The sequence below is a fragment of the Saccopteryx bilineata genome, chromosome 1, assembly GCF_036850765.1.
Source record: "Saccopteryx bilineata isolate mSacBil1 chromosome 1, mSacBil1_pri_phased_curated, whole genome shotgun sequence".
NCBI lineage: Eukaryota > Metazoa > Chordata > Mammalia > Chiroptera > Emballonuridae > Saccopteryx > Saccopteryx bilineata.
In genome coordinates, this window is record NC_089490.1 from 284,889,473 (window position 1) to 285,033,651 (window position 144,179).

General features: G+C 39.9%; 1 protein-coding gene, 1 long non-coding RNA gene and 1 pseudogene across 3 annotated transcripts; 1 reads left to right on the plus strand and 2 right to left on the minus strand.

The window, feature by feature from the left end:
* Window positions 1-35,651: 35,651 nt before the first annotated feature.
* Window positions 35,652-113,558, plus strand: BASP1 (brain abundant membrane attached signal protein 1). 2 transcript variants are annotated; one of them, XM_066244031.1, is made up of 2 exons: window positions 35,652-35,899; window positions 112,455-113,558. In XM_066244031.1, the coding sequence occupies exon 2, from the start codon at window positions 112,464-112,466 to the stop codon at window positions 113,148-113,150; it is 687 nt and encodes a 228-aa protein (XP_066100128.1). In that variant the 5' UTR covers window positions 35,652-35,899; window positions 112,455-112,463; the 3' UTR covers window positions 113,151-113,558. The 2 variants fall into 2 exon arrangements, with proteins under 2 accessions (XP_066100128.1, XP_066100117.1); XM_066244020.1 differs by lacking the exon at window positions 35,652-35,899 and adding an exon at window positions 66,402-66,606.
* Window positions 58,168-65,967, minus strand: LOC136320423 (uncharacterized). The gene is made up of 3 exons (XR_010728334.1): window positions 64,988-65,967; window positions 58,822-58,879; window positions 58,168-58,684 (listed from the first exon to the last, which is right to left on the minus strand). It is a non-coding gene; the product is annotated as an uncharacterized lncRNA (long non-coding RNA).
* On the minus strand, window positions 58,664-58,823 carry LOC136321143 (U8 small nucleolar RNA; annotated as a pseudogene).
* Window positions 113,559-144,179: the final 30,621 nt, after the last annotated feature.

The following is a 144,179-nucleotide window of genomic DNA, read 5'->3' on the forward strand; positions in this document are numbered from 1 at the left end:
CGCCCGACCGGGATCCACCCGGCACGCCCACCAGGGGGCGTCGCTCTGCCGTGACCAGGGCCTCTCTAGCGCCTGGGGCAGAGGCCAAGGAGCTTTGCTCCAATGGAGCCTTGGCTGCGGGAGGGGAAGAGAGAGACAGAGAGGAAGGAGGGGGGTTGGAGAAGCAAATGGGCGCTTCTCCTATGTGCCCTGGCCGGGAATCGAACCCGGGTCCCCCGCACGCCAGGCCGACACTCTACCACTGAGCCAACCGGCCAGGGCGAGGCTGAGGATTTTAAATGAGGCTTCTGTGCAGTGTCATGCTGTGGGTTCCCTCGAATCTCAGTGGTTTTGTGTTATTTGTTTTCTCTTTTGTTTTCACCCTTGGAAACCCCAGTTTGTGAACAGAGACAACTATTTTTGGGCCTCATGCACATTCTCTTTTCCCTGCATCATCCTAGGGTGGGGGGCGTCGGTGAGCAGAGAGGTTGAAACTTTGGTTCTGGAGAGAGATTCCACCATTTCTCTGGGCTGCCTACCTACCCCTCGGGCGGGAGAAATTAGGGAGGCTTTCTCCCAATGTTTCTCCCACTTGTCTTTTTGGTTTTGATACTGCTCCTGGGGATATGAGATTTGGAGCTAACTTCCCATCTTTGGAAACACACAGGTTTCTCTGGGTAACACTTTTCAATGATTTAATGTGGGTTTTCCCTCCTCATTTTTCTAAAGAGAGGTGTGATAATTTATTTTTCTCTAGCTATGCTTTTCTTCACTGGCTTTTGTAAATTGAGCAATTTTATAATTTGGGTCCATTTTGTCATCTGATTCCAGAGGTCAAACGATTTTGTTTCTTCCATAAGTATTCATAATTTAATTTTCTTTTTTTTTTTTACTTAGCTATATTTCTCTAACTTGTAGAAAGAATAAAACTGCAGACTTACGAGGTATGTGAAAGGCAAAAATTCACACCTGGCTTGCATTTGACGAGGATTCCATATGCTTCATTATGTTCTTGAGATTCCCAGTGGGCTTTTAAACATATATAAGTGAACATTTTTTGTGTAGATCATATTAATAAATAAGAGCTTTCCCTTTTTATTCTTGCTCTAAGGGAGAAAGCAGACATTGTGTTTCATGCACACTATATCAACAACTGTGGCCAGATTCCAATTCATTCTTTGATTTAGATCTTAAACAATATTTAGTTTAAAATTTTTCTTCTCCCTCCCTGCCACCCCCAACCCCAAGTGTTTTCTAATCATGTCGTTGGCTGGCTCAAGAATCTGCCCGTGCTGGCCCGGGCTGTTTCTCTTATAGGAGTTGTCCTCTTGAAGGCATTCAGAGTTCTTCGCTTTCCTTTTTCCTAAAAATAGAATGGTGTGTGCTTACAGTAATTTAGCTGACACGTATATGTTAAGGACAAAATTTCCATGGATTTCTGCCTTAATTTGCTCTAAATTACATTTGGTTTAGTTTTTAAATGGCACTGAAATAATGCATGGTAGTAAAACTTTAGTTTTAAAATTGGGATTTGGTACATTTCCAGTAGTGGTAATAGAACCCCCTTTTCTAAGATTTTATTAAAGAATTGAATAAAATTTTTTCCTTAGGATTAAGTCAAGTCCTATTTGGAAGTAAGACTATGGATTAGGTATGGCTGGATTTCAAAACTGTATAAGCTATTTCAGTCAATTGGTTCTATAAATCACTTGGATTTGTAAGGCCCTCTGTCTTAATTTTTTTTGTTTGGAAAATATGTTCTCTGCATTCGTTTTCTAGAGCTGCCAAAAGAAATACCAGAGGCCGGATGGCTTGAACAACAGAAATTGATTTCCTCACCATTCTGGAGGCTGGAACCCCAAGACCAAGCCGTTGGCAGGTTTGGTTTCTCCTGTAGTCTCTGTCCTCGGCTTGTAGATGCCACCTCACTGTGTCTCCACTTGGTCTTCCCTCTGTGTATGCACAAGTCCGTGTCTTAGTTTCCTTTTCTTATAAGAACACCAGTCAGATCGGATTAGGGCTTAATCATACAACCTTATTTTACCTTAACTACTTCTTTAAAGACCCACTCTCCAAAATAGTCATATTTTGAAGTATGTGGGGTTAGGACTTCAATATATGAATTGGAGGGGAGGGCATAATTCAGCCCATAACAGTTCCCACAGGACTGGTCACCTTCTGGCTCCTGGTAGATATTTGGGACCTGAACTTCTTCAGAACATTCATTACTACACCAAAGAATGATGGTGACTCCAAGGGGCTGACACACTGCTCAACACCACCAAAGAATACAGCATGTTTTAATCCCCCCAAATTATAGTAATAGAAATACAATGATATAATATATTATTATCATATAATAAATAGAAAAACCCAAAAAACCTTTAGATAAAAAATAGCTTAGGCTAGCCATCGCAGAATCTCAAATCACCAACTATTGTAAATGACATCTCAGTACTTACTTATTAGTTAAAGTTTACAAAGCAATTCACTAATCTTTCATCACCTACTATTTAATCAGGTATGGTGCTATGCTAGGAGAAAAATGAGTACCTTATTCTCCTGTCCTGAAAGAGTTCCTAGTTTAGGATCTCAGGTACAACGGGACCACATATTTGAGTAAATCAGGCATCAGCTGGGTTACTCACCTCGCCCTTCTTAAATCTAGATCTGATCTGCTTCAAGCTCCTGTCTGCCAGAGCTATTCAATACTGTTGCCAAAACTCCCGTACATTCCTCGTGTCATACTCCCAGTCACCTCTGCTTCCAGCTTCCAGCTTCTACTGACTTTCTGTCCTCCATGCAATGTCTTACAGCTGTTCCTTTATCTTCTCCTTGGCATCAACTCAAATATGGAAGATGAACTTGCCATTTTTTAAAAAAATTGCTCCTTTCATTAAAATACAGCGCACACGATGCAGCTGCCTGCAGTAGATTCCCGCTGGTAATTCGATGACGACCAAGGTCACATTGCAGAGCCAGGGAGCTGGTCACTTTAAAATTGAATACGAGGCCCCTGGTCTTCAAATGTTTCCTGGGCAGCAATTCTAATTCCATTCCTCTACTCATTTGCTGAATCCCTTTCTGTTCTCTTTCCTTTTCTTCCTTCCTTCTCTCCTCTTCTGCCTTCCTTTCCTGCTCTCCCCTATCTCACTCACTCCACCCTCCTCATTCTCTTTCATTAAATCAGTGGAGCTGCAGAACTACCTTCTGGCATCAAGTATTTTCTCATACGTTTCCATCCCTGAAGTGAGCTGCCAGAGCTAAGAGGGAATAATGAGTTTTCTTAACTGATACTCCTGCAAGCAGATTGAATCTCTTAGGCAAGCATCTAAGCCTAAGAGATTTGTACATACTCTGTCAAGATTTAAGAAAAGATGTAACTAGCCTTGTCTACAAGTGTTTGAGTTTTATCACAAGAGGAGGTGACTCTTTAATGGGGAAGGTCTCAGGGATTGAAAAGAAAGGAGGAAATTTCTCCCACCCCCGACCCCATTCTACCTAGAGAGAGTAACTTCAGGATGAGGTGGATATTCCCTATGGCTGAACAAAGGGTCCTAGAGGCTGTCATGGGGGAGGGGGGGGGAGAGGCTGGATCCAAAGTTCTAATAGCTTGTGGTAGGTCTAAAGGTCAAAGCTTTGATTAGGGTTTTTATTTGTTTCACTGAAGAATCAGCTTCTTCCAAAGTTTAAACCCCTTCATTCCCAAACTGCAGCATCTCTATTACTCAGAGAACAGCAAGATAACTAGAGAGAAATTTCTTTTGATTCTTTGTTTGTCTATCAAGGGGTCACACTTTCTTATTATGTGACAAGTCTCCAAAGCTTTCCTGGGTTCTTGGTTTTAAATTGCGACTCTCTTGAAAATGAACACCTGTCAAAGATGTTCTTTAACCCAGTATTAAGTGAATGAACTAATAAGATGTTACAACTGGTTCAAAGGAAAACTTAAACACACATTTGTAAGCAACCAAGAATGATAAAAAGAATCTAAAATAATAAACGCAAAACTGGTTAAAGTCCACAGGGAATATTATCAGTTAGTTGTATTCCACTGAACAAAATTTGTTTGCAATTCTGTAGACAAAAATCAGTTGTATTATTTTCAGTTTTCTACAACTTACAGAGTTATAAAATAACTCAAAGACAGTGAAAAGGGCAAGCCCTTCTAGAATTACATAACTTCAATAGATAAAACACTCATTGAGTTTATTTATGTCTATCCATTCAAATTCTTAAACAGTTTTTTTTTGTTTGGTACATAGGCTGACTCTATCGGTTTACCTGGTGAAATGAGAAGTGAGGTCGTCCAAATTTGCTCCACCTTGGTGTAGTTTGCTTCAAGTTTCCCACCACTGAGTGATTAATATAATATGATACCTTACCTGGTATCCAGGCTGAGCCCCCCCTCCTTAGTCTCCTTCTATAGAGCTTCTCCCAGTCCATATTTTTTGGTGTTCTGGGTCTTTTACTTTGATAGGTCATTTTTATTAAGATTGTAGATATTTCTTTTTCTTTTTCTTTTTGAGAACAAGAGTGAGAGAGAGACAGGAAGGGAAAGAGAAAGTGAGAAGCATCAACTTGTTGCTTTCACTCTATTTGTACATTGAGCTTTTCATACATTCCTTGACTGGGGCCATGCTAGTGTCCCCTTGTTTAAGCCAGCCACCTTGGGCCTGACCAGGTGGTGGTGCAGTGGATAGAGCGTCAAACTGGGATGCAGAGGACCCAGGTTTGAAACCCTGAGGTTGCCGGCTGGAGCACAGGCTCATCTGGTTTGAACAAGGCTCACCAGCTTGAACCCAAGCTCGCTGGCTTGAGCAAGGGGTTAGTCACTTGCTCTGCTGTAGCCCCCTGGTCAAAGTATATATGAGAAAGCTATCAATGAACAACTAAGAATTGATGCTTCTCATCTCTCTCCCTTTCTGTCTTTCTGTCCCTATCTGTCCCTCTCTCTGTTTCTGTTAAAAAACAAAACAAAACAAAACAAAAAACCAGCAACCTTGGGTTTCTCATGGCAGAAACTTCTGGGCTCAAGCTGGTGAGATTTGGGATTGCATGGACGATTTCCTGCTCAAGTCAGTGACCCCATGCTGATAGGCCTGCTCTCAGAGCCAGCAACCTCGGGACTTAGAATCGGAGACTTCAGTGTTCTAGGTCGTCACTTTACCCACTGTGCCACCATCAGTCAGGTAAGAGTGTAGATATTTCTTCCCTGGACAGTATCACTCAAACCAAGTGCGTTTCTCTGTCATTACTTTGGGCAGGTCACAAAGGCAAGTTTAGACCAAATATATGTTCTAGGAAAGTAACATAAATATACTTTAAATTTATACTACGTCCTTAAACACACAATGATCCATATTCTCTGTCAATATTTCCACAATACCATGCACTGGGGGTAGAGCCATTACAAAATGAGTAGAAGAGCCCTCCAGTGACTGGAGGATTTTCCCGCAGCTTCCTCTACACTTGCAGCCCAAAGTGACAATCTAAGGTGTTTGCACTCAATGCTATGTGTACTCTGAAGACGCAAAAGAAAATCCAGTTGGGAGTGGGAAAATATAGTATTAAATATTATTTAATTTAAATTTATATGTAGGACAATGGACTCCATTGGTGTGCTGCTCTCTGGATTTTACCACATCTATAGGTTTGTATAACCATCACTGTGGTCAGGACACAGGACAGTTCCATCATCTCCAAATATAGCACAAGGTGTTATGTCATATTTTAAAATGTGTTTCCATAATATGCACAACATATTAACATAACAATACATGTTCATAGTTTTAGAAAAAAATATTCATATTTTAGAGGTGTGTACTCAAAATTTTTTTTTACTAATAGAAGCATATGACCAAAAATGTTTGAAGACAACCTCTATAGACAATTGCAATGAAAACTGTTAATTAGAAAAAAAATGACATAAGCTGACTTTTCAAAAAATAACTAGGCAGCTGGGCTGAAACTAGTGGGCAGAGAATCTGGAGGTTGGTGGACCAAATAGGAGACCATTGTACTTACTATTCAAGCGACAAATGCAAAAAGCCTGGGTTAATTGGGGGCAAAGGAGAAAGGCTGGATATCAGAGACTTCTCTGAGGTGGAGTGGGAGGTGTTGGCAAATGAGTGCGGGCACGAAGGGGAAGGGAAATGGAGCATAAATTCTGGGTTTGCTCGGTGGGAGGCAGGGCCGATGGTAACACCATTTCTGGAGAACTTAACCACAGAGGTAAAGGTGGTCTATGGGGTGCATACAATGAGTCCACATTGGTACTATTACATTTAAGAGAAACTGATTGGAATGACATGAATTATGTGGAATGGGGAAGGTCTTGGGTGCATAGTGGGACCACCTTATAGATTTCTATAGTTAGTTGTTATAGCCAGTTGGTCAGTTAGAACATACATTGGCCCACTTCCTGTAATAAAATGGGACTTACTTCACACTCCAGGGTTTTAAAATGCTTTAAAAACGACTCTTTGCCCTAGCTGGATAGCTCTGTTGGTTAGAGCAGTGACCCAAAACACAAAGGTTGCAGACTCAATCCCTGGTCAGGGCACATACAGGAGCAGATGGATGTTTCTGTCTCTCTCTCCCTTCCTCTCTCTAAAAGAATCAATCAATATATATATATATATATATTTTTTTTTAACAAAAGATTTAATTTTTTGTTATTTATTACACTGGAGAACAATTTTTTTTTCATTTTCTGTTGCATGAGGTTTTAGAACTGTTTCTATATATTTCTGCATCACTGATTCCAAATCTGAAATCCATTTTTTGGTGCATGCTCTATTTTTTATGCAACTTTAGTTTCCTCTTTAAAAAATTTTTTTTTATATTCATTTTTTTTAGAGAGGAGAGGGAGAGACAGAGAGAGAGAAGGGGGGAGGAGCTGGAAGCATCAACTCCCATATGTGCCTTGACCAGGCAAGCCCAGGGTTTCGAACCGGCGACCTCAGCATTTCCAGGTTGACGCTTTATCCACTGCGCCGCCACAGGTCAGGCTTAATTTCTTTTTGTTACAGTTAGTAGCATACATTGGTTTTCAAATTAGAGTTAAAGGGCAACGACTTTTGGATTGAACATAATCACAAGGCAATTAATGTTTTACAAACATCACTTTTACATAATTGTAGTTGTTTTTAAATGTAAAAAATTATTATCTGATAAAAACACCCTCTTATTTTTTTTTAAGATTGAATCATGGCTTCTTTGAGTAGGCATAAATGTAAGAATAGTCCTGACACCTTCTGTTATATATGTGGCTGTTACACACTTCAACGTCAAAGGTACAATCTTTCATCATTTGTGACATGAGCATATATTGCCTATTTTCAACTTACCTTTGGCAATCAAGACAAGAATTGGGCTCCTCATATTGTGTGTCATAATTGTGAGGAAATGCTTCATGACTGGACAAAAGGAAAACGCAAAGGAATGCCTTTTGGTATTCCCATGGTTTGGTGTGAACCTAAGGACCACAGGAGTGACTGTTATTTCTGTCATCCATACAAAAAGCATCGGCAAGAAAAAATGGCATATGATCACATATTCTAATATTCCTTCAGCAATACGACCTATCCCACACTCTGGGACATTCCCAGTTTCAATTTTTAATGGTTTTATTTCTTCTAAGGACAAAGAAAGTGAACATGGTGATCAAGTGTATTTTGATAAGATGCATGAGGAAATGGTTGTAGAATCTGAAAGATCTTCTTCTAATGCCAAGCAGTCATTAACCCCTCAGCAGTTTAGCCAACCCAAATTGAATGACTTAGTAAGAATGACATAAAAATTGTCCTTGACTTTCTGAAGTATGAGGAGCATAACTGGATCATTTGTGTGGATCTGAAAATGGTAAATTTCCTGCTAGGACAACAAAGAGGTTTCATGAAGTGTCCTTGCTTTCTGTGTTTGTGGGACAGCCGAGCTCAGGAGAAACACTGGACACAGAAGGAGTGGCCGAAATGTGAAGCTCTGGAAGTAGGGATGCAAAATATTGTGAATGAACCTGTAGTTAATTGAGACAGAATCATTTTTCCCCCACTTCACATCAAACTTGGCTTAATAAAGCAGTTTGTTGAGGGTTTGAATAGAGAAAGTGAATGTTTTCAACATATTATTTCTGCTTTTCCTGCCTTGTCTTTTGAGAAGATAAAAGCAGGTATATTCGATGGACCTCAAATTCGAACCCTCACACATGATGAAGAATTTGCCAGGAAGATGAATAAGGAGGAGGAAGCAGCATGGCAGTCTTTTGTGGCAGTTACAGAGAACTTCCTTGGCAACAAAAAAGCAGAAAACTATGAACTTCTGGTTCAAAGAATGTTGTTGGCTTTCCATGATATTAGATGTAAGCATTAAGATTCACTTCCTGAACAGTCACCTTGATAAGTTTCCTGAAAATCTTGGCGCAGTTAGTGATGAGCAGACTACTGCTGGAGCATCAAACGAGATTGTCCTTAACAAGTACACAAATGCAAGAGCTATAAATGCAAATTTCTTGCCTGAATAGAATTTAAATAAGTTTTGTGCAAAATTTATGATTAAAACAAGTGTTTTAATACGTTCTATTTCAAAATTGTAGACAAATTCTGATGCGATCATATCTTTTAGTATATTAGTGTATTTACTGCATTATATAAATTATTATATTTTTCACAAAGATGATGCCCAAGAAGACATTCTACTTCATTATGTTAAACTAAATGTTGAAAATTTTACAATAAGATGAAAACCTAAAATCTTGAATTGCAAAAAACCTGTAGCTTACAGAGAAAAACTAATGTCAGATTCGAGATCAGCACACTCGAATTAGGTAAGAACAAGTGTTTTTGTGGATGGGAACAAAAATTTTGTTCCCCAGTGTTAATATTTATATTTTAATATTGAGGTATAATTGATACACGGCCTTGTATTGTTTTAGGTTATACAATATAATGACTTGATAGACGTATACAGGGTGGAGCAAAAGTAGGTTTACAGTTGTTATAACACAGAACAGTTTATTCTTATATTATTTATTAATTACTGTGTTACTTTTTATATGAACAACTGTAAACTTGCTTTTATTCTACCCTGTATATTGCAAATTGATCACCACAATAAGTTTAATTAACATCCATCACTACACAATTATAATTTTTTTTCTTATGATGAGAACTTTTAAGATCTACTCTCAACAACTTTCAAATATATAATATAGCATTATTAACTGAAGTCACCCTGCTGCTCATTAGTTCTCTAGGACTTACTTATCTTATAACTGGAAGCTTATACCTTTTGACCACTTTTATTAAAGGGGACACCTCTTAATGTTCTTGAAAAGTTGTAATTCTCACTGTCCATCACTTAAACGTCAGGGGGTGTTCTCAACTAGAAAGCTAGTTGGCATCTGAACAGTCAAGAACTACCAGGAGGAGCAGGCAGCACCTCATCTATCTACCTCCTTCCACTGCCCAAGCTTCAGCAGGACTGGAGCAGGGAGCTGGAGAAAGGGGGATGAAGACAAGTGTGAAGATGGGGCATGGGGGTCTGTTGATCTGAGCAGATACCTGTTTATCCTCACAGCCAGATCTGAGACTATAATGGGCAAAAAAGGAAATCCAGAAGGGCCCTTCATTTATTAAAATAAATCCAAGTAAAAGCTACAGACCATAAATTGCAAAACTTAAGGCAAGGTCTTAATTATGATCTGATAGCATTTCAGAAAGTTTGTTCTGGTGGCTGTGTTGAGCAGTGGTCTCACAAGTTGCAGGGGAGGCTTGCACTCCAAAAAAGTATGCAAGAAAATATTAGAAGAAAATTGGATGCAGATGTGGTCTTTAGTCTGAAAAAAAAAAAGTCACTAAATTTCACTGATATTTAATACACTACTTCAGAGTAAGACATGTGCATAATTTATAAATAAATGTACACACACCGGGAATGCCTGCTCAGAAATATTTTACTGATGGGGACACAATTACGGTCTCTTGCTCTGGATTAAAAATAAATGCCAGGTTTTTCCAGGTTTCCCTTTTGTCTATTGTAGGGTAGAGAGGCGGGGGAGATGGGGCTGTTGGAAAGAAAGAGGAAGAGACGGATGGCAAAGATATTTAGAATTTGGTGATTGATGGCTGGAGAGTGAATCGTTGCTCAGACCCTTGCCCTTCAGTGGAGAATGTATTGCCTTTCTAGTACTTTCGCAGAACCACCATCATTTCTCTCATGGCATCGGAATCTAACCGGTTACTTACCAGTCATTTGCTTCTCAATATTTTAAAGCTGTACTCCTAGCAATTTAGTGGATCCTAAATAAATGTTGCAATGGGAATATTACATTAAATGTTTTAATAGTTCAAAAATGGGAGAGAAGCATGTTTTAAAATAAGAGAGTGTCTTATATTATGGTAGGTGCTCTAAACTTTTGCTACAGGAATGAAATAAGAAACCAACCATGATATGCTATGGAATTAGGGTTGTGAAGACTGGCTTTATGATTCTGTATTGTAGGTGGAAAATTACTGGGTTTAGTAATTTATTGATGCCTACTATTTGATATTTGTATGGTGACTAGGGACACTTTTAAATACTCACATTTTACAAACTACAAGTATAAGAATCCAAATGAATCATAAGACTTATTTTTCCTTATGAACGTATGAGTCAAAATTAGCCATAAAAGTTATTTTCAAAGCATTTCCTTTTGGATACCTAAGGAATGCTGACTATTCAACAAACATTAGTTGCATAAAGAAGATTTTTGGTCTTATGATTTGGCTGAAGCTTTGCACGAACAGCTGCTTATCTCATGAATGGAATTTCCTGTTAATATTGTTGCAGGCTAATTGTTCATCAAAAGTATAACGAATGTCAACAAATATTGCCAATGTGTTACATCCTAATATTTAAGAGACAGCAGAAATAGTTCAGATGTTGAAGTTGGTTGTGTTTAAAAGGCAAGAGCACAACCTTTAGCTTTTGTCACAAACTACTCTTGACAGGATTAATGTTATTCAGAGGAACCATTTGGTTGAAATGCCCTTTCTTTTTAATTTACAGCAGCACATGGCTTAAGATAAAACAAGCGAAGGGAAAAAACACAATTTTAACTTCAAACATCATTATTATAAAGCACTTTAAAAAAATGGGTGTCATATAGTTTTCATCCCAACTACACATGGAAATCAATTTTCCTAGGATAAAAATGCTTCAAATGGACGTGAATTTCTTGGCAGCAACCACAAAGACATTGATTTTTCCTCTAAGTTGCTTAGGGCGGAGGGCTTTGGTGGTAGGAAGTAAACTCACGTGGACACCAGGGTTTTTAGATCAGAAGTGGAAATTTAGTGTTCATAGAAACCACAGATTTTAAAAAGGTATTTCCAGTACTTTCCCCCGTTCTGATAAAATTAGCATTTTGTACTACGGTGCAAATTGAGGCACTGTGTTTCAGAAGGTGCTCTGGGGGGAAGCTTTGGTACAACGCTCTGACCTCCTTCGTGCTGCTAATCATGCCTGATTTTCTTCGGCTGAGCCCTAACAAACTCAGAGTGCCTACGAGCTGGAAATGAACTACAGATCTTTCCCTTTCTCTTCCAGATGGGACCAATCTTGATCCTTCTCTCCGACATAGATGAGAATGAATGCTTCTAGAAATCAGAGTTCCCTTCTTATCTTGTTGGCATCTTCTCCAGTGGAAGAGACTGTACCTTCACAGCACTGGGAGCCACTTTTGGGTTATATGGCGTGAAGTTTAATTACTCCCACCTCTGCAATCCTATCTGTTCCTACACATCTTGTAACCATTAACTCTCTCTCCTGGACACTCATGTTTAATCCCAAGAACATCTACATCTGTGACTGTCAGCACCCACCCATCACCACCACTCTTCTCTTACCCTTGGAAGAAGGCTTGCTGAGTGACTGAACAGAAAGAGTGGTATTATGCACAGGTCACTATCTGTAACCAATGTTCCATGTTCGTGCATAGAGTTTTTATAGTTCTGTAAAGCTCAATTTTCTGGATTAATAACAAATTCTTGAAAGAGTGCCATATAATAATATTGTATATTCATGAATTTAATGAACACTTAGTGAGCATCCCTTCCTGTGTGCTCTGCTATAAGCAGGGCACATAGGAATGAGTAAGACTTTTCCGGCACCACGGTATGTACTTGAAATAGGTGATATAAAGAAAGTGTTGGCAAACTATTCCAGAGTCACATCTGTTTTTGTTGGTAGCTGAGAATCGAAGAATTATAAAAAAGAAGAAGAGTATGTGATAGAGATCTATGTGACTTGCAAAACCTAAAATAGTTACTATCTGGCCCTTTACAGTGAAAGTTTGCCAACACTTGACACAAGGACTGTAATCCAAGGTGGAATATTTAAAATTCTATAAGGCAATGGTCTCCAACCTTTTCTGGGCCATGGGCCGGTTTAATGTCAGAAAATATTTTCACGGACCAGCCTTTAGGGTGGGATGAATAAATTTATCACGTGACCGAGATAAGCGTCAAGATTGAGTCTTAGATGTAACAGAGGGAATCTCGTCATTTTTTAAAAATAAAACATCATTCAGACTTAAATATAAATAAAACAGAAATAATGTAAGTTATTTATTCTTTCTCAGCGGACTGGTACCAAATGGCCCATGGACCGGTATTGGCCTGTGGCCCGTGGGTTGGGAACCACTGCTATAAGGCAGTGTTTTTCAACCAGTGTGCCGCGGCACACTAGTGTGCCATGAGACATGGTCAGGTGTGCTGTGGGGAAATTAAACATGGGTCCCCAAACTATGGCCTGTGTGCTGGATATGGCCCATGGAGGCTATTTATCTGGCCCGCCGCCAGCCGCCTCCATCTGAACATAAACATTCCCCTTATAATCCATCCAGCTATCAGCGACAGGAAGAGTGGAGGCACAGGGAATGCTCACTGACCAATCACCTTCTAGGATTCATCCTGACCACTAGTGATGAACCAATAGTAGACCGCCTCTCATCCACACCCAGGAAGGTCCCTGCTTGGGCTGCCGTGCACTTGTCATATTGTGGCCCTGGAGAGTAGTTGAAGCTGCTACTCCTCCCCATGGTCCTGATTTCTAATCCTGGTCAGGACTGGAGGTAAATGTTGCCACCACTAGATGAAGTCTCAGCCTCAGCCTCAGCTGGTTATGTCTATCCTGATGGTGTATATAGATATTTGGCCTTTTTTTTTTTAAAAGAGGCCCCTGCAGAAGGTGATATACAATGTATCACAATGCATCACAATGTTATCTATATTGTATATGGCCTCCTGAAGGGTTATCTTCTTAAAGAGCTCAAATCTCTATATACACCATCAAAACAGACAGAACCAAGGCCCCTGCACCCAGATGACCATGGGATTTGAACCCACAACCTCAGGGAGAACTCTAGTATTTATCAGAATCCTTACCTAGAAAGCAAACTTCTCAATCTGACAGTAGAGATGCTCTGAGGACTTATGATGTTACACAAGTACCCAACATTTTCTAAAATTGATTTTGTCCAGTCTCTATATAGAGAGAATATTTGCCAAATTGATTTGAACCCACAACCTTGATGAAAGCTCCAGTATCTATTAGCGGGACTGTATATGAGGGGATACATGAGACTGTATATATGAGGGGATGTTACGTGGGACTGTATATATAAGGGAGTTATCCTTTTTTATTTAACTTTTTTTTTTAATAAATGTAATTTATTTAAAGGGCCTCTGCCAGTCATATTTCACTCTTGTGACAGTTTGGGATCTCAGCAAGACGAGCAAGTGACAGTGATGGAGAAGTTTTTGAGAAGGGAAAATGCAAATGCCGAACAGGGCCCTGGACAAAATTCTGACCCAGATGAAGGCCCTCGTATGAGTGGTCGACAAAAGAAAAAAGACAAGACGGTGAGCTCGAGGCAATACAGCAAAAGCTATCTTTCATTTGGATTTACTTTCACCGGGGATGAGACAGCACCAACTCCGCTGTGCTTGGTGTGTGGTGAGAAGCTATCCAATAGCGCCATGGTGCCAAGCAAGCTTAAATGCCATCTCCAAATTAAACGCCCTTCCGTTCAAAACAAGCCGATGAACTATTTTGTACGCTTACATACAAACAATGAAAAACGGGCAACTTTTTTGAGAAAGACCACAAAGGTAAACGAGAGAGCCCTCAAAGCTAGCTACCTTGTTGCTGAAGTCATAGCTAAATCAAAAAAGTCCCACACTGTGGCAGAAACATTAATACTGCCAGCTTGTAAAGCCATTGTAAATGAGATGCTTGGCCCTACCACGGCCAAAGAGATAGCTAAAGTGCCTCTTTCAGATAACACAATTGCCAGACGTATTGATGACATGTCTGCGGACGTTGAAACTGTTGTTTTGGAAAAGGTGTGCATCAGTAAGAAATTTGCCTTGCAACTTGATGAGTCGACGGATATTAGTGGACATTGGCAGCTCTTGGCCAACGTGCATTTTGTGGATGGAGAAGCCATTAGAGAAAACTTCCTATTTTGCAAGGCACTGCCAGAAAAATCAACAGCAGAGGAAATATTTCGGGTCACGTCGGAATATCTTGATAAAAGCGGGCTTACATGGGAAAACTGCACAGGTGTCCGCACTGATGGAGCCGCAGCCATGGTCGGGTGCATCAAAGGCTTCATAAGTAGGGTCAAAGAAAGAAACCCAGATGTTATTGTTACGCACTGTTTTTTGCACCATGAGGCCCTCGTTGCAAAGACCTTACCAGCAGATCTAGCTCCTGTGTTGTGAGCATAGTGAACTTTGTGAAGACGCGACCTTTGAGATGTCGCTTATTTGTGTCTTTGTGTACTGTAAAGAAATGGGAGCGGAACATAAAATCTTATTGCTCTACAGGGAGGTCCGTTGGCTGTCGCGCGGCAAAGTGCTGGCCCGTGTGTATGAGTTGCAAGAGGAACTTAAAGTATTTCTGACAAACGAGAGGTCCGATTACGCAAAGCTGCTTGCAGGTGATGAGTGGTGTGCAAAGCTGGCATATCTGGCTGATATATTTCATTATCTGAATGAACTAAACCCACGGATGCAAGGCCAAAATAAAAACCTGCTCACAAGCACTGATAAAATGAATGGATTCCATTTAAAGGTGCAGCTCTGGCAATGACATGTGCAGCGTGGCAACCTTGAGATGTTCCTGCTCGCCGAGAAACAGCATGATGGCAACACTGCTGCAATGTGCAAGGTGATTGGCAGATATTTGAAAACTCTTGAGAAGACGTTATCATTTTATTTCTCTTCAGCCTTCACAGAAATCCTTGACTGGGTTAGGGACCCATACAGCTCAGTATCCGTTGCTGGAAAGAACATGACTTTAAAGGAGCAAGAGGAACTCATTGAACTGAAACAAGATCGTGGTTTAAAGCTAAAGTTTGCTGATCTTCCTTTGGACAGTTTTTGGTTATCTGTTTCCAAGGAGTTCCCCATTCTGGCCAACAAAGCTATTTTGACATTGCTCCCATTTTCAACCACATATCTATGTGAGCTGAGCTTCTCAAGCTTGACTGCGATACAAACTAAAAACAGAGAGAGACTGAGAACTGTTGAAGAAGAGCTTCGTGTGTGTCTTTCTACCATTCCTGCCAGGATATCCCTTTTGTGTTCATCGAAACAGGCCCAGGTTTCACACTGAGTATAAATACATTTAGAAACTATATTATTAACTATATGTATAATATGTACTGTGTTAGAGTGTCATTTTGTGTCATTTTGGTAGGTGGTGTGCCCCAGGATTTTGTAAATGAAAAAAATGTGCCGTGGCTCAAAAAAGGTTGAAAATCACTGCTATAAGGAATGGTCAAAAGGCTATAGGAGTCCAGATGAGGAAAATGGTACTCTTGAATAATTAGATCAAAAGAAGAACTAGGTTGGAGGAAGTTAGTCCTAAATAAAAGGCAGTATTTCAATGAAAGGAAGTGGGAGAAAAGCCATTTTAGGGGGAAGGAAAACAAAGGGAGAGAACCCAGTCATTGCTTGTCAGCCCATGACTGCTCATTGGAATCCATCCCCAGGGGAGCTTTTAAAATACATTGAGGCCAGACCATCAAATTGAAAACAAATGGGAACAAATACACCTGACTGTGTATCACATTGGAAGCATAACCACACAGAGAAAGAATGATTTCAAGTGACTTTTTAAAAAATTTTTAAAATTTTTTATTTTGTTTATTCATTTTAGAGAAGAGAGAGAGAGAGAGGGGGAGAGAGAGAGAGAAGAGAGAGACAGGGAGGAGGAGCTGGAAGCATCAACTTCCAAATGTGCCTTGACCAGGCAAGCCCAGGGTTTCGAACCAGTGACCTCAGCATTTCCAGGTCGACGCTTTATCCACTGTGCCACCACAAGTCAGGCCTCAAGTGACTTTTAAACTCAGTACTCTCGGAGGGAGTTAATATTCAGTGAGGGCTTTTGAAGATGGCAGCGGAGTAGGCGGACGCACAGACACCCAGCTCTCAACACCAAACTGGAATACAAATCAATTTAGGAAAAATCAGCATGAAAAACCAACACTGAACTGCAAGAACAGCTCTCAAAAACCAAGGAGCAAAGAGGAAGGCACAATAATCCTGGTAAGGAGTGCCTGAATCTTCTCTGCTTACAGGAATGGAAGGGGGGAGTTAGGATGAGAGCCCAGAGAGGATTTCACAGAGGAAAAAGAGCAGAAACTACTGCTCACAGCCACTTACCTGGCGACCAGGGAGCAAGGTGGGTTGAAAAGACCAGCTTATCTCTCAAGTGGAAAGGACAAGGAGAGGGACAGACTGTGAGGGGCTAAGGTATGCAAGAAACGAAATAAAAAAGCTGACTCATTCGTGCTGGAGGCGGCCATAGCTGGGGGAGGGACTGAACCTTTCACAAAACAGAGCTGAAGTGCTTCCGGATCAGAGATCTCCGGACATTTATCCAGCTCCAATCAGCGCAACAAGACACAGCTGAAAACAAGAAGTGGGGAGGAGGGGCTCCATGGAGATCTGAGATACACCTCCCCCTACTGAAGCTGAGAAAAAACCCTGCCCCCAGTGAGATTAGTTGGTGGAAGAGACCTTCAGCATCTCAGGTTACACCCACAGCATTCCTGGTTACAGTTTCAAGGAAGCCCCCTGCTGAGATCAATTAACAAGACTATCACCTGTTAAGAAAACAAACAAATCAAGACTTCAAAGCTGCCCAAATCTGAAAGTGGATTACAAATAATAGCTTATACCAACCCAAGAAGACCTAGAAATAACACAACTGAAAACTTGAGGCAGACAAGACCAAGCCTAGACTCAACCAACTCTACAAATAAAACACCATTATGAGAAGACAAAGGAGTGCAACCCAAATGAAACCACAAGAGACACCTTTGAGAGATGAGCTGAGTGATATGGAAATAATCAAACTTCCAGATGCGGAGTTCAAAATAATGATTGTAAGGATGCTTAGGGATCTTAGAACAACAATGGAGGGGCAGTTTGAAAACCTAAATAAAGAAATAGCAAGTATAAAAAAGGATATTGAAATATTAAAAAAGAATCAGTCAGAGATGACAAATACAATATCAGAAATGAAGACCACAATGGAAGGAATTAAAAACAGGATGGATACAGCTGAGGATCGAATCAGCAAGCTGGAGGACAACTGGAATGAAGGCATGAAAGCAGAGAAGAAAAGAGAAAAGAGACTCAAAAAGTCAGAGGAAACAGAGAGCTCTGTGACAACATGAAGAGAAATAACATCCGCATCATAGGGGTTCCTGAAGAAGAAGAAAAAGAACAAGGGATAGAGACTTTGTTCAATCATATCATAACTGAAAACTTCCCTAAATTAATGCAAGAGAAACTCTCACAAGTCCAAGAAGCACAGAGAACTCCATTAAAGAGAAACCCAAAGAAACCTACACCAAGACACATCATAATTAAAATACCAAAGCTAAGCAATAAAGAGAAAATATTAAAAGCTGCAAGAGAAAAAAAAGTTATCACCTACAAAGGAGCCCCCATAAGGATGACATCTGACTTCTCAACAGAAACACTTGAGGCCAGAAGGGAATGGCAAGAAATATTCAAAGTAATGCAGAACAAGAACCTACAACCAAGACTACTTTATCCAGCAAGGCTATCGTTTAAAATCGAAGGAGAAATAAAAAGCTTCCCAGACAAAAAACAACTCAAGGAATTCATTACAACCAAACCAACGCTGCAAGAAATGTTAAGGGGCCTGTTGTAAACAGATCAAAGTTGGAAAAGAATATAGCAAAAAAAGGAATACACCTTTAAAGAAGAAAATGGCAATAAACAACTACATATCAATAATAACCTTAAATGTAAATGGATTAAATGATCCAATCAAAAGACATAGGGTAGCTGTGTGGATAAGAAAACAGGACCCATACATATGTTGTCTACAAGAGACACACCTTAGAACAAAAGACACACATAGATTGAAGGTAAAAGGATGGAAAAAAACATTTCATGCAAATGGAAATGAAAAAAAAGCTGGGGTAGCAATACTTATATCAGACAAATTGGACTTTAAAACAAAGGATATAGTAAGAGATAAAGAAGGCCACTACATAATGATAAAGGGAGTAATCCAACAGGAAGATATAACTATTATAAATATCTATGCACCTAATATAGGAGCACCCAAATATATAAAGCAGACTTTGATGGATTTAAAGGGCGAGATCAACAGCAATACTATAATAGTAGGGGATTTCAATACCCCACTAACATCACTAGATAGATCCTCAAGAAAGAAAATTAACAAAGAAACAGCAGACTTATTGGAAACACTAGATCAACTTGATTTAATAGATATCTTCAGATCCTTTCACCCTAAAGCAGCAGAATATACATTCTTTTCAAGTGCTCATGGTACATTCTCTAGGATAGACCACATGTTAGGGCACAAAAGTGCTCTCAACAAATTTAAGAAGACTGAAATCATATCAAGCACTTTCTCCGATCACAACGGCATGAAACTAGAAATGAATCACCGCAGAAAAGCTCAAAAATTCTCAAACACATGGAAACTAAATAGCAGGGTGTTAAATAATGAATGGATTAAGAATGAGATCAGAGAAGAAATAAAAAAATTCCTAGAAACGAATGACAATGAGCATACAACAACTCAAAATTTATGGGACACAGCGAAAGCAGTGCTGAGAGGGAAGTTCATAGCACTACAGGCACACTTTCAGAAGCTAGAAAAAGCTCAAATAAACAACTTAACCCTGCATCTAAAAGAATTAGAAAAAGAACAGCAAGTAAAGCCCAAATGTAGTAGAAGGAAGGAAATAATAAAGATCAGAGCAGAAATAAATGACATAGAGGTCAAAGAAACAATACAGAGGATCAATGAAACTAGGAGCTGGTTCTTTGAAAAGGTAAACAAGATTGATGGACCTTTAAGTAGACTCACTAAGAAAAAGAGAGAGAGGACTCAAATAAATAAAATTAGAAATGAGAGAGGAGAAATAACAACTGACACAACAGAAATACAAAATATTGTAAGAAAATACTATGAAGAACTGTATGCCAAAAAACTAGACAACCTAGATGAAATGGACAAATTCCTTGAAACATACAATCTTCCAAAAATCAATCTGGAAGAATCAGAAAACTTAAACAGACCGATTACACCAAATGAGATCGAAACAGTTATCAAAAAACTCCCAACAAAGAAAAGTCCAGGGCCCGATGGCTTCACAACGGAATTCTACCAAATATTCAAAGAAGAACTAACTCCTATCCTTCTCAAACTATTTCAAAAAACTCAAGAGGAAGGAAGACTTCCAAGCTCCTTTTATGAGGCGAGCATAATTCTGATTCCAAAACCAGGCAAAGACAACACAAAGATAGAAAATTATAGGCCAATATTTCTGATGAATATAGATGCTAAAATCCTCAACAAAATATTAGCAAACCGGATCCAACAATATATGGAAAAAATCATACACCATGATCAAGTGGGATTTATTCTGAGGAGGCAAGGCTGGTACAATATTTGTAAATCAATCAATGTGATTCATCACATAAACAAAAAGAAGGAGAAAAACCATATGATAATTTCAATAGATGCAGAAAAAGCATTTGATAAAATCCAGCACCCATTCATGATCAAAACTCTCAGCAAAGTGGGAATACAGGGAACATACCTCAACATGATAAAAGCCATCTATGAGAAACCCACAGCCAACATCATACTCAATGGGCAAAAATTAAAAGCAATACCCTTAAGATCAGGAACAAGGCAGGGGTGCCCCCTTTCACCACTCTTATTTAACATAGTCCTGGAAGTCCTAGCCACAGCAATCAGACAAGAAGAAGAAATAAAAGGTATTCAAGTTGGAAAAGAAGAAGTAAAACTATCATTATTTGCAGATGATATGATATTGTATATAGAAAACCCTAAAGTCTCAGTCAAAAAACTACTGGACCTGATAAATAAATTCAGCAAAGTTGCAGGATATAAAATCAATACTCAGAAATCAGAAGCATTTTTATACACCAACAATGAACAGTCAGAAAGAGAAATTAAGGAAACAATCCCCTTCACAATTACAACCGAAAAAATAAAGTACCTAGGAGTAAACTTAACCAAGGAGACTAAAGACTTGTACTTGGAAAATTACAAAGCATTGATGAAAGAAATCAAGGAAGATACAAACAAGTGGAAGCATATACCGTGCTCATGGTTAGGAAGAATAAACATCATTAAAATGTCTATATTACCCAAAGCAATCTATAAATTCAATGCAATACCAATTAAAATACCAATGACATACTTCAAAGATATAGAACACATATTCCAAAAATTTATATGGAATCAAAAGAGGACACGAATAGCCTCAGCAATCTTAAAAAAGAAGAATAAAGTGGGAGGTATCACACTTCCTGATATCAAGTTATACTACAAGGCCGTTGTACTCAAAACAGCCTGGTACTGGCATAAGAACAGGCATATAGATCAATGGAACAGAACTGAGAACTCAGAAATAAACCCACACTTTTATGGACAACTGATATTTGACAAAGGAGGTAAGGAAATACAATGGAGTAAAGACAGCCTCTTTAACAAATGGTGTTGGGAAAATTGGACAGCTACCTGCAAAAAAATGAAACTAGATCACCAGCTTACACCCCTCACAAAAATAAACTCAAAATGGATAAAAGACTTAAATGTAGGCCGTGAAACCATAAGCATCTTAGAAGAAAACATAGGCAGTAAGCTCTCGGACATCTCTCGGAGATCAACATATTTGCTGATTTATCTCCACGGGGAAGTGAAATAAAAGACAGGATAAACAAATGGGACTATATCAAACTAAAAAGCTTTTGCACAGCTAAAGAACAGAATAAAAAGACAAACTACACAATGGGAGAACATATTTGACAATACGTCTGATAAGGGGTTAATAACCAAAATTTATAAAGAACTTGTAAAACTCAACACCAGGAAGACAAACAACCCAATCCAAAAATAGGCAAAAGAAATTAATAGACACTTCTCCAAAGAGGACATACAGATGGCCAATAGGCATATGAAAAAATGCTCAACATCACTAATCATAAGAGAAATGCAAATTAAAACCACAATGAGATATCACCTCACACCAGTCAGAATGGCGCTTATCAACAAAACAACACAGAATAAGTGCTGGCAAGGATGTGGAGAAAAGGGAACCCTCCTGCACTGCTGGTGGGAATGCAGACTTGTGCAGTCACTGTGGAAAACAGTATGGAGATTCCTCAAAAATCTGAAAATCGAACTGCCTTTTGACCCAGCTATCCCACTTTTAGGAATATACCCCAAGGACACCATAGAACAGCTCGAAAAGGAGAAATGCACCCGCATGTTTGTGGCAGCATTGTTCACAATAGCGAAGATCTGGAAACAGCCCAAGTGTCCGTCAGAGGACGAGTGGATTAAAAAGCTTTGGTACATATATACTATGGAATACTACTCAGCCATAAGAAATGATGACATCGGATCATTTACAATAACATGGATGGACCTTGACAACATTATACGGAGTGAAATAAGTAAATCAGAAAAAAAAAACTAAGATGAATCCATACATAGAAGGGACATAAAAATGAGACTCAGAGACATGAACAAGAATGTGATGGCAACAGGGGCGGGAGGTTGGGGGAGGGGGGAGGGGGTGAAGAAGGAGAGAGGGGTTAGGGGAGGGGAGGGGCACAAAGAAAACCAGATAGAAGGTGACAGAAGACAATTTAACTTTGGGGGAAGGATATACAGCACAATCAAATGTCAAAATAATCTAGAGATATTTTCTCTCAACATATGTACCCTGATTTATCAATGTCACTGCATTAAATTTAATAAAAAAATAAAATAAACTCAGTACTCTCACTAGACATTCCTAATGAGAAATAATGTGAGAATAAAAAAGAATTGCAAAGAAAAACTTCCTTCAACAGCTTTATTAGTAATAGTAACATTGGCATGGTGATTTTGATCAGTCATATGTATGATGAGATAAAGAAAATTAATGTGTGCTAATTTTATTAATAATAAAAATTTCTAGTGGAAGGGAAAAGCAATATAAGTTAAAAAGTCAAAGAAGTTAAGAAGGCTAAATTTTAATTGGAAATATTGATGAGTTTATGATTTATATCAGGGGTTGGGAACCTATGGCTCACAAGCCAGATGTGGCTCTTTTGATGGCTGCATCTGGCTCGCAGACAAATCTTTAATAAAAAAAATAACGTTAAAAATATAAAACATTCTTATGTATTATAATCCATTCATTTCCTACTGCTTATGTTCATGGTTGCAGATGGCTGGAGCCAATCACAGCTGTCCTCTGGGACAACACCAAATTTTTATTGGATAATGCGTAATGTACACAGGTCATTGTATGGCTCTCATGGAATTACATTTTAAAATATATGGTATTCATGGCTCTCTCAGCCAAAAGCTTCCCGACCCCTGACTTATATGCATATATAACTCTTAGTTCTTGATATGAAGTGTGTGTCTGTTTGTCTATATTTCCATTGAAAGAAACTAAAAGTGATGATACCCCAGTGACTACACTTAGTTTTTAAACATAATTTCAAGGAATCTGTCCTTTTAAAGAAAGGGCTAAATCTAGGCCTAATTCAGAGAAGTTCAAGGTGAGAGTGGTTTTCTTAATGTGCTAGAAAGAAAAAAAAGTGTCAAAGGCTAATGAAGTCATGTCAAAAGTTCATAGAACCAATTTATAGCATTCCTATTAGGCGAAGTTGGATACTTTGAGAATTAAAAAGATAAATGTTAATGAGTATACAATAGGGATAATTAAAAATTCAGAAGTCCATAAATATAGAAAAAATGGCACAAACCAGAATAAAAAAGAAAAAACCTTCTTTACCTACTACTGGAGATGGTCACTGTGAAAACTCTTTACTCTGAAAATTGATAATTAAGCAAGAAGAATTAGCATTAACTCGGCCTTTATAATGAGACCTATAGTTCATCTCAAGTTGATGAGAAAATATTCTTTTTCCATGGGAGATTGCCAGATCAAAAATATAAAGGATGACAGATTTTTTTAAAACAACCGATTAACTCTCATCCATTGAGAGTGGGAGTGTAAAATGGTGTAGCCACTGTGGAAAAAAAGAATTTAGCTTTTTAAAAAAATAAATAAATAAAGTAAACATATATTTACTAAACAACCTAGAAATCCCATTCTTAAGTATTTTACCCAAGTGAAATGGAAACATGTTAACGTGAAGATTTGTATGAGAATGTTTCTATGGCTTTATTCATCATTGACACAAAAGGTAAACAACCTAAATGTCTCTCAACTTGGGAGTGAATAAACAAACTAATACAGGCCTACAAAGGATTTCTATTCAGCAACAGAAAAGAAAGAACTACTGATACATCAACACACGGGTGGACCTCAAATGCATTTTGCTAAGTGAAAGAAGCCAGACTCAAAAGTCTGTACAATGTATGTTTCCATGTATGTGACATTCTGGACAAGGCAAATCAAAAGGGACAGAAAATGTATTAGTGGTTCCCAAGGGTTGGGGTTGGGGGACAAGTTGACGATAACAGGATATGGAGGAATACTGGGGAAAGGGGGTGGAACTGTTCTATTTCTCAATGGCTGTGCTGGTTGCACAAATGTTTACATACACTTGTCAAGACCTGCTAAGCTGCACAGAAAGAAAAGTGAACTTTTTTACTGTATGTGAACTATGCCTTATTAAACAAGTAAATAAAAAAAAATTACCATTTTGTAACTCCCCAAATGGGTCATCAGTCGGTGCTAAAACTACTGGGTAGAATTTTGTTGGTGCCAGAACACCATCTCACAGATTCCTTGCTAATTGCAAATAGATACATGCATTTTAATGGAGAGAGGTGTGACAGTCACCCCCCTAATCAAAATCAGCATCACTAATAATGTAACAACCTGACATTGTATGTCACCTGCTATGATGTAAAGTACACATAAATTATACTAGCCCCAAATGCTTGATGTGAGTTTAGTCTCTTTAGACTTATATTTCAGTTTAGGACCTACTGGAAATAGATGTGTGAGTTAAATGGCACCATGAACTAATGATCAGACCAGTATAGATTGTAGACTATTTTACAAGACAGCTGATCTAGTTGCTTTTAAAAGTCAGTGTAATTTAATAAATAATAAATAAAAGGGAGAACGCTAGACTAAAAAGTTTTAACTATTAAATTTTATGTCTGAAATTTTATTGAGTGCTTATTTTTTTTAAAAAAAGAGCAAAAAAAGAGAAAATTTTGAGAAAATTGTGGAGATTTAAATAGTGACAGGTTATTAGAGAGTTGCTGTTATTTTCTTTGGCATGATAATGGTATTATATGTATAAGACAATCCCCTTATTATTATTATTTTTTCTGTATTTTTCTGAAGCCGGAAACGGGGAGAGACAGTCAGACAGACTTCCGCATGCGCCCGACCGGGATCCACCCGGCACGTCCACCAAGGGGCGACGCTCTGCCCACCAGGAAGTGATGCTCTGCCCCTCCGGGGCATCGCTCTGTTGCGACCAGAGCCACTCTAGTGCCTGGGGCAGAGGCCAAGGAACCATCCCCAGCGCCTGGGCCATCTTTGCTCCAGTGGAGCCTTGGCTGCAGGAGGGGAAGAGAGAGACAGAGAGGAAGGAGAGGGGGAGGGGTGGAGAAGCAGATGGGCGCTTCTCCTGTGTGCCCTGGCCGGAAATCGAACCCGGGAGTTCTGCACACCAGGCCGACGCTCTACCACTGAGCCAACCGGCCAGGGCCAATAATCCTTAGAGATGAAATGTCATATCTGCAAATTATATTCCAATAGCTCAGCCCTATATATTTGTTTGTCTATCTATCTGCTATTTATCTATCTATCTATCTATCTATCTATCTATCTATCTATCTATCATCTATCTATCTATCATCTATCATCTATCTATCTATCTGCTATTTATCTATCTATCTATCTATCTATCTATCTATCTATCTCTCATGTTGCAAAATATTCATAATTGTGATGGGTCCACACATTTCCATGTATTATTCATTCAACTTTTTCCAATGTTTAAAATTTTTGTAACAAAAAGTAGGAAGAAAATTAATACCATATACTACTCTAGACTAAATAAATCAGAATGTCTTGGGGACAGGACTTAAGCTACAACATTTTTTAAAAGCTCTCCAAATGAGTTAGAAAAAAGGAAAAACAATGACATAAAATGGACATTTTGCTGGGCTCCTGGACTCTGTCAGGAATTCAGAGCACCAAGAGAGCATGACTTGTCTCTGTTCAACAATGTCTGGGGCCTCAGCTGGGTGTCCTGGGGTCATCTGGATGCATCTTCACACAAGGCCTGGCAGTTGAGCCTGGATGTTGGCTGGAATCTTAGCTGGGCTGTCAGCCAGCACACCTCCATGTGGTCTCTCCATTCGGCCTCTCTGCATGGCCTGCAGGTGATTTTAATGTAAAGTCAGCATTTACCCAAACTTGAACAATCATAAGAATTATTGTAAGCATTTATTAAAATCCAGATTCCCTGACTCTTTTCCTAGGTCTGGGATGGGAACTATTAATATTTCCAGTTCAAAGCTACCCAAGTATGTCTATTGGAAAGGTGAGTTTGAAAAGCAGTAATATAGGGCATCAGCCCTGTTGTTCTTTTAAGGCCTCAGATCTGTTCAGACCCCACAGATGAGGGGGAATGTCGTATTCTCTTGCCTTGTTTCTGAAATTTTCTCCAAGTTTCTCCCTTTGATTTCTTGATTATCTTGCTGCTTCCAGTTCTGTCTTTCCCTTGGCTGTGATTATGGCTTTCCCATGGCTATGTCACTATTGTTGTGTTAGTTGAAGCACTTGTCTCATTTGACTAAGCTCTTGGAACTTTTTTCAAGACATGATTATGTGGGTATAGAAACTAGATAAATTTGAATACATTGAGAGGGAAAAAAGAAGCTAGATCACACTAGGTCTTAAGATGCCAGGTTAAGAAGTTGGCCTCCAATCAATATGCAGGAGTATCCAGAGAGAGTTTCTTGATCATGAGTGCAAAAGGATTAGAGATACACATTAGGAATGTAAACCAGGGGCAGTGAGAACTTTGATGCAAGGAGAACAGGTTAGGGCTAGAAGAAGAGTTATGGGGCATTTACTATCTAGATCAGGGGTCAACCTTTTTATACCTACCGCCCACTTTTGTATCTCTGTTAGTAGTAAAATTTTCTAACCACCCACTGGTTCCACAGTAATGGTGATTTATAAAGTAGGGAAGTAACTTTACTCTATAAAATTTATAAAGCAGTTACAGCAAGTTAAAGCATATAATAATAATTACTTACCAAGTACTTTATGTCGGATTTTCGCTGAGTTTGGCAGAATAAATCTTTATAAAACAACTTACTATAGTGAAATCTATCTTTTTATTTATACTTTGGTTGCTCTGCTACCGCCCACCATGAAAGCTGGAATGCCCACTAGTGGGCCATAGGGACCAGGTTGACTACCACTGATCTAGATGATGGCAATCTCAATGTTAAAGAGAAAATGAGACACATTTTCAAAACCTTTATAGACCATTATCACATTCTTTGGCATCACTGTTGGTTTATAAAATGAAATAAGCATTTAATCATTTTATGAAAGATGACACAACTGACTTATAAGTTACACTTTGAATTTATTTCAGTCATAATATATTTGAGGCGGTAAAAAGAGGTCATGCTCTCCTACCAGTTTTGTTCCTCTCTTGCTTGATCTAGAGAACTGAAGCTGAGTAAGCTTTAGAACTGTGGACCTTTATCTCAGGAGCATGATTATTCAGCAAACTGAGCCATTCTAATAATCTAAAACCATGGAAGACCTTCTGTAACTAAATTAGGACCAGAGATATGGCTTATCTTCTAAGAAGGTTCCCACTGGTATCTGTTAAGTGGTTACTCAGAATATTGGTGTTTCTTGTGTATTTATGGTAAAATTCTGCTTAAACTTAATGAAGGTAGAGTTCTTGCTAGTTATTTAGGAGTAAGGAGGAACTTCTATATGAATCTAGGATAGGCTGTAAAGTTATAGCCTACAACAGAATAGGGCCTAATGCCTGTTTATTATTATTATTATTATTATTTTATTATTATTTTTTTATATTTTTCTGAAGCTGGAAACGGGGAGAGACAGTCAGACAGACTCCCGCATGCGCCCGACCGGGATCCACCCGGCACGCCCACCAGGGGCGATGCTCTGCCCACCAGGGGGCGATGCTCTGCCCCTCCGGGGCGTCGCTCTGCCGTGACTAGAGCCACTCTAGCGCCTGAGGCAGAGGCCAAGGAGCCATCCCCAGCGCCCAGGCCATCTTTGCTCCAATGGAGCCTCGGCTGCGGGAGGGGAAGAGAGAGATAGAGAGGAAGGAAGGGGGTGGAGAAGCAAATGGGCGCTTCTCCTATGTGCCCTGGCCGGGAATCAAACCCGGGTCCCCCGCACGCCAGGCCGACGCTCTACCACTGAGCCAATCGGCCAGGGCCTAATGCCTGTTTTTGTAAGCAAAGTTTTACTGGGGCCCTGGCCAGTTGGCTCAGCAGTAGAGCATAGACCAGGTAAGCAGAACTCCCAGGTTCGATTCCCAGTCAGGGCACACAGGAGAAGCAACTCTCTGCTTCTTCAAATCTCCCTTTTCTTTCTCTCTCTCTCCCCCTCCATGGCTCATTCAAGCAAGTTGACCCTGGGCGCTGAGGATGGCACCATAGCCTTGCCACAGGTGCTAAAATAGCTCAGTTACTGAGCAATGGAGCAACAACCCCAGATGGGCAGAGCATCACCCCATAGGGGGCTTGCTGGGTAAATCTTGATTGGGGCACATGTGGGAATCTGTTTCTCTACCTCTCTGCTTCTCACTTAATAATAACAAAATTTAAAAAAAAGTTTTACCAGGACATAGCCACACTCCTTCTTACATACTCTCCATGGCTGCTTTCCAACAATGATGGCGACTTGAGTAGCTGCAACAGAGCCTGTACAACCTGCAATGCCTGAGGTATGTACTTACTATCTTGCCCTATGCAGAAAAACTTTACTAACTCTGATTCAGGAGAATGACTTTCTCGCCAACTGGTCCTGTTGTTCTGCACATTCAGGATGTTGGAGGGAGAACAATGAGAAGAATGAAAACTTCTTCCTCGTTTTCTTTTAAGTCAGGAAAATTGGGAGAAACAAATTCTAATTCCCTTTTCTGTGTATGTTCTTTGAAGTTTTCTTTTTTTTGAGGGAACTTTTACTAAATTGATATTTGGCAGAACTATAGTCAGGTTTTGTCTGTGATATGTGACATAGCAGTTAAACTCACGGGTTCTGGAGCCGGACTGCCATGTTTGCATCTCAGCAACATCATCTGTTCCCTGAACTACCCTGGACAAGGCATGTGACTGCTCTGTGCTTCAGCCTCAACTCTAATAATAAAACCTGCTCTCTCGGGTTGTTCAGAGGATTAAATGAGTTAATGCATGGGATGACTAGGACAGTAGCCAACAACAGTCAACACTCTGTAAACATTAGCTCTTAAAAGTATTGATTTGATACAGGGTCATCTGAAGCCAAGATTCCTAGATGAGACCACCAGCATTTTCCTGCCAATGATGACTTATGTCCGGACTAGAATCTGCTGTCCATTTCAGAGCTCTCTGAAACTTTTTTCTAAGTAGTTCTCACCATGTGGTCCCTGGACCAGCAAACTCAGCATCATGTGGAAATTAGAAATATAAATTCTCAGACCCCGTCCAAGATTTACTGAATCAGAGAATTTGAAAATAGGGGGCAAGTCAATGGTGTGTTGGTAAAGGTTTAACCGGTGATTCTCCAGAATTTGCTGATTCCTGTGGTAGAAATTCTCTCAAGGAGACTGAATTCAAGCTACCAACATGATGCTACTGAGCGTGGAGTTGTGATGAGAAGCACGTAATCAGTTTTCTCCAGCTGCTCGGCAGAACCCGCTAAGCACAATGCTGGCCCAGAGATCTGGGTTTTAACTGGCTTTCTGGATGAGTTTGATGCTTGCTGGAATATGAGAACCATTTTTTCTGACTGATCCCCAAAGAGCTTTGTCATCTAGAGTTCTGGGGAGAAAGTATGGCAGAGTGCCTGGCCTTGGCAATAAATATCCGGGCGCGAATCCCACTCTGCCATTTCCTGACCTTAGGCAAATGCCTGGCATAGAGTTCAGCATAAATGCACAATAGTTATTATTATTACTCCAGCTGCATTCCTGCGGCAGTAAACCGACACCTTTTCAAACACTTCGAGGAGCTCAGGGACGTTTACTGCTCCCCAGGGCCTCTGGGAAAGCCAGTGGTAATCCTGGTGCAGGGTTTTTACAGGTAGGTTGGCAGGGCTTTCTTGAGGTCTCTGTTATATTATGTCATGCCATGATTACATGAAGTGGAAAATGTGTTTTACTACCCTATTTTACATGACAATCATAAAAATAGCCAACATCAGTGTTGTGATTTGCAAAGCCTTGTTGTTAGGTTGGAGTCCAGGATGTAGGCAGGCTGGTGGTTCATTTTTGTCCTTTAGTAACTGAAACTACTTAGATGGGGGAAAGGGGGTTTTAAAAATCCTTCCCGATAATTCTAATTTTCAACACAAATACCTGGGGTCCTGTGTGTAAGGGAGTTTGGTGGGCAGAGAAGCCAGTGTGGTAAACTTGAAGTATAAAGAGACTTTCTTAACTTTTCTGCATGCCTCCTCGGCTACCACATTCACACTGATCTCACCAGCATCTATGATAGGCCTTCTTCTTGCTCCTCCTTCCTTGTTGATTACCAACCCAACGAAGCCACCGCCATGTCTTCCTTGGGAACAGAGTTCTGGTTTTGTTCAGGCACCTGGAGGAAATGTGCTCTGGGAAGTGGGTCCCTCAGGCATGACTTTCTGTGGCAGCACTGTCCAACAGAGCTTTCTGTGAAGGTGGAAACGGTCCCTGACTGCCCTGTCTGTATGGAGGCTACTAGCTCCAAGTGGCTATTGAGCACACGAAGTATGGCTTGTGTGACTGAGCAACTGAATTTCCCATTTTGATTAAATTATTATTTTTTTTTGGTGACAGAGAGACAGAGAGAGGGACCAGTAGGGACAAACAGACAGGAAGGGACAGATATGAGAAGCATCAATTCTTCATTGCGGCACCTTACTAGTTCACTGATTGCTTTTTCATATGGGCCTTGACCAGGGGGCTACAGTAGACTGAGTGACCCCTTGCTCAAGCCAGCAACCTTGGGTTTCAAACCAACAACTTTTGGGCTCAAGCCAGTGACCATGGGGTCATGTCTATGATCCCATGCTCAAGCCAGGGATCCTGTGCTCAAGCTGGTGAGCCTGTGCTTAAGCCAGTGACCTCGGGGTTTCAAACCTAGGTCCTCTGTGTCCCAGTCTGATGCTCTATCCACTGCGCTACCACCTGGTCAGGCTCATTTTAATTAAATTCTAAATCACTTCATGTGGCTAGTGGCTACTATGTTAGATTGCACAAAGGCTAAACCATGGTAATTCTAGTCCTGTTTGCCAAGTGTTACCAGACAGCACCACATGGCCATATCCTGACCTATAGGCTCCAGTGCAAAGAGATAGTAGCATCTGGGAAGATTTTTCTCCAGCAGAAGGAGAGATACCCAAGAGAAGGTTGTGTTATCCTCTGCTCTCTCCCTCTCCCACACTTGCCTTTCTGCCCTGCACACTGTCACGTGCAGTGTGAATTTGATGCCTTGGGGACTCTCATGACAATGAGAGGATGATATTAATAAATGAAGGTTAGATAGAACTAACACTTATATAGTGCTTATTACATGCCAGGTCTTGGCTAAGCAGTCTGTACATCCCTGGGAGGGAGGTGCTATTGTTATCTCCAATTTTAGAAAGAAGAAAACTGAGGCTCAGAGAAGCTAAGTGAGACCAGAAGTTTCACAACCGAGAATCACCAAAGCTGGAAGTTGAACCCAGGGGAACTAATGGCAGAGGATGGGTCCCTCATCACTGAACCATACTGTTTTTCTAGAACCAAGAGAATTGCATGGCCCTGAAACCACCATCCTCTAGACTTTTAGTTCTGTGAAATACATACACATCCTTATGTTTAAGGCCACTTTAGGTTGGGTTTCCTGTGACTTGCAGTCTCAAACATCTGGACTGATGCGGTATCTTTAGTGGGTCTCTTTCATCGGGGACACCCAACCATACCAGTCCACTGAGTCACTCCTCCATCAAGGGCTGATTCACAGCAGTCTTGGGTTAGGAAACCATCCTGAGGTCAGAGGAAGAACAATCTAAGGCCTAGAAGCACTGATGTTGAAATACCAGATGGAGAAACCCATGGAGGAATCCACTCGTGCCCAGTCCTGGTGCTTACAGCAAAGCCCAGCTTTCCAGCATTTTCTCTGATTCTGATAAATAAAGTTTGTCCAGAGATATTATGTAAATGAGAAGCTCAAAGAGATAGGCAGACTTGGAGAACATCTGTGAAAGGCTATAGTGCATACTCTTGAAGTTTATTCATCACATTGTCATCATGGTGTCAACGTCTGGGTTTCCTCAGTCTCCCAAGCTCTCTTTTGTGACTCAGAATTCAGGCTGACTTGGAGTTGTAGTTCACTGATAAGCACAGTGTTAAGTCTTTCCAGGCGTATGGATATTTGATGATATACGAATGTTCAATATGTTCAGTCAGAAGTAAACATGGACTTGGGGGATGATACTGAAAATTTCTTGTCCATGAAAGCACGCAACTTTGGGGCAGCACAGACTCCCATTTGCAGGTGTTGTGGGAAGTCCCCTTCCATCTCCTTTCCCCTTCCTTGCTGCTGGGTGGCCCTTTTACCCTGTCCCCAACCTTCTCTACTGCCCTCCCCCTCCCCAACCCAGGTATTTCTTTCCACTATATCCTAAGGTTGAGTAGAGCCAGAGCTGCAATGGCAGAATGAGTAGGGTGACCCAAGAGAGGTGCCCATGCCTCACTCCACTCTTCATTTACCCCTTCACTCATTCCACACAGAATTACGGAGCATCGACTACTGAAAGTTCTAGAAACACAATGGAGGAAAAAATCTTCCTGAGAGAAAAAAACAAAAACCTTCTCATACCTTCCTGCTGGGGTTTTATTCCTTTATTTTTTTTCCTCAGTATCTGGTGTACCAAAGACCCAATATTATCTATATGTCAAACCAGTGAGATAAACGGGAGTATCCTCCCGTTTCACATGAGAGAACATGAAGACTGAGGTCAAGAAAGGAGGTCAAGGGATGTGGGTAAAGGGCAGACCCCAGCCTTGAACCCACATCTACTGGCTCACTTATTTTCTCCTAAGACCCCTCACACCTGGTCTGGCCTGGGCAGGACCAACCACTGCAGGTGTTCACACAGCTCTGAAGCAGGCCCTTGAAAGCTCTTTCACCATGGGCCCCTCAGTGTAGGGGGAGGGGGGGCCTGGCAGCCTCCTGCACAATCCTGCTGGCTAGTCTTTGAAGTAAAAAAATCTTGCGATCAAAGGAAATATTTTGTTGAACTCAGTTATTTGTCCTTGATCTGCTAGAAACCTTAATTTAATTAGTAATATAAACTCTGTAAAGGCTTCACTTTCCCAGCTTGATTTTACATATACCATTTCTTTTATTTCTAAGTGACTTGGAACAACTAAGGGGGAAAAATGTAAACTATCTCACGCAAGACAGGGACTGTGTGATACTTTTACCTCATGAGTATTTTCCAGTAGTACTGACCCAGATTTGTGTAATCTTTGTCCTCCAATGAGTAATAAGTTAGAGTGGGAAATTTTTGGATTGACTGATCTAGTTGTGTTCCAGAAAGGCAGACTTCCCATATTCCTTCATAGCATTTTTTGAAATCATAGCATTTTAGGAAGGAGAGTTCGAGCCTTATGACATATTCCATAAATCATTTTATACCTTCCATAAGGCATTTTATATATGTTTAAAGAATTTGATCCTAACCTGTAACAAAGGTCTTCCTCTCTCTAGTTTGTAGAAGATAACAGGTGATGCTCTCATGGTCACACAGCTGAGATGCGTGGAGCTGAGGGTTGACATGGCAGATGCTGAGCCCTCCTGCGTGTCCATAGTTCACTATATATCTAGAGCTGTCTTCAGACATTCAGAAGTCAGCTGTCCCGCTTCCTCATCTTACATCGGAGCTGAAGAAATGAGGCTCTAGAACTCCAGGTACTTGCCCACCCCAATGGTGTGCAGAATAAAACCTAGGCTTCTAACTCTCCCAAGGGTGGCCTTGTCCCTTGCCCTTGCGCAGATGGTCAAGAACAAGATAAGTCGTCCGACTAGGTGGATGTAGGTCAACCCTGGGGTTCTTGAAGAAATTCTTCCATTCCAAGATGCTTGATGGATGGTGAAGGGCTTGCCAGGATGTTCACACCTCAAAAGATTGGGTCTCCTTATTTCTATTTGTGGATGGTGCATGTGTGTGCGTGCAGGTGAAAGCCATGGAGTGCTTTGTCCTCAGTGGGTCTGCATTTATTTTAGTGAAATATCTTCCTTGAGTATTTTGTACCAGAGAGAAACACATGGGAAGGGGAGATGCCTCAGCCAAGATTTCAGGCCCCCAGCAATTTCATGCCAGACCTCATTTGCTGTGATGTCCGTGGTCAGTATTTTGGGGCAGTCCTTTGAGTTCACCAAATCCCACAATGGGAAGTTTCAAGTGACTCTGGTAGTAAAGAACATGGCTAGGTCTTGAACTAGATAGACTTGGTATCTACCACTCATATGTTTTCCTCTCACTTTCACCTGCCAACAGAAAACAGAAGATATTGACGAGTGACTGTGTAATGGCTACATATTGATGATAGAAATTCTCTCATGCTCTTTACAAAACAAAACAAAAACCAAACCACATGCACACACGCGTGTGCACACACACAAATAAATTTTTAAAAAAAAGAAAAAGGAAAAGAAGAAAAAAGAAATGAGTAAAGGAAGGAAATCACAATACCTTTGAAAAGCTCCTAACAGATAGGCCAACTCCTCCTGACCAGAGAATAGTAGATAGTTCTGGTCCTTCTAGAAGGGTCTCGATTGACTCAGCCTAAAATGATCTCCCATGGGTTCTTTTTATTTAACCGGTCTGAAACATGCCCAATCCCCCTGCCCCCAATCCTGCCACCACCAGTGTTTCTTTAGCTGGGAAATTTCTTAAGCTACTTACTGGAATTTGCAGCATGTGGTTAAAATCCCCAACACGTAAAATGTGAGCGTGGCATAAATGACCAGTTTTGTTTTAGAGTCACATACAGAATAATAAGTTACGATGAGATAAATTCCTTTTTAAGGAGGCTCCTAATTCCTGCGACCTGAAATTGGAATTTGGAATCTAGGAAGAGTTTGCAAAAATAGATTGTATGTAACTTGTATTGAGAACTAGTTCATTTTGGGTTCCAATGTAAGAAGAAATATAGAGGGGGTGGGGAACACACTCCAAATTTTGTGCAATGTTTTAATTCTTTCTTTCTTTCTTTCTTTTTTTAAAAGAAACATTGCTTATTGGATATAGTGGCCAGAATGAGTTGATAATCATTGAAGCTGGATGTGTATGTTTGAAGCTTTCCACAATGAAAAAAGGAAAAGGAAACAGAAGCTAAGACAAACGATCATGGCTCTAGTATCAGGCTATTCTCTGCCTGCAGAAGCAGGAATGACATTTAGTTCAAACTCATTTTCTACGGAGATTTTTTTTTTGTGTGTGTGTGTTTTCCTGGAATCCTAAAAACACACTCAAAAACTGTTTCAACATATTTCAGGCTGGCTGGGTCAGAGATGGCAAGAGTACAAGACGGTTGAGAAAGCCTCTGACATACAGTTAGTGGCTGGTTGAGATAGTTTCCAAATAGAAATCTGACCGGAAGATTAGAAAAATAGGCTGAAACCAGTGACCTTGAGATCAGGCATGTGTCTGCCGCATATTTCGACTTTACCTGGGGCCAAGCTATGGTGTTTCGGTTTGAGGTTCTGAATCATAATAATTACTACAAGTCTTGCTCTGTTGTGTAACTCCCTGCCCAACCCCTTCCAGACAAGCAGAAGTTACAGCCATACTTAGAGCAAACCGCTCTCTGTTCCAGATTTTCCAGTGGAAAAAAGGAATGTCTATTAGGCAGATTATTTACCTTCCCGCTGCCACGCCAGGGGTAAGCTTCCTAGTCCAGCTAATTCTCCTGCAAGGACTGGCAGCTCCTAGCCATCCGCTGGGCAAAGCCAAGCTCCTTCCTCCTTTACCATATCTGTGGCCCCAAAGAGTTCCCTTCCACCTGGGCAGCAACCAGATGACCACAGGCCAGTGGCTTGAAGGCCCAGAAGACAGGAAACACGCGGACAGTTGTGGGGCTCCTTGAGGCTGGTGAGTCCCATCTTGCCTGGTATTCTGTTATCTCCAGGAATCACCCAAGTTCTGGCCTCTCTGGTAATGTTTCCTTCTATACTCACGCATCTGCTCCGTGGGTCTTTTCTGAGGACTCCTGGATCCTCTTCTGCTTCTGTAGTAACCCTTTAACTGGACTGTCTGTGGTCCTTGGTCCATGGTGGGTAATTCCTCTGTGTTCTCAGAGTCTTTGGAGAATCTAACCTGAATGAAATCTGGCTCTCTTCAGAGCATCCTGGTTTTTCACTGTTCCACATTTCACCAACTGGGCTGGGAATTCAGTATCCTACCAATGGTTAATAATCAGCTGCATTCTATTACTGTTCTTTCTTTTGGAAAATATCACCTCTCTGTTGAGTCCTTGACATTTTGTGATTCTTTTCCCCATCCCTTCCTCCTTGCTGTCCCCCATGGGATCTTCTAATGACTGCTCCATCCCACCTCTCCAAAGTAATTAAGACATGCATGTACATGTGTAAATGTGTGTGTGTGTGTGTGTGTGTGTGTGCATATAGTGTCAAGACCTTGGCTGAAATATTTGATGGCTTAGATTCTAATTTCTGCTTTACACTTAGTAGTTTGTGTGACTCTGGCCAAGTTACTGCATGTTTTTCATGTTGTTAGCTCTTCTACAAAATGTGAGTAGTAGTACTTCCTATAGTATAGGGCTGTTGTGAGGATGTTATGAGAAGATTCGTATAAAGTGAATGACATATTTCTGGTATAACTCAATAGTTGTTAACTCTATCATGTTTGGCATGCTTTCTTTTCTTTCCAAATCCCAACATCATTTGGAGAAACTTCCACGTTCCTGGAACTTTACAACCTAACCTGTTCCTTACCAGAGATCTGCCTTCTATAACTCAGGACATGTGACTCCACTGCCTGCCTATCCCACCTTCTAATGATGACCTCCCCACCTCCATACCCCAAACCCCCCTTCCTCCTCCCTGCTGTGTCCCTCCCTTCTTCTCCATCACGTCCTTGTCTTTTTGTAGCACAGCCTGGAACCCTTCAACCCTGGCCAGATGGCTGATTTTCACTGCCATCTACATAGGCGGTGATGTATATGTCATTCATCTTGTACGAATATCATGTTTATTCTATCCTTATATTTTCATAATTCTTCCATTATGAGGATCATTGTGAGGCTAAACCACCCGCTATTGCCCACTGTAGGCACAAATAAAGCATCTCATTATCAACCTCTCATCTGGAGAATGGGTCTTAGGCCAGTAATGAATTCGATCCTAGAGGGCAAATGATCTAGGAAAGTGGTTTGGCATGGGAGTGAGGTGACACTTTTCACATGGCAATGACTCAGAGCTGGGACACCAGGGGGACATATGCTCTGATTAGGAACGGGACAAATTCTATGGGCTGTGGGACAAAGTCAGCTATGTTTCTGTGATTTTCTTTTTTAAAAATTTGTTAGCACTTTTTTAAATTCCAGTCTATCTCAAACCTGCTGAGTCACAGCAAGAATGAGAATTCTTTTCCAAGCATTAGCCAGACCTTTAAGATGAGACTCCTCTTTGGGGGTCAGAAAGGTGATGGTGGAGAAAGTCAGGCTGAGGGTTCTATAAGGCATTTTGAATAACCATGGCACTCAGCGTCAGCAAACTCAGGATCTTTTTTCCCAGGGACATTTGGAGCCAGGAAAGATGGGGAGAAGGTTTGGCTTGGCTTCAGCCTGATCTTTCCTATCATCCCAAGAGATGGAGTGACTCTTTCTCAGAATGGAGTGGGGAGGAAGAGAGGAAACATTCTTGTGGAAATTGGGAAACTAGAACATGACTATGTATTTGTACCATTTGGTTTGAGGTTTTATAAATTCCCAGAGTAACAGAGACATTTCTATCCAAAGTAAAGAAAAAGGTACTCAAAAGGCAACTCTTGATTGACCATAATTTTGGAGGATTTATTTATTCTTCTTTCTTCTCTTAGAGGTAGACAATTAGGAACAAAATATAATCGCATGATATTTGAAAGACACATTGAAAGAGGAATTGGGAGATCTGTCTCCCAAATCCTGTACATCCCTGAAAGGGTGTGTAATTTGGGCAATATAATTAACCTGGTTCTATATTTCCTGAGGTTTAAAAGAATAGTTGTATTAAAAAGAAAAAATCTTTTCACCCTGGCTAGGTGGCTCAGTGGAAAATGTATCAATTTGGTGCGTCAGAGGTTGTGGGTTTGATCCCTGGTCAGGGCACATGTGAGAAGAAAACAACGAGTGTACAACTAAATGGAACAATGACTTGATGCTTCTCTCACTCCCCCTTCCTCTCTCTCTAAAGTAAATAAAATAAAATAAATATATTTTCCTTTAAGATGTCTTGAAGAATAAGGGACATTTATATCTAATACTTTGAACAACTCAAGGGAGCAAACTGCTTTAAAAATGCCAACGGGACCATAAAATTTTGGGGTATTTGAGGAGACATAAAATGCGATGGGGAAAAAAATGACTGTGTTTCTAGAAATCACTAAGAGCTGTGCATTTAAAGATAAAATTAATATTTCACATTTAAAACATTAGGATAATGATATTGAGCATACAGGAAAAAGGGAGAGAAGGGGAAAAACAAAATAAATTATTTAAAACCTTGTGTTTTAGTCAGTATTTCTCCATCGCCATTCCCAGAATTCCACCCTGTTTCTGAATTTGGTCATGACGATGAATTCCCTAAGGATGCAGTAACAAAGTACCACAAACTGGGTGGCTTAAAAAAACAGAAATTGATTTGCTTAGAATTCTGGGCACTGGAAGTCTGGGATCAAGGTGTGTGCAGTTTTTTTTCTGCAGGCTCAGAGGGAGGGTCTGGTCCTATTGTTCCCCAGTCGTTGGTAGCTCTTGGCAATCCTTGGTGCTCCTGGCTTGTAGATTTATGACCCCAGTTTCTACCTGTGTCCTCACATCACATTCCCTGAGCATCTTGGTGTCAAGACTTCCTCTTCTTATAAGTACAACAGTCTTATTGGATTAAAGCCCACCCTAATGACCTCATCTTAATTACATCTGGGAAGACCTTTCCAAATAAACTCATCTTCACATAGAAGGAGGTTGGGATTTCAATATATTTTGTTAAGGGCACTATTCAGCCCATAACACTAACCAAGTGAAGAAAAAAAAAATCCTCACTTTGCCGGGGAGATCCAGGCTCTGGCAGCTCCCCTGAGTGGGGAAGGCGGCGGAGGCTGTTCACGGTACAGGCGGGAGGCTCAGGGACTGAGCTGCAGTCTGCAGTGCGGAGTGAGTGCCTCAGCTCCTTCCTGGGTCCTTACCATGCCCTCTCCGGCCCCTCAGCCGTTCTCCAACGCTCTGTCCAAGCAATTTGTTTTCTGTTTAACAAACAAATGCTTTTAAGAAATGGAACTACTTTAATACAAAAGTCAAATGTTTCTTTTAAAAATGGGTCAGAATATGGTTTCTAGCCTTCTGTTCTCGACCCCATTTTTCCTCCCCTGCCCTCTGCATTGGCTGCTGCCACAGTGAAGGCTTCCTCTTGACCTTGTGCCATGCGTCCTGCGGCTCCCTGGAGACTCGGCCCCACTAAGCCGACTCAGCTGGTGATATCAGATGCATTATGACATCCAAGGCCCTCCCCTTCTAAATCTTCTTTTAAAACTTCCGTGAGTCACCTAAAATTTCTTGTCTATGACTATCAGCAGAGGCGGGGGTGTGGGGAGGGGAGGTAGGGAAGCGTGAAGGTGGTAGGGAGGACATATTCAGCAGTGTGACATTTACAAGACCCACATGTTATCTCTGGCCTGACCTGCTTGGTTCACCATCTCCAGTGAGTCCAGGTTTCCTGAACACATGTGTATTGACCTTAGTATAGGGTCAACTCTGAATGCCAAAAGGCAGCTACTTTTTAGCTTCTGCTGCCAGAAAATGGATCTTTTCTTCTTCAGCAAAAAGTGAAAATGTATAATGGCCTCTCACTTTGTGAAAATAATTCACTTTTGACAATATTAAGGAAATGACCTGAGTTTACCCACGTTTAAGTAAAAGTTGAGTTCCTTCTTCTATGATTTGATTGCAGTGCCCTCTGGTGGATATCTTGAGGCTATACAGAACAAAGTTTTTGTGTTCTATCAATTTTTACAGAAATCTAAGAAAGTGTTTTAACAAACTCACTATTTTCTAAAGTGGGTCCATATTTTGTTTCTTGTTTTCTTCCAAATAAAGTTTACTTCAACACATGACTGAATAGTGTGTGTATTTATCTATCAATCTATCTATATACCTCTGATGGTTCACATCAAATTTTCTGCACGTCCCCTCTTTTTCATTTAGGAAGAAAGGGAGAGAAGACAGATATAATAAAATGAGCACAAAAGAAAGTTACCGTATGGGCTATTGAACTGTGGTGGCAACGTGCTGCATGTATACAGAAAACTAGAACGCTGAAAACATGACTACAGTGAAGTTTTAGAACTAGGATTATTATGATTTAAAACAGTTTAAAGCAGGATAAGGAAATGAATTCATTCAGTGAGTCTGACACCTATTTGGTGCCAGAGAGCTTGTGACAAATGGGTGGGGAGGAAATGGCAAGTCCCAGATAAAGGCCACCTTCTTGCTCCTTTGCATAAGGATGTCCTGCCTGTGACTTTTCCCCCCACTTGTTGAGCTAAGACCAGGACCTCCAGTTGCCCTGCACACTGCTTCTCATTCTGGTCCATAATCAGGGTGGAGGTGAAGGTCTGGCCACACTTCCTCGCTCTTAGCTTTCAGGAGACTGCAGGGGGGCAAGCCCGGCAGTTCCAGTAAAGACTGTCCTTAGGGGGCACAGCTTTGGGGGGGGGTCAAAGGCTTCTCTAAAGTAAATACAGAGGTATTGTAGCAACACCCAGATTTTTAGATCTTACAAACAAGCAAAAAATATTTTAATGGAGGATTAAAAAATCAAAATTTAAAAAAGTTCCATGTAGCCTGACCAGGTGGTGGCACAGAGGATAGAGCGTCGGACTGGGATGCGGAGGATCCAGGTTCAAGACCCCGAGGTCGCCAGCTTGAGTGTGGGCTCATCTGGTTTGAGCAAAGCTCACCAGCTTGGACCCAAGGTCTCTGGCTTGAGCAAGGGGTTACTCGGTCTGCTGAAGGCCTGCGGTCAAGGCACATATTGGAAAGCAATCAATGAACAACTAAGGTGTCACAATGTGCAACGAAAAACTAATGATTGATGCTTCTCATCTCTCTGTTCCTGTCTGTCTATCCCTCTCTCTGACTCTCTCTCTGTCTTGGAAAAAATAAAAAATTTAAAAAGTTCCATGTAAAGGCAAATGAAAATAAATTCATTCAGGATAAAACTAAAGTCACCTAGCACCATCAGTTCATAAAAGAAAAAACAATTTAATACAAAAGATAACGAAAACACATTTCTCCCAAGGAAAATGTGTTTTATACACATATATACATCCACAGAGAGAGAGACACGCACACACAGACGGTTGTCCTTTCTTATCTTCCATTTCATCGTTAAACAGGGAAAGGTTTGTCCTTAATGGGCGCCTGTCTGTGACTGGTTCCGGGGACTATGTGGGAGCTTTGCGGCTGAACTCTGACAGTCCCTGTGTGATTTGGAGATCACCTCCTCTGTGTTATTTCTTCACAATTAGGACTCAACCCCCCCACCCCCCATTATTGTGTAAGGGGGATAAACCCTGAGAGAGAGTTTGCACTCCAGGCTACAGAACCTGTTGTCTGCTGACCTCTGCTTGCTGTGGAGGGCATGTGAGACTGTCAGACCTCAGAGAGCCTTGGGGACACCCAGGATCTAAGCACAGGGTTGTCTGGTAAACCCTCCCACTGCCTTGCAGAGCCGTCTGTGAGTTGTTCCGACAGATGGGAAAGTGCTTGCTCACGTCCAGGCCGTGGAGGAAGGGTTCCTGCACCCCCTGACATTGCCTTCCAATGCCCAGGCACACTCACCCTCAAAAAGGGAGTTCAGCCTGACCTGTGGTGGCACAGTGGATAAAGCGTCGACCTGGAAATGCTGAGGTCGCGGGTTCAAAACCCTGGGTTTGCCTGGTCAGGGCACATATGGGAGTTGATGCTTCCAGCTCCTCCCCCCTGTCTCTATCTCTCCCTCTCTCTCTCTCCTCTCTAAAATGGATAAATAAAACAAACAAACAAACAAAAAATTGTTTAAAAAGAAAAAAGGGAGTTCACAGAACTGTGGAGCCAGAATGAGCCTAAAACCCCATAGGTGGATTTCCCCATAATACAAAGTCACTAATTCACCCGAATGAAGCAAAGGACAAGCAGAGATTCATTCAAATTGTCTTTAGAGAACCTGACACTACCTTGTGTGCTTCACACAGCCCGACACAGTGGCCTGGAACATGGCCGCGCCTCTCGGCCTGGGTGGACTCATCTTTACACCTGCCTCCAACCTCTGAACTGCTCTCGGAACCCGCCAGCAATCGTATGAGCTCAAGAAAGGCAGCATCAGAAGTCTTTCTTGAAAGCCTTCACCTGCTAGGCTGGGATCTATTATTTTGTTTTTAAAGCTTTCTCTTAGCCATGTTCAAACTTTTAATCCTTTCTGTAAAGGCCTTATTGTACTCATATTTGTTTTATTTATTTATTTTTTAAATTTACTTCCATTTTCACAAATGTTGTTCCAAAAGGGCCACAATATCTGAATGGTCGGCTGTCCCTGACACTTGCATAGTAATTCAATGCAGCCTCTCATTCTTTGCATTTTAAGAGTCTGTATGTTGCATATTCTTTCTTGTATTTTTCAATTGCCGTGTTTCTTTCAATTTGCTTTGTTTTGTCTTCCTAACCTTTGAATTAGCTGTACATTTCAATTTTGTAACTCAGTTTGTTGGTTTTTGATGGTGTCTCTGTAGTGAGTGGAATGATGGCCCCCACAAAAGATAGGTCCACATTCTAATCCCCAGAGCAAGTGAATTTACCTTATTTGGAAAAAAGGGACTTTGCCTATATATTATGTTATAGATCTTGAAATGGGGAGCTCGTTCTGGATTATTACAGTGGGCTTTAACTCCAAAGACGTGTCCTTATAAAAGACACACATGGGAGAAACACAGAGAGAAGGTGATGTGATGATGGAGGCAGAGAGTGGACTGATGTGGCCACAGGCCAGGGAATGATGACAGCCACCAGAAGCTGGAAGAGGGGAGGAAGAATAGAGCCTCCAGGAAAAATGGCCTTGCCAACACCTTGTTTCTGAACCTCTGGTCTCAGAACTGAGACAAAATAATGTTGTTTTAAGCTACCAAGTTTGTGGTAATTTGTTAAGGTAGCCACAAAAAACTAAGATAATCTCAATATCCTAAAATTGTATTTAAAACAGTTCTCTCAAGACACAAAACTAACAGAAAGCAAGATATAAAATGGCAATAGGGAACTCACAAGTATCAATAATTACACTAAATGTAAATGGATTAAACTCACCAATAAAAAGGCACAGAGTAGCAGAATGGATTAAAAAAGAAAATCCAACTGTATGCTGCCTACAGGAAACTCATCTAAGTAACAAGGATAAAAACAAATTCAAAGTGAAAGGCTGGAAAACAATACTCCAAGCAAATAACATCCAAAAAAGAGCAGGTGTAGTAATACTCATATCGGATAATGCTGACTACAAGACAGGAAAAGTACTCAGAGACAAAAATGGCCATTTCATAATGGCTAAGGGGACACTGAATCAAGAAGACATAACAATTCTTAATATATATGCACCAAACCAAGGAGCACCAAAATATATAAGACAGCTACTTATTGATCTTAAAACAAAAACTGACAAAAATACAATCATACTGCTGACGGCTCTAGATCGGTCATCCAAACAGAGAATCAACAAAGACATAGTGGCCTTAAACAAAACACTAGAGCACCTGGATATGATAGACACCTACAGGACATTTCATCCCAAAGTGACTGAGTATACATTTTTCTCCAGTGTACATGGATCATTCTCAAGAATTGACCATATGTTGGGCCACAAAAACAACATCAGCAAATTCAGAAAAATTGAAGTTGTACCAAGCATATTTTCTGATCATAAAGCCTTGAAACTAGAATTCAACTGCAAAAAAGAGGGAAAAAATCCCACAAAAATGTGGAAACTAAACAACATACTTTTAAAAAATGAATGGGTCAAAGAAGAAATAAGTGCAGAGATCAAAAGATATATACAGACTAATGAAAATGACAATACGACATATCAGAATCTATGGGATGCAGCAAAAGCAGTGATAAGAGGGAAGTTCATATCGCTTCAGGCATATATGAACAAACAAGAGAGAGCCCAAGTGAACCACTTAACTTCCCACCTTAAGGAACTAGAAAAAGAAGAACAAAGACAACCCAAAACCAGCCAAAGAAAGGAGATAATAAAAATCAGAGCAGAAATAAATGAATTAGAGAACAGAAAAACTATAGAAAAAATTAATAGAACAAGGAGCTGGTTCTTTGAAAAGATCAACAAAATTGACAAACCCTTGGCAAGACTTACCAAGGAAAAAAGAGAAAGAACTCATAAACAAAATCCAAAATGAAAGAGGAGAAATCACCACGGACACTGTAGATATACAAAGAATTATTGTAGAATACTATGAAAAACTTTATGCCACTAAATTCAACAACCTAGAAGAAATGGATAAATTCCTAGAAAAATACAACCTTCCTAGACTGAGTCAAGAAGAAGCAGAAAGCCTAAACAGACCTATCAGTAGAGAAGAAATAGAAAAAACCATTAAAAACCTCCCCAAAAATAAAAGTCCAGGCCCTGACGGTTATACCAGCGAATTTTATCAAACATTCAAAGAAGACTTGGTTCCTATTCTACTCAAAGTCTTCCAAAAAATTGAAGAAGCCATACTTCCAAACACATTTTATGAGGCCAACATAACCCTCATACCAAAACCAGGCAAGGATGGCACAAAAAAAGAAAACTACAGACCAATATCTCTAATGAATACAGATGCTAAAATACTAAACAAAATACTAGCAAATTGAATACAACAAAATATTAAAAAAATAATACATCATGATCAAGTGGGATTCATCCCAGAATCTCAAGGATGGTTCAACATACGTAAAACGGTTAATGTAATACACCATATCAACAAAACAAAGAACAAAAACCACATGATCTTATCAATAGATGCAGAAAAGGCATTTGATAAAATACAACACAATTTTATGTTTAAGACTCTCAACAAAATGGGTATAGAAGGAAAATATCTCAACATGATAAAGGCCATATATGATAAACCATCAGCTAACATCATATTAAATGGCACTAAACTGAAGGCTTTCCCCCTTAAATCAGGAACAAGACAGGGTTGTCCACTCTCTCCACTCTTATTTAATGTGGTACTAGAGGTTCTAGCCAGAGCAATCAGACAAGACAAAGAAATAAAAGGCATCCGCATCGGAAAAGAAGAAGTAAAGGTATTACTTTTTGCAGATGATATGATTCTATACATCGAAAACCCCAAAGAATCCACAAAAAGACTACTAGAAACAATAAGCCAATACAGTAAGGTTGCAGGATACAAAATTAACATACAGAAGTCAATAGCCTTTCTATATGCCAACAATGAAACAACTGAGAAGGAACTCAAAAGAATAATCCCCTTCACGATTGCAACAAAAAAAATAAAATACTTAGGAATAAACATAACAAAGAATGTAAAGGACTTATATAATGAAAACTATAACCATTGTTAAGGGAAATCGAAAAAGATATAATGAGATGGAAGAATATACCTTGTTCTTGGCTAGGAAGAATAAATATAATCAAGATGGCTATATTACCCAAAGCAATATACAAATTTAATGCAATTCCCATCAAACTTCCAATGACATTTTTTAAAGAAATAGAGTAAAAAATCATCAGATTTATATGGAACTATAAAAAACCCCGAATAGCCAAAGCAATCCTAAAGAAAAAGAATGAAGCTGGGGGCATAACAATACCTGACTTCAAACTCTATTATAGGGCCACGACAATCAAAACAGCATGGTATTGGCAGAAAAATAGACACTCAGACCAATGGAACAGAATAGAAAACCCAGAAATAAAACCACATATATATAGTCAAATAATTTTTGATAAAGGGGCCAACAACACACAATGGAGAAAAGAAAGCCTCTTCAATAAATGGTGCTGGGAAAACTGGAAAGCCACATGCAAAAGAATGAAACTGGACTACAGTCTCTCCCCCTGTACACAAATTAACTCAAAATGGATCAAAGATCTAAACATAAGACCTGAAACAATTAAGTACATAGAAGAAGACATAGGTACTCAACTCATGGACCTGGGTTTTAAAGAGCATTTTATGAATTTGACTCCAATGGCAAGAGAAGTGAAGGCAAAAATTAATGAATGGGACTACATCAGACTAAGAAGTTTTTGCTCAGCAAGAGAAACTGATAACAAAATAAACAGAAAGCCAACTAAATGGGAAATGATATTTTCAAACAACAGCTCAGATAAGGGCCTAATATCCAAAATATACAAAGAACTCATAAAACTCAACAACAAACAAACAAACAATCCAATAAAAAAATGGGAAAAGGATATGAATAGACACTTCTCCCAGGAAGAAATACAAATGGCCAACAGATATATGAAAAGATGCTCATCTTCTTTAGCTATTAGAGAAATGCAAATCAAAACGGCAATGAGATACCACCTCACACCTGTTCGATTAGCTGTTATTAGCAAGTCAGGTAATAGCAAATGTTGGAGAGGCTGTGGAGAAAAAGGAACCCTCATACACTGTTGGTGGGAATGTAAAGTAGTACAACCATTATGGAAGAAAGTATGGTGGTTCCTCAAAAAACTGAAAATAGAACTACCTTATGACCCAGCAATCCCTCTACTGGGTATATATCCCCAAAACTCAGAAACATTGATACGTAAAGACACATGCAGCCCCATGTTTATTGCAGCATTGTTCACAGTGGCCAGGACATGGAAACAACCAAAAAGCCCATCAATAGATGACTGGATAAAGAAGATGTGGCACATATACACTATGGAATACTACTCAGCCATAAGAAATGATGACATTGGAACATTTACAGCAAAATGGTGGGATCTTGATAACATGATACGAAGCGAAATAAGTAAATCAGAAAAAAACAGGAACTGTATTATTCCATACGTAGGTGGGACATAATAGTGAAACTAAGAGACATTGATAAGAGTGTGGTGGTTACTGGGGGGAGGGGGGAATGGGAGAGGGATAGGGGGTGGGGAGAGGCACAAAGAAAACAAGATAGAAGGTGACAGAGGACAATCTGACTTTGGGTGGTGGGTATGCAATATAATTGAATGACAAGATAACCTGGACTTGTTATCTTTGAATATATGTATCCTGATTTATTGATGTCACCCCATTAAAAAAATAAAATTATAAAAACAACAACAACAACATCAACAAAACAGTTCTCATGCAGTGCTATTCAGTCATTATTCCTACATTTAATGTTGTTTTCCAACTGTTAATATTTTACTGCATCTTTTAGGTCATTGATCTTAGACATTTTGTGTATTTCAATCATCACAATTATTTTTCAATTTATGAGCTATGTCTAGAATCAAAGGCTTCTCTTTCTCTACTAATCAACAGAAAATAAATCAGCCTTTTCTGATGCTCAAAGTTGGAAGAAAACACCTGGAAAACTTATAGCTTTGAAGGGTTTGACATCTCAAAAGAAATGTGAGTCATGTGAAGGTGTTTTAAAGCAATTACACTAATTATACTAATTATACATCAGAGTGTGTGGTTTGGAGCTAGACTCTTTGGGTTGGAACCCAGCTTCACTAATTAATTGTGGGCAAGGTTTTTTGTCTTCTCTGGGCCTCAATTTTCTCATCTGTGAAATGGGTCTAATAATTTTACCAACTCAGGATTTTTTTGTGAGGATTAGGGGGGTAATGTGTGTCAAGTTCTTAGAAAAGTACCAGGAGCACATTAAGTGCTACAGAAGCGCTCACTATTGTTTATGTGTTTATTATATCTTAAACATCCACTTAGTGTGAATGCACCTTCAACACAGGGAGAGGCTAAAAAGGAAGATTATTAATAATTGGGTAAGAGCATCAAGAAAGTGCTCCTGGAGACATAATCCTGTGTGACCCTGAAAATAGGGTTCTATGCAGAATTACAGACACATATCTTGGGGTAAACAAAGAGCAATATACTCACAAAGCCAGCGCTAATTTCTTTGCTTATGCTGTTGATAGCCATTTGTGCAGATAGCGGAATGACAAATGCCCTCTATTAAACCAGCCACTGTCTCTTTTGCTTGATCCTTTGCGGAATTTCTCAAATGTATTCCATCATTTCAATTCAAGGAGTAATAGATTAATCTCATCTAGCTGAATAGAGTTTCATGCCTGTACTGTTGTAAATATTCATGGAGTCCCACCCCATAGGACTAATTATATCTTTTCCCTCCAGCCAAATTTTGAGCACAACGTTTTCTAGTTCCCAAACCTTATGAAACTCCATCACCATCTATCTACTGCAGTGGCTTCAAAGCTCTTTTGATCCTACACATAATCAAAGGGGGAAAGTTAACATATTATATAAATAATTCACAAATGCCGACACACTCATCACATGTACATGATGAAATACGTGACTAAGGAAAAAAATTTAAAAGATGAGTTTAAGTGAAAGAGAAATTATTGTTAGATGTCTTGCTAGTCATGATGCTCAATCCTGTCACTCGCTGCCATCTGAAGATGTGTTTTACATATAGGGAGAGGTTGTCCTTTACTCACAGTGGGTACAGACCCCCATGACAATGCATCTTCCCAGTCCTTCAGAAATTTTTGTCCAGCTCATTGTCAGTGATCTGATTATGGCTGCTTCTCCCGCAGGCAGGAGTGGGTATATGTGTGCTCTGTATTTTCTTTTTGCTTGTCTGTGCTTGCTTTAGCAGTATGTTTCCCCCCTCCATTTCTTTTCAGGGATCTTTTTAAACCACTTGTCCATTTTTTCAGGGTTAATTAAGCTAAAACATGAGTCACCTCTGCTGCAAAACATGACAATAAATAGTGAAGAAATGGGGAGGAGAACCCCTCTCTGTCACCCATATTACCTCGGGATAAACTCACACACTCGTTGGCACCTGACAGAGAAGCTGAGTGAGGACATGCCTATCAATGTCTATATTTAATGCTTACAAAGAAAAGGCATGATATGTGGTTGTTGCCTCCTATTTTGTGCCCTTTCGTGGTGGACATGCATTTCTTGGGGACCACTGTCTGCAGATAAAGTCCAAACTTTTTATCCAGGTTTCCTAGACCTTCAACAGCTTGGTGTTCACTGCCTTTCCTGGTCTGATGGCTGCATGTCTCCTGCAGGACTCAATTTGGACATAGGCAGTTAGGCTTCAGTCGAAACGCATCACCCGCTATCCCACAGCTTGCCTTGTTTCTGCCCTTAAAGAGCCTTCGGACTGCCCTCCCAAATTTCAAGTAGACAATTTTATTTTTCCAAGAATCCTCAGGCAGATCTCACTTCTCTACTCTTCCCTTATAATCTTTAAAAAATTTTTTTTTCAATTTTTATTTACAGAGACAGAGAGAGAGTCAGAGAGAGGGATAGATAGGGACAGACAGACAGGAATGGAGAGAGACGAGAAGCATCAATCATCAGTTTTTCTTTGTGACACCTTAGTTGTTCACTGATTGCTTTCTCACATGTGCCTTGACTGTGGGGCTACAGCAGACCGAGTAACCCCTTGCTTGAACCAGCGACCTTGAGTCCGAGCTGGTGAGCTCTGCTCAAACCAGATGAGCCCGTGCTCAAGCTGGCGACCTCAGGGTCTTGAACCTGAGTCCTCTGCATCCCAGTCTGATGCTCTATCCACTGTGCCACTGCCTGGTCAGGCTCTTCCCCTATAATTTTGAAGCTGCACTGAGCATTTCTCTCAGACTCTGGCAATAGTCCTTTGTCAATTATGTAGTCAAATTACTTGGTGCGTTATTATCTATTATTGTCTTTAAACTACTATTGAAACCTTTATTATTATTCTATTTTTACATGCTTGTGACTCTCAAAAATTTATTTTCAATTTATAATATTATATTAATTTTAGGTTTAGAATGTAGTGATTAGACATTTCTATAACTTACAAAGTGATTACCCTGGTAAAGTCAAATACTCATCTGACACCATAAAGAGTTATTACAATATAATTGACTGCATTTCCTATTACATGCTTGTATCTTAGCTCGCCAACTGGACTGGTTTTTCCTTGATGATGAGCCTGTGTTTTATCATTATTTAATTAAAAAATTTTTTAAAGTATTTTTTATTGATTCTTCTGACAATTTCCCTCAAATCTTGGTGGTCATTTTCTAGTTGTTGAATCCTCACTTGCAGACATTATCTACTGGGTTTCTGCTAAGAGTGTTCTGTTATTCTTCCTCCCATCTTTCCCTCCCCCTTTCATAGTTGCATTTTGCTAATATATCACAATTTGTTGTTCTTCAGTTATGAGTCAGCATTTACATTATTAAAACTATCTAAAGATGGTTTACCAATGAGCCAACTAGAGCTCATTTTTTTTTAAAAGAATTTATTCATTTTAGAGAGGAGAGAGAGAGAGAAAGAGAGAGAGAGAGAGAGAGAGAGAGAGAGAGAGAGAGAGAGAAGGGAGGAGCAGGAAGCATCAACTCCCTATGTGCCTTGACCAGGCAAGCCCAGGGTCTTGAACCAGCAGCCTCAGTGTTCCAGGTCGATGCTTTATCCACTGCACCACCACAGGTCAGGCTAGAGCTCATTTTTTAACATAAACTTTTGTTTTTCCTGAGGTTACCATCTTCTCATTTGTTTTGTTGTCTCTGAAATTATCATTATGTTTCATTTCCATATGCTCTCACAAGTGTCTGTCGATATTATTTTTCAAATTGTCTAGTGCATCATACAATCTTTTGGTTCAGGTTTTGCTGAAAGAACTTCACCCCATGGACTGTGTTCACTTGCTCTGAACTGAACCAGGTTTTGTCCAAATTGTAGCACTGTTGTTATCCTGTGATTTCTCTGCTCTACTGAGTTGGACACCCTCTTTTTGGATGCCATGTCTTGTTTCTCACTGGTTTTACCTTTATTCTGTTGGGGTCCTTAAAAGTCTGAGAAGGTCGACTCTTCCCTTACTCTTGGTGCACAGATTGGCTGGGTATAAAATCCTAGTTTAAGAAACAATTTCCTTTAGCACTTTAAAAGTTTTATCCTTTTTTAGCATTTTCATTCCTATTCTTTTTTTTTTCTGTATTTTTCTGAAGCCGGAAACAGGGAGAGACAGTCAGACAGACTCCCGCATGCGCCCGACCGGGATCCACCTGGCATGCCCACCAGGAGCGACGCTCTGCCCACCAGGGGGTGATGCTCTGCCCCTCCGGGGCATCGCTCTGTTGCAACCAGAGCCACTCTAGCGCCTGGGGCAGAGGCCGAGGAGCCATCCCCAGCGCCCGGGCCATCTTTGCTCCAGTGGAGCCTCGGCTGCGGGAGGGGAAGAGAGAGACAGAGAGGAAGGAGAGGGGGAGGGGTGGAGAAGCAGATGGGTGCTTCTCCTGTGTGCCCTGGCCGGGAATCGAACGCAGGACTTCTGCATGCCAGGCTGACGCTCTACCACTGAGCCAACCGGCCAGGGCCTTCATTCCTATTCTTGATTCCATTTAAATGTTTCCTCTCTGAAAGGTTCTAGAATCTTTTCTTTATCTCTGGGGTTCTGATATTTTGAGGTAATGTGGACACTTGTGATTCTTAGTTTTGGAGAAAATATTCTGAAATCTCTTTGAGAATTTCCGCCTTTCTGCTCTCTTTCTGGAATTCCAGAAATGTGGAATGTGATCCTCTTGTTTCAGACCTTGGTCTTTTTTCTCCTTTCCTTCCTTCCTTCCTTCCTTCCTTCCTTCCTTCCTTCCTTCCTTCCTTCCTTCCTTTCTTCCTTCCATCCATCGTATTTTTCTGAAGTGAGAAGCAGGGAGTCAGAGAGACAGACTCCCGCATGTGACCGACAGGGATCCACCCAGCAAGCCCACCGGGGGTGATGCTCCACCCATCTGGAGCATTGTTCCATTGCAAATGGAGCCATTCTAGCACCTGAGGCTGAGGTCGTGGAGCCATCCTCAGCGCCTGGGCCAACTTTGCTCCAGTGGAGCTTTGGCTGTGAGAGGGGAAGAGAGAGATAGAGAGAAAGAAGAGGGGGGAGGAAGGAGAAGCAGATAGGCACTTCTCTTATGTGCCTGGGCCAGGAATCGAACCCAGAACTTCCACATGCTGGGCTGACGCTCTACCACTGAGCCAACGGATCAAGGCCTCCTGTTCTATATTTTTTGATATTTTTGTCTTACTTTCTAATCCTCTGTTGAAATTTGATCTTGGTTATGCTATTTTTAATTCCCTAGGAGTCTCTCTTTCATGTCTAACTTCCTGTTTTTATTTTATGAATAAACTCTCTTCTCTCATAGCTCTGAGGGCACACACACACACGCACGCACACACATACATACACACACCCTGGTCCTGCAGCATCTTTGTTTCCTCTGAAGTCTTTCTTACCAGTCTGCTTTAGTTCATGTTGCAAATTTTCTTAAATACCTGGTAATCCTTGGTTATCCTTTTATAATTAAGACTTAATATTTGAAAGCAATTTGAAAGCTCTCTGTGTGTGGGCTGAACTGTGGACAAGTGGGTTTCACAATAAGTATGAAACTAAAATGTTGGCTAAAGGGTCAACTGACCTTTTCATTAGAGATGCATTTCTCCAGGGAAACAGCCAATCTCTTGTTAGGGAGTACCTTCCTGGCTAAGACCTCCTGGAATCAGGTTGTTGGAAATGGACTAGGTAGTCTACTACCATCATTAGGCCGACTTTCAGTTAATGCCTTTATTTTTAAGCTTGTGCCTCACCCTCTCTGGGCTTATCAGTAACAAATAGACTGATACCCCATGCAGTTAGTTTCTCTAAGACAAATTTCCAGTCAAGGGTGTGGCCAGAGAGCATGGAGGTGGTAGCCTCTACTGAATGACTGGGAGAGTACATTCATTCTACATAGAAACTTTCCACCAATCCCCTGCATGCTCTCTGCCTTTGGGTATATCCTACCTCTGAGTCCTGGATCTCTGAAAGTTCTGAGGGGCAAATTGGCTTTTAAGCCCTCCTAGGAAAGGATTACAGTTTAAAAGCATTTTCTTTTTCATTAAAGGGACCAATCAAACAAGTATTGCTGTGAATTGTTGATAGGGTAGAATTTGTGACGCTTCATCTGTGTTGAGAGAATCAGCAGAAACTGCAGGTCAGAATCTATACCACTCAGGGAATTGGCTGGTGATTGGCAAATATTTAAAACCCTTTTAAGACCACTAAATTTAATCAGTTTGAAAGGAAATTTGCCTTCTTTGGGGCATTAGAATGCATTCTTGTAGAAACATCAAGGGGTTGTAAAATTAACTCTATTTTGGTACCAAATAGGCATGGCTTTGTTACTCTGCCCCAGGACAGGAAGGAGTGTATACTCTCTTATTCTCAATGCCAAGAACTCACCATCATAAGTGGAGAGAACAAAACTATGGAATGGAATTGGAATATAAAAATTAGGATATCTTAGGTTAAGTAATTTCTTTTTATTGGTTGAATTTAGGAGTTTAAGAAATTTGTGCGTTCTGAATAACAGAGGCTGCAAAAGCCAGATAGTGGAGCCCGGGAAATTAACACTAATTGTTCAATAAATATTCTTGAATATGTGTGCCCCAATGATAGCACTTAATCATTCACACTTTCCAAAGCTTTCCATGGAGAAGATATCTTAGCTTCTTTACTGGACTCTAAATCTCATTTTAAACCTCTCAATGATGCCAACACCTTGTAATGCAAACTAGATGAAGCATAAATGTATTTTGTCATGAATATGGCAGGTAAAATAAATGACCGAATAATGATCAAGAACATTAATAACTCAACATTTTCCATTGCTTAATATATACCACCCACTGGGCTTAGTGTTTTATAGGTATCAGTTCACTTATTTTTACAACCACCACATAAGCTATTGTGTCAGTCTACCTAGACTAAGTTATGCTGCAGTAAAAAATAGCCCTTAGGTCCCAGACGCTAATAACAACACATACTTATTTCTCACCCACACGACATGTCTGACATGTGTTGTACAATCAAGGACCTAGATGGTGGAGCAGCACCTGGATGGAAATTAGTAGTTTCAGGTGAAGGGAAATGAGAGGTGGTGGACCATGAGCTAGCTTTTAAAATTTCTGTTCAGAAGTGAGGCATGTCAGTTCTCTTTTTGACTCAATGGGCAAAGCAAGTCATATGATCATTCCTGACCTCCATGAGCCAGGGAATTTTATTCCATTTCATGGAAGGTCATCTCAAGCTATGCAGCCAGCCTCATACCAGAGGGTGGGGAAGTACAAACTTCTCCTAAGGAGGGCAGCAACTATTTCGAATAATATCATCTACCATGAACAGAGCAAAACCAACAAAACAAAACAAAAACAGTGTCAAGGACTTAATTATGCAGAAGTGTCAGAAGCAAACTCTATATGCCACTTCTTTAAAGGATAAAGAGTTCATTTTCATCTGCAAGTTATAATTCCAGGTGTAGTTAAAAAAGAAAAAGAAAACATTAAAATATTTTGAGAAATAACACTGAGAGTTGTCTTACAAAAACGCCATTCTAATGTTATTTATACAGATGAAATTCAGGTTCAGATGATTTTAAAGAGGTTCTGTTTCACTTTGGGGATTATCTAGTGTTTTACATTCCTCATGTGACTCTGAAACTTACTAAATGTAAGAAATAGCTTAAAGGCTGTAGGTGTGAATGTTCTAGCAGTGGTTCTCAACCTTTCTAATGCCATGACCCCTCAATACAATTCCTCATGTTGCGGTGACCCCAAACCAAAAAATAATTTTGGTGGCTACTTCATAACTGTAATTTTGCTACAGTTATGATTCGGAATGTAAATACCTGATATGCATTATGTATTTTCCAATGGCTTTAGGCGACCCCGCCGGGGTCACGACCCACAGGTTGAGAACCGCTGTTCTAAGGGGAGGTATTTTAAGAGGAAGTAATTTCACTTCATCAGAAACATCTTTCACTCATCTAGCCAGTCTTTGCACGTTATTTCCTTTCTCATGGTTGTATCAAGTCTTGTCTGTCACAAGACAAGTAAGTACATACATATTCCAATGCTATAATTAATTTTTTTATTAGACTTTCCATTAAAAAAAATCACTCCTCTGGATTTAACATTTATTGCACTACAGATTAGACAACCAGGTGAGAGTTTTCTTGATTGAGCCTGCTGCCACCTAGTGGTTATTTGGAAAATCAGACTTGGCAAAACTAGTCCTTTGTCGTCAGTACCTTGACTTCAATAAACATTTTGAGTGCCTAATGTATGCCAAACACTGTTAGCTTACAACAGTGAATGAAATGAACAAGAATTCCCAACCTCCTGGAGCTTACATTTTATAGCATAAGGTCTTGTGTATACAAGCTAAAATTAGGAAATTCGGTCCACTTTTATAACCTGCTTACCTAAATTTGGTCCACCTGCTTACCTTCACGTGTGCCCATCTTCCCTATACGCTACATGTGAGCAAAACATCCCCGCTCTTGTAAAGGTCCACTCTCCCCTCTTTGTTCTCTGGGTTGAAAAACCTCCGGCCTTCTCAATGACTCAAGGACTTTGCATCTGTAACAATCCCCACCTCTCTTACATTCTCGAAGGCTTCCTCCCCCTTGGACAACCCCTTCAACATAAACACTTGCTCCAATGGTTTTTATTTAAAAATAAATAAAAACAAAAAACTTTCCTTAATCCCAAATTCTTTTTAGTTAATCCTGCATTTGTCTGCTTTCCGTCACTATAAAATTTCTCAAAAGTTTTCTTTTTAGTCTTCATGCCTGCAAGAACCTCATTTGCCCTGCTTATTGCTGAATCTTAGGTATTCAGAAATAGTTTCTAGCATTTAACAGGTGCTCATTAAATGTTTCATTTGCATATGAATTCACATTGCAATAACTGTGACACTTACCCCCACCCTGGTTTATGGATAATCTGGTATTTGAAAAATGGAGGTAGAAAGGGCATTAAATTGATGAGAATTGTGCTCACAGTTGGGAAGACTCTTTAAACTATGGGTTCTCAATTTGTAAAAGGAAGATTGGAGTAAACTGCAGATGACAGTTACATATCATGTAAGACAGTGATCCCCAATCTTTTTTGGGCCACAGACTGGTTTAATGTCAGAAAATATTTTCACGGACCGGCCTTTAGGGTGGGATGGATAAATGTATCACGTGACTGAGACAAGGGTCAAGAGTGAGTCTTAGACGGATGTAACAGAGGGAATCTGGTCATTTTTAAAAAATAAAACATTGTTCAGACTTAAATGTAAATAAAACGGAAATAATGTAAGTTATTTATTCTTTCTCTGCAGACCGGTACCAAATGGCCCACAGACCGGTATCGGTCCGTGGCCCGGGGGTTGGGGACCACTGATGTAAGATACCCTGGAGTGAGTCTAATTGACAGTGGTATCTTGCATATAATATTACAGAGAATGTTTTTGAACACACACACACACACACATACACACACACACATGCTGTAATTGAATGATATTGACTGACTAGTGATGTCACCCTGGGTGCAGGAGGTGGCAGTTGGCTGTACATTTCTGGGTCACATGGTTGCCTCCTGCTCTAAATGTCAGCCTTTTAAAAAGAGAGCATTTCAAAACATAGCTCCAATTGCATTTTAAACTGAACTAGACTTAACCTCTGGCCAGTCCTCAACAGGTAATAACAGACTAAGAATTCAACTCAGACTCAAACTTATAAACCGCAGTCTCTAGAAATGAGTGTAAGAGAAATGGAAATGGCTCTGCATCTATTTATTTATTTACTTATTTATTTACCCAGAGTTCACCTGATAGCCTATATCATGAAGGGAAAATATTTTATTGTATAATATTTTTAAATGTTCCCCTCAAAAAAAATATCCTGCACTATGCTTAATGTTTTATTTCCCTCTAAGACAGGGGTTGGGAACCTATGGCTCGCGAGCCAGATGTGGCTCTTTTGATGGCTGCATTTGGCTCACAGACAAATCTTTAATAAAAAAAATAATGTTAAAAATATAAAATATTCTCATGTATTACAATCCATTCATTTCCTATTGCTCATGTTCATGGTTGTGGGTGGCTGGAGCCAATCACAGCTGTCCTCCAAGACAACACCAAATTTTTATTGGATAATGCATAACGTACACGGGTCGTTGTATGGCTCTCACGGAATTACATTTTAAAATATGTGGCATTCATGGCTCTCTCAGCCAAAAAGGTTCCTGACCCCTGCTCTAAGATGTGTTATTGTTCCTTCTCTTCTGGTTGGCTGACACCACTTGTCTCCTTGCACCTCCCCACCCTCAAATTTTGCTTCTCCACAAGGAGATAATTCCAGACCAGACCGACAAGTATTTCAAGCTTGATTTCAATTATGGGGATAACAAGTGTGAAATTATGAGATTAAAGTAAAATAAACCTCAGAAGAAAGCCTAAACCTCTTTTAATGGAAATCAGGATTAAATGCAAATTTTCATCATGTTATGTCAGACAGTCATAAATGGTTTGAAAGGATAAAAAAATCTGAATGGATTTGAAGATTTAAAAGAAGTTTATCTGAGTAGAAAGAAAAGATAGTGATTGGTGATTTCAGTTGGAGGAAGTTGTTAATGCTCTAGACCAGAGGTGGGCAAACCGCAGTTCTGTGTCAAAGCTGACCTGCCATGTGTTTTTGTAAATAAAGCTTTATTGGAACACAAACATGTCCATTGGTTTTCACATTATCTGTGGCCATGTTCTTCAGATAATAGCAGAGTTCCCAGTGCCAGACAGAAATCACACGGCTAGCAAAACCTAAACTAGTCACTATTTGGCCCTAAGTTATAAGCTTTTCATTAGATTGCATATTTTTGAAAGCAGGGATTCTATATGTATTAACCTTAGTTTTTAATTTCTATTTTTAAAAAAGTATCATTACCTTGGAGATGATAGAGTAATAACAACTTTAAGAAATATAGTATGGAAATAGATTTATGCAGTGGGTGGTATTTTAAAACTTTCTACCTGTTGTTACATGTGCCTTTTAGGCCAATCCTATTTTTCTCAGCATTCGAAGAAAGATGTATGTCCTCTCTTCTCTCCCTGACCTGAGTCCTTCAGCATGCCCCCACCCCTGCCCCAGGAGGGAGCTGTATGCTGCAGGGTGTCAGGCCTGTCACCTATCCCCTCCCCGTGGTCCCCAGGAGCCATATATGGCACCTTTGAGTCCGTCTTGATTGATAGCTGAACAACTGCCAGTTGGTCGATAGCTGAACTGCCCTGGAAGTCTTTTTGGCTCAGGTTGCCTCTACCATTCTCAGTGCCTCCAGCTTTCCTGGGCTTCCAGCCAGCAATCTGCAGGCCCTGGAGCCAGCTTTAAGCAGCTGCCAAGAAGATGTAGGGTGTCCATGGCCAAACATCCTTTAGGCAGAAATGAGGGAACCCTTGACTTGGGCCGAAAAACAAGGTAAATTTAAAAGAAGAACACCTTAAAATACAAATATTTCTTATTCTTCTTCTGTCAACACAATACTCAAAAAGTCAATCTTCTGCACAGCAGGGTTTGTTTAAAGCATTTAGAAAGAGGACTCAAAGGAGAGAGTGAAGAGCTCTGTGATGGCCACTCTTTTTTTTTTCTCAAGCCCTGATCACGCAGAAACATTAATCACGAATCATGCGATCTCCAATCATCATATTCTAATCTGTCTTCCGGAAGGAGGAACAGGTAAGGATTATCCTACCTGACAATCGTGATGGCCACTCTTAAGTCCCACAGGTGTCTGGAGTCTCCAGGTTGAAAACACCTGTTTGTGACACAAGGGGAAAGGCAGCATCAGAGCCTGGGGGCGGGGTGGCTGTATATTTTGAATACACCTTGCCCTAACGGGCATTCATTCTGCCCAGTCCAAGGAGAGGCTTCTTGTATCTTCCCCACATCCTCCACCAAGGAGACTCTTCCACATGCCCCAGTGCCAAATTGATTCTCTGGACCACATTAGTTTTACCTTTTCATAACAACGCTTTAGGAGAACTATAATATGATGGTGCCTGCAATTTGTAGGTTGATAAAATAGATGGCCTCATGAGAAAAATTTTATTTCTCCAGTAAAAATCATTATTGAAAAATTGTCCTTTAGGAAATTTGGTATCCTTTACATAAAGGAATATAACAATACATTTTTCTTAACATTGATTGCTAGGATGATTTATCCGTCCTGATACATTGAAAATGTTTGCTTCAATTAGAGAAATTAATAGTCCATAATATTTTAATTTTTTCTATTGGCTTCCAGGAAGCTTCGTGCTAAATTCCTTGTGCAAATACACACACACACACACACACACACACACACACACACTTCAGGTTTGTCATTATAGCTATCTGTGCCTTCCCACAGTCCCAGATATAGTGCTTAACTCTTATTTTATCTTTTCCTTAATGGCCCTTTTGGTGGTGCTGTAAAATTAGTTCTTCAGGACATGTTTTCTGGATGTGTTTTATGAATTGACTAAGGGCTTTAAATACGTTTCTTATAGAATTCTAAGAACAACCAGTGTGGTTGGGATTTTCCCATATTTCAGATGAAAAAAACTAAAGCTAAAATACAGGAAGAATTGCATTCAAAACCAAAAAGCTAGAAAGCGGAGATAAAGTTAGGAATAGAAACCATTACTAGATAAAAACCAAGCTTGTCAACCCCATTACTGAGATGTACTATTGCCCCTGGTCATATTTTGTTGGAGTTCAACAGATATCAAAGAGAACTGCAATCAGTTTTCCCAGAGGGAACCGAACTCGTGAAGCAGTATTGGAAAAAACAAAGTCAATTCTTGTCCCTAACCAAATACATGCAACCTAAAACCATTTTGCACCTATGAAGAATTGTGTTGAAGCTCTTGGGAAATGGGTTCTCTTAAATTTTTTTGGTTACACAGAATTTTAAAATTCAATTGGAGGACAAAACCCATAAAAATCAGCATAGTGATGATTGATAGATCCAATTGTTAGGCACTTAAACTGAGGAAATATTTTAAAAGATGAGAACTATGTGGTTAAAACTGTCACAGCAGCGTGATTAAAAGTAAAAAACAGAAAGGAGGAAAATTGGCCTTCAATAGAGGACAAAATGCTTAAGCGATTTTGACTCAGCAATAATGCTGTGTCTTAGAATTCAGATAGATGCAGAAAGATGTAAGAACCAATGTTATACAGAAAACAGAACTTTTGTGTTGATTATGGGTCCATTGGTGCAAAAAGTAAGTTAATATGAATGGAGTAGTAGGTGCTCACCACAGGCTAAAACCTCCTTGCTCTTGCCATCACCTCAAAAGCTTGTGGTGGGGGAGGTCTTTCTCATTACAAGTGGATGAGAGTGGCTTGCCCCAGAGACAGGGGCCAGTTGCCAAAGGGTGCCAGGGCTGGGGCCACATTGCTCATCCAAATCGAGCCACTAATTTAAAGGTGAAGAAGCAGAAAAAGGCGAGGAACAAAAGTGCAGAGTTCAAGTATAGAGTGCAGGGAAAGCTTCTGAGGAGTGATGATTTCTCAGCCTAGAACAGGTCTCCTGAACAAAGCACAAGGTTATATATTATTCTCAAAATTATTCAACAGGAAACAGTATAACATGGTGTTAGAAAGCTGAGCAACCTCCACCCCACCTCTGAAATGACACTAGTTCTCAGTGGGAGTGACGTGGGAAGAGTTGGGGCTAAAACCTTGCAAACAACTTCCCATGTATTGATTTCAAGCATCATGGGACAACAATATACCTCCTGTTCAGCAACTTGCTTTAGGCACTTAAGTTGCTTTTAACACCTTTCCTTATGTTTGATTTTGATTAAATAAACATTTTAATTATAATAGAATTGCTTTTTGTTGTTGTTGTTGTTCCAAGTCCTCCAGCAACAATGACAAGAATCATGATTTTCTTGTTCTGTCAAATACTCTGGTCCACCACTGTAACATAATCATAGATGGCATTGAGTTCCCCTTAAAACTACTGATACAATAGCTGTTTTGCTTATTTCGTTTTGCTTTGTTTTTGAATATCCTCAACTGTTGATGCTAGCTTTTTCCCTCAATATACTTGTAGCCTAGCTTCTCATTTCTTACTATCTTACCTTTCTGGTTTGGAGACTAGTCATTCCTTCTGACATTGTGTTGAGCTTTTCTGAGATTCTTAGGCTTTGGATGCAACTGAATTATGGCATCTGCAAGTCTCTGGGAGTCCATGCACAGTGCAGAGTACAGTAGATGCTGGAATTCGGGACAGCATTTGCACTTGGAGAAGTCGGGGAAACAGCACCCTTAATTAATTCATAGTAGAAATGTGCATCTTCATTTTGTTTGACAACCTGCCTGTGCACTTACCAGTTTATTTTGGGCACCATTCTCTGCATTGGAGTGAAAGAAAAAGACATTCTTTACCAGTGGAGGCTGAGAGAAGAGTCAGGTGGTAACAAGGAATGGGGCGAGACTGCGCTGTGTGACTCTGGAATTTCTACAGTCTCATTTATTCAGGCGTTGAGGCAGGTGAATGTTCTACAACATTCTTTGTGCCATTGTAAAGTAATTTGTTTTTTGAAGGATTTAATGGATGATTACAGGGGAAGGGCAGCCAAAGAATAAAGGACTGTTTTCCCAACACTGAGGTCCCTCTGCTCTAATCCCCTGCCTGGTGTCTACAGAAACAGGTAGGCACTATCTGGAAAAAAGTCCTTGCTCGTTACTGAGGCAAGCACCCTATCATTGGTTTTGTGTATTTTCTTAATAGAAAGTGCAGGAGACTAGAACAGCACCTTAGGACTGAGCCTAGGTGGGGAAATTGTGGTCGATGACCGGAGAAGGGAGTTGGGAATGAGAACTATTCAGGTGGAGTATAAGGTTGCTTTTTATCCACCTTTTATCTCGGGCAAACATGTTCTTAGCGCAGTGCCAAGGCCAGGTTGCTCCTCCCATTTCCAGGCCAAGGCTTCGTAGTAAACACACATCTGCTCAGATTTCTCTGCTATCCTTTTACAGGACATAAAGAGGAAGTGAAAGGAACTGAAGCTAAGCTGTTTTCTTCCCGTTGCTCAGTGTGTAGTAATAGAGAGTGGAATTCAAAATCCCCGACATTCATCTTTGGCACTGCTCTTGAAGCAACTGCCTAGGTTTGTGCTATAGCTGAGGACGGTGGTCACCGATGCTCAGGGTGCATCGCTGACCCCTGCTCGGCGGAGAACTCTGTTGAATTTTTGTACCTCCAAACCTGCTGCCTGCTACAGACATCTTGAACCACAGTGAGAGGCGGTTCCCCTCGCAGCACAGGCTCTTAAAAAAATCAGATGTCTTCCAACTTCATGAGCTTCGAGCTCATTTTGACATTTGGGCTGTTGCAGGGCTGCTCTGCGTGCACTATATGATGTTTAGCAGCAGCCCTGACCTTTACCCATCAGGTGTCAACAGTACTCTGTCCCCTTGCAATCTCTTCCTCCCAAATACCTCCAGATATTACCTATGTCCTCTCGGGCACAAAAGAGCCCCTGCTTGAGAACCACCAGATGAAACTGAAGAAGTTCTTTCACTTGTTCATGTGAACGGTCAGTTTGTAATAATGGGGCGGGGGAATGAAAGAAATACTATACACATTTTAATATTTTCATTTGGTTAAAGTCCTAAATGTATTTAGGGGGGAAAGCTGTACACTTTCATGGATAATATTGGCTGTCTGGTCTTGAGCTTGCAATTTGTAGATGCAGCCTTGTGGACGAATTACAGCAATTCGGTCTTCCAGCTGACCTTTACCAGTAGAGCTAAACTGATCAAATTCTCTTCATGGGTCTCCAAGGGTTCGGGTTAATTCAGTGTTCCCTAAATAGAAGCTAGCCAAAACTATGTCAAGCAAAGGCGGCTGTGGCAACACTAGAGTGACACTGCTGTCACAATGCTTTTTGCTTCATTCATGTTGGTCTGCATTTTTCATTTGGGATTTCAATCCTCTTTTTACTATTTAGGGGGAAAGGATTGGGACCTGTGGAAGATGCCAGGCCTCAGTGGGTGATATGGGAGGTAGAGAAGGGAATCGTGGGCGACTTTTGGAAATGAGATGAGCTCTATGTAATTATTGTGGACTCTCAATGGACACAACAGATACTATTTGAAAAGGTGAACACACAACAATGTTTTTGTAAACTGACTAATAATTTAGGTGATGAGGTATCCATTATATTGCAAACAATTCTATGGCCAATACTTTAGCAGAAGTCAGTAGTCACCGAATAATGTACTCTTTTGATAAATATTTTCATAATTCAGGTTATGATTCACTGAAGCTAATTATGTAAGTAACTGAAAATGACAATAGAATTGATTTTTACAACCCAAGAAGTCCAGCATTGTTTATTTAAAATATTTACTTCATTTGAAGAGTAATACAGTTTTTATTTCTATGATGTAATGTTGAAAGGTAATTAAATGTTATAAATTGAACCTTTCCCATAGGCTCCAAGTCCATTAGGTTATACTCTAAACGGCTTGTGACATCCACCATAGCTAATATTAACAATTTTCCAGTCTGCACAGCTTCAGATGCTTAGTCATTAATTCCTTAAGTGTGTGTTTCAGAAGATGTTAGATGAACAGCTAAAAATATCACCAAATTGGACTTTATATAGCCATGTACTGAAATGTAACAGTTTGGCCACTGTTTGATACATGTTTATAAATTCTGGAAAAGCTTCCATTCTTCAAGTTAATAGCACTATCAGCCAGTTACATCATTACTTCATTTAAAAAGAATGCCTTAAAAAGTTTTTAAAAGAACAACTAAATCTTATTGAAGACAAAATTGAGGAGACCTGCAGTCTCATTGGTGTAAGCTATGGCCTCTCATTTCTATGGTGACGCATGACCTCTATTCTGATCACACCTTTCAAAAGCTTGTTTGCTTCATAACTTAGCTGAAAGCACTGAGGGTACCAAACATTGACTTTTATGTTGCATATTTTTCTTGAAAAATTAGGAAAGAGAAAACAGAAAATAACATCGGGAGCTTATCATGCAAACACAGTAAGATTGTATGGTTATTAATTTTAAGATGATTTACATGCCTGGAAGATCACAGGGCTAAAAACTGAATGCTAAGTGAAATGATTAACTTATTCTGATACCATAACAAATACACTCAATAAATGCTTTGGGTGTAAAATTGCAAATGTCCATCTAATTTGACAGGGGAAGATTTAGAGATTTGCCCACAATGGTTAAAAATTATATAACCTCGTGTTTTAGACTTAGGGTGATTTTTCCCTTTCAGGGGACATTTGGTTGTCACAGCTAGTGGAATGTATGTGGTGGTGGTGATGGTGTGTATAAGTGTGTGTTACTGGTGGGTAGAGGCCAGCAATGGTGCTAAACATCCCACAGTGCGCAGGACCTCCTCCCACTAACAGAAAATTATCATTCCCCAAACAGGAGGCAGAGAAATCCTGCATCTAGCCTCATAGGTGGTGTGCTGGAACGAGGGGCACATATTGAACATATTAAATTATTGAATAAATATTTATATTCAAGTTAATAAAATGGTTTGGAGGCAACCTTAACTGTAGTTTACTTTCCTGCTCTTGTACCATAATTATTTGTTATTCATTTAAATGGCAAAAGGAGGAAAAAAAACCTAAAAAAACCCCACCAACAAAGTCCCCACGTTTTTCTTACCACCCTTGTTTAAAATGTGGACATTTCTAGCTTGTATACATCTGTCTAATTTGATACGGCAGCATGTGAACTGTGAATACTTGTTCATTTGGGTACACTAGTATTTCCACTGCAAAACCTCTGGCTTGGTACTGGGTTGACACGGCCACGCCACTTAATTAAATGTAGTTAATTTCGGATAAGTTGTTTTTCTGTTAAGCAAAAAAGGACTTACCTTTCCCTGGTTGAATGCAGATCCACTTGCCACTGGCGTCTATTCCCTTAAATATGATTACATTTTATCACCCCGATTTTGGAGGACAACCCTGCCCCTGAATCGAATCGATGCCCAGGTCAGGAGGGCAGATCCACCCTGAGGGTAAACCTCTACCAGTCATTTTCTTTGCTGGTATACCGGCGAGCATGAAAGCAATCCACGCGCAGCTAGAGGGCGCCCAAATGCCGCAAATAAAAGTTCCGAAGGCTCACGGGTTTTGCTGGAAGATGAAATTGGCTTTTGTCTAATGAAAGAGCTACCGTTGTAAACGATGTCCTGCAATGTTATCTTTTGCATTTGCTTCTTGCCAACAGATAAACAAGGTGAGCGTAGTTCCTCACCTTGGTGGTTACTTTCTGTCCGGTTGTTCAACAAAGAGGCAGGCCCCAGGACTCCCCGACACGCCGCAGTCGGCTGGCCCCGGCTTTGACTTGTGCGCTTCTCTGAGGGTTGCTTCGGCTAACCCAGTCTTCTCGAGAACTGACTGTCTCCATTATATCAGAGAAACACGCATATACAAAAACCCCGACGTTTCCTTTCCTCGGAGTCTTGTCTTTCCTCTCTCGCTCAAGTCCCCAGAGCATCCTCGCAGGGCGATGTTCCGCCCGCCCCGCCAGTTGGGTCTTAAGTCCTGGTGCTTGCCCGAAGCCGCAGCCTCCCCTCCCAGTTCAACCCGGGAGCGCGCGAGCCTCCCACCCAGCGCGCTTAGACAGCGGGACACCTCCCAGAAGTGCCAGCTCTGGGGGGCCATCCTCCACCCCGCCCATCCTTACGAGCTGAGGGGAAGCCACCGGTTGACCCCCCCAACCTCACTGCCTGCCAGGGTATAGGCATCTCAGCCGGAGGTCGCAAGCCTACGGAACTGGGGTGCTAAGAAGGGTATCCTGTGGCAGGGGGCATCACTCATCACCTCGAGGCAGCCCCTTAAGTCTGAGAGAGAGCAGGAGCTTTTCTAGGCTACTGTTCCAAACGGGAGAGAGAGAGAGAGGCTCCCCCACGGACAGCCCCGGCACAGCGGGGGAGGGGAGGCACCAGGGCGGGGGGCCCAGAATGGAGGGTGGTGGGGAGGGAATGGAAAACCCACATAAAGGGCAAATCAAGAGAAGCAGGAGTACAGGGATGGACGGGTAGGGGAAAGGAGGGGAACCGCCGGGTTGGAGAAGGGAGGTGACGGGGGCTATGATGGAGGGGAGGAGATTTAGGGAGCGCACGGAGATGGAGGGGAGTTTAGGGAAGGCGGGCGGGGCCCCGGGATGGAGAGGAAGGAGGGGAGGGAGGCGGGCGGGGTAGCTGGGGAGCGAGGCTGGGCGGGCGGACGCGGCGGGGGAGGGCGCTGGGCAGGAAGGGGAGGGGGAGCGCGAGCGCAAGAAATGCAGAGGCTGCAGCGGCGGCGGCAGTAGCGGCAGCGGCGACGGCGGCGGCGGCAGCGCTCCAACTCGCTCCTCGCTCCGGGCTCCGCCGTCGAGCCGGAGAGAGAGCCTCCGCCAGCGCCCAGACACCCGGCCAGACGACGCCAGGGACCCGGGCCCCTCGGAGGCACCGCGTTCACCCAGGGGCGGCGCAGGCACCCAGAACCGGTAAGGAGGCGCGTCCCAGTGGCCCCGTCCCACCGCGAACCAGGGGCGCCGGCAACCCCGGGGGCCTCCAGTTGCCTCCTGCTCGGAGCTCCGCTCCCAGGCCCTTAGTCCTCTCTCCGCGCTGCTGCTTGGGTGGAGAGGTGGTGGTGGCGCAGGGCTGGACTAGACGACTCTGGGCGTGGGGTTCCTCCACGAGGACTCCTTCGCACTTCGGGGATCTGGGATGGTGGGGGGGCCTTCGAGGTGGGAGGCTTCAGCCACCCGCAGGGTGAAAAGGATAGGAGGGATAAAGAGTCTGATAAAACCGAGTTGGGGCGGGGAGTGGGTAGCGGGAGAGAAGCTGCTAGTGGAAGAAATTGCCGTACGCGAAACCTTTAAGCATAAGGAGTCCCTAAGAGAGCGTTTTATATCTGTCATCGGAACCTTCCACGCCGGGAAGAAAGCGCTTGGTGCTAGGGGCGCAGCAGTAAAAGATGGAGGGTGGGGATGGGGTGGGGCGTGAGTAAGGGGAGAGCGAATATGGGGAATCTGGTCTGATCAGAGGAAGGCGGTGGGTTTTTTGGTTTAGCAGATGGGTTTCCCGGACCTGTGGGACTCCTGAATCTTGGCTTGGGGAGGCCAAGGAATGCGAGGTTCACAGGACAACGTGTCTCCAGAAGCACACACGAGCGGATCAAATCCCCAGCCTCGGACGTGGCTGAATTGCATTCCCACTAACCTGTGGGCCGCCGCTGAATATATCATTTTTTCGAGTCTTCGGTGCAGTGTGCACCGGGCGTCTTCACTCGCTGCCACAGCCCGGAGGGTGTGAGCTTGAACCTGACCGCGCGCGGCCCCTAACGGCCCAGCCCCGCTGTGAGCAAAGGTTTGGGGTTTTGCAGGTTTTGCCTAAAGCATTCACTCTCAAACCCGCTGCCCGGTTCCTGTCCCCCCCCCCCCCCACCTCCGAAAAATAAATTGCAGAATCCCTGGATCGGATCGTACACACAATGCGCGGCTACAAACCGCATTCTTTTCATGAATATTCATCGAACGCTTGGCTGGGCTCCTTATCTGCTTCCCCAGAGATATTTCCGCCTTGAAACGAACTCCGTGGACAGCCTTTGCTTGTGTAATTTTCACCCTGCTGAAATTAGCACAACGTACATTGGGTGCATTTTCAATACCTGGAACAGGGTTGACACACCTCGGTTTCCCGCGAGGCCAGTAGCACATATGTGGCGGGTTAAAATCAAACACTAGCACCGAGGTGGTCTTCCTACCAAAGGGGTGTGGACCAACACCCTTACCCACCTTCCCTCGGGATTACAGCCTAGGCTAACAGATCCACACTGCTGCGGGCAAAATGAATGAATCGGGACTGTAATTACCTATTCCTTTGTCTTGGTGTCGCGCATGCGCGGGAGAGCAGGGTGTGGAGGGCCCGGGCAGCAGAGTCTGATCTCTCCATCACCCACCCACCCACTCCCTTCCGAGGCTGAAGAACAAAGGCGTTTGCCTTAAATGTTGCGTAAAGCCCTGGGGCGCAAATGGCAGTCTCCCTCCCTGACCGTCCCACCTCCCACCCACCCCGTGTATGTTTCTTTCTTTATCAGGCCGTCTCTCAACTTTGGCTTTCTTAGTGATTTCAATGGACTAAAATAAGATTAGCCTTTATAATGAGGGCAGACTGTGTATTAAATATATTTTTAATGGAGCATTGTTATTTTCCTTTCTAGTGCTGTCCATTGTCCTTTTCCTAGTAACATTGCACTACAGTGATGGTGACTCTCTTAATTTGCATCAATTAACTGTCTGACAGATATTTTGCTGCTGGTCATTTGATTAAGGGACATTGGTTTCACTACTTGGGAAAAATTGAAACATCTTTGCGTTTGTAAGGAACAAGATGGCCTACAAAAGCCAGAGTGAAGAAAATGGTTACCTACCTGGTCAGGAGCCTAACCCTTTCATTTTTCTCTTCTTACCTCATTTTTTTATTAGGAATCCGAAAAGGCAAACCCCATGGAGATGAAAATCCACTCATGGGGGAGGAAAAAGGCAATGGACTATTGCAGTGAATGTGGTTACGTTCATTGTGCATTTTCTTTCTTTTTTCTTTCTATATCTAATAGAAGCCATAATAGATATACCTTTGGCTGATTTTGTTTCCAGTAATGTATTATCCAGGTTATGGTTTTTAGATTTCTATTTGGGCTACTTTGTTTTACCATCCAAATGGGAGACATTGTGTATATAAAATAGGAGCTAAATATATTTTTGCAGTGGTAAATATAAGAATTTTATGCTTAAGTATCCCCAGTACACTGTGGCAGGACAACACGTGGCAGGAAAATGGAAATCATCTCTTTTATTCCTTCTGATAAAAACTTGAACCTATAAAGGGTCTCTTCTTGGTAGGATGGCTGTCTGACACCTGCTTCATTCCTTAGTATTGAGGGGTTTATTATGGTTTTAAGGCTTATATGTAGTTTTTCCTTTTTTTCTCCTTTTCTTGTAAATTTTTTTAAGAGACAGGTGAGTTGGAATATAGTCCGATAGCAAATATTGATATATATATCAATATACCTCAAATTCAACAAATCTTAGGTTTTTGAGCAAAATAATTTTCAAATAGAATTTTTAAAAAAGATCAGTTACCTTATTCTTTTAGCCAGCTCTATTTTTGTAAAGCCTTAGCAGGTGGAGAAAGGAAGCTAATTGGGCCTTTTGACAAAAATGTGCTAACAGTGACAATATGGACAGTGGCATTTTTGTGCTTAACTAGTGTTCATGCTTTCATTGTGGCCTGTGGAAGAGAACCCTTTCTCCCCCAAGATCACCCTAATTAAAGCATCCAATGGAAAGAGCTCATTCAGCTCAAAGGGCTCCAGCTCCCTGTTCTCAGAGGTGTCATTATTTGTTTGTGTGTATGTGTGTTTAATTCATGTTAATAACAGTTTTAAACCATTTTCATTACATGGCCAAGATAAGTAGAGTATAAAAAACTTATATTTGGGTGAGATTTGATTCCTGTAAAATAGATATCTTTGTTTTTCATTGTAGTTTTATAAAAAATTGCAAAACTCACAACCATTTTTGAAGCAATGAAGTTGCTATGTATATATACTATATATATATGATATATATACACTTGCTATAAAATACATCTTGTTAATAATATAGAATTAAACTAGTTGGTATAGAATGTCATTTTATGGGGCTTCATATTGGGCTTTGGAAAATAATTTTCTTTCTAAATAAAAGGGAGAGCCTATCTAGTCTACTAAGAAGCTCATTTCTGTTTTCTACCCAAGTGTGTCCCTAAAACAAATGGGTTTCTTTGAACATCTTAAACTAAGGTGTTCATTTAGAGGCTTAAAAACTCACATTAAGCCCTGCTGAACTTTAAATGCTTTAATAAACGATGTTTTCCAAATAAAGGATTTATAAAATTGTTTTGTCTTATTTCTACGATCTCTTGTAAATTTTTGTTTCGAAAATATTCGGTAAAGGCCCATCAGTTATTACTTGTTAAAAGCATTTGCCTTTGGTGTATGATTCTGTTGAAAGACATGCTCTGGTTTGTTTAGGCTTTTGTTTTTCTTATGCATAGTTTCTTAACCTACTCATTTTACACCTTCTTTATCAAAAGATTAATACCTTCTTAATGCTCCTTTTAGCTGTTAAACTGGAAACCAGGTAAAAATCTTGGGTACACAGACAAGGGGAAATGATGTAGAATCCTCATTTTATAAACTTACTGATCTTTCATTTATTCCATCTCTTTAAGACTTAAGGTAACTCATTGCAACATGAAATTTACTCTTTGGCTTAATTATGGTGGATAAATATCAAGAAATGACTTTGAGATCAGAATTAAAAAAAAAATACACTCTTTTTTTTTTCTTTAGAAATTAAATTTAATGGGGTGACATTGATCAATAAGAATACGTAGGTGAACATCTTATAGCATTTGCACTGTTGATCGCAATGTGTGCCCTTCACCCAAAGTCAAATCATTTGGAGTACACTCTTGAGGCGTTTGGGGGAGATTTTTTTGAGGTTTCTTAGGGCATAGTGGAAAGCAACTGGGTTTGGGAAGTCTCTATGCACTGGCGGGGTCACTTTGGGCAAATTACTTCAAATCTCTCTGTATTACTTTCTTCTGTTATAAAATTGAAATAGTAATTCCTATTTTCAGGCTATATAAGGACCATACATATGTGTAAGAGATGTGCATAAGGGCAATGGCTGGCCCTTAGGGGCCCCTGGACCTCTCAGTCTGCATTTCAATACATTCAGTGTTATTGATCTCACTAACTTGTTTCTGTATATTGAGCTGTGTTTTAGTTTTATGCTGATTAATCAATACCTTAGGGCTCTGGGTGTATTCAGTCAGAAGTGGATATCTCATTCTCAAAGATACTAATATATCATAATCCCAAACTTCTGTTCTTATGGCTATAGATATTTGAAATTCTGAGACACTGCATGAGAATTTAATCAAAAGTAGACTGAATGAATGAATGATGGCCACTCATTGAATTCCCCATGGCTTCGTACGTAACTCAAGAGATGTTCTTTTGAGAAAATACAGGGGTAGTTTTAAAACCACAGACGTTCCCAGCTTGCCAAAGGAAGGTGTTTGTATAATGCCATTCCCATCGCAGCTATTAAGACAGACATCTAGGTAAGTGAGAAAACATGTCCAGTGAATCCTATCAAGAGTAAAAGGCAACCATAGAGCTAAATTCTTACCAGGATATAGTTAAGTTATAATTTTGAGAAGACACAAGCCCAAGAAGCACTGTGATTAAACAGCATTCTTTTTTTCCCTCTGGAGGTCAGAAATGGGAAGTGGATACCGAGAGAACCTCGTAGTGTGTTTTCCTTCTCACCCTAAGGATTTAGTAAAAGGTGAAAGATTGATACGCTATGAAAATAAACCAGAGCATATGTACCCTACGGATTTAAATAATATAAAATTCAGACTTTCCAAAAGCAGTAGGCTTTTTTGTTTTAACAAAAAATCAGAGCTATCTTGACTAGCCAAGACCATAAGTGAGGGGAGGTTGCGACTGAGCAGGCTTCGAAGTCTAGGAATAAATTCCTGAAAGCTGTAGAGACTGAGAAATAGAAACCATCTGCTAGCACCACAGGGGCACAGGGCATAAGGAAACATTTCAAAATAATATAAGAAAATGGTGTTTCAGTGGGGAAGGTAAAGCACTTCCCCCTTATCACTTAAACATTCTATGAACTTTGTTGAGTTGATTTTGTGGTGGTGGTGCTTGTTCATTTTAGGCGAGGGTGGAAGAGGTGGGCTCATTGGTATGTTTTTTGGACTTTTCTCTAATATGTACACTGTGCAGGGAGTGTGATCGAGAAACATGGTTTGGAGGTTAGGTGTGGTGGATTTGGACTCTGGAGCCAGATTCACCGGGTTAAGAATCTTGGCTCAGCCATTTTCTAGCTGTGTGAATTTTGGCCAGTTGCTTAGCTTCTCTGGGCCTCAATCCCCATCTGTAAAATGGGGGTTACAATACAGAGTTATTATAAGGAATAAGTGAAATCCTTAAACACTTAGGCATTTGTGTTTTCTCTTTTTTCTTTTGTGACAATGCCTCACACACTCAGTACATCTTACTTATGCACGTTCATGGTAAAGTGGGTTGAAGCCCAGATTTCCTGAGTTTATCTGCTACATCTGCGGCTGTTCACGTGCTTGCTCCAGAGAGGTCATATTGCCAGATAGGCTGGGGGTGGGAGATGCCTTGAAGAGAGTAGTTGGTAGGACATTAAAGTTTGTGGTTTAGAATAATCCTGACACATGATACTTGAATATGTGGCCAAGACTCTTGTCCCAGTTTCAATAGTCTAATGTGATACAACCCCAGCCTCTATATGAAATTGGCATTGAAATGAAGGGAAAAAATCTGAAAGTCCTTGGACCTTCAGAGACCTTCAGGGAAAGGCTCACTCAGAATAGACTTCATTCATTTTAATTCCTGAAAGTAGTTCAATCAAGGGTCATTAATTAGCATTTTGAAAAGAGTGTCTTAGTCATTAGTACTAAGATTGATATAAACCAATTTACATATTTAAAATTCCAAGAACACCTTTCCACATCCCCACTACCTCCATTCTGAAGTAAAGCTTGTTATTATGCAGGAATGTAAAGGTGTTGTCACCTGTTGCCACTCTTTGGAAGTAAATATCTGCATGAAGAACTGCTCCTTGTCCTAGTGAACATGAGCAAAATCCTTAAGTCATACCTTTTCTAGTGTGATGACGATGATGGCTGCTCTTATAAGGACTGTGGGTAAATGTGGTGCATTTGGTTGGCTCCCTTCATTTTCTTCATTACACTTCACTGTTGGAGGTATTCATTCAAATACCTTACCTGTAATTCTAACTTTGAGATAATCAGATACTTGTCAGCCATCTTCTAGCTATGTAGTCGGGTTATCTGATTAGAAATAAACCAAGTCCTAAGTCTGTTAACTGGCTTTCATTCTGCCTCCATGCGTGCGGGATTCATTTGCAGAAACTTGGTGGAAACCACCCAGGTTATTTCCCAACAAAGCCTCACTCCTACTGTCCCTCCCTTCTGTCTAATTGAGTCAAACTCTTACTCACTGTCTGTAACTTAGAAAACAATTCCTACCACTTTTTTGAATCCAAATCTGATTCTGTGTGTCTCTCGCTGCCACCCTCTCTCCTGTCTTCAGCAGAAAGAACTTCTGCTTTTTGATACAAGACCTGTGGCCCTCGTCTACAGTTCCAATCTGCTACTTCTTTACCTGCAATCTTCCCCTCAATTTAGCTCCCTTTGCTTCTTACATTATAGGCACACGATTTTCTTCTTATGCCAAAGGATTGTGCCATGTAGCAAAATAACTTTGCTCGTAAAACTAAGTTTTAGTGCCATATGTTTTGTTTTCCTCCTAAAACGAACAGTGGTAGAAGGTTGGGGAGCTGCGGGTTGAGGGCACATGTTTGAAGAGAAGGCAGTTGGTTTTATACTAATTTGGGGGCTACACAGCAAGTGGAATAGTAAAGCGTCAGGCCCTAGAAATGTTCGGGAAAGTCTTGGGAAATCCAGGCTGCTGTGTTGTGGGAGGTGATGGGTGGACCCTGATTACCAGTGTTATGGCTCGTTGGTTTGAGAGCTGCATAATACATGAGGTTTAATCTTTTTTCTTTAATTATCATTTATAGTACATGGGGTGATTTAGAGGATTTAGATGGCTCTAAGTTTCTGAAATAGTCATTAAAATATGGAACTGAGGCACATGCTATTAAAACATTTTGCAAAGCTTAATATTTAGATGTTTGAAACTGATGTTCACAATGTTAACTGTTTTCATTTGTATTTGGAACTGTGATTGTTTTAGATAAACACATTTAAATTTCATATTTTAAGATGATCACCTTTAGACATTTCAATAAGTAGAGAATGAACTTTGATGAATTTATTTATTTTTTCCCCAGGGAAATCAGCAAAAAAAAAAAAGCTTCACAGTTTTTATAATGCTTTTAATTATTACAGTTTTGCAGGTTCAGAAAAGGACATCTTCCTAAAATAAGCCCAAGTTAAAACCTCTTTTTTTAAGTCTCTGAAGAAATAGATGTTAGAAAACAGTTGTTCCTGGTTGAGCTGTCTACATTACAAGTTTCCTGAATTGCCTGGCAAAGTGATTTTGAAAAGATCCACACCATGCACCCGTTGACAGCCATTCAAAGCAACATTACCACCTAGGCTAATGGATTAGCCAAGGTAAATAGTAATAAGATCTAATTGTGGATATAGTATATTAAAAGGGAAAACAACAGCCACCATCTAGTAACTGAGAACATTCTTATTTCTTCAGGATATGTAGAAGAAAGTTCTCCTTAGATTTGTTGGGTCTTTGCAGAACACTGTCTTAAGCCTCTCTGAGCTTGTCTTGGAAACAGTAGGGGCTAGGAATATTTGCTGTCTTTGACCTTTACAAATGTTCTCAGCTGTTTCAACAGAGGATAAACAGCTTCTTTATTTGCCTTTGGCATATTTAAGATGATGAGGAGGGGGAGAAAATCTAGAGAAATAAGTGATTTGCAGTTGGGGAGATTTGAGGTAACTTTCTCCTTTATTCTGCATTTCACTAATAAGGTAAGCTAAGGTTATGTGACTAAATACATTGTTATGGTTAAACAGGTGTTCTGGAATATTCTCTGAATGACTCATTTTCTTAAAGAGAAAAGAAAGAATTTCAGCTAACAATTGATGGTGACAAATAGCCCCCGGGTCTTCTTGTGATAACCCAGCCTTGGTGAATACCACTGTATTGGCAGGAGGGTTTATTGTGGCAAAAGCATTTCCTCAGTAGCCCTGGTGATCTTTGTTGAGACCTCCAGCTTTGAAATCCCAGGGCTTACCCAACTGGACTGTAGAAGCCTGGTTCCAGAAATTTCAGTGTTTGGTTTTTCAGACAAATAGCAACAAGTGTTTGTCCCGATGTTCTCAAAAAGGTTGTTAAGACAAGATTGATAATGGTTTCTCAGGTATGTGTTTCTTCATGTTACTCACATCTAAATGTTACTTAACTGTTCTCTCAAATCCGGCCCCATGGTTGACTAATGAAAAGTCTCACTAAAGGTTTCATTGGTAAGAGACAAAATTAATAGCTCACTTTATTCACCTCTACTTTTTCTATTCAAGCTGGCTTTGTTTCTACCATCTAGAGAGCTTAGCTTTGATTTCAGCTGTACTAAAGTTTTCTGGGTGGGTGGTTGTCTAAGGAGACCACAACTGGCCACAATGCAGAGCAAAGTAACTACACAATGGAATTATAACACATGATTTCACTAAGGTAAGAAATGTGGTTTTAGGTGCAGTACACTCCCAATGGGAAAAGTGTTCTAGGAATAGTTCTAAGGTGTTATGTGTAACTTACTACTAATCCTGAATGCAGAAGGTGTAATAAAAAAGTGAACCTAACAAAAAAATGAATTCTCAGTAGTCTTCATATCTCTCCTCTTCATCCAAACAACCATGTTAATTAGCTCTTCCTGCTTAAAAAATGATCACTTTGTTGCACTATAAACTTTAATGCTGTCAATAGTAAAACATTTGTTTTGACTGTGTTCTCGCTTCCAGCAACAAATATTAGAATGCTCAGAGAAGTGGTGGTTAGAGGGAGGAGTTGGCAAACCAGGACGAATGCACTTCTTTAGACCGAGAAACTCTACTTGCAGATCTCATTCCTGTATTGATCCTTATTGGCTAGGTATATCACCAAAGATAGGATCCATTGTCATTTCTGTAGTGAGAGCCAAGAATCTCACAGAAAGGGCAAGGAAGTCCAGGATGATGTCATAGTGCAAAAAAATGTTACTGCTATTTCTTAGGGGAGTGAAAAAAACTCAAGCCAGTTTTGAGTTGGGCATGATTCCTGCTGGAAGAGGGTGTGAACCGGGGGAGACATAGCTGAAAAGCAGAACAACATCCAAACTCTTAGGGTATTTAACAGTTGTTAACTTTAGCAGCACGCAGCATGGCAAACCAGCAGGCCCTGACACGTTGGCAATTGTTTGCATAGTTTACCTGGTAGAGAAAATATCTAACTGCTAGAACAAATGTTTTAGAGCACTAATATGCACCGTGGTTAGTGTGAGGTTTAATTGGCCGGGACGCATTTCCATTTAAATCGGATTCTGATAACACATTTAACTACTTCCCTTCCTAATTAAATAGTTCAGCCATGAGACAGGGAGGGGCCCTGTGAACAACAGCATTCCTTATTAAAGACTGAGGTTTTTAGAAACCCTCCTGAAAAGGAGGAAATGGCCATGCTTGAGGGAAATTCAGCACGGTGATTTTGCAGTCTCGTGTCTGGATGGAGAGAGGGGAACACCATTCTTTATTTTCCGAGGAATGTCTGTATTCCCCTTGTGCGGGCAGGGTTTCTGGTAAGTACAATGCAGGAAGCGATACGACATTGTTCTAGGTCAGCCATCAGTGTTACCTCTTGTTTCCCAGCCCCACAGCTCCCTCGTCCAGTGGTTGCAGGGGTGAAAAGAAAACAGCCCATGAGTGGAGGAAGTGAAGGGGGAGGAGAGGCTGGAGATGCGTATATGGTTATGTAAGTGGTGGAAGGCTCTGGTGGTTTGTGCCCGTGGTAGTCTATTAGCACTGCCATAATGAAATATCGCAGCCTGGGTGGCCTATGCAACAGAAATGGAGTTTCTCGCAGTTATGGAGGCTGGACATCCAAAATCAGGGTGCTGACAGGTTTGATTTCTTCTGGGGCCTCTTTCTTTGGCTTGCAGAGGGCTGACTGCTTGCTCTGTTCTAACATAGTCTTATAATCTGTCTGTTTGTGTCCCTGGTGCCTCTTCCAATATGTCCTAACCTTTGTTTATTTTTTATTTTTTATAAGTGTTATTGGATGAAAGGTTCACCCTAATAGCCTTATTGTAACTTAATCATCTCTTTTAAGGCCGTATCTTCAAATCCCTTCACCTGTTGAGATACGGGAGTTTAGGATTCAGCAAGTGAGTATTGGAGGAATACCACTCAGCTCATCACAGTTTCCATTCTATACCAAGGAAGGTGATTCACAGTGAAGAACAGTTTGAAGCTTCTGTGCAAAGTGCTGCTTCCCGTGTTCCTGTCGTCAAGGAGGGAGTGGGGAAAATCAGTAACACTTGAGACCTTGGCTTTATGCTCACAGGTTCATGGGGGCCTAGCATAAGTGTCTCACCTGACACATGATGCGGAGAGGTTAATTTTGCTAAGATTCACATGGCTAGAAAAACTAGAGCCTGACCTGGGATTCACAGCCACGTTTCTTTGGCTTCATTGTCCTCCGAGGGTGACAAAGGGTGTGTGCAGGTGTCATTCCCTCTGTTGTACTCATGATGGACATGGGTACATGGAAGAGGGCACAGGATCCTTTTTAACATGGTGCTTTAGGCAGCTGTTACCAATCAATAGGTATTAACATATAGTGAAACTCATTTTTCATTCCAGCACTATATTGTACATTACCGCGCTTTCCTTCTGCCTGAAAGCTTTTTCATTAAGTTACTTATATACACAAATTTTACAAGAGAGTGCACAAAAGAAAGGAGAAGGATTTACTTAGTGTATCTAGTGTAAAGAACTAGCTAGTCATGAGTAAATTAGTTATTCTGAGAAAGCCCACTTTAAAAACTCCTACCAACAGTGGCAGTGGAAAAGGGCCCTTTTTATTCTTTCTAGATGGGAGAATTGACAAGATGTGCAGCCCTGTTTAAAATTTTGTTCTAGCACTCATGTTTATTGGAAGAGATTCACCATACAGAATGCTTTTAGTGGACAAGTCTTTTTGAATGGAGACTTGAAGACATTAGAATATCAAGGCTTTAACAAAAGCACACGTGGGAAGAATGGCTAGAGTTTTTCTAGGCTTCTATACAGTGGAACACTAAGTAGGGGGAAGTAAGAAGTGCTAGGAATCACATGAAGTCTTTGATGACACAAAAGTCAAAGCTAATGAATTTTGGGGCCTTTCCAGGCAATAAAACAAGTAGTGATACTTAAGGGATTCTTTGAGGGGCATTCTCAAGAAATGTGGATGTTGACACTTAACCCTTTTGAGAGGCTCTTTTGAAAAAAAAAAAGCCATTTACAACTTCTCGGGGTGCCCTCTCAAATGATGCAATTATTGCTTTCTGTTTCAAATTTCAGGTCATGTCACATTGTGTTATCTATGGCAATAAAAACATTACCTCATTAATCCACAGTCTAATTGAATATAACAATTCAATTTTACTGTACTAGACACCACTGGCCCCAGAATAATTGAAAGGTGGTACTGTTCAATATCTCCCATAAAAATTTTTACTGGTAACTTATTTTCTGCACAAAACATGTGATGTGAGTTACTGTAGAATATTTTATTTTAACTCTTTAATTTGTGAAGCCTCTATTTGCAAGCCAGTGTCCATGGTCTTCTTTTAGTGCTCTCTCTGTCTAGCTCAATAGCACTTTCTTCCATTCAGAAAGCAAGACTTTTCCTGGTAACAAATATCTACCAACTCTACTTTGCAATTATCTCGCATATATGTCTATTTCCCTTGTTGAGGAAGAAAATCTTTCCTTTACCTTCCAAGGTTCTTCTGGCTGGTCTCATAATCAAATTGAGATCGATTAGAATTAAAGTTTAATAACAGGAATACCACCTTCAACTAAAGACAAAAAGAGATGTTGAGGATAGAGATTCAGTTATGGGAGGTTACCAGGAAAAGCATAGGTAACAAGGGCAAAATTGTTATTTAGATTTAAGTCCATGCCTTTTGCATTGATAATAATTTCTAGGGATTTAAATATCTTCCTGATATAGTGAGAGAAACATCTTTACAAATAGAGATTTCCGCAAAAGGTCCTTTTACAAAAGCTAACTTTTACTTGATTTTCAGAGCTTCTCCTATGTCTACTGTTTATTAAAATTAGCCAGCCTTAAATAATCAATAGCCCAAAGAAGCACATTTTTGGTTGGTAAACTCTGTTCCTCTTCACCCACTTCTAAGCCATAAATCTAGTTCAAAGCAGCTATTCCTGGCTTTGATTACTGCCCCAAACTCAAATCTAAGCATGACATTCCTGTGCTTAAGACATTATATCACGACCTTCTGTCATTCTTAGAATAAAATATTAAAATCCATTGGATCTTGCATGTTCGCCTCCTGTTTCCATCTTAGACTCCCCTTTCATTCCCACTCTTACCCAACCCCTGTTCTCCAGCCACAATGCCTGCCTTTCAGTTCTCCAATGCTCCAGGCTCTTGCTTACTGTTCCTTCTGCAGGGAATATTCCTCTTCCTTCCCACTGTTCAAGTACCCTTCAGCTTAAATGCCACTTTTTTTTTTAAATGAGAGACAGAGAGGTAGACCAACAGGAAGTGAGAGAGATGAGAAGCATCAATTCACATTTGCATCACTTTTAGTTGTTCATTGATTGCTTCTAATATGTGCCTTGACTGGGTTGCTCCAGCTAAACCAGTGATCCCTTGTTCAACTCAGCGACCTTGGGCTTCAAGCCAGTGACCTTTTCTCACACTCAGGCCAGTTGTGCCTGTGCTCAAGCTGGCAACCTCGGGGTTTCCAGCCTGAGACCTCAGAGTCCCAGGTCTACACTCTATCTACTGAGTCACCATCAGCCAGGGGAATGCCACTTTCTTTTTTTTTTTTATTTTTTTTAATTTTTTTATTTTTCTAATTGGTTTTTTTAGCGAGAGAGGAAGGAAGAGAAAGAGAGTAACATTGATTTGTTGTTGTTTACTTATTTAACTATTCATTAGTTGATTATTTTCTTTTATTATTTATGTACAGTATTGCTTTTTATTTTTTATTTTTTATTTATTTTTTATTTTTTATTTTATTTTTTTCATTTTTCTGAAGCTGGAAACAGGGAGAGACAGTCAGACAGACTCCCGCATGCGCCCGACCGGGATCCACCCGGCACGCCCACCAGGGGCGACGCTCTGCCCACCAGGGGGCGATGCTCTGCCCATCCTGGGCGTCGCCATGTTGCAACCAGAGCCACTCTAGCGCCTGGGGCAGAGGCCACAGAGCCATCCCCAGCGCCCGGGCCATCTTTTGCTCCAATGGAGCCTTGGCTGCGGGAGGGGAAGAGAGAGACAGAGAGGAAAGCGCGGCGGAGGGGTGGAGAAGCAAATGGGCGCTTCTCCTGTGTGCCCTGGCCGGGAATCGAACCCGGGTCCTCCGCACGCTAGGCCGACGCTCTACTGCTGATCCAACCGGCCAGGGCGGGAATGCCACTTTCTTAGAAATGCTTTTCCTGACTATCTCTACACTTCTTGTAGCACTTGCTATTTTTTGTCCCGCATTTAGGAAAAGAGGAGTGGATTATTCAATGTCTTTAAAGACAAGGAGGTGTCAGTTTTTGACCCATAACAATGCTTTATAACAGTTTTGATATATACCAGGACATTTGTTCAGTGTCAAAGGTTGCCTACAGTCTATTATATTCATGGAGTGCCCATGTCTTTTGAAAGTCACCTTTGGCAGCTGAGATGACTTTAGTTTATGGACAGTAAATTTTACCTCATCAGTTGTACTTACTATGAAGATGAATATCTGATGAATTCCAATTAGTGTAATGATTCTGTTTCCAGGCAGTAACCTTAGTAGTAATTGTTCTAAATCCCTGAGACATTACAAGCAATTAGTACTAATGGCGCATACATCTAAGTTTCCTTCCAAGGTAGAGTCTAAAGGAAGAATGAAATTATATATTGTTTGTGGGGAACAAATATATTTTAACATGGACTCTTCCTGAAAGTAAACCACAAAGCGTTGAAACTGGGCTTTACATTTACATTTCTCATCCCTTCTTCCAAGTCATTGAACACAATGGGTCCATTCCAGATCCATCATCGTTAAGCAACTTAACCAATGCGTTTTTGTAACAGCCTTTGTGAAGTAGTGAGTATTTGGCCCTCAGATGAGCATGTGGTTTAAAATCTTAATTTATACTTTGGTTGATTATATGTAAATCTAACAAAATAAATAGGGATCTAGTCTTGATTCTATGCTGTGACCACATACTCTAAACTGTGAGTTCTTCTAGGCCAGAACCTTGCTTCATTCATCTTGGATGTCAGTTTCCAGCACAAAACCTGTGGTCTGGTATTGGGTTGAAGGCCCAGAAGGGCATGTTTTATGGCGGCCTTGACCTGGCACTATACAAACAAGGCAAATGTCAGAGTGCTGTTCCTCGCTTTACTTTTATACACAGGAGCCGGCTTGTAATGAGCCTTTTACAAACATCACGGTGTTTTTGAGGGGGAGGGGAGGAAGAGCACAATTAAGACAATTAAGACAACAGTTGTGATTTACTCCTCCATGCCTACCTGTGCCTGCATGTCCCCATGTTTTCATGTACTTCTTGATGGTCAGTATTCAGCTCTCCTTGTCTCACTCCTGACTGTCATTGTCCTTCACAGGTCAGTGTCTAGTTTTTTAAAGCCAATTCTTATTGATGGTATTCTCATTAAATTTTACAAATGTAGTTTTTTGCAATCATATGAAATTGATTTCTAAAGTAAGTTGTAGTTGTAGGTATGTACCACGTCTTCTTTAGCTGATGGAATACTACTTAATCATAAGAGATGATGAAATATTGCCATTTGTGACAACATGGATGGACCTTGAGAATATTATGGTAAGCAGAATAAGTAAATCAGGAAAAACTAAGAACTATGATTTCACACCTAAGTGGAATATAAAACTGAGATTCATGGACACAGACAAAAGTGAAGTGTTTGCCAGAGGGAGGCAGCGGGGGCAGGGGAGAAAAGGGGGCCAAATATGTTGTGATGGAAATTATTTTGACTTTGGGTAATGATTATACAATGCAGTGAATAGTTCACATGCTATGGAGATGTACCCCTGAAACCTATGTGTTCTTATGGACCAATGTCACTCCATTAATTTAATTTTGATAAAACAATAATAAAGTGACCTGTAGTTTAATAATGCAGAGTTCCAGTAAGCAAGTCTAATTTGACAATACAATTGACTCAATCTAAAACATTCTAGATATTGATACCATATTTGTAACATTTTTATTTTAACAGGCTTCTTTTTCACATGTTAAAACTAATTACAGTAGAGGTGACTGCAGGATCTTTATTGTCTACACCTGTGAGCTGTGTTGGGGGTATAAGGCATCCTCATACCATTTGCACCATAAATACTTGCTACTTTTATTGCTAAATCAATACTGTCCCAAAATGATCTCATTTTCAAATAAACTCAACTCATGAGTTAGCCAATGGCATTCCGCAGCTGTGACTTCTTTAGCTTCCCCTTCTTCCTCTGTTGCTCCTACTCCAACATACATGTTAGCACTTCCGTAAGGATCTGAAGGAGCTGTCCATCAGGACAGGGGTGGGTCTATACTCCAAAGGGTCAAGTCAATTTGATTTAAGTTGAGTGGTAGATTAAAAAGGACAGTTCTAGCTCTTTGCAATTAATTTTTTATTTTATGTACTATTTAGCGTCCCTAATTCACCATTCTGACTACTGGTCTCTCACATACCAAACTTCATGTTTTATTCTGAAGCCTTGGTCCGGGTTGTAGATTGCGTCCTTGGAATATGTAATTAGATAGAATGACATGGTATCAATGGTTGAGCAGCCATTTATGACACAAATGAATAACTGGGTGACTGATACACCATGTGATGTGTATTTCGAAGCAGTTTACTAGAGCATTTTTATTATTATTATTGTTATTATTTTTAAAACCTCTGATGTGACTTGCTAGGGCGAAGGTATCATTTGGGTTTCGAAATTGGAAAATACAAACAGAAAAGTTGCTGTGGCTGCAGTACGGAAGCCGGAAGCATGATTGGTATAGATATTTAGATTCCAACATTTATTTCTGCTCTATATATTCATTATTGATTTGAACGCTCATGATATGCACTTACTCATTTGAAGTCATAGGTAAAAAATTATTTTATATATTTAAAACATACAAGTATTGCTTCTATGATGAATTCATCCTTTTTTAAAGATCAGTGACTTTTGTAAGCATATTTCCAAGACTAAGCTTTTTAAAAGCAGTTCAAATGAGCAAACAATGTGGGGAATGCAGTGCAATGTGGGGAAACACAAACCACATTAAAATATTGCACAATTAATGTTTGTTTATTGAATGAGTTGAGAAATGGATGCCAAGACTTGTTTCCTTCCTTTTAAGGAGCTTTCTGTCAGTGAAGGCAAAGAAGTACACCAGTAATTACAGTGAGACAAGTGCTCGTCTGTAGATAACATGGGATAGAAGTGTTAACCAGAAAATAGTCATTAAAATAACTATTTGGATCAGTCCTTACCTCACTCTTCTCTATTCTGCTATCAGAACACCTCTTTGAATTGACCAAGCCATATGAGATATTCCAAGTTCAATTGCTATCATTTAAAGAGTTTTCTGTACATATTGCCTTTGAGAATATAGAATTCAGGATTGATTTTATTTAATTCAAAGGTCTTAATCACTATGTAGAAAAGATATTTACATATCATATTTTAGTCAAAAACAAAGTACTTTAGGTAAAGGAATTAAAGAACAAGCCTTCCAAGAATAGTTAGTTCTTAAAACAAAGAACATGCTTTAGATCTTGAACAGCATCCTTACAGTACTGAGGGACCCCTGGGGAAATGTCCCCAGCAGGCGCTCCTTCCTGCCAGCCTCACTGCATTCATTCTGGGTAACTCAGCTGGAAGAACAGGGAAGAACTGCTGTTGCTCTTCTCTTAAAGATGCAAAGAAAAGCTACAATGGTTTGCAGGATTCTTCAGCTCTTTATTTTAAGGAAGTTCTTCCTTGATCCAAGGAAGGAATGGTGCTTGCCCTTTGTTACAGAGAGATCTCTAGGAACACAAGGTGAGATCACATGGACATGACCCTGAGGTTGGTTGCACGGAACATATGACAAAATAGTGTGTCTGTACAAAGGAAACATTTTACCTTGATAAAACCTGCTTTGGAGAATGTTAATTCTACAGCTTCTTTGTGCATTGGGTAAGTTTGCTGTGCTAAAGTTGACAGACCATTTTTCTATTAATGTTTTGTTATAGGAATTATATTTCCCTACAAATCTAGTCCTTAAATGGTGGATTCTCTTGACTCTTGAATTGCAAATAGCTTACAGAGGGAGCTGTGACTCTGGAACATGATTTTTTTTAAGTCTCTCAATAAACTGGGGGCAAGGTTGATAACCAATCTCTTGTCATTCTTCTACACTTCATTGTCTAGTCTGATTTGTACTCCTTGTTCTGTGTAATGACTGACTGACAACTGATTACTTCTCAACTCCATAGGGAAACATCCTGATTGTTGGTTCTCCTAGAACTTCAGGCAGTAGGTGGTCCAGAGTAACTGCTCAACGTGAATCAGAGATTGTTCTACCTTGGGGCAGAAAAGCAAAAATAGTCTATTATTACACGTATTTGAACTAGTGTATATATATATGGTTGTGGGGATCTTGGGCAAACCATTCAGAAAGCTAGTTTCCTGGTTGATAAATAGGAATTACAGTTTTTGCTCTCTGTGGATGTTGTCTCCTAAACAGTTAAATGGCTACTGAATAATGTCCTGAGAGCATGTCCTCAAAGTTTAGTTTTCATTCATTGTTTATAGAAAGAGAATTGCTTTAGTAATGGGAATTAAAGACCATACCATCTAGAAGTTGAGTAGTTTAAGTGAGGTGAATAATGGACACTTTTATTTTTTTATTTTTATTTTTTTTATAAATAAATTTTTATTTTAATGGGGTGACATCAATAAATCAGGGTACATATATTCAAAGAAAACATTTCCAGGTTATCTTGTCATTTAGTTCTGTTGCATACCCATCACCCAAAGAGAGATCGTCCTCCGTCACCCTCTATCCAGTCTTCTCTGTACCCCTTCCCCTCCCCCTCTCCCTCATTCCCTCCCCCTACCCCCCGTAACCACCACACTCCTGTCCATGTCTCTTAGTCTTGCCTTTATGTCTCCCCAACTGTATGGAATCCTGCAGTTCCTGTTTTTTTCTGATTCACCTATTTTACTCCGCACAATGCCATCAAGATTCCACCATTCTGCTGTAAGTGATCCGATGTCATCACCTCTTCTAGCTGAATAGTATACCATGGTGTATATGTGCCCCATCTTCCCTATCCAGTCTTCTATTTTTTTTACAGTGATTAAAAGCCTTTAAGCAAACTCTTGGACAATACAGCAAGAATCTATAAAAGAGTAGTGTCCTTAACATGTTCACCAAGTCCAAGTTGGCCCCATCACCTTGCCAAATCCCTGAAAAATGCAATCCAACCACCGTTCAGTCTGTTAGGAGTTGTCACAGGGAGGAGGAGTCCAGGAAAAGTCCACATCCAGGAACAGTCTGCATGGCACTGGAATTGTTGTCACCATTCTATACTTTGCAGCTCATGTCCAAGTCCCAATGACTGCTGCTTCTAGCTGGTAATGATTCAGGTAGACTGGAAAAGCCATTTGCAGCATGCGTGGATATGGAGCTTCTGTTCTCCTCTGCCTGGAGAGATGAGAGCAGGTTGCTTTTCCCTGGAGCTCTGCGACTGTGAATGCACACTTTTAATTAGATCTATATCTTAAGAAAAAAATGCAATAGACAGTCTTGATGTAAATAAATCACAACTCTGTATCAAAGGAGCTGCTTTTGCTGCTGTGTAATTCCCCTGAAATTTTCAAAAGCTGGAATTTTTCTGTATATCTTGAAAGCTTGTTAATGTAATCTTCCAGCCCAGGCTGCAGTAAACAACCAAGAATTCTCCATGGAGGTGTTGTAAGGAAGACAGATGTCAGGAAGGCTGTCAGATAGGGACACCAAGAACCCTCCTTGAACTCATCTGGAATTCTGTTGACATTAAAACACAGACTAAAAGTCTGTTAATATTAGTAATTTGGATTTTTTATTTTGAAGGAGGAAAACTGCCTCAGTCTGTGGTTGAGTGAACTTGCAAGGCATTAACAGGTATGGGCCTCTGGAAATGAGGGGTGCAAATGAAGATTGTCACCGAGCCCTTATGAGGTGTTCCCTGAGGTTGCTTTTTGAAGTCAGAGTACTTATATTTTCACCAAAGTACCGTAGTATGAGCCATGACATCTGTGTGGAGGCTGCTTAATTATATAAATGCTTATTGGGAGATTATTGTCTTTTCCTGCCCTCAGTCACATTCTCTTTCAGATGGATCTAAGCAATTTGACAATTGCTTTCGTTTGTGACTTGAAATATTTTTGGAAATTATACCTATCCTATTGTTGAGGTGCCTTTCTGTTTCTTCTCTATTTAACTTGATCTCTTTTTTCAGAACAGCACTGGACTTTCTTCTTAAAGACATTCCAGGTTCATTTGGATCTCCTCATCATCTTAGTCTTCTTGCTCAGGAAAAGTGGTCTCTATTTTCAACTGACTCAATTTACATAGTTGGCTAGCTGAGTTTTTATTGAAACCAAAATAAAACTTCAAAGAAACCGAAGAAGCTTCAGCCTCCCCACTCTCCCTTTCAACTAACACCTACCCATGTTTATCTTGGACATAATTTAATGTTTATTTGATGAAACATGTAGTTAAGTGTTAATGGAGACTAATGCCAAGCCTTAGAACCATGTGCAGAAGCCTTTAATAATCTGTGTTGAGTACTTGATACTCTATGGTCATGGGTTTCTATAGAATCCATGGAAGCTTGGTGTAAAAATGCTTGTTTGGCCCCCAGATAGTCTCAACTGAATGTACGGAAGTGTGGCCACCACCACTTCACACTGAACCTGACCCCTCTTTCCTTCATCTGCTGCAATCTGTCCTCCCTGCATCACACCATCTTCAGTTTGTCCTTTATTCCAGCACCATGAACTGCATGTGATTTCTGATAAATATTGAAAGTGTGGAACAATAGGACTGTTTGAACATAACTCATTATGAATTACATTTAAATATTGATATGACAATGACTTTTCAAAGAATATGCAGAAATGTCTTTTTCAGTGTAAACTGTCAATCGCCTGCTTACTATTCAAATGTGATTATCTTTGGTGAACTTTTTTTTTTTTTTTTTTTCTGAAGCTGGAAATAGGGAGGCAGTCAGACTCCTGCATGCACCTGACCGGGATCCACCCGGCATGCCCACCAGGTGGCGATGCTCTGCCCATCTGGGGCTTTGCTCTGTCGTGACCAGAGCCACTCTAGCGCCTGGGGCAGAGGCCAAGGAGCCATCCCCAGCGCCCAGGCCATCTTTTGCTCCAATGGAGCCTCGGCTGTGGGAGGGGAAGAGAGAGACAGAGAGGAAGGAGAGGGGGAGGGGTGAAGAAGCAGATGGGCGCCTCTCCTGTGTGCCTTGGCCAGGAATCGAACCCAGGACTTCCGCACGCCAGGCCAACGCTCTACCACTGAGCCAACCGGCCAGGGCCTCTTTGGTGAACTTTTAAGTATCTTTCTACTCAAATGAGGACTGCCCAGCTCTGACAGGTGCCTAGAAAAAGAGTATTGATTTAGAGTTTGCTCCGTTTAGCCCTGTAAGAAACCAATTTAGCTGATTCATTCAATAAAATATACAAATGAGTTGGTGATTATTCCTTACCCCTCTAGAGTAATCAATCAAATTTGACTAAATAATACACACCACCATTAGCTCTTTCTGAAAGAAGGTATGCAGTATATGAAAAGCCCCTCACTTATTTTGTTTTTTCCTGGTAAAGCATATTTGAAGTGAACAAACTCAAGGTCCAAATAAAAGAGGTCAGTGTTAGTACAGAAGTCATCCCCTGCTTTCCCATGCTCAGAGGATATGTTCCAAGACCTCCAGTGGATGCCTGAAACCTCAGAGAGTACAAAACCCTGTATAATTATGTTTTATACTATACACATGAACCTTTTCACGTTTGGGAAGCACTATGACTTCTCTTTGGCATATCTGAAGTTCCAGCATCACTACTCTGTGCTTTGGGGCTGTTGTGAAGTAAAATAAAGGTGTGACTTAAACACAAGCACTGCGATACTCCAATGGTTGATCTGTTAACTGAGAGGGCTACTAAGTGACTAATGGGTGGGGGGAGATGCTGGACAAAGAGATGATTCAGGCACGTCCTGGGCGGGACTGAGCTGGTCCTCTGGGACAGAGAGATTTCATTATGCTACTCAGAATGGTACACAATTTCAAACTTGTGAATGGTTTATTTCTGAAATTTTCCATGTAATACCTTTGGATCGTTATTGACTATGGGTAAGTAATAAGTGAGTACTACTACTGCACGGGCAACAGAAGGCTGTATATTTGATGATAACCAGTGACCCTACATTTCCCCTAGGATCTGGGCCTCAGGGTCCTGCAGGATGTGTTGAGATAGCCCAGACCATTGATCTTTTATTTATTTATTTTTTTAAAGAAAGAAGCATCAACTGGTAGTTGCATCACTTTAGTTATTCATTGATTGCTTCTTATATGTGTCTTGACCAGGGAGTTCCAGATGAGCTAGTGACCCCATGCTCAATCTGGCCACCTTTGAATTGAAGAAAGAGACCATGGGATCAATGGCTGTGATTCCATGCTCAAGCCGGCTATCTTGGAGCTTCAGACCGGCCATGTCAACATCCCAGGTGGACGCTCTATCCGCTGCGCACCACCGATCAGGCAGGCCACTGATCTTAATTACAGCTTTGGTTATCTTCTTCCCAGGGCCTTGCAAAGTCAGGTTGATCCAAGTTGGTACCCAGTTAAGAATTCAGATATATGTGGCATTTTTCTGCATCTGATAATCTCCTCTTACGATTGAAAACAGAAACATTTTAGTGAAGCAAAAAATCTTCTGGTCTGGAGATTTTCCAAGTCTGTGAATTTGTATTTATTAAAAATTCTCTTTACTGATGAGCACCATGGTAGTAGTAGGGTCTTTTTGGAAATGTCACCTCAGTGGTGTGGTGGCGTTTGCTTTTTCTTTTTCAATCTGTTAGGAACTGTTAAGAGGTATGCATTTTCAAGGACTCCATTAAATAAAAAAGCCTGGATTGTTGTGATTTTGATTCTAAGCTGATAACATAAAACCATCATTACAGGGAAAGTAAAACTATGCAAAGATGTACTTAAAATTTTTTTAAATGACATTTTACATTTTGTAATCTATTTAAATTATAAATTGCAAAAAACTCCACCTTGTAGTTTACTGAACATAGGTTTGCAGTGTGCTCAGCAGACAGTGTTCCTAAGCTTTACAAAGATGAACATTTTAAGAATCAGCAACCTGATGAAGTAGGTTCTGCTGTTATCTCATTGTACAAATGAGGAAGCTTTGACAAGAGAAACAAGTAACAGGTCACATAACCAGTGTGACTCGGCTCTTGGTCCACATTCCATGCTCTTCATGTGCTTGAACCGTTCCCAGTCAATAAAAAAGCTTAATTTATTGATTCCAATTTGGGTAAATTTTCTTTGACTTTAAATGAGTGCCGTTCATTAGCTGCATTTGTTGGAAACCATGGGATCATGAAGCTCTCCTAGGATGTATTCCAGAACTGAACAGAGCCAGTGAGCACAGTGGTCACTATTCCTGTGAGCCCCTGAGGGCCACCAGGGCCCCAGACACTCCGCACACCCCCTTCTTCCAGCCCCTTTGACTGCATTTGGTGACTGTCGGGCTTGTGGGTCAATTCACCAAAACAAAAAAAAGGCTCCTGACCCACTGACCAAACAGGAGCTGATGGATTTGGAAACAGACAAGGCTGCAAAACTAGTGCATAGAGACAGGATACAAAGTTGGGGTTTTCTGAGACTCAAAGTTAAATTTCTTGAAAATGACTGAGCTATTGAATCATCCTGAGATTTCCACACCGCCCCTTGCCTCCACACATGCACAGCTCCCCTCACCATCAGCATCCCCCTCCAGACTGGTACATTTGTTGCAATCCATGAATTTACATTGAAGCATTATAATCATCCCAAGTCGATAGTTTACATTCGGACTCATTTTTGGTATTGTATGTTCTATGGGTTTGGAGAAATTTATAATGACATATTCACAGATGTGTGATAACACTGTCTCAGTAAATGCTTAAGTTAGGAGTTCTCATTTAATTTAAGGGGAATTAGGGGATTGGAGGTATATCTATTATGTCTCTATGACTATCAATGGGATGTTTAAGAATCTTTAAACAGCAAGCAAAATATGATTAACATTACCTAAGTGCATTTTTGCTCAGCTTGTTTAATATCCTGTGGAAGGGAACTTTAGGGAAAACAATTCAGTTGAGAAAGAAGGCAAGCGTCTTGTTTCTTCTAAAAGAAATATTGCTGAGGGAGGAGGGCATATCTTTAAATAAGTTAATGTGCTTATAAAATGATGTTTTTATAATCCTCATCCCCATAAATTTGTGCCTCCCTTAAAATCTGAATATGAGAGAGTGGATCATATGTGTAAAGAGAGAGAGAACATTCTGTAACACCTGTAGCATACTGCCTCTACCATTCCTGGAAATTAGGTGGTAAAAGATCATTGTGATAGATTCACCTGGACTTAAGTCCTTGTTCCGTGCATTATTTATGTCTACATATTGGCTTGAGTCACTTTCTCCAACTTGCTTAACTTCAGTTACTTTTATGTCTAATTTGACACGACTCATGTCTCCTTGTGTCATTGTAAGAATTAGCCAGGCATGGGGTCATAGTTACTCTCCTTCCCCTTCCTGCTCTAAGCTATATCTTTGTTTCCTTATAGCATTAATGGCAAATAGTAATTATTTGAGATTTTGTTTTATTTGTTCATGGACTATGTCTTACCATATGTTATTGTTGGTGAACTTATTTGTGTGTGACTGTATCTCCCTTATTCACCTGGAAGGTAAGCTCTATGCTACCAGCTCGGGTCTGTCTCATGGCATCTCTAGATTTCCTGGTGACAGATGAAGCTCTTGACTCCATATAGATGGCTGTGTTATGTTATTGTGATGTTTGCATTTGGTTTAGAGGATAGAGAAACATAAATGTTACCATGTGTTCATTCAACTATGGAAGAAATCAGTTGAATACCAGCCTACCCAATGGATATGTGTGCCCTATACTTTCAGGCTTTTGAAACTGATCTGAAGCTGTAACTCTTAACACGAATGCTGCTTCAAACAGTACCAGTGGTTGGCACTTTACTTTGATGTGGCCTATATAAAGTTCCTGAGCCAGCACTGTCTGCCTTTGATGGAATAACCCTTAAGTCAAACTTAAGAAATTGGATCTCTTAGTATAAGACAGTGGCAGGAATGAAGTATATGAGTTTGGCACTCAGATTTAACTTAAAGGAATTGGTACGTTTTGTACTATGGGAATCGGGGATAAATGTATTGCAGAGGATTTGGAAAATATATGGTATTTTGTGGTCTCTTTAGCAGCGCTCCACTGTTTCCTGGAAAAGGGGTATTATGAGAAGAGAAATCTCTATCTGGGCCACCATGAAGCTGTCTTAGGCATTGACTGGTCGGTAACCCCAGGGTCATGAGGCTTTTCCTATGTCTCTCTCATGGTTGCATATGATGATTTCAGTTCAAACTCTCAAATATTCTAGATGTGGGATAGATGGTTTCATGCTAGTCAATATTTTAGTAAATATGTTTTAGGCAGTTACTTGTCAATATCAGAATTCTCACTTCAGCTCTAAATGCAATCATCTCTGTGGCATGCACTTAAATTTAGTTCCTGTTTTTAAACTGCTGCAACGCAAGGACAAGTTCACATCCAGTGTCTATTACGTGGAGAAAGTGACCAATAAGTGTGAGTATCAGGGCAGCCTCTACTGTATCCTAAATCTACTGATTTGATGTGGAAACAATTATGTCATACATTAAAATACAAGATTGTTTTTTCATCATAAACTTGCTATGTGCTGGATAAGGATTTTGCAACTAAAATTTATTTCTGAACATTGGTGCATATGGACATTAACTCTGTAGTTGTCTCTGATGTGAAAAATTTCAATGGGAAGCCACTTCAGCAGAGCCATAAAGAACATCTGCTTCAGGTCGAGTTGGCATCATTCTAGGGCCTGGTGGTGTTGGGTAATTATTACCATAAGGAAGGTTTGATGTTTATTCCATGATTGAACATTGTCATTGCATAAACTTGAGGATTAATAAACCCAACTTCAGCTGCTGACCAAATTCAGACACAGAAGAGTTCTTTCAAACTTAGAATAGGGAAGCAACATGTCCATTGTAGGATGTGAAGTTTCCAGCCCTTAGTATAGTGTGGCATCTTAAACCAAGCATTTTCGTGGGTGCTGGATGACTCTTAACATCGTGATGCTGATAAAAATCATTATTAAAAAATACATTTCACCTTGCAATTGTGCCTTTTTAATAAGTTTTAAAGCACTTTTACACATTGTTGCTCCTGTTCTAGGGTTCCTTGCTTATTTTTTTCTATTCACATACCCCGTTCCATGGGCTCATGTTAAACATGAAAACACTGAAATCCCAAATTAAAGAAAATTTGCATAACTATAAATCTATTGGTGTTGAATTGTAGAAGCATGTTGGCATAACTACTACTTTATAGTAGTCGAGTTCTTAGTTACGGGTGTTAGTCCATTCAGGCTGTTCTCACAAAATACCACAGTGTGTGATTTAAACAATAAATAGTAATTTCATTGAGTTTTGGAGGCTGAGAGGTCAAGCCAAGGCACCAGTCGATTGGGTGTATGGTGAGGCCTCTCTTTCTTGTTGCCGGAGGATTGAGCGTGCTGTCTTCGCAGGTGGTGGAAGGAGCAGGAAGCTCTCTGAGACCTGTTTTATGGAGCACTAATTGTTCATTCCCTTTAAGCTCTGCCCCAATACCATCACATTGGGGATTAGGTTGCAATATATAAATTTTGGATTTGTGGGGGTATAAACATTTAGTCTATAGCAACATTTAAACACTTGTTCATGAAAATCTGGAGGTCTTCTGTTTTGGAGGCAGTGTTTTATCTGTTTGAGATCTGAAACTTGCAGACTTCCCAGGGTCCCTGGAGCTCAGACACCCATGCCCAGGCCTGTTGGGCTGCTGTGGGGAGCCGCTCCTGCTGCTAGCCTGGCGTTGCTTCATGTCTGGATGGGTGAATCAGGCCTGGGTGAGGGGCAGTAAATGCTGGTCTACCCCAAGTCTTGTATTTCACCCAGAAAAAAATTTGGTCCAAGTGAGAGGCCACTTGCTCCTCTTGTGCAGGCCTGTAGCAGCCAGTCACAGTGACCTTCTTGTTTAGGACCTTCGCCGTGGTACTCCCGTCCTGAGCTGTGGGGCTGACCAAAGTCTACAGGGTGTGATTATCTGACTCAGAGTTTGAAAAGCCAAGTTCAGTTCCTACTTCCATAGAACCATCCTTCTTACTCTATCGATGCTAAGGTAGTTTCCAATCATACATGTTTCTAACCCTATTTAAAATTACTTGTTACACACAGACTCTTCCTTTTTAAACTTCAGTTTGGGCTCTATCGTGTTCTCCGCGAATGGCTCCTTCTTTATGTACTAACATTTCTATATCTTTGTTTGCTTTATGTCTTCTTACTTCATTAATTTTCCTCAGCCCATGACTTGATCAAAGTCTTCTCACTTAAATGTGTTTTTAGGGTCTCTTTTTGTTTTTAATTGCTAAGACTCTTGCTAGAGCTGTTTTGTTCACCTGTACTAAAAAATATACCTCTTTTAATTTGACTGTGTTCTACTTGACTATAAAAAAGTCAGTTTATTCTTTATAAAAGTATACTTTATAGAAAGTGTGTTCTTGTCTTCTATTTTGTGTGTGAGAGATTAGGTACATTGACTTTATAACATGCATTAAAAATCAACCTAATTCTTTGTTACTACTTATTTTTTACAGCATCAGTAATATTTTATGTGGAAAATTCACTGAATGGAATAGGTATTTTCAAGAAGTATCATACCCCTGAACACTAACAATTGAGAACTGGCCATGGGCTGGAGGATTCATAAAAACAGCTGATTGTCAAAAGTGTTGAGGTATTTTAACCTGAATTTTTTGGTGTTTGGGGAGTGGTTTTGAGAAATTTACTCTCTGTTAAAATTAGATGCTGCTGCATAGATAAAACAGAAATTCCAAAATTATAATGCCTTAAGTAAGAGAGAAGCTTAATTCTCTTTTATGTAGAATTCCAGGAATGGGCTCCAGGGCCAATGTGATATTCAGTGGTATTGTCAAGACATCAGTCCATTCTCAGTATTGATTTTTGTCCTCTGCTTCAAGGTGGCTGCTGGAAATCCAAGCTATCTCTCTTCAGAAGCACAAACAACACATTAGATCATATTTGTTTGCCAGAACTTAGCAGTGGAGGTATGAACAGATTTAGGTGGAAGAAGGACATAACCAGTTGGATGAGAGAGTGGCGGTGGTAGTGCTGGTGGTTGTCGTCGTACAGGTTGGTCTACAGAGAGCCCCATATTTTTGCTAAGCAATGGAGTGGGTGGTGGTTCAGATCTTTTGGATGGGAACACATGAAAAACAATAGGTTTAGATAGTTGAGAAAGGTTAACAATGAGCGCACTTGGAAAAATCTCGAATTGGAAGTACCTAAGGGATGTCTAAGTGGGGTCAGTGACATTACACCTGATATAGAATTTTGACATTTAGGAAATGACTATCAGTAAGCTGTAGACATTTGACAAAAAAAATATTCAGCATCCTTGGAGGCTCTTAAAAAGCAAAATGCAAAAGCAAGATGACTGAACTGATGTGGACCCAAGGGTGATGATGCCCCGTGGACCTTTGGAGGAAATCATGGACAGAAGAGTGAACTCAGGTTGGGGCTTGAAAATGAGAAAGACAGGGCTGAGGCTAGTAAAGGGAAGCAGCAGCTGTGTTTTCTTAGCTTCACTTCACCATCGGGCTATTGTTGATAATATGGACGTGTCACAAAGATCAGCATTTTAACTTCAGGGAAGGTCAGGCATGGTATAATCTGAAGGGCACCACAAGACCACACCCTTGGCTCAAGAAGAGCATTGAAGTCTTTATTGTCTTACTCAATTGTTATATGTTCTTTCTCATGTAAAGTTGTTATTTTCTTCATTTTATGCTTATGAGAAAAAATAGGCTCACCGAGATTAGGCAACTCTTCTCTGCCAGGCAATAGGCACAGATGGAAGCCTGACTTGGAACCCAAACAACTTTTTTGGGTTCTGGTCTGGATTTAAAAAAAAAAATTATTTATTTATTTAGAGAGGAGAGAGAGAGAGAGAGAGAGAGAGAGCGAGGAGAGAGAGACAGAGAGGGGGGGGAGGAGCTGGAAGCATCAACTCCCATATGTGCCTTGACCAGGCAAGCCCAGGGTTTTGAACCGGCGACCACAGCATTTCCAGGTCGATGCTTTATCCACTGCGCCACCAAAAGGTCAGGCTATGGTCTGGATTTTGTGCTATGGCACCATGTCTCCTGAGAGGTTCAATGGTTTGTCCAAGGTCTTTGACGTGGTAAGTGCTGTGTTGATACTATACCCTAGATCTCTTTGCTCTCAAGGAGTCAGAATACACAGAGTAATGATGAGAATTAAAAATAAAAAATAAAAAGGACTATCTTGTTCTTAATTTTAAAACATTCCCATGTGACATTCTTTTTTACTGATGTTATCACTGCAAACCAAAAAGAGCCTGATTAATCTTTGCATCATCATTTAGATCTGAATCACACTCTTGTCTGACAGTACAAATTGAGTCACTGGTTAACTATGCTCATCTAAGATTCCAGACAGGGGTCAGCAAACTTTTTCTTGAAGGACCAGTAGTAGCTCTGTTAGCTTTGCCAGCCTGCTCCTTTCTATCACAACTACTCAACTCTGCTCTTGTGGTGTGAAAACATCACGTTATGTTTCTGTGTTTCAGTTACACCTTGTTTTCAAAAACAGGTGTCCCAGTTTGCTGACCCCTGCTCCAGGAGTAAGCTAAATTCTAGAATTTCCTCTTTTAATCTCGCAGGTAAAATCATCCTACAAAATTGTGAAAATAGTCAAATTTTCTTTTTTATTGCCAGAATTAAAAGCATCTAGCTAATTTTGTTTTTAACATTGACCTATTTGTATAATAATCTTTATAAGTAAAATCATGTATTTGGAAGAACAGTTGCAAAGTATGAAATTTAATTCCCCATTTCAGTTTTATTTTTTCCAGTGTAGTCTGGATGGAATTCTGAGTTATCAAGATTTTAACAACTATGTCTAAATAATCCATGTCTTATCTTTCACATCAACCCTGAAATCATAGAGAGCCTTGATTTCTTTCCTAACAGAACCATGGATTTGTTGTGATCACCATGAGTGTGCACCCTGTCATCTGTGGGGTTTACAGATTGGAAACTGTGGCTGGGTGAATATTTAGATGCTTGCGTTATTAGAGTCCATGCATTTTGCCCACCAGTGATAAGACCTGGCACATGCAGGAGGCTTTATGGAACAGAACAATCTTTCAACATTAGTGGCTATCTAGTGTTTATTATTTGTCATGTAGATAAATACAGCAATCTTAGAAAAACATTCTCAGTGAGATTTGCATGTTGCTAGTTTCTCAGTGTGTTCAAATTGCAAATCTGAATTTGTTCCGTAGTTGAGTTTCTGGTAATATGAACTAGACTGGATTTTTAGGGGGAATACCTTTTTTTCTCATAAAAATACAAACTAAGAAGACATTAGTATCTTGTAGGTAAATAAATGTAATGATCACAAATGAACATAATTAATCTGTAGAAGAATCATAATCAAGCTCTGTCTTTTTTAGCTGTTAATTCTCTTTTGTATTCAACAAATTTTTGCTTAAATAATTGTATTTCCTCCTTTGTGTTCATTTAGAAGCACCCTTTCTCTCCCATGGGCTGCAGGCATTGTTGTAATACAGGATGCACCTTTAGCAAATGGACCTCTCACTGCTGGGGAAGAGTGTTTATCTGTTTGACCTTTAGCTCTCCTCTTGACTTACAGGAAGTAAAATAACTTCTGCTTGTGCAAAAGGTCTTTTGAAATTAGAGTAACTGGGGGAGCTGAGAAGACTTGGCTGGTTTGGGGGAATCCTTTGACTTTATTATAATCATCTATTACAGTCAAGTTTCACTAATTCCCAAGTCCAAAGAGACAGTTTTGCTTGACTGAGAGGATGGTTTGGATTTTAGGATGGTCTGCTTTCAAAGCTACTTTATAAACGGAATAAAAAATGTGTGCAACAGGAAAGCAAGGTCATTGATAAAGCGTTCAGTTTGCCCTGGATCTTCAATATGGAAGGAAGAACTCAATGATAGTTTTGAGTAACTACAATTATTTCTTATATTTTAATCAGATATATAAACTGCAGATCCTAAGTTCATGTTATCACACACTGGGAATCATGAGATTTAGAGTTAAGAATTTTTACAGTACACTGTTCTTGGTAGTGTTTCCTAAGACATTTCTAATGAGACAACATAAAAATGGAATGACTAAATCTTACAACACTATCTTTGCTGGATGTCCTCACTTCATTAGATAACACTTTGATACCAAAGGAAGTAACAAGGTCTTGACACTGATCTTTATCTTAATAAATGTTCCCTGTCTCATGGGTGGTCTCAGGTCATTTCAGTTTACTCTCTGCTTCTTTTTAAGCTTCCAATTGATTGAAGGCATAGCTTTGATTTTTCATGATATATAATTTGTTCTAACCAGAAACGTATCTATTTACTTGAACCCATTGTTGCAAACATGTAAATAGTTTGGGACAGGCAAAATTTTCTGTATTGGTATTTATCATATTAGTGTTTTAGACACACAGAATTTTCAAGATGCAAGAGCTCAGTTACTTTGTGAAGAGCAGGTGTACAGTCATAAAAGCTAGGGGATTCTATTCTAACAAACAGGTTCCTTCCCTTTGGTTCAACTTAGTTGGTACTAGGTTTCATGGTAATGATTTAGTAAAATAATTTACCCACTCGATACAATAATATGTTCACTAGGTTTTTCCCAGTAAAAGAGATTTATAAGTCATAGCTTAGTATTGCCTTTCAAGCTTTTGTGCTATTCTCTCCTTATATGTGAGAGTTGTATGTGATCTATGATACCTTTGCCAGTCTGGGGCTGCTGTGTGTTATGAAATCTCTTGCCCCACACTGATGCCTAGTGTCAACCGGGAAATGTTGTAATTTGTAACAGGGTAGGAAGCTGTGGGAGTGCAGGGCTGGTGGCGGGAATGAAGAGTGGGACCCTCAGCATCTCTCTGAGCTTGAACTTTGCCAGCTTAGATAAGTCAGATGAACTTTGTTACATTACATACATCTTTCACTTCCACCTTCTGTTTTAAATGGGCAATGTATTTGCCTTCACCTTTCTTATTAAGACAGTGCACCGCCCCTCAAATGTATCTGTCAAGACTCCAGGATTACTTAAGACTCATGCCGTCACTGGTATGTTCTGTTTAGTAACCTCCTACAGATCAGGGTACACTTATAGATAGGGAACTCCAGACACCCACGTGGTTGAGTGCATAGGATAGGATCCTGGGTCTACTAAGTAGAAGGACTTTGTAATTGATCAAGCGAATCTCGAGGTGTCTATTATTGACATTTGAGGTTCCACTTGTTCCTTGTTTGTCTAGTATCAGCATGACTCTTCACCTCTGCCATTCAGCACCCCACTTTTAGCAGCTCCACCTTGGTCCTCATCTCAGAAATTGTACAAAGCATTTGAGGAACAACTCAGGAGAGCCCAGAAAGCCTCATCAGGAAAGATTTGGGCCCCTGCCTATGTATTTTCTGCTCTAACTCTTGCAAAATAAATTGACTCTCTGTTGCAGTATACCTATTAAAATTGCTTAAGTCACACTGTCAGAATCCAGCTCACAGGCTAGCATTTGCTGTTAACTTTTGATACTTTTTTTTTTTTTTTTTGTATTTTTCTGAAGCTGGAAACCGGGAGAGACAGTCAGACAGACTCCCGCATGCGCCCGACCGGGATCCACCCGGCACGCCCACCAGGGGCGACGCTCTGCCCACCAGGGGGCGATGCTCTGCCCCTCTGGGGCGTCGCTTTGCCGCGACCAGAGCCACTCTAGCACCTGGGGCAGAGGCCAAGGAGCCATCCCCAGCGCCTGGGCCATCTTTGCTCCAATGGAGCCTTGGCTGCGGGAGGGGAAGAGAGAGACAGAAAGGAAGGAGGGGGTGGGGGATGGAGAAGCAAATGGGCACTTCTCCTATGTGCCCTGGCCGGGAATCGAACTCGGGTCCCCCGCACGCCAGGCCGTTGCTCTACCGCTGAGCCAACCGGCCAGGGCAACTTTTGATACTTTTAAAAGGTGTAGTTTTCTTACATTCTAGACCTAAAAAGTCTGGGTAAGTGAGTCTGAGTCAACCTTGTTTTACACTAGGCACCCTGGTCTAACAATGCCTGGATGTTTGGCCTTTCTGAAATAAATGAATTAGTGAATTTGAGTGCTCAGAACAATCTAGTTAAAAATATACATTACTGCACATTTGCATGAAAGCTAAAAATTATAGAGCAAAAACTAAAACAAAACAAAACTGTAATTCTGGTCATTTGTGTATAACCAAATAAATTAAATAAGCAAGCATAGGGGAGTTAAAAGTGGCTTGTTTAACATAAGCAACCAATAATGGCTATGGTGAGACTCAAGCCCAAGTTTAACAGATATTGTTTAAAATTCAAGTTCACAAAAGCTTAGACAATGAATGATGTTAGTTACTTCACTAAGGAAAGTGATTCCCGTGAGTTATTGTGTGGCTTGAGCACCCCAAAGGGATGCTGTTGGGACATTGAAAAGTTCCACATGCTGGAATGGCATTTAGCACCCGGTCAGCCAGCAGAGCACCAGGGTGGTATCGAGGTGGCTTGAAATGCAATGCCACATTCCCCCGTGGTTGGTTTCCTGATTCCAAGGAAAGTGCTCAAGGCTTTGGGCAATTGGGTTTTCTGGACTTGATTTTTTAAACCTGTAGGAAAAAAATTGAGGAGTGGCTGATTTCTCGCCTGAATGTTATGCTAAAATTGAGGAAGGCTATCTGGTAATTCTTTACTACCGGGAATATACTATTTAATAGTTGTAGATGAAAAATAAAATAGTCTCAGGGAAAAGGTCTATTGATATTTGCATTTTAAAACTCTTATTGAACTCCAAACTGGTGAAATGGGCAAAACAGAGCCTTGTCCATAGCTTTTTGCTACAGCCTTGCTATTTACCTAAAGCAAATAAGATGGAAATATGGTTTGTAAAAGACTGTTTCCCAAAAGGTTGCTTTAAAGGCAGGTTCTCCCTTTTGATTTTGGGTGTGTGTGTGTGTAATATTTTTTTCATATATGGTGGGCTCACTTAACATTTGGTGTTCTTGGTTGTCATTCATCTTTTCCCAAAATGAGGCCTCTGTTCATACCAGTATAAGAATTTGCCCATTTAGTAACATGTACTTCCCTTTCAAATCTACAGATCATATAACGGATATTACAATCTTTAGGATCTGGACATTTAGGGAAAGTGATTATTATCTTGCTTATAATGGAATAAATTTCCAATTTTTTGCCTGTTTTAAATACAGTAGTTTGTTTCATCTATGTTTTTATTTAATCTTGAAATTCATAATTCTGAGACATGGTATTAGATTAACAAAAAGGTCAATGAAAATTTATTGAATACTGTGTCATGAGCTGAACTATATAGCCTTTCCTGCAAATGTTCCATTTAATGCTACTAACAACCTCTTCCCTCTCTTCTTCCTTTTATAGGTCAGGTGGGTTTACAGGCTAACTTCCCTCCTCAAGGTCACATAGCTGAGCTTGGCCTGCTGGCCTCTTTACCTATATGCTTTCTCCCACAGAGTATATTTATTTGATCAGGGCTCTGAACTCATTGGCAAGCCATCAATGTCCATTTGAACTAAGATAGAAAAACCTGTTCTCTGAAATATGAACTCTAATTACATAAAAATGGTTGCTTCTGAAAACAGTATTGTCTCTCGGGGCGGGTTGTAAATCATGGACAACAATGGAGGCCTCACATTATGTAAAAAGAAGCTTACAGAAGCTACTAGCCATGTACTGTTTCCCCCACCAGTGGTGGAAGTTGCTGGTGTGACAAAGGACCTCCTAAAGCCTGGTATAGCCAGGGCGTATTCATACCTGGTTAAATAATGGCACTAGTGAGAGAGATTGGGGGTGGGGGGCTCCAGGGGCAGTGGGGGCAGTTGGCTCCTGGGAAGTGTCTGGGAGGAAGAATAGGCCCTGATAATTCTAATGTACTTGTGATTCTGGTGGCAAAGAGAACTCAGAGACAGAATGGCTCAGTAGTTGATGAGATGCCACTGGGGTTCTGTTCACCATCACCTCCAGGTTCCACACAGCGAAGGGCTCTTCCATGCTTGTTTTCAGCTTTGTAACCACTAGTAACCACATTGATGTTTAGGTTTTGTCACGCTTTAGTCATTACAGATGATGTGAAAACAATTAACAGGCTAAGTGTCACTACAATCCCTGTGTGTCTGCATATCTCAGAGTGGCTCCTGAGCCAGCGGCTGCAGCTTTACCCGGTCCACTTGTTAAAAAAATAGACTCTTAAGACCCTCTCCAGACTCACTCATTCATCTCTGGAAAGAGAGCCTGATCTGCACTATTAACAAGCTCCTCGGATGAGTCCAATACTGTATATACTATTTAATGTATTATATTAAAGTATTGACAAGTAAGAATATGAGTGACTTTGTTCCAGATCACATCATGAGTAAGGGACACATTGCTATTGAATTCATTAAAAAGATATGTATTGCATTTTTACCATATGGAGTTTGGAGATTAAAAAATATATATATATGTAGTCTTTATTCTCTAGGAATTCCAAGGTTAGGAAGGAATATCCCTCAGTTGTGTTTTAACATCTCCCAGCTCTCTAGACTCAAACCTTCAATGTTTCCTCATTGCTAAATGCTTCATTAAGTGGCCAGGATGCTTAAATTTGCAGAAGACAAAAGTGTGGAGGAGAGAATGAACCTGGAAAGCTAGGGGTAGAATGCTTGGTTGGGAAATTTTAAGAGATGTATTTGGATTTGTAATGAGGGGCTGAATTGCAAAGGATGTTAAACATTACACAATGTTGTTGAAATTCAGCATTGCAGTATGTAGTCTCTTGAAGATAGACATATTAACCTGTGGATTTAATACATTCTTTCTTAATTTAGTAAATGTTTATTGAACCTTTATTTGTGCTAAGTATAACACCAAGAAAAAAATGCAAACTATATTTTTTAAATCAAGGACACGTATAAAGACGTTTAGACTGTTTCATGTATAAAGACTTTTAGAATGGTTTTCCTTGAAAATGATTAAAATATGAAATAGTTTTAGGGATTTAAATATTATATTACTGGTGCCCCCAAATGATATATTAAAATGTCAGTATGTGACCATTTTAGATGTCCATAAAAAGTATGAATTACCCTTTATGATCAGAGATAGAAATTGCTCAAAATAAAATTGCAGTTATTTCTGGTATAGGTGGGCTGCCTCCCTTCTTCTTGTCTTTGTTGGATGGGGTACATTTTGCAAACTTGTTATGGCTACAAGCCCATGATGATCTGTTTAGTCCATTAGTAGGCAGCAAAAATATCTCAACTGCTAGAAGTTCTCACCCTGGGCTTTATTTTAATTCTGCCATGAGATTTCTAAATCAGTGTGGTAATAAGACATATTAATTTCCTGGGTCAATGGAAGAGAGGAAGGTTCAGAAGTGACCTCAGCGGTGTGCATTTCCTGAGCTGGTTGTGGTTCACTTAATAGCCATATTGACTGAAAGAGCAGGTGATTCATACAAAGTCATATGTTAGAATGCTGCAGCCAGTGCCTTTGAAAGGACTGCCTGTTAAGTACAAATAAATAATGATGTAGATGCCCAACAGACTCTAAAAGCACCTTAGACTATTGATGAGAATGAATAATACATGTTTTCTGGTAGTGCTTGCTTCATGTGGCAGGATATTTATAAACAGGAAAGAAAAATAACCCTGTCTGCATAAGGTCTTCATTCAGTCTACGTTTATATTCAGAGAAGCTTAACTTGTTATCTACCGTATTTAGAGCAGCATCATCAGTTCAGAGTTTTATGATTAAAACATAGAATCAATAGGAGATATACTTTGAAAATTTGGTTTCTGTGATACGCACATAATAACTTTAAAGAACAATATCTTATCAATAAGACTCTGCCACAGAATTTGCCGTCATGAAGATCCCTGGAAATTGGCCATGTCTCATTCAATGGAATGGAAATTTCAGTTATAATGTAGCTTGCTATTGTTACTGCTAAGTGAAAGCTGAGTTTATATAACTCAGTTTACAGTCCTGGTGGTAAATCTTGCAAGATTATAATTTAGAAATTGCATGTTCAGAGTCTGTAGTGTTTATCAAGAACCCATCGTGCACTAATCACCACGAAACAAAATCTTTTGTTCTGAGGTCATCAGAATAAATCTGAAGAAATACTTTTGGTCAATGTTCAAGCAAGGCTAGATTTATTTTACTGCTAAAACTTCCAATATAATACAACAGGGTAGAAAAGGGTTAAGCAATAAAGATGGAGATAAACAACCAAAAATGGATGGTTTATCTAAGACAGACACAGATCACATTATAAGGCGAGTAAAGGAGTTCTTAAAAAGTAAGATTCTTCTTTTTCTATTTACATTGAGAAGTCAATGTAAATAGATTCCCTTGTCTCTTAAACCCTTTTTATAATGCAATGAACCTATTTGTTTTACTTTTGTACATCAAGTTGTTTTGCAATAAACTTCTCCAGGTTTAGTAGTCACTATGTTAATTTGCTAACATTTTAGTTTAATGAAATTTCTGTCCTTTTCCTCCCAATACTTAGGAAATTCTAAGTGTTGTAATATGAAAAGAACTGAGAAGGTAAATGCCGGAACAAGTGAAGACCTAAAGTACTGAAGGATAAAGGACTATTTCAAAGACACATGATCTAACAGTTACTATAGCAAGATCTTAACTGAGTCTGTGGTCTATAATTCAGATTGGACTACAGTTACTTAGAAGAGAGTGATGCCGATGTGGAGTCTTGGAACAACCAGGAAATTTGAAATTTACTTTTCTCCTGTCTCTCCCTCCCCCATCTGTATAGTGAGTGTTCCTTTTTACCACAATTAATTTTGATGTACTTTCTGAATCTTCCAGAACCCTGACTTTTGCCTACACTCTATTATGTCAACCATTGCGGACCTCTCTTCTGGCTCTTCATATGCTCTTTGAGCCTTTCCAAAGAGAGGCACATGTCTTCCCTCCTCCACCTGAATCACTGCACGGTCATAGTTGAACTCATCACCAGATCAAATTGCACAATTTCTGTTCTTATCTTTGTTAACCTTTCTGCAGCAGCATATAACTTCAAGCAACTTTCTAAAATGCTCTCTTGACTTCTGAGACACATTATTCCCCCTTTAACTCCTTTAAGTGCAGGTTTTCTGCTTTCTGCTAACCAAATACATTTCATTAAGCAAACTTTGTAGATGGAGTTCCATCATCTCTCCCTGCAGGTCCACGTGTTCACACCTATCTCCTAAATGTAAACAGGATTTTCTTACCATCTTGACTAGACCCTTCCTGTTGGTTCACTCTGACATAAACATTTTTCACTTCCTCATTTCCCTCTATAGATAACATTACCATCTTTTAAGGTACTCTACCGTGATGGTTAACAGACCTCATTTAAGAGCCAAAGTGTCTTGGTTCACCCCACATATCCAGGCTACTAGTTGAATGATCTTTTTTTTTTTTTTTGTATTTTTCTGAAGCTGGAAATAGGGAGAGACAGTCAGACTCCCGTATGCACCCGACCGGGATCCACCCGGCACGCCCACCAGGGGGCGATGCTCTGCCCCTCCGGGGCGTCGCTCTGTTGCGACCAGAGTCACTCTAGCACCTGGGGCAGAGGCCAAGGAGCCATCCCCAGCACCCAGGCCATCTTTGCTCCAATGGAGCCTCGGCTGCGGGAGGGGAAGAGAGAGACAGAGAGGAAGGAGAGGGGGAGGGGTGGAGAAGCAGATAGGCGCCTCTCCTGTGTGCCCTGGCCGGGAATCGAACCCGGGACTTCTGCACGCCAGGCCGACGCTCTACCACTGAGCCAACCGGCCAGGGTGAATGATCTTGTATATTATTAACCTCCAACATGTCTTAGTTTCCTCATGGTAAGGTGGAGATAGTGATAATTCCTTTCTCCTAGGATTGATGAGACAATTAATGAGCTAACAATGTAAAGACTAAATAGTAAGACAGGCAGAAGAAATACTGTGTGTATAAGCACTTTTGATATATTTCTCATTTCTCAAACTCCACCTTCTCTATAGAACTTTTTCCTGATCCCCTGAATCGAATTCAAGGCCATCTTTTCTTGGAAAAAAAAACCTCTATTGTTTTTCACTCTATTATGATCCTTAACTGACCTACATTTTAATTGTCTCTGTAAGTCTTATCCCTCCTGCTAGACTACAGTAGGCTTTTTGCTCACTTATGTCCCGTCATGGTTTACTTTAGTAGTCACTTCAAAAAAGTTCTTTTCCCACCAAGATCAAGTCTGTTTTTTCCTCGAATAATTTGTGAACATCTAAAATTCTTGAGGCCACTCTGCGTGTTGGATTTTTAATGAGAGATCCCCAAGGACACTTTTTCAGTGCTTCCATAGGTCTAACTGGGACTTTTATAAAGGATAAAAATGGAGAGGTAACTTGTGATTAATTTTCTATTATATTGGAGGGCATTTTGACTTGGAAGGTGCAAGTCATTTTCATGAAACTTTTTTGGAGAAATTGGGTTGTAGAAGTGTGAGTGTGTGTGCCCTCTTGTCCAAATATTTCTTGCACATTTTTGTAGTACAGTTTTTACAATGCTGAATGAAAAATTTTTATTGTGACAAGGGAATAAATTGTCTTGAAAATGTTTTTTCTACAGTGTTACTCATGGTATGCCTCAGAAAATTAGACATGGGCTGACAATTCTTACTATAGTTTCCTCTCCCCCAAAGACATTCTCATCTAAACGGTGGTGATGTTACAATTGTTAATAGAAGCTTTGACTGAATGAGACGCTGAGAACAGTAAATCTAACCATGGAAATTATCACCGGGCATTGATAAAATCTGACAGCAAGGCATTATGACCGAGTATATTCTGGTAGGAATACCAAAAATACACAGGCTACATTATCCTTATTTCATTTTCCTCTTTTAGAATAAAGTCTTGACCATTTAAAAGAAAAAGGCCAGCCATTTGGTGAAAATAGAAATTGTTGAACATAACTAAATGTTTTAATTTTTCCTCTGTTCTTATTGGAAATATTTATATATATATTTTAATTTGTTGTGTTTGTGAAAAGAATCTGTGTAAATTCTTTCTTTAAGGTAAAAAAAAGTTTTTTCTCTATCTCTTATCTCAACATGTGCTTCATCTATGTAGATTTGACCGATAGCTTGCATTTCTTTGGCCTGAATAATTTTAAACCCAACTTGTCTGGTGATGAGTTTGTCTACAGATGCAACTCATGAGTCAGTTCTAACTTTGCATGTTATCTTAAAAAATCAATAGAGGTGGTTTTGTAGATAGTCTATAAACCTGTTTAACCTTTGCGGTCCTGTATTTGTAGTGGCAACTTCTTATTCAAAGGCACCGTTAATATGCTGCAGCCGCATATTTAATTGTCAAGAAGCATTGATTCCTTCTTAGCATCCTTGTGAGGCATATATATTTTTTCTGATTGTAAGATGGAAATGACCAAAAGGGGGCCATTTCTTGTCTTCACATCATGAAGCAGCAATCAAACCGGAAATGACACTCCAGTCTCTTTTACACACACTGTTGAATATTCATGTTGGATTTTGCTATAGACTTGCAGTCTTCTTCACTGTCATCTGTTTGATGCTATCCTTAAGAACTATATTCTCTTGGTTCTAGATGAAGATGAAATGGTTAATTAATCTGGGTTTGTATTTTTCAAAGTAGAAATTTGGCAATGGATGGGACTTTGGTGTAATTCATACTTTCCTACATAGGAAGTACCTGTACTTAGATCTTGTTAGTGAGAGACAGACAAAAATAGCACATAAAGCCATAAACATAGTAACTTTTAGATCATATAGCTAAATTCTGTGTCAGTCATTTTCCTATTTTGTTTTATACATTAGTTAATACATATCAATAATTTTTATTGTCACAAAATCTTACTGTTGCTTATTGACAATAACAAAAATGTTTAAAAATACATTAGTGAGACATGGAATGGGGAAGTGTCATGGACTATGTAGTAACTATAGGAAGAATACAATGCACATAAGCCCCCATGGTTTTGGGATAGTTAATGCCTGGAAACTGTGTCATTATGCAGGGTTTCATTTTTCTGAAGAGGAATAATGCCATAAGTAGGGTTTGCATGTTTCGTCCAAAAGACTTGGGTAACACTAATAGATATAACCAACAAAGTATTATCAAAACGAAGATTCAACAGTTACAAGTGGTGATTATCTATACTCAAAACAGTGCAAATTCAGTATGTGAGTTGTTAGTTACCAATAATTTTGCTTGCTACCAAGATGTAGAAGGGTTTTTTAAAGCTATTTGGATGACCCAAGTTTCTGCGATGCCTGATAGCATACTGTTACTTAGCTCTGCCTCAAAAGACTGAGATCTTTAAGTTGGTGATGGGAATGCTATTGTTGTTTCTTCCACTCAAAGTCCCTTTGGTCCAACGTTTCCCCTCTTCTCCCTTATGTACACCCAACTATACGATAGTATTTAATAAGTGATATATTTCAGGGACTAAAGAAAGGAGACAGTAATTGGTAGCTCCCAGAAACCTTACATTGTATTGTAAAGCCATAAAAATAACTTCCAAAATGGCTAAAATATTGATTAGATACTATCTGGGTATGTGCCTTCTTATGTCTTAAAGCTTTGGCAGTTTTCTTGACTGAGACCAAAGGCAGATGGGCTGAGCCGTATGTTTTCACTTGGTAGCAGTTGAAGGGTTTGAGAACCTCTGTCCCTGGAAGAGGCAGAACTGGCTGTCCTCTAAAGAGACCACTTAGGACCAATTGGCTCAGCTCTGCATAGCAATTGGTGCCTGTCAAATCTGGCTCCTCTCTGAGCTCTGGAGAAAGGGAAACTATGCCGATGGGCTCCCTGACTCGATACAATTGCTTTAGCTTTGGTGCAGTGTGGGGTAGAGGTTTCAATCCTATACTGCTGGTTAGGTTCATTCTTGTGTACCTCTGAGGATGTAGAACAAACGTATGGGATAGAATATTTGGCTTCAGTCTCCATAAGTGAAAAATGCAAAAAAAAAAAAAGGGGGGGGGAAAGAGAGGATGGTATCTAGTGGAGAAGTAGATTTTCAGAAGAAGCAGTATAGAGAGGGTGAAAAGAGACTACTCAAAATGAGAAGTGCTCTCTCTTTTTCGCTCTCACTCTTTATTCAAGGGTAATGAATCTTTGTTCTTACTGTGTTTAAAAGTCACCATGACCTTGTTCTGATATTCCCAAAGCAAAGCTGTTGGCATTTAAAACCTACAACTGGCCTGGATCTCTTTTCCAACTTATAAACTTCTGGAGAAATCTAAAATGCTACATTCCAATAGCTCTGTAAAAATGGTGATTGTTGTATTGTAGTTTGGTTACTGTATCAACAAAGAGTGCAGCATAGGTCTGAGTTTTCTTGCTGGGCCACCGAATGGCTAGTGAACAACCAAAATGTGGAGAAATGCAAAGGTAGTTATTTTACTGTAGCTTAGATTTAGGTTTAAGTGATTTCCAGTTGCTGTGTCTTTTTTTTTTTTTTTTTGACTTAGAAGATCCAATTTTTACTTTTCTATATCAACTGATTGCTTTCAAAATTAGAAGTAATAAAAATGAGAGAAATAATTAAAATATATGTCCGTCACTGTCATTTAAGGATCATAATACAAAGCTTCACTGACAAATGGAGGTGATGAAAAGTTTAGGGATCAAGTGCCTGAAGTTCTGAATTTCTTTGTTATCTTGTCAACATCTTGAGTTCTGAGTTACCCCAGATCCGAACTAGGATGGGTAACATTCCTGAGATGAGAACCTTGCCCGTTTAACTCAACTTCTTAGTGGAGTTCCCTTAGACCTCCAAGGTAGTGCCTTCTGGCCTTACTTTATTTTATTGGACTCAGCCTTTTGCTTGTACTGGTTTATGAACTTTGCTAGAATATCCATATGGGTAAACTATCTTATGATATTGTTGTGAAGATTAAATCACTTAGTACTGTCTTTAGGATTAAGATTATGCCTGATACCCAGGAAACAGTTAATAGATTTTACATTGTGATCTTAATTTACCCTCGGGTGTAAGCAAGGTTTTCACCTATATTGTTTTGGGAAATAACCCACTATAAGCCTCCTTCTGATAATACCTCACTATAACTAACACAATAAAACTAGCAAAAGGTAGGTGTGTTGGTTAACTATGTATTTGAACAACAAACAGGAATGGAGACACACTTTCTTACTTACAACTGGATTATGTATGTTCATTTCCTGCCCAGAAACAAATCACAGCTGGGCTTAAAACAAAGACTAGAAAGTGGCCCTGACTGCGTTTCAGAAGACCAATTTTAGTAACGTAGATTTTAGGTTTGTAAACCAACATGACTTTCAGCCTCTGGGGATAGCTATATAGAATTTCATGCGTGTGTGTCAGAAGGCGGCACTCCTATGTTATATTCACAATGCACTCTACATTTATGTTTTGTCTTCTATTCTGTAATTTCTAAATTGGTGTACGGATTTCTATTATGGAATTGGGAGGTGATCCTAGAGGCAGGTGTGTCAGGTTTTCTATTTCTTAAGTATCTTGACATGTAAGAGCTGAAATTATTTTGACATAAAACCACTTATCCATATTGGCTAATTAAAAATTTGGTGAAATATTTCTAACTACAACTTAAAATACTATTTATCTCTTTATATTTGGATTTATTGCCTTTGTGATTGCTAATGGGATAAAGTATATTTAGTTGTATTTTTAGCAGATATGATTGTTCCCATTTCTGAGGGAGAAATAACTAGATTAAGTCAAATAAAGCCTGGTTGGTATCTATAGTGGATTATGACCGAAAATCATGCACTTTCAAAAAAAGATCTGTAAGATAAATTCTTTCTTTGATAACATAATAAAGGTCTTTCTTTTTTAGTCATCTTTTAGCTTATTGCTTTTTTTTCTCCCTCAACTATTACAGTCATTCCAGACGGGAAATTAGCATATAGAGTGAAGAGACAAGTTTTGACTTCAGTCAAAATTTTTCAGATTATCGCTCTTCAACCCAACACCTGGCTTTTAGAATAAATATAGGTTATTTCACTGTCATGAATTATAATTTCAAGGAGTATAGTGAATAAACAGCAAATTTTCTCTTCTAAATGAATGATATTTTTTTAAAAAGTAGCTGGTCAAAGAGTACTTTGTAATTCTGTCCAGTGTAGACCCAGATCTGGAACCAAATAAGATGGTCCCACCTGTACTTATTAATCTTCACTGGAACCCACGTCAAGTCTCTTTCTCCCTCTCTCTCTGTTGGACTTATTGGTGGGGAGGAGTTGGACTGTTATTTCTGCCATGCTTTGTCAAGAAAAAGCAATTTTCCTCTAAAGAGCAACATTTCAGTGAATTCTCACTGATACATTGTGCCATAACAATGTGTTAGAAGGGGGGGGGGAAATGCTATACCTGTTTAGCTCTGACAATGGTTTTAAACTGAATTTATTATTTTTAAATTTATATTATTTAACTGGGTTAATGTTTTGGCAGCAGAGGAGAAAAAAAAATCAAGATTTAAGTATAAAAGCATGTTATTATGCCCAATCAAAATGTCAGTCTCGCCTGACCTATGGTGGCACAGTGGATAAAGCGTTGACCTGGAACACTGAGGTCACTGGTTTGAAATCCTGGGCTTGCCTGGTCAAGGCATATATAGGAGTTGATGCTTCCTGCTCCTCCCCCTACCTCTCACTCTCCTCTCTAAAAATGAATAAATTAAAAACAACAAAAAAAATGTCACCCTCTGGGAACTCGAAAACTTAACTTTGAGTGAACAAGGCTGTTAATGACTATTGAACCTGTATATCTAGTTTGAATCCTAATCAGAAAATTGGTAATGAAGGACATTTTATATTGATATGGAACTAGAGAGTTCTTAAAAGAACTAAAATTAGTTCTTAAAAGAACTAAAATTAGTTCCTTTAAGCCAGAAACACTTCGAAAAAAGCAACGAATATAAATCTGACACAGCTAACAACCTAAATGTAACCACGGACACTATTGCTTTTTGGATTTTAAGGGATAGTTGTTTTTTTTTTTTTTCTTTTAACTAGTCTTACTTACTGAGATAGATCAAATCCTGCTTGATTTTGGTCTTTGAAGATGTGTGTGCTTTTACTTATATATGTATAGATGAATAATAGAGTTTACAGTTTGAGATTATTTTCTTGAAAATTGTAATTTGTGCTTTATTACATCTGTGCCATTTCTTTGGAAAACATTTTAAAACTATGAAGTTTTTTACTGGCTATACTGTGATCTAAAATGGCTGCAAGTGCCGTTTTGCGCATGTGTTCAATATTGGGTGTTTGAGTTGGGCATCGGAGGGCAGATGAGAAACAAATACTGCTCTCCTACTCTACTGTTGACAAGCTTAGTCTTTAATCACTGATTATTTTGATCTCAGCTTACTTCCTCAACTTGTGATTAGACACTATAACTGAGCTCTTTTTTTCTCAATGATTCACTGTTTTATTTATAATGGTGGCAAAATACATGTAAAGAATTCATCCAGCTGATATTTGAAAGTACACAGTTCAGTAGTGTTCTGAACCCTTTGTAGAGTGCAGCTGGGTTGAGTTTTCATACCTAACAAGCTTCTTTATCCGTTCTGGCTGCCATAACAAATGACCACAGACGGAATGACTTAGAAACAACAGACATTTATTTCTCTCAGTTCTGGAGGCTGGAAGTCCAATATCAGGGTGTGGGCAGACTCATTGTCTGCAGAAGACCTGCCTCCTGATTTATAGATGTCTGTCATCCTGCTCTGTCCTCACATGGGGAAGGGGGCAGCGGAGCCCTGTGGGGTGTCTTCTGTGAGGACTTCACTTCCATGTCCCAAATACCTCACCCCCCCAATACCATCACATTGGGAGATAGGGTTTCAACTTATGAATTTAGGGGGAGGGAGGGCTCAGATATTCAGCCTAGAGCCACAAATAACCCCTTTTTGTTCTGGTTTGTGTTGTTACAGAACTCCAAGATGGGAGGCAAGCTGAGCAAGAAGAAGAAGGGGTACAATGTGAACGATGAGAAGGCCAAGGACAAAGACAAGAAGGCCGAAGGAGCAGGGACGGAAGAGGAGGGGACCCCGAAGGAGAACGAGACCCAGGCGGCTGCGGAGACCACCGAAGTGAAGGAGGGCAAGGAGGAGAAGCCGGAGAAGGATGCCCAGGATGCTGCCAACAAGCCGGAAGACAAGGAAGACGAGAAAGACACAGACGCGGCGAAGGCAGACGCTCCGAAGGCGGAGCCTGAGCAGACGGAGGGCGCGGCCGAGGCAAAGCCGGAGCCCCCGAAGGATGCGGAGCCGGCGGCCCCCGCGGGCCCGGCCGCAGGCGAGGCTCCCAAGGCTTCCGAGGCCGAGCCCCCTGCTGAGCCCGCCGCAGCCACCCAGGTGGATGACAAGAGCAAGGAGGGCGGGGAACCCACAAAGACTGAGGCTCCCGCAGCTCCTGCTTCGCAGGAGACGAAAAGTGACGGGGCCCCAGCTTCAGACTCAAAACCCAGCAGCACTGAGGCTGCCCCCTCGTCCAAGGAGAGCCCCGCAGCCACGGAAGCGCCCAGTTCCACGCCCAAGGCCCAGGCGCCCGCACCCCCCGCAGACGAGGCCAAACCCGCGGAGGCCCCGGCGGCTAACTCGGATCAAACCGTAGCAGTGAAGGAGTAACAAGGACAGCCTAGGGAAAAAGAGATTACAGCTTAAAAACAACCTGTTTCTCTCTCTGTCTCTGCCTCTCTGTCTCTCTCCTATACTAACTTGTTTCAAATTGGAAGTAATGATATGTATTGCCCAAGAAAAAGAAAAAGGAAAAAAAAAAAAAGATGTCCCATCAAGGGAGGGAGGGGGTGGGGAGAATCCAAATAGTATTTTTGTGGGGAAATATCTAATATACCTTCAGTCAACTTTACTGGTCAGTCCTGGATTTTAAAGGTCAATGTCTGAAAGTACAGTACTCCTTTTGTACCTGAACTGCTGTTTCCTGCACTCCGCCGCTAAGATCCGATATCTTGTCTTCTGCAAGGGGGGTTGGGAGTGATGTGATTGATTCTGCCCACGGGGCGCGTTCCAAGGCAATCAGATCTTTATGAAAGCAGTATTTTCTGTGTTTTCTTTTTAATTTGCAGCCTTTCTTATTTTGATATTTTTTAAAATGTTTGTGGATGAATGCCAACTTTCAGACAGCCCACTTAGCCTGTCCACATGTACCTCCATGCCAATACTCCATTTTTCCTCCCCGGGTATTTTTGGGAGTAACAAACATTCTCTCATCTGACTTAGCCTCCCTAGATTACTCATGACGAGTTAATGCATGTCCGTGGTTGGGTGCACCTGTAGTTCTGTTTATTGGTCAGTGGAAATGAAAAAAAAAAAATGTCTGCGTTCATTGCAGTTCCAGTTTCTCCTCCATTCTGTGTCACAGACACCAACACACCACTCATTGGAAAATGGAAAAAATAAAAAAAATAAAAAAATGTACAATGGATGCATTGAAATTATATGTAATTGTATAAATGGTGCAACAGTAATAAAGTTAAACAGTTAAAAAGAAGTAAAATGTCCTGGTTTTCTTTTGCACCCTCCCCCCCTTCCTCGGTAATTATCCTCAGTGGAAACAGAGCATAACAGAGGAAAATATATCTGGCATTTTCCAGGATATATTTGGATAGAAGTATAAGGTAATATCCTAAAAATTTTTGTGGACATTATCTGTTTAAAAAATTGGTTGGATCTGTGTCAATAAATTATTGTGGAAGAGGCTAAACTGAAAACTTACTATACCTATAGGTGTGCATTCTGTAGAAATGTGGGTGTGATTAACTTACTTCAAACCAAATATTTTGATTTAAACAATCAAAAGACAGTAGATTTGATCTTGAAGGTTGGGAAAAAAAGAATTATAAGTGCTTACAAAAACATTATATGTATGTAGGTTGTGAAACCACATACTCATTTTGTTTTATCCCTTTATTCATCACATTCATGATCGAACCTGGAAAGGGAGGCCCTGGGTTGTAACCAGGCAGAGAACAGCAGCAGTCTAAAAGCCAGCATGGAGCTGGATGCCTGTCCAAGACTTGCCACTCCTGTATGGGTTTTAAGTCACTTCTAACTTCCAGTCTTCCTTGCTTTGCCTTCAATAAGGCAAGGTCTCTATGATGTCTAAGGAAAGACTCCTTTCAGCTTCTGAAATATTTAGTTGTTTGTGTGTATAGCTGGTGGCAATTTTCTACTATGATGGATATGTATGTACCAATAGATGTGATGTCACTTCCACCCCTTGATTTCTTCCCCAGATCCCTCACTGTGCTCAGGTTCCATATGTTCAGTAGATGGGGAAGGAGTATGAGAATTGGTTTAAACAGTTACTTATAGAGTGGCCAGGGTTGCACATCAATTCCTTAACATAAGAAAAGAAGGAATTGTCACTTGAATCTCGTTTGTAATTTTGGTCTTTTCCAATCGGATATTCAAGACCAAATATCAAATATAAAACACTTCAAATGAATTTATCCCTAGCCACTAAAATTTTCCAGAGTGATAAATACGAACGATTTATATTCTAACACAGAAAATTTTTGTACTTGTTTATAGGGAATATTTTACAGAATTTGATAAGGGCCGGTACACTGAAATTCATTCCCAAAGGGACATTAGCAATACAGTAAATGAGGATGAACCTGATTTTGTTCTCATGTGTAACGTTACATGTGGTTAAATAAAGAGGAACAAAAATCCTCCCCCATTACTTTCTGAGTGGCCTGTAGTCGGTACCGTACCTAAGACATACCAGTGCGTAATAACGGGGGAAAAGTGAAACAATATTAGGCATGAATATTAGGGTTCAATTCATGTCTATGATCACCTTTTGGCACTTTTGGTTCTTGTTTCTATAGTGAAATAAATTTGAACTCTTAATGCTTGAAAGCACAGCATACAAGAAATATGTAAACATAAAACCACCAAGCAACTGTTTTAGGTATGAAAAACAACAAAGGACTGTCCAGATTATTACCAATGTGTCCTAGCATATATAAACTAGTGCGAGGGCAGGCTTCTGATGATGGCAGGGAGAAAACAGATTCAGTGAGCCATGGAGGAGATCTATAGTCACTAACATTAAATAGCATGCACTTCTTGCAGATAGATGTGCTTGATGAAGTAATATGCTTTATGTACACTGTCTTTTTATCCCCTTTTAATTAAAATTTTCACTAGGCATTTTAACGACTAGGACAAGCAAATCAGCCTCCTGGATTAGCATTTATTACTATAAATCACTGTTTAGGGATAAATGAAGCTGAGACATTTTTCTCAGTTATTTATAGTTAGAATGGTTGAGCAGGTATAGGAGAAATTAAAATCAGATATTTTTTCTAACTACTAGAATTGTGTTCAAGCACTTAAATTGTGCAGAAATGTGGTCACAATATTTAAATCAAAATTTTAACCTAACCGTGGTTTATGACATTTAATTTTTCCATATCTAAGAAAGACTTAACATGTAGTTTGAAATTGTATATTCAACAGAAAGTGTCATATGTGTAGGAGTGATGGGTTCATCCAGGAAAGAAACAGTGTAGGGCAATCAAGTTAATTTAGGATTAATCTAGATTGTCCCCTTCTCATGAATGACCTATAATGAAGGGAAGGCAATACATAGGCTGTGCTTAACAGGCCAATCAACACTATTCGGTAACTCAGCACATATTTGGCCCACTAACTCACAGGTGTACAACATCTCGGGATTCCAGGCTCTAATGATTGTTGAGTGCCTATGAGCATACTGCGAGGAGGAAACGAACAGGAAACAAAATGAACTTATTCAAGGTTGCTAGCTTTGTCTTCGCACCTTGAAAATCCTGTCCAATAGCTGACGCTGGCTCTGCATGATGGAGATAGACCCAACACCCTAAGAGCTGGGGTTCACCAGGCATCCCAGGATGGCCCCCCCCCTGGCTTCAGCTCTAAGAGAAGACTGTGTTCAGTTGTCCCTGGCCTTTGAGTCAGAGGTCACACATGGCCATGATCCAGGAATGCCACTCACCATTCCTGCGGAGTCTATTTCAGTGGGATCCAGACCCATGTCTAGTGCAAATAGGGAATTAATGGTCAACTCTCTAATGCTGGCAAGATCTAGACATTCTTCAGCCTCTAAGTTGGGTAAGTCATTAGGGGCTAGCAGCCACACAAAGTTTGTTTTCATAAAGCATCTTGAAACCCTAATTTTCATTAAATAAAACATCATGGTATACTGAAACACATCACTGTCAGCTCTGGCACATCTATTTTTTTGTTATTCCTATATACAGATAGAGCATAGCACATTTCAGTCATTTCATTTGTAAGATTTGTAAAATTTATTTCAGTATTTTGGTATTATCCAACATCTTGTCTCAGGATTGATGAGTTTAGTCTCTATCTTTTTAACTTCTATTTTACTTTTTAAGAGCAACAGTGGAATTCTTTTGAGCTTTAATTTTAACTAATTTGCACAATACTAAAAACTGAATGCTAAAAGATAATTTTAAGAGTATATCAAATAGCAGTACCATTAATAATTGTGAGATTAATCAGATAAACTTTTACATGCATTGTTATAAAAGGAGGCAAAATTTGCTTGATTTGTGGTCTGCCAAGTACTTAACATTTTAAATATTTAGCTCAGGGATTGCTGTTCAGACAAGGCGTCATTTTCCCCTCCTTTGCTAATGAAAAAGTAAAAAGAGCAATATAGAAAATTTTTGATGAAGTTATGTCAAAAAGCTATTCCTACCATGGCTGGATAGCTCAGTTGGTTAGAGTATTGTCCTGACAGGACAAGGTTGTAGGTTTGGTCCCTGGGTCAGGGCACATAGAAGAATCAACCAATGAATGCATAAGTAAATGGAACAATAAATTGATGTTTTTCTCTTCATCCCTAAAATCAATTTTAAAAAAATTTAAAAAGCTATTCCTTATCACAAGCCTATATGGTTTATGTCTTTTTAATGATAGAAATTTTATTAGTGTATACAGTAAGTGCTGGCGAGAGTGTGGAGAAAAGGGAACCCTCCTGTACTGCTGATGGGAATGCAGACTTGTGCAGCCACTGTGGAGAACTGTATAGGGTTTCTTCAAAAAATTAAAAATGGAACTGCTTTTTGACCCAGCTATCCTACTTTTAGAAATATACCCTAAGACTAGCAAATCACTGATTCAAAAGAAGACATGCACCCCCATGTTTATGGCAGCATTGTTCACAATAGCCAAGATCTGGAAACAACCTAAGTGTCCGTCAGTGGATGAGTGGATTAAAAAGTGGTGGTACATATATACAATGGTATACTATGGGGCCATGAAAAAGAAGGAAATTTTACCTTTTGTGGCAGCATGAATGGACCTGGAGATTATTATGCGAAGTGAAATAAACCAGGCAGAGAAAGAAAGATATATGATTTCACTTATATGTGGAATCTAATGAACAAAGTAAACTGAGGAACGGAATAGAGACAGAGAGACAGCAGTCAGAGGGAAGGGGGATGAGAGGATGGGATCAGAGATGGTAAAGGGATTAATGAAATTATATATACGTAACAGATGTAGATAACAAGACAGCAAATCCTAGAGGGAAGGAGGGAGGGAGTTAGGGGGAGGGGGCAAAGTGGGTGTAAAAAAAAAACACGAGTGGAGAGTGACGGAGTTATATTCAGCGGGACACTTGAATCCATGTAAACACAATAAGTTAAAAATAAGAAAAATTAAATAAAAAGAAATTTTATTAGTGTACAAAATCTCAAAGTCTAAAAACCATTGGTTTCATACATTTCTCCAAGTTTTCTCAGTCTTGATTTTAAGAATAGTTTGCATTCTGAAGCTGTATACTTCCTTTCACATACATATTTAAGCCAATTCCCGGCGGATATCTTTGAAAAAGATCTATGATCTTTAAAATGAATAGTCAATTTGCTCACATGAAAACAGAAAAATTAAATAACAATATCATATAACCCATACCTGCTGAACACCTGACCTTCATATTTTTCCAAGGTCCAATTATGACCTTTGTTCCTCATTTTGTTTTCTTTGATGGTGGTTTTGTGTTTCCCCTGAGACCAGAAAAATTCACTATTAATATCACTCATTTATAAATTAATTGGCCTTATTATATAAGGTGTAATTTCTTTTGTTTTAAGTTTCTCAGGTCACTTTGTGAAACGTCAAATGACAAAATGATAGAGCTATATGCACAAATTTAGAATCATTTAGAGAACATTCATATTGGCTTTCGTCACATATGCTCATGTATATAGTCCAGAATTTAGGAGAGTAAGAGTACAAGAGTCTCAATAAAAGGCTATTAGAAAATTCTCATTTTGAATATGATTTTCCATATATTTTCCTAATTTTGAAGTGGAGTTTCATGTAATGAAAACCAAACACTATTAGACCACAGGCTTCTCTGAAGTTGTGGGTATAGAAATGTAAAGAAAGCTTGAAAAGAAATTTGTTTTTTGCCTGACCAGGTGGTAGAGCAGTACATAGAGCATCGGACTGGGACATGGAGGACCCAGGTTCGAAACCCCGGGGTCACCGGCTTTAGTGCGGGCTTATCTGGCTTGAACGTGGTCTCACCAGCTTGAGCATGGGATCATAGACATGACCCCATGGTCACTGGCTTGACCTTAAAGGTCACTGACTTGAAGCCCAAGGTTGCTGGCTTGAGCCCAAGGTCGCTGGTTTGAGGCCAAGGTCGCTGGCTTGATCAAGGGGTCACTTGCTTTGCTGGAGCCCCCCTTCGCCCCCCTCCATCCCTGACAAGGCACATATGAGAAGGCAATCAATTAACAACTAAGATGCTGTAACAAGAATTGATGCTTCTCATTTCTCTCCCTTCCTGTCTGTCTGTCCTTATCTGTCCCTCTCTCTGTCATACACACACACACTAAATTTTTTTTGTGTGTTTTTCCTTTTTATTTATTTATTTATTTATTTTTTAATTATTAATTTTAATGGGGTGACATTGATAAATCAGGGTACATATGTTCAGAGAAAACATCTCTAGGTTATTTTGACATTTGATTATGCTGCATTCCCATCACCCAAAGTCCAATTGTCTTCTGTCACCTTCTGATTTTCTTTGTACCCTTCCCCTCCCCCAACCCCACAAGAAATTTATTTTTTAAAATTTACTTAAATATTCTGATAAAAAAATTTTAAAATTATCTAAATAATAAAGTTCAATCACTAACAGTAAATCCTTGTATGGGCAACCTCACTGTCTTTCAGCTTTTTAAGGTAAGCATTTATTCAAGTAGAAAATGTGTTGAGAGTCAGGCCCATGATATTGTTTCTTAGAGTAAAAAGGCACTTTTTTTGCTTTTTTTTTCCTTGGGGGAAATATATTTCCTTGTAATACACTTTTGATAACATAAAGACTGAGGAAGAAAAATGAAAAAAAAAAATCCTCCACCCCCTAAAAAGGAAAGAAATCCTCTTAATGGAAGGAAAAAACTGCATTTCAGTACGATCCTGACAGAAAGAGGTCTGCTTTGAGATTTGTCATGAAAAGAATGGGTTGACATGTCTGATTAGAAGAGCCTTTTACGGAGGTTTGGGAAATTTGATCTGACAGGTGAACCCCATTAAAAAACAGAGGCGAAGGTCCTAGAGCAGCAGCGAGCAGTTTTCGTCTTACACAGGCTCGGCGCAGACGCCTAAGAATAGAGCTGCCTCTGCCGGAGCCGCCCACTGCAGCACACCAAGTCTGACTGGTATGCAAATGCCCCGGAGGGTTTTTTTCCCCTGAGGAGAATAGAGACTATATTTTGCTTGCTAACTATTCAGCTGCCTTCACTTGCAGGAGCTGAACTTGCCTTGACATTCAAAGCAAAATTCTACCTCTTCAAAATAACACACACACACACACACCCAATAGTAAAATTACAAGGTCCCCCTCATATAATAATAATAACAACATAATTAGAAGACAAACTAATTGAAGTACCTCAGAGAAGAGCTGCTTATATTTCTGATGCTAGTGGAAACTTTATTATAATAGTTTTGTCTTTTATTTCCTCCCTTTCTTAATGTGTTTCCTCTACATTTTGTCTTTCCTATCAAGTCTTTATGTTTTTGTCAGCTAATTAAATTATAAAGTGACACTGTTCCTTCCTTCCTTCCTTCCTTCCTTCCTTCCTTCCTTCCTTCCTTCCTTCCTTCCTTCCTTCCTTCCTTCCTTCTTTCCTTCTTTTATTCTTCCTGCCATCACCCTCATACTGAGGCAAATGTTTATATTGAATCAGGACTATGAAAATTATATGCAACTTTAATGTGTAGTCCTTAAATACACTTTAAGTATACTGTTCTTTCTCACTTTGCATAAGTCTTATTATTCATTTGTTCAGAAGGAACAAATATAATTTACCTGGAATGTACCTGTACTTTGCTTATCTCCCTCTTCACCCCTATGCCTTATTATCTGTAGTATAACAAATGAATTGGAGGGTTATCCATTCATTTTGTTGAGTCAGAAACTAAGAGAAACTTTCTCTCTCACATCTCAATCATAACCAATGTTTCTCAACTTTCATTCATTATCACCACCCCCTATGGGAGAAAAAAAAAATCAGGACTGAGGGAGAAGTCCAAAACTTTATACTTGGCTATATTCAATTTGAGGTATTTTGGAGATGTAGACAGTCTGAGTAACCATATAGATCTCAAAGGATAGAGCTGGACCACAGATGGGAGTCAACATGCTTTAAAAAGTAATTGGCACCATAAGCCTGATTAATATCACCTATGCAGGGGACCAAGGAGAGAACAGGAGAGAGGGGGTAAAGAGGACATGATGAAATGACCATCTATGGTCTGCTACTGTGACAATGTTCCCCCATTCTGGTGCTCCTTGCTGTGGAGTAACTGGGATGGGAGAAATCAATTTAAAGACACATTTACATTAAACTGTGACCATGTGGTCATTTCCACAAGTTTTCTGGGAATGTACCTTTAGGCAGTGTAATTGGTAAATGGGAGAGCTATTTTGGGAAGTGGAAATGCTGCAATACATTGTGGAGATGGCCTGTTATCTTTGCCTGATGATAGTTACTAAACTCATGTGATTATGCACCAGAGGAGGGAAGCTGGCCTGCATGTAAGATATCAAGTGTTGGACAAAGGCCAGATGTGTTTTTAGTAAGGTACCACATGCCATATTTCAACATATCAAATTCCTTACAAAAAGTCATATCACTCGCTAAAAAGAAGAGACTGATTTCTCAATCTCTGAAAGCAGACGGTGTGTGTAAAGGTTGGTAAAAGATGTTGGGGTTTCATTCACTGAGTCTGAGGTGGAGTTCTGACTCTAACCACTGATAATCTAGAATTAATTGCTTTCAATCTCATCTGTAAAATGGAAGTCCTTCTGCAGGTGAATGGGTTAATAGTGGCAGGCCCTTGGTAAGTGCTGTTCTAATTCTTGCTGTTTTCTATATAGAACCCTCAATTTTAATCGCATCTGTATGCTTTATAGTGCTCTTTTCTATTATTTGTGGATTGATGCCTAGCTTTTTCATTTAAGTCTGCTGTAAAACCTTGTTTGTTTTTTATTAAATTCTCATTTTATTTGAAAGTAATTTTTTTTTCTCTTGTCTGAATTAGTGCAAGGGGCAAGCCATGAATGCTAGGTATACACCTGCTTGTGCTTGCTCAGTAAGCAGCTGGCAAATAAATACAACGTTAGCATAGTTTCTGATTTGTTAATCTGGATTTTCTACACTAATGCATAACTTACTTCTGCTTTCATATCTATATTCAAGATGGCTAAGTTTTTCAAAAGTTATTCCAGAATAAGAGAGATGCTACTCAATTATTGCCTTGAGAAATTATGCTTTGGTCATCAAAGGTTACATATCCACTGTTTTAACTGGAAAAAAAAAATTAAAACAAAAGGCTATTTTGTGTGTGTATGTGCGTGTTGGAAATATGGCTGGAGTTCCATGACTTGTTTGTCTAGTTAATCAGTCCTCTAACAGGGTAACATTCCCAGAGAAGTACTAATATGGTCTGGGAGGGGCTATTATTTATAGATAATGGGTTTAAATAAGGGTGCGGTTGATATACCATGTTTATTAAAGATAGAAAGAGCAAAGAAAAATTGGACTGGGACTTTGCAGATTGAGACTCAATCTTTAGATTATATTAAGTATATATATAGACAAACAGGTGGTAGGAGGTGGAGAGCATGTCTGTATGCATATGTTTACATGTGAATACAGGTACATATAAATGAATGGGAAACAAACATACTGAAGAAATGGCCAATAATCATGAAGCATTAGTGGTCCTATGAAAGGGTTGAATGACAGTCAGTGCCATCTCCTGAAAGGGCGGAGTGTAAGAATTATTGCTATATTCATGGTAATTTTTGAAAGAAAGAGTTTACATTTTTTCCCATATAACTAGAGTAGAACTAAGAAGAGTAATAAGCTTAGACCTTCCAAAGTTGGTTTTAGTATACATTTTCTAACCATTGAGAAAAATACATTTGTTATCTTGGATTACTCATAAACTGGGAAAACATCCTTCATAAGGAGACATTTGGAGTTAAAACCATAAACAGTGAAGAACTGAAGCACTCCGGCAGCCACGCCCACGCACATTTCCAACAGTAAAATGTAGCTTTTTGTTTTAAAGAAATGTTTTCTTTTTTTAACCAATGAAAAATATATTTTGTAAAGATCAAACAGTACAATTTGTGGATGCATAGTTTGTCCCTCTTATCTGGGAGCTGGGGGCTAGGGATCAGGCTAAAGAGAACTCATAAGCTATAAACCCAGAAATAAACCAAACAAAGCCATGAGCAGGAATATAAGAAAATTCTGAGGCCTACTAGGCATTACTCTCCAGAAGTTTTCAGTCCCTCGCTTAAACAACAGTCTGTAAATAAGGGAGTGGATGAGAAAGATGGTGATTGCGAATTAATGGTTGTCCGTAGAGAGGAGACAGAAAAGCTATAAAAATCAGGCAGAAGTCTCATATAGCCTGAGTCCATCAAGCATGGGGCAAGGTCTCAGGAACTCCCCCCCCCACTTAAAATGTTAAGTTTAGCTCTTATCAAAGGAGAAAAAAAGATCTATAACTATGTATGGTGACCGGTTCTCAATACAGGTCTTCCCGGCTATATGAAAGTAGAGCGTTCCTATGAAAACTTTTGCAACATGAATTGACATAAAATAAAGAAGCAATTACCATTACTTTATATAGAAATTTTTTTTGATATTTTCCATACTCTCAAAATAAGATTCCAAATCACACCAAGAAACACATGAAACCTAAAAAGAACAGTAACATAGCACGAGCTGCGCCATTCTCCCCACTCTGGGTGCGCGCTGCCTCTACGACAGCTCTCCGCAAAAGAAACGCTCAATGTCATTGCTGCTTTTTGGGTTTTTCATAAGTAAAAATCCTCTTCAAATTTCTTTCAGTTAGTGAAAACGGACTAATGTAGGGTTTTTTTCCCATAAAAGTGGAATAATGTGAACTTTCCAAAAGCTGGAGATACCTGGATAAACACATGGAATCATTACGTTATATACCTGAAACTGATGTAATGTTGTATGTCAATTATATGTCAATGAAAAATAAGTATATGTTTATAAGAATTACATTATATTGAAGTGATAAAGGCAGAAAGATTTAAAGTGAAGCTAAGGAAGCTCAGCAAACATGTCTAAAAAATCTTAAAAATATCCTTGAGCTATGTTGCACAAAGACCACCAAAGACAAAGAAAAGCTTCAGTAAAGCTCAACGTCATTCACAGTTTCTTTTCAACTCATCCACCAGGCGCTTGTCTTCTCCTTGGTTTGCTGCTACGAGGAGTACCTGCGTCCTCCTCCACTGAGCCCTCTTCACATCTCTAGGGACCAAAGCAAAGCCCTAAGCAGTCTCTGACATTACGCGGGACATTCTGGTGTCACATCAAACTGTGAAAGTATTGTGCTTGATGCAAATAGTGTACAGAGCCTGTGACTTTCACCCGTGGCTCTCCTCCCCTCCTCGTGCTTACTCTGACCCTCACCCTCGTGGCTTCCTGGCATGGCTTCATTCACTAGCTCAGGACTTACAAACCCAGGGGCTGCCCGCCCAGGGACCTACCTACAGGAGCCACGTGTGGACTGTGGCACAATGCTCTTGATTGGCCGCTGCTCAGCTCCCACGGAGGGTTGCTATGAGTGAATGTAGGCCCAGAGCTGCCAGACCTTTTCTCAAAGGAAGCCCCAGTTTAGGTTTCTATATCAGATTTCTGAAGTTTTGTATGGCAGTGAATGCAATATTTAAAAAATGTGTGGAACAAATGTAATGGTATATGGGACTAATCTGGCCCTTAGATTTGAGTCTGTTACCTCAGCCTTATCTATCTTTATAATTTACTTCCACTCTGAGTCTCCCTCATGCCTAGCCTGTGTCTAACATTATACAAAGTGAAATAAGTAAATCAGAAAAAACCAGTAACTACATTATTCCATACGTAGATGGGACATAAAAGTGAAACTAAGAGATATTGATAAGAGTGTGGTGGTTACGGGGGGAGGGGGGAAAAGTGAGAGGGAAAGGGGGAGGGGGAGGGGCACAAAGAAAACTAGATAGAAGGTGACGGAGGACAATCTGACTTTGAGTGATGGGTATGCAACATAATTGAACGACAAGATAACCTGGACTACTTGTTATCTTTGAATATATGTATCCTGATTTATTGATGTCGCCCCATTAAAAAAATAAAATTATTAAGCCCTGGCTGGTTGGCTCAGCGGTAGAGTGTCGGCCTGGTGTGCAGGGGACTCGGGTTCGATTCCCGGCCAGGACACATAGGAGAAGCGCCCATTTGCTTCTCCACCCCCCCCTCCTTCCTCTCTGTCTCTCTCTTCCCTTCCCGCAGCCAAGGCTCCATTGGAGCAAAGATGGCCCGGGCGCTGGGGATGGCTCCTTGGCCTCTGCCCCAGGCGCTAGAATGGCTCTGGTCACAACAGAGTGACCCCCTGGAGGGGCAGAGCATCGCCCCTGGTAGGCGTGCCGGGTGGATCCCAGTCGGGCACATGTGGGAGTCTGTCTGACTGTCTCTCCCCGTTTCCAGCTTCAGAAAAATACAAAAAAATAAAATAAAATAAATAAAAAATTATTTAAAAAAAAGATATCTATGAAGACAAATAGTGTGTATGAAGACACCACTTCAAGTTAGATTACAATAGTAATCTTGTATAATAATATGTTATAATATATACTATAATAATAGTATATTATAATAATTTAATTATAATATAATATATAATAATGATAATATATAATAACTCTAAACAGTAATATAGTTCCTACAAGAAAATATATGCTCTTTAGTTATGAATGGCATATTAGGGGAAAGAAAATTTGTACATAATTTGTTCTTAAAAACAATTTCATAATAAGGCAAAAGAAAGCTCTAGTTTATAATCTTCAGTGGTTTTAAACGTCTCTAAACTATAAAGATGTAGCCTAGGGCAAATTTAGGAATGTAAAAATGGAGTGCAGATAAAGTAAATATAATTACAATCCTGCACACAGTATAGCAAAAACACATTTTAATCAAATCATGAAAATAGAAAAGAGAGAATGGATCATGTCAGTTATGAGAAATACTTGATTGACATTTTTATTTGGTCTATCAACAGTTTCTGAGAGTAAATATCAATTTCTTAGTCTCTTATATGAACCTTTGTGCAGATTTGCCTTAAGGAAACACTGGAATAGTCACATAGTCATCCTGCTACTAGTAACTTCCTTATATCCCCTCTGCTGCATGCCTGAAGATCTTCAGAGTTAGTCTTGAGTAACAAAATCTCAGGCTGATAGTTTTTAGGCATTTTGATCAGCTTTGAATTGGCTTCATGGCCCAAATTTCCTATGAAATTTAGTTTAACTAGATTGGAGGGGGGATAAAAGTAAAACACCATATTTTTTAGTGTTTTGGGTGATTCTGCAAACTCTCATCACCTCCATGATTGTGGTCATTAAAGAGTCCCACTGCCTGGCACCTGTCTAGTGTCATCCCCAGGAAAGCCCTTGCTCACCACATACATATTTTCATGACTTCTTCTTGGACCCCTCTCAACCTTGAATCTTCACATCTATACCGGCTTCTGATGCTGGTTGGAATCCACCATTGCTCTGCGGCAAATTTGCTGAGCTCTTAGTTGATTAGCTAGTGTCAATGTCCTCACTGACACTGTCCCTTCTTAAAAACTGAGACCTGACTTCTATGTCATCCACTTCTGCTGCTCAGGGCCTCTGCTGAAATTTGTACATTTACTTTTCTCTGTACAGTTTTACAACACCAAGTTGACCTTTGTCTGTAGCTAGGTCTTTTTGCTGAGAAGTCTTCTGTTCTTGCTACTGCTTTATGGCAGTGGTCCCCAACCTTTTTTGGGCCACAGACCAGTTTAATGTCAGAAAATATTTTCATGGACCGGCCTTTAGGGTGGGACAGATAAATGTATCACATGACCGAGACAAGTGTCAAGAGTGAGTCTTAGATGGATCTAACAGAGGGAATCTGGTCATTTTTTAAAAATAAAACATTGTTCAGACTTAAATATAAGTAAAATGGAAATAATGTAAGTTATTTATTCTTTCTCTGGGGGCCGGTACCAAATGGCCCACGGACCAGTACTGTCCACAACCCGGAGGTTGGGGACCACTGCTTTATCTGCCTGAACCAAACTGCTGTTTGGAAGAACATACTCTTTTTGAGCTCCTCCCATGTAGAAGTTCAGCAGAGAAGGCTTCTCCCACTTGAGATACAACCCAGGCTCTTGCAAAGAGCTGCTCTGAGAGGACTACTGAATGATCATCACAACCTTGGACCCTACTTGGGATGAAGGGTGGGGCAGAAGAGCTATAGAATTGCAGCAAATCATAGCAGAGACAATATGACTTTTCCTTGATTGATTGAGATGCTCTCATCCTTGAGGGCCTTGGGTTGATGTGGTGTGGGTTGATATGCATCAAAGTTATATTACTCTCAACAATATCTCAGAGATCACACCATACATAGAGCATGTTGAGTTGTCTTGTGCTTTTAAGGACTACTTGGTATAATTTATTTAATCTTTCCCCTCTTGAGGAACTGCCAAATTTTTGATCAGTTATTGCTACAGCAAATGTCCCTATACCCATGCCATTTCATCCTTTCTCAAAAATTTTAAGTAGGTATAGCCTGTCTTGCTTTATTTATGAGGGTTTAGTGAGCATCAGATATAAACAAACCCCTTTCTCCATTCCTCCCTCCCTCTCACCCTTCCTTTCTGCCTTCCTTTCCTTCCTTTCCTTCCTTCCTTCCTTCCTTCCTTCCTTCCTTCCTTCCTTCCTTCCTTCCTTCCTTCCTTCCTTCCTTCCTTCCTTCCTTCCTTCCTTCCTTCCTCCAATGGTGTTATTGCTACTTCCCAACAACTTTTGGAAAATTCAATCATTATCTTCCAGAAACAAAATAGCACACCCCCAAAGGAGCTCCCCCACTTCTCCCTCCCATCCTGGAATCCTTGGTGTGGATTGGGCCTATGCTTTTTCTCTGAAGCCCTCACTCATTCCTAGTAGGCTCAGAAGATCTGGACAGTCTTGAGGACAGTCAGACTGAAAATACCAACCTGAAAATAGCAGAAGAGGTGGGTTGGTATCTGAAAACATTCTGTAAGTGACATCCTCTTCCTCAGGAATCCTAGCTTCATAGTGAAAAATTCCTAGCAGATCCTCTTGCAGTTAAAGAAATGTGATTATTTTTATTTCAAGGAAAAGTACTGGAATTCCACTGAGAAACCTCAATCCTATTGAGAAACCAATGCAGGACATCAAGTCTCTGAGCTTGCACACCATGGGAACAGAACTTGGGAAAAACTTTTGACCTTTCTACATAAAAGTGGCCAAAATATCCGAGGCCCTCTCCACTTCACTTACCCTAGATGGGAAAGAGCACCTCAACGCAGGATGCAGTGAGACATGCTTGCTTCAGGGCAAAACTCTGTCAGGAGGATCTTACTTTTAGTAGTGGGCTCCCTAACTTTCACTTTACTTATTTCATGATTAACAGCTGCAGGATTCTGTTTAACAATAGCAGAACAGTTCTAGAGATGATTAGGGAACAAGAGACACTGTGCTAGCTAGTATGGTTATATAAATGAGCAAGACAGTTTTTCCCTGAAACAATCAGAATAGGTTTGAAATAAATAAAAATGGCTACTTCTCTACACAATAATTGGTTCCCCCCCCAGAATAATCTAATCAATATTTGCAAATAAAAGATTAAAATATTTCTGATAGTCTTGGCAATACTGCTAAATATATCTTCCATGAGTGTTCAAGTCCTAGGAAGGGGGATTTATTGAACCTATTCACTCCGAACTATTAGGTCACCTACTTATTTCCAAATGCATTCAGCATCACAATATAATTATCAGGCACCAGAGATACAAATCCTTGCTCTTAGAGACCTTCTGGTTGGAACAAGGTGGGGATGGGTCGGTGGGGGTGAGAGTGGTGGCTGGGGCATCACGGACTCAATGTCCCAGAGGCCTCCTGTTTGTCTGCCTGGTATAGTTTACTGAGTCAATGGCAACAAGGTTTCAAGGTTTGGAAATATTTTTCTTACAAAGAAATTTTGTTTATAATAGTATTTATTTTGTTTGGACTTTGGCCTAAGCTGTGATGATATCTCAGTTGGGTCACTGAGCTCTGAGATAGTGAAGGACTCTTGTTGCTGTGTTTCTGTCTTAATGTTTGGGAAGAGTTTTATGAAAGCTTCCTTTGTCTGCAGTCTGATGCATTGGGAAGGAAGACAGCTATACAGTGACTAAAAACAGCTAGAATTTGTTTCTGTAAGTTGAGGAGCCCTAAGTGCAAATATATGAACAGAGATCTTGAAGACTGTAAAAGGCACTGTTTCATTTGCTTAAGGAAGACCTGTCTTTCTTATAATTGCCACTTATTGTTAAATTGGCAATAGCTAGGGACTACAAATTGCAGAGTTAGTCCAGTTGTCATAATTCTATCTCCCCAAACGCTTAATATTGTAATACATGAAGAAAACTTTAGCTGAAATAAAAAAGGAATAATTGACATTAGAAATCTAAATATGGTCTTAATTAAACAGTGTCTTGTACAATTTACAACCACTTTGACGAAATTGACCAGATTAAGTAAACATAAATATAGGATAAGTCCTGCAACCTTTGGAGAGGTACAGAGGGTCAGATAAAACAAACTTGATTCAATGGGAAGTAAAATGAAGCCATGAGTGGTCTCTTGGAGGTCACAAAACAAGTCACAGAACAACTAGAAATATCTCAAGTTCTCTTCAATGCTGGGTTAGTGCATCTCTAAAATCCTAACACTTCAAATGATCATTAAGTGATCAAATATTTGGCTTTAGATAAAAATGAAATTTTTATTGTCACAATTAATTCAGATGGTGTTGACTTTGGGTGGCAAACAAGCTGGGATCATACCTGGTTGATACTACTTCAGGCAGTGATGTCAGCAGTTACATGTTAAATAAAGAAATTAGAGATTTGTTTAATGTCAAGTACACAATTGGAAATCAATAATCTCTTTTCATTTGCTTTTTATAACAAGGTTTGTGTAACTTCAGGGCAAAACCCAGAGTGACTCCACTGGCAAATCTGGGGACTAGTGAATAGTTTAGTAGAGCAGATAAAAGACATAATGCTGGGAACAATTTCAACCTATTTCTCCAACTACTGGGACGTGTATCAGGTGGAGGAAAGTTATAGGGCAGGCTGGGAAATGCTTGGTTCTCCACAAGGATCTGGTACCCTGCTCACTCCCGCCCTCCCGATTGAACCAGTGCTCTATGAAGTTTGCATTCAGTTTGTGCTATTTATCATTGTGTCCTTTTAATTACTATTGTTGATAGTAACAACTACCATTTGTTGAGGGCTTCTTATATGCCAGGTACTCATTTAGGGGCTTCAATAAATTTGATTCTTTCTTATTGTGGGGTCATTTGAAATATTTTTCAAAGTTTCAAGTATGACTTATGAAGAGGTTTAGAAGTTGATTAAGAAGGGGGAGTAAGAAGAATCTGTTTGGGAACAGGTCTTCAAACACTTGTATAAATTTTCATGGGAACATTTATTCACAATAGTGAAAGGTGGGAACAGCCCAATGTTGATCACTGGAGGATTGATAAACGGTGGTTTAGACAAATAGAATATTATTTAACTATAAAAGGAACAAAGTACTGATACTTGCCACAATGTGAATGAATTTTGAGAACATGCCAGTGAAAGAAACCTGACACAAAAGGTTTCACATATTGTATGATTTCATTTTTATGAGATATTCAGAGTAGATAAATCCATAGAAACAAAAGGCAGGTCAGTGGTTACCAGGTGGAGATGTGGTAGGAGGTGGGACTGAGGAGTGACTGCTATTGGGTATGGGGCTTTCTTTTGGGGTGATGACAATTTTTTAGTTATAAAAATGGTAGTTGCACAACATTGTGAGTGTACAAAATACCATTCAATGGTATAGTTAATTATATGTTATATGAACTTCATTTCCATAATAATAATTTCAAAAGACTAAACCTAGAATAAAGTCAAACTCACTCTTTTTCATTCCTACTTGTAGCACTTCTGACAGGCCCAGTTGAAATGAGATGAGCAGCTGTGTTGGTTTCACTCATTTTAGGTCTTGGTTCAAAGGTCAAGGTCACCTTATCAGAAAGGCCATTCTGGCCTCATCATATTTGTCTCCCTTCCCTTTCATTTATCTATATAGCTTTTTTCACCAACTGACATAGATATTTGTTAACTTTTCTGCTTCTCCTGACAGCTGAATTTCATCTCTACAAAAGCATTATTATTTTTATTCACTGATTTACTACGTACAATGCCTGGTGCGGGAGAAAGAAGTAGAAATAGCATATATTTAAAGAAAACAATACATATTTGATGAAAAAATGCACAAACTAACTTCAGTATTGAGTCCTGATTATTTTCAACATGGGTACCACGAAAGTTTAAAATTCATGCGGGCAGGGTAGGTGTCATTTATCTTTTATTTCCAACATCTAGGTTGATGCCTAGAACAAAAATGATGCTCACTGAATAGTTTTGGAACTAAAGACAATCTAGTAGGCAAGATGAGACATAGGTAAAGGAAAGTTAAACGACAGTGCAATATGATGTTACGGTAGAGGAAAGAATCATCTGGGAGTCATTCGATTTCATTTCTAATTCTGGCTCTTTTCCTCATCTCAGAAAAGAGTTTTAATCTCTCTCAGTCTCTATTTCCTTGTTAGTAAATTTAGAAGGTGGGACCAGATGGCCCTCTGACCCATTATAAACTTTAATTATTATGCATGTGTATGTGGAATTGGAAACAAGTTCTATGCACTTAAGTAAATGGAAAATTTCCCTGAATGGGACACTTAGCAAGTCAGCTACTCTTCCCCCATCCTGATCACATGACAGGTCTAAAGAAGAAAGCTGAAGAAAACCTCTTCCAAAGGTGCAATTGTGTTGCTTTGCATAATTTGGTGAAAGATGGGTGAGAATGAGTTCTAAGACATATTTTAAGTCTTTTGAGGCAACCATCTTTATTTGGAAAATTGGTGAGTTCTGAAGTTGGCCTTATTGATGTAAACTTTTCGAGGACATTTTAACACTGCATTAAAAAACATTGTCAAGGTGGATAGAATCTTAAATACAGCTTTATACCTACTCAGTAGAGAAAGATGTCATTGCAATGATTTGTCCAACTAGAGTTCAAAAATTCCCTAAAGACTTCTCTTGTTTATAATAATATGCAAAGCATTTGCAAATTCTAAATAAGTACAAACAGAATTGAAATCCAAGCAAAAATTCTGTTCTTCTCTCCCACAGGTGCTTAAATGGAACAGCAACAGAAATATTATGCAAATAAAAATCAGGGTTCAGCTGGCTCCTTGAAGATACTGGTTGGCTTCAAGACTTAACATGTTTGCTGAAATTTGACAGTGGGGACCTGGCGGTTCTCTGCTACTTTCAGTTTCAGGACAAGAGCAGAGAAGGGAGTTACAACACAAACAAAGCAAAAGATAATCTTGCAAAAGAACAATCTCAGCTGGCGCAGCACTGTAGAGACATTTATGAAAGGCAGGACAAAAATCCATTTAATGATTTTTTCCCTCAGAGCACTATGAAAAAGAAATAATCTTGCCAAATGAAAGTAATTTAAATTCAATTCAACAAACATTTATTGAGTACATATTCTGGTACACATACTGTTTTGCAGTGAAAACAAAACTGAGGGTGAATTAAAAAAAATCATTGTATACGTATGACCAGCATATTATTAATTTCCAGTTCTTATTTGTTTTTCTTCTTTTTGGAAACATTTTTGCCTTATTCTCATATAGAATATAATCTTCTTTCTTCTTTCTGTATTCTTTGAAATATGCATCATTATTTTTCAGCATACTTAGACTTTTTCTTACAATTTGCTTCATACTATTTATAATTATGTAGTTTATCTATGTATTTTTCCAGGACTAGAATTGACTCCCCACTCTCTTGCATCCCCCACCTACATAGAATCTGGCTGAATGTTTGATATGGTTCTTCAATTTTATCGAATAAGCAGAATGAAAGTGTGAACTGTGTTATACTCCTTGCAACAATTGTTCAATTGTGCAAATTAGTTAAATTCTCTAGGCCTCAATTTCCTTGTCTATAAAATTTATAGGTGGTAAAATATAAAAAAAGTAACCTCTTAGACTTATTGCTGGAGTCCCTGGTTGAGTTGTAATTCACACATGTCAGGAAGAATAATACGGCACAGATGGCTAGTGCGTGGCGGTCTATTAAGTTGACCTTAAATAAGCATAAATTAAATGTTTATTTAGTTGCATGAGCACCCCAAATGTATCTAAAAGATTGTAATGGAAGTTGTAGATTAATTATTAGTCTGAGATAGCCTAAGGTAAAATGTTTAATTGGGCAGTATTTTGCACATTATCAAGTAATAAAAGTGTGGAAGATGCCTGCTTGGTAGGTTGAACACTACCTAAGAATAAACTGATGAATTGGACTAATCCAGAAGACTTCACTGCATTTGTTTGAAGATTGACAAAAGGGATAATTTCTACTAGGGATTTAATTAGAGATCAAACTACACTCACCATCCATGTGACTTCTGAAACAAAACTGTCACATCACTGGAAGATCCAGAATGACACCAAACAGTAATCAAGACAGTTTAGAAAATAAGAAATGGCAAGAAAATCCCCAATGCCCCCCAAACCCCAAAACATAACCACCTTCATTGAAGCCATATTTTATCTAATCATGTCTCTTTGAGAAGCTTGTAAGTGGAGAGATAAGAGAAAGATCTTACCTGACCAGGCGGTGGCGCAGTGGATAGAGTGTCGGACTGGGATGCAGAGGACCCAGGTTTGAGACCCCGAGGTCACTAGCTTGAGTGTGGGCTCATTTGGTTTGAGCAAAGCTCACCAGCTTGGACCCACCCAAGGTCGCTGGCTCGAGCAAGGGGTTACTTGGTCTGCTGAAGGTCCACGGTCAAGGCATATATGAGAAAGCAACCAATGAACAACTAAGGTGTCGCAATGTGCAACGAAAAACTAATGATTGATGCTTCTCATCTCTCCGTTCCTGTCTGTCTGTTCCTGTCTATCCCTCTCTCTCTAACTCTCTCTCTATCTCTGGGAAAAAACAAACAAACAAACAAAAAACAGCTCTTGAAGTTGAATGTAGGTGAAGGATTAGGAGTTGAGTGGTGACAAGCAACGTGATGTTGACATGGCCTTATGACAACAGTATACGTACTGCTGTGAAACAGCCAGAATTGAGGTGGTTCTTTAGAAAAAGTGTCAAACTACTCCCCAGTGAAAACAATTCCCAGAGATCATTACCTACACTTGCCTGGAAAACCTAGGTGCTTGGATAGTCCATTCCTACAGCGTTGTTGATGTCGGCTCTCCTATCAGATGAAGTGTTTTCAACTTGAAAGAGTTCTGAATAGACAGGACCTAGAGGGAAATTAACTCTTTCAGGTTAAACTCTTTCTAATTAACTCTTTTCAGATTTACACCTCACTAAATAAGTGTTACCCAGATGGAGGAGAAAGGTTAATAAACTTGACCTGGAATTTTACTACTCTTAGGATCAATAACCAGTACCTCATCCTACGGTGTGTTTGACTAAAAGCTCATGTGTGTCTATGTAAGGCATCATGAATATGCTATTTCATATTTTTGTGTTAAGGTGAATCAATGCCGAAAAAAGTATTATTCCCTTATGTTTACACAATGCAAACTTTTTAATGAAATCTTTCCTTGCACAAGGAAACACCTTTAACTGAACCAAACAATATGAGCTACTGAAAGGTATAATTACTTTTTCCCAATATCCAAGCACTCCAATACAGGGCCACTGCCTTATGTGAGGCAGCCAACAGCCAAAAATCCCTTTAAACTAAGTTGGTTTTAATTGTACATTAGAACTTTGAGGGGGTTTTATTTTTTCAAGGATTCCCATCAATTTCTTTGGAAGCTGATAGGTTAATAACTGAGTAAATAAAACTCCTTCATCAGTTTGTAAAATACATCCACCACCAACCAGAATAAACAAGAAATCAAGGAAGGGAAAGACCAAGGAAAGACAGAGTTTGCTATTATATTTCTTGGCCAATTCTTCTTTGAAGAAAATCTCACTGTCATCAGGGGCAGAAACTTTTGTAAAAATGTTGGTATAAATAAAATGCAAGTCAATAATAAAGAAGAGTACCCTTTTGGAAAGTTAAGGTATCCGAAATAGCTTGGTTTTATTTTAAATGCAACAGGAGGGTATTAAAGCGACTTTGTACAATACAGGGCTTGACGAAGTGGAGGCTGAAGGGGACGTGGGTGAAGGTGCATGTAAGGAGAAGGCTGGAGAACGGGACAGCTCAGAATCACAGTGCTCTGGGAGTGCTGTGAGATTTACAGAATCTGAAAAGATTGCTGAGCAATATTTTTGAATTGGAGGAAGAATCAACTTAAGGAAATAAGATATTTGGCAAAGTACAGTTTAGTTTTACGTAAATGTTTGTACCAGAATAGATTAAATCCTACATGATTCAAAGTAATAGTAGTTTTAATTCACAATCACTTTATTGAACTGAGGCCTCAGGCCCTTCCTTCCACTCCTGATTTTCTTTCTGTTTTGCAAATGTTTATGAAACACACGATGTGCACAATGCTATGTGCAGAAAATTATGTCAAGTTTATCATTTGCATGTCACTTTTTAGAGTTGACGTTTCTCAAAAAGCTTGGATTTCAATCTAAATCAGTTAAAAAAACATTTTTTAAGTTGTTAAATTATATTTTAAAATGTTTTCCATACAAAAATAATTAAATGACTTGATATTTTGGCAGAATTCACAAAGTAACTTGGTGTTTTTGGTGCTTCCTTCCAATATGGGGTCCATATTGACATTCCAAGCAAAAGATGCAGCAAGTCACCTTGGGACTTCAGAGAGGAGGAAGGTTATTGGCAGGGTGATCAGAATAGCAGATGTTCAGTAATTAGAAGCTTGTCCTGCCCTATACATAGATCATAGAAAGCAATTTCTGGTGATAATTCTTATGGGTAGGGTCCCTAATTTAAATTCTTTAAGAGAGTGGTGAAAGTTTCTTGTGAGCCTTCATGGTCTCCATTGCTTTCAGCTCAGAATAGTTTACATGCCAAAGTGGCACATCTTGGGGAGGCCTGTTCTGAAACCCTTCACCAGCCATCTGCAAGCGAGGAAGAGGGTTGTTACCATAATCTGATCATGCTGGCATGCTGATCTTGGACTTCCAGCCTTCAGAACTGTGAGAAAATAAATCTCTGATGGTTAAGCTTTCCAGTCTATGGTATTTTGTTATGGCAGTCTGGGGAGACTAAGACAGTGGTGTCCATGAGTGAAATGCTTGTAATGAGAAAATTGGGATGAATTGGAGTTAAGGATATTTTACTTTTATAACAGGAAGTAGTTGAATGAGAGGGTTGCCCAGGCTTTTTCTGATGCTAAATTGTGATGCTTGAGACTAAACTTGCAACTCCAGGGTTATATAATTTATAGAATCCTCAGCTTCTTTTTTTGTGATTTCTGAGATGCTCTGTATCTAATTGTCAGACGGTCTTCACATACTTTTTTATTTTAAATCCAAATAGGCTGATATCACTTATATACCTATTCATTCATGAATATATTTATAAAAGTGCCAGGCATGGTTCTCCATCCTTGGGATGCAGACGTATTGTCTCAGTCTATTTGAGCTGCTGTAACAAAGTACCACAGGCTGTGTGGCTTCTAAACAACAGAAAATTATTTTCCACAGTTCTGGAGGCTGAAAGTCCAAGATAATGGAGACAGCATGGTTGGGATCTGATAAAGCTCTGTCCTGATGGAATTACTGACTTCTTGCTATGTCGTCGCATGATGGAAAGAGGGCTGGAGAACTCTGTTGGGTCTCTTTTATAAGGGCACTAATTCAGTTTATGAGGGTTCCACCTCATAACCAATCACTACAAAGGCCCAACCTCCTAATTCCATCACATTGGGATTAGATTTTAACACATGAATTTTGAGGAGACACAAAAATTTAGTAAATAACACATCTTCATCTGTTTTCCTTGCCTAATGGAGCCTATATTCTAGGGATATAGGAGCATGTGAGGATGGAGGGCTGGGGGAAGACTGATAATAAATAATAAAACAATTATCTGGTGTATTAGAGATGGCAGGTGCTGAAAAATAAGGGAGGGGGGGCTGGAGATGGATGTGGGGAGTAGTGGCAGTGTTGACATACAGAGCTAATGGGTGACAGGGGTAACAGGCCATGCAGAAAAGGTATCATTTTGGCAAAGATTTGAGGGAAGTGAAGGAGTTAGTCTTGTAGACAGCTGAGTGTAGAACTTCCCAGAACTGATATGGATGAATCATCGAAACTCAATTATGTACCTCATTTCAAAATTTATATAGACTTCATCTAAGTGACATCAAAGTGGTTATTGTTAACCTATCCTGGCCAGCATAGGAATTTCTTTTTCCCCTTTCTCTGTCTTGTTCAGCTTGTTTTTAATTGTGGTTCTTCAGATGTGGTCTCAGCAGCTTGAGCATCCATCCCCTGGAATGTGTGAGAAATGCTATGGTCAGGTTCACTCCAGGTTTTGAGGATCAGAAACTGTGGGCTGGGGCCCAAGAATTAGTGTTTTTGTCATCCTCCAAGTAACTTTGATGCTGCTCAAGTTTGAAAATCAATGCTTTGAATCAGAAATCTGCAAACTATGTTCCATGGGTCAAGTCTGGCCTATTGCTTGATACTGTACAGTGAATAGGCAAATAATTGTTTATATACTTTTAAATGGCTAAAAAATGAATATTATGGGCACACAATGCAATCAACTGTCCAAATGCTATTGAAATGTTTGCCTGAAACCTGTGTACTCTTATTGACCAATGTCACTCCATTAAATTTAATTTCTAAATAATAAAAAAAAAGAAATGCGTGTGATACTGTTGTTGGCTATGAGTTCAATGTTAATGTGTATGACCAGTAGTGGCGGCCGTCGCGGCCCTGCACATGCAGGTTCTCACTGGATTTGGGCAGACTGTAAAGAAACAGAGAAGCCAAAAAATGGTGGGCCATCCTTTATTCAAGTCTTGCACCGGCCAACAAGCAAACAGAAACAGGGCTTCCAAAGCCACTGACACATTCTCCGGTTCCACAACCAGGAGAATCTTCTCTGGTTTCTCCTAGAATCAAAGGCCCTACTAGTCTCAGTGGAGCTCGCAAAGACCCCTTACCTTTGGTTCCCCATCTGCACAACTTCTCCTCTCTGCACAAACTTGCTCTTCATCAGCACCCTACATTCTCCCCCCTCTCTGCAAAAATGACTTCTTTCTCTTTCCCTGACATCATGGCTTGTCCCTCTTTCTTCTTCTTCTCTCCTTTCTAAAACTTTTTTTTTTTGTATTTTTCTGAAGCTGGAAACGGGGAGAGACAGTCAGACAGACTCCCACATGCGCCCGACCGGGATCCACCGGGCACGCCCACCAGGGGCAACGCTCTGCCCACCAGGGGGCGATGCTCTGCCCCTCTGGGGCGTTGCTCTGTCGCAACCAGAGCCACTCTAGCGCCTGGGGCAGAGGCCAAGGAGCCATCCCCAGCGCCTGGGCCATCTTTGCTCCAATGGAGCCTCGGCTGCGGGAGGGGAAGAGAGAGACAGAGAGGAAAAAGGGGTGGAGAAGCAAATGGGTGCTTCTCCTATGTGCCTGGCCGGGAATCGAACCCGGGTTCCCCGCACGCCAGGCTGACGCTCTACCGCTGAGCCAACGGGCCAGGGCTAAAACTTTTTCTGGCATGAAAACCTCTCCTCCAGCACATATTAGCATGACAATGGCCCTTCCCAAGCAGGAAGGTAATTTGCAATTTCACAGATCACATACCTGGTGCTGCCCAGTGCCATTTTTTAACTCTAAAAGTGAGCAAACTCAAAAAATACAAATTTTACAAACTCATTTGCCCAACATGATAAATCAACAATGTATATTTCATAAAGTATCTTTAAATAGAAAAAAGGAGAATACTATTTTCTATTTTGTGACATGTAATAATTACCTAATGTTCAAATTTCAATATCTGTCCATAAGTACAGTTTTATCCTGACATGGTCATGCCCTTCACTTATAGATGGCCTATGGGGGCTTTCACATTGCAAAGGCAGAACTGGGTAGTTGCAACAGAGATCAAATGACCCATCAAGTCTAAAATTAGACAATCTGACCCTTTCCAGCAAGAGTTTGCTCACTCCTGCTCTAAACCTTTTGTTCCTTTATCTTCTTCCTCCATCTCCACTTTCTCTTTCTCCAGGTCTGAAACTAGATTGTGTCATTCAGTATCACTGGTGGTCTCCTTTCAGTTGGTGGAACTCAGGGTCAAAGAGGTTAACCTTTGCTTTAGCATAATACTATACAAGGAAACAAAGCCACCTCAATTTTCATATGCAAACTAGATTTACGCAGTATCTGCTCTGGGGGAACATTACTTCCTTTTAGTTTGCATTCATATTTTTGTTACAGACTAGGGCATATATTTTCTTAGCATTTGATTATGGGTCTGGCTTTAGCAGAGAAAGCCGTGGGGCAGATGGGTCTGTTGCTGTTAGTTTGATGGAGAATGCTTTGGCATGCACGTGGTCGATTATTGCAAATTGTGGAGATGCATGCCTGTGGTTTAGGATCATGGCACTTGTCATTCTCAATGAGGTTATATGTCTGTCAAGTTCAGACTCTCACTTCCTGAAAAGGGTTCTCTCTTAATATTTCATGAGTTAAAGGCATAGACGCGCGCTGCAAGCTGACTCAAGAAATAGGAGTAGCATTGTGCAGCCTCTAGCAAACAAGATGATTCTGTTCTTTCCCTCTTCCCCGCAACCATCAGCTTCCTTCTGAGGCTGTGTGCTAGTTGCTTAATGCTGGCATAATAATCACCAAAACTGTGATTTGTGTACAAATGAATCTTTTAAATCACTCAATGTGCTGCAGAGGCAGCCAGTTGCATGTGGATTACTTAAGGGAAGTACTTTTAACATGAAGAAGAATATTTCATTTTGGCTTTAATTTGACATGAATATGATTTTATGACTGTCTGACAATGACACGGTTTTACTTTACTTTTTCCTGGGCAAGATGTCAATGAATTTTTAATACACGGAGTGTGTATGTGTGTGTGTGTGTGTGTATGTGTATACATGCACGTGTGTCTTCTTATAAGGAGGGAAAGGCTGGCAGGGTTCCAGACTAAGCACTAAAGAGTGCAGGAGGAACATCATGGATGTTTCAAGTGGAAAGAAATACAAAAATAGGTCTACATTTTAATAAAAATCATGGCTAATTATTTGCAAAAGTTTCACCTTAGACAACCTAGTTCTGTTTTCCTATAAAGAGCAGTTTTTCAAAACTGCCCATTAAGAAAACTGCATTTTTCTTCCCTGCTGTTTGGGAGGAGAAGAACAGGCAGCAGTAGGTGAAAGGGAGGGAGAGCATGGGAAATTTGGGAAGGAGAAAGGACTCTAGGACTGAGAAGCAGGTCTTTTTTGATTTGTATAGATTACGTTTTCTTGTAAGTTTTGTAAGAAAAAAATTCAAGGTATAGAAGAATTGGAATTCAATGAACACCTATTTACCCAACTACCAAATAAATCCAACAACTGTTAACATTTATTTCTATTTCCTTTATCCACTTATTTTTCTGTCCATCTAATCATCTCTTGTCCCTCTCTCTATTTATCCCATTCCATCTATCCATCCATTCATCCATCCATCTATTCATCCATCCATTAATCTGTCTTGCCATTTGTCTCTCTTCTTAGAGCCTTTTGAAAATAAATTGCAGATATCACAGGCCTTGACTCAAATACTTCAGCATACATCTTTTCAAAAACAGGACATTTTTCTATATAAAGATGATATACAGACTTGCATGCCAAAAATTTCTATTATTTGCAATAAAAACATTAAACAAGCGTGGACTTGTTCTGACTCTGTACCAAATGTTCAGTTTTCTTGCGGCAATGGTGGTTATACACTGACCAAGAAAGGATGCTTTACCAATTCTAAACCAGGGAGACCAAATAATGACCTGATTAATAATCAAAACATATAGTTTCTTTTGTTGATCTCCAAAGCAGAAAAATGTTTCTTTAGACACACAAAAAGTCAATTTCATAAGGGAAATGAAAGATTAAGGTAACTTTTATGGCTGTGATCTTTTGTATAGCAAGCCAAAAGTCTAGCAACTATGACTGCTCAGATGAAGGAGGCCAAGGTCTAAAATTTGACTAACTATCATCATTAACCAACCTGAAAATACAACGATGTTAGAAGGTGGAAGAATAAATCTGGTTGATAATTTTATCCTAAAAATTTGAATTTTAAGCTCTGGTGGTTGTCTCAGTGGTAGTGCATTGGCCTGGCATGTAGATGTCCTGGGTTCGATTCCTGCCCAGGGTACATAGTGCCCATCTGCTTCTCTACCCTCCCCCTCTCAGTCTCTCTCTCTTTCTATCTCTCTCTTCTCCTCCTCTTCTACAGCCATGGCTCAATAGAATGAGTTGGCTTGAGTGCTGAAGATGGCTTCATGGCCTCCTCCTCAGGCACTAAAAAAATGGCTCCTGTTGCAATGGAGCAAGGGCCCCAGATGGGCAGAACTTCGCTCCCTGGTGGGCATTCTGGGTGGATTCTGGTAGGGGTGAATGCGGGAGTCTGTCTCTGACTTCTCTCCTCTCACTAAATAAAAAATTTTTTTGAATTATATTACCAGGTAATACAGAAAGCATTATCTTTAGTATTTTTTCCATTTGGTTAACTAAAAAAATCCAAATCTTTGAGTTTTTATGTATGAAAAAAAAAAAAAAGAATATTAGGACAGACTTCCAAATAGATTTCCTCCAGAGTGATTCCATAGTAAAAATAGGAATACATGGATGGATGATCAGATTTTTTAATTGTCTTCAAGATGTAAGGATTATTGTGTCAATTTTGATCACTTGGCTATAGCCTCCATGCACATACAGATATGGAGAGAGATGGATTCCCAAAAATAACATAAACCTGTTCCTCCCAGAGTGGCTGAAGGCAATTGTAAACCACAGCACACTTGAGTTCAAGCCATTGGATAAAGGGTCTATGGATCTTTGAATTCTTACTTGAGTCCTACTTACAAAATTCCTCGTATCTAAGGATGAAGAGGAAGTCCACCTTTGAGAGTGGAGGGGAAGTCCCCCTCTCCAAAGTAAGATGATTTGATTTACTACTTAAAAAAAATGACGGCATGTCTTTCCATAATTTCCTCTATCTCTTTAAGCATGCTGCTGAGAAGCAATGAAGCAAGACAGGAAGGGCAGATACTTTTTAGACTAAAAAAGATAGAGCAGCTCCTGGTCTTGCGCTTGCTCTCAAGTGTCTCAGGCCACACACCTAGCCCAGAGAAGCCCAGGGGAGCATTAGTTTGTAGATAATCTTTGTGTACTCCAGTTGAACTTGCCCTCTGGCCTGCTGTTGGAGAGCTTTTGGCACCAAGATTTATGAACTTCTACACCACCACCACCCATCTAGAAAGTCTCACTTTCTACGGTTCCCTTCCTCCTGTTCTCATTGCCACCACCTTAGGCTAGGATCTCAACTCTAGCCTGAACCGGCTGTGCATTTGTTAGAATTCTAATCACTTAGGATCTGCCTCTCATGTCTCCACACAGCTGTCCCCCACCCCCCCATGTGGCATTTAGTTAACTTCTCCAAAAGCCACACAGTTCAGACTGTTCTGTCCAGACACTTAGTGGCCTCCCTGCTTGTTACATAGAAAACCCCCAAACTCTGTAATCTTGTACAAGATCGGGTCCTAAATTCCTCACCCAACTTTATCTGTTTCTCTCACAGCTCACTAATAGGATTCTTCTGTCTTGGTTATATTCATTTATTACTTGTAACTTGCAGCAAGTATCACATTGTAAACATCAAAGCCAATAGAAATCATTATTTTTGCAATGTGAGACCTCAGGGGAAAAGATTAAGAATAAATAGCAATAGATGTAGCAAATTTATTTAAAGATTTAATAGTTGTTGTAACTCCCCGTAAACCTGGCACAGTCTTTCTTATAATTAACTCTTCGGTCACAATAGGTGGTTAAATAGTAATGTGACTAATCAATTCCACCTGGAAGCAGAAGTTCACATTGTATAGAACGTGTCCTCCTCATATGACTCGTTCCTCTTAACTTTTCTTTCTCTGTCCTCATCTTTTGAACTCTTGTTTTAGACATTCATTATTAACAAAGGCTACAGTCCTATGTTATTCAGTATTTACCATCCTCCAAGCAGCTGGGCTTATTTTGATGGATGTTCCATTGTTCATCCGGCAAACACAGCATCTCTTTGCACATGATTTTCAAATTGATGAATATTCTGAGGGTTTATTATACATAAGTGGTCTTGTCCATAACAGAATCTTCTGTCAATTCTGGCAGCTTCCCACATTCAGATTTTTACTACTCTGAAATTCGTTTTGTTCACTAATTCTAATCCCTAGATTCCTTTATTCTTAAAAACTTGTAACCAAATCAATAATTTTGTATTAAAATATTAGCTATTTATTTATTTTAAATCTCCTTTTTTGTTTGACTTTTATGCTCTATATAATATACTGATTAGTTTAGTTTATTATTTGTAAAGAAATAAATGCATAATCTATTAAAGATGAACATTTATATTTTTAATGAGAAAGGTGCATGATAATATAATGCTACAAATTTGAAGATCATTTTTTTAAACCATTGATTTGACATTTATCACATTTTATAATATGTGATTATCTCGTTTTAAGCAGCTTTATTTTTTTAATATTTTATTTATTGATTTTTTAGAGAGAGAGGAGTGAGAGAGAGAGAGAAGGGGGAGGAGCAGGAAGCATCAACTCCCATATGTGCCTTGATCAGGCAAGCCCAAGGATTCGAACCGGCGACCTCAGTGTTCCAGGTCGACGCTTTATCCCACTGCGCCACCACAGGTCAGGCCTAAGCAGTTTTATTGAGGCAAAATTTATATTCAATAAAATTCACTCGTTTTAAGTACAGGTATTGATCTA

Bases quoted from the DNA above. Each gene is read 5' to 3' on its own strand.
- BASP1 (XM_066244031.1), top strand. From the start codon at position 112,464: ATGGGAGGCAAGCTGAGCAAGAAGAAGAAGGGGTACAATGTGAACGAT.